Source organism: Lepus europaeus, chromosome 6, assembly GCF_033115175.1.
Source record: "Lepus europaeus isolate LE1 chromosome 6, mLepTim1.pri, whole genome shotgun sequence".
Taxonomy (NCBI): domain Eukaryota; kingdom Metazoa; phylum Chordata; class Mammalia; order Lagomorpha; family Leporidae; genus Lepus; species Lepus europaeus.
This window is the reverse complement of record NC_084832.1, coordinates 131,651,880-131,792,358: the sequence shown is the minus strand read 5'-3', so window position 1 is coordinate 131,792,358 and position 140,479 is coordinate 131,651,880. Positions and strand designations below refer to the sequence as shown.

Sequence of the window (140,479 nt, the reverse complement as noted above, 5' to 3'; positions counted from 1 at the left end):
GCACATTTCCTATTTAGCGCCTCCTCCAAGTGTGTCAGGCTTTATCTGTGACCTTACTAGGACATAGCCAAGCGTACAGGACAGGAATGGAGGGCCAGGCCCTGGAAGCTGCTGGGGTTTCCACAGGCATGCGTGCCTGACGCACACTTTCAGCACCTCTCACCTTAGCAGTGGCGTCTTTGCTGTGCACACAGGAGCTGCTGGGGAAAGCTGAGGGAACCCCGAGTTGTTCCCGCTGATGAGGCTGTTGCATCAGTTATGGTTCCCTGGGCTCCAGCCGTCTCCAGACACAGCGTTCCCTGTCACAACCCAGAGCTCAGCCTGAGTGACTCTTAATGGCTGGAGTTCAGACCCAAGGCTCTGTAGCTTGAGCTATAGGAAGCTGCCGTAGTCCAGTTTCTGACCAAAAATGGCAATTTTATGGCCCATAAAATACAGACAATGCATTGCCCCTGAAAGGAAATCTGGAGTCTCCTCTGGACGTCACAAGGTCTCCTTGCAGACTGGAACCCGTAGGACAAGCCCTGCGCTCCACTACTTCAGCAACCGTTATTGCTGCACTGTAAGTAAACACGCTATGGGAAACACAAAAACAGCAGGGCAGTGAAAACCCAGAAGCAGGCCTGCATGTCTCAGTACACCCTGGCTGACGTCTCCACGTGTAGTCCTGTCACGTCCTCCTGGCTGCACATGTCCACGTGTGGTCCTGTCACCATGTCCTCCTGGCTGCACATGTCCACGTGTGGTCCTGTCACCACGTCCTCCTGGCTGCACATGTCCATGTGTAGTCCTGTCACCACGTCCTCCTGGCTGCACATGTCCACGTGTGGTCCTGTCACCACGTCCTCCTGTCCGCACATGTCCATGTGTAGTCATGTCACCACGTCCTCCTGGCTGCACATGTCCATGTGTAGTCCTGTCACCACGTCCTCCTGGCTGCACATGTCCACATGTGGTCCTGTCACCACGTCCTCCTGTCCGCACATGTCCATGTGTAGTTATGTCACCACGTCCTCCTGTCCGCATATCTCCACGTGTGGTCCTGTCACCACGTCCTCCTGTCCGCACATGTCCATGTGTAGTCCTGTCACCACGTCCTCCTGTCCACACATGTCCACGTGTGGTCCTGTCACCACGTCCTCCTGTCTGCACTTGTCCACGTGTGGTCATGTCACCATGTCTTCCTGGCCGCACATGTCCATGTATAGTCCTGTCACCACGTCCTCCTGTCCGCACATCTCCATGTGTAGTCATGTCACCATGTCCTCCTGGCTGCACGTGTCCACGTGTGGTCCTGTCACCACGTCCTCCTGTCCGCACATGTCCACGTGTAGTCCTGTCACCACGTCCTCCTGTCCGCACATGTCCACGTGTGGTCCTGTCACCACGTCCTCCTGTCCGCACATCTCCATGTGTAGTCATGTCACCATGTCCTCCTGGCTGCACGTGTCCACGTGTGGTCCTGTCACCACGTCCTCCTGTCCGCACATGTCCACGTGTGGTCCTGTCACCACGTCCTCCTGGCTGCACATGTCCATGTGTAGTCCTGTCACCACATCCTCCTGTCCGCACATGTCCACGTGTGGTCCTGTCACCACGTCCTCCTGGCTGCACATGTCCATGTGTAGTCCTGTCACCACATCCTCCTGTCCGCACATGTCCACGTGTGGTCCTGTCACCACGTCCTCCTGGCTGCACATGTCCACGTGTGGTCCTGTCACCATGTCCTCCTGGCTGCACATGTCCACGTGTGGTCCTGTCACCACGTCCTCCTGGCTGCACATGTCCATGTGTAGTTATGTCACCACGTCCTCCTGTCCGCATATCTCCACGTGTGGTCCTGTCACCACGTCCTCCTGGCTGCACATGTCCACGTGTGGTCCTGTCACCACGTCCTCCTGTCCGCACATGTCCACGTGTGGTCCTGTCACCACGTCCTCCTGTCCGCACATGTCCATGTGTAGTCCTGTCACCACGTCCTCCTGGCTGCACATGTCCACGTGTGGTCCTGTCACCACGTCCTCCTGGCTGCACATGTCCACATGTAGTCCTGTCACCATGTCCTCCTATCTATACATCTCCACGTGTAGTCCTGTCACCACGTCCTCCTGGGCATTGCCATGATTCCCAGCATCAGAACCTAGAGCTTGTGGTAGCCTGTGTGTCTGTGGGGGGTGGCCTATGTGTTTGTGAGGAAAGTGGCCTGCATGTCTGCGTGTCTGTGGGGGGTGGCCTATGTGTCTGTGAGGAAAGTGGCCTGCATGTCTGCGTGTCTGTTGGGGGTGGCCTGCGTGTCTGCGTGTCTGTGGGGGGTGGCCTGTGTGTCTGTGGGGCAGGTGGCCCGCGTGTCTGCGTGTCTGTGGGGCAGGTGGTCTACGGGTCTGCGTGTCTGTGGGGGGTGGCCTGCGTGTCTGTGAGGCAGGTGGTCTGCGTGTCTGCGTGTCTGTGAGGGGTGGCCTGCGTGTCTGTGAGGCAGGTGGTCTGTGTGTCTGTGGGGGGTGGCCTGCATGTCTGCGTGTCTGTGGGGGGTGGCCTGCATGTCTGCCTGTCTGTGGGGGGTGGCCTGCGTGTCTGTGGGGGGTGGCCTGCGTGTCTGTGAGGCAGGTGGTCTGCATGTCTGTGTGTCTGTGGGGGGTGGCCTGCATGTCTGTGTGTCTGTGGGGGGTGGCCTGCGTGTCTGTGAGGCAGGTGGTCTGCATGTCTGCGTGTCTGTGGGGCAGGTGGTCTACGTGTCTGCGTGTCTGTGGGGGTGGCCTGCGTGTCTGTGTGTCTGTGGGGGGTGGCCTGCGTGTCTGCCTGTCTGTGGGGGGTGGCCTGTGTGTCTGTGAGGCAGGTGGCCTGCGTGTCTGTGGGGGGTGGCCTGCGTGTCTGCCTGTCTGTGGGGGGTGGCCTGTGTGTCTGTGAGGCAGGTGGCCTGCGTGTCTGTGGGGGGTGGTCTGCGTGTCTACCTGTCTGTGGGGGGTGGCCTGTGTGTCTGTGGGGCAGGTGGCCTGCGTGTCTGTGGGGGGTGGTCTGCGTGTCTGCCTGTCTGTGGGGGGTGGCCTGTGTGTATGTGGGGCAGGTGGCCTGCGTGTCTGTGGGGGGTGGCCTGTGTGTCTGTGGGGCAGGTGGCCTGCGTGTCTGTGGGGGGTGACCTGTGTGTCTGTGGGGCAGGTGACCTGCGTGTCTGTGGGGGGTGGCCTGTGTGTCTGTGAGGAAAGTGGCCTGCATGTCTGCGTGTCTGTGGGGGGTGGCCTATGTGTCTGTGAGGAAAGTGGCCTGCATGTCTGCGTGTCTGTGGGGGGTGGCCTATGTGTCTGTGAGGAAAGTGGCCTGCATGTCTGTGTGTCTGTGGGGGGTGGCCTATGTGTTTGTGAGGAAAGTGGCCTGCATGTCTGTGTGTCTGTGGGGGGTGGCCTATGTGTTTGTGAGGAAAGTGGCCTGCATGTCTGCGTGTCTGTGGGGGGTGGCCTATGTGTCTGTGAGGAAAGTGGCCTGCATGTCTGTGTGTCTGTGGGGGGTGGCCTATGTGTTTGTGAGGAAAGTGGCCTGCATGTCTGCGTGTCTGTGGGGGGTGGCCTGCGTGTCTACGTGTCTGTGGGGGGTGGCCTGTGTGTCTGTGGGGCAGGTGGCCCGCGTGTCTGCGTGTCTGTGGGGCAGGTGGTCTATGGGTCTGCGTGTCTGTGGGGGGTGGCCTGCGTGTCTGTGAGGCAGGTGGTCTGCGTGTCTGCGTGTCTGTGAGGGGTGGCCTGCGTGTCTGTGAGGCAGGTGGTCTGTGTGTCTGTGGGGGGTGGCCTGCATGTCTGCGTGTCTGTGGGGGGTGGCCTGCATGTCTGCCTGTCTGTGGGGGGTGGCCTGCGTGTCTGTGGGGGGTGGTCTGCGTGTCTACCTGTCTGTGGGGGGTGGCCTGTGTGTCTGTGGGGCAGGTGGCCTGCGTGTCTGTGGGGGGTGGTCTGCGTGTCTGCCTGTCTGTGGGGGGTGGCCTGTGTGTATGTGGGGCAGGTGGCCTGCGTGTCTGTGGGGGGTGGCCTGTGTGTCTGTGGGGCAGGTGGCCTGCGTGTGTGTGGGGGGTGGCCTGTGTGTCTGTGGGGCAGGTGACCTGCGTGTCTGTGGGGGGTGACCTGTGTGTCTGTGGGGCAGGTGACCTGCGTGTCTGTGGGAGGTGGCCTGTGTGTCTGTGGGGCAGGTGGCCTGTGTGTCTGTGGGGGATGGCCTGCGTGTCAGTGAGGCAGGTGGTCTGCGTGTCTGTGGGGGGTGGCCTGTGTGTCTGTGGGGGGTGGCCTGCATGTCTGCGTGTCTGTGGGGGGTGGCCTGCGTGTCAGTGAGGCAGGTGGTCTGCGTGTCTGTGGGGGGTGGCCTGTGTGTCTGTGGGGGGTGGCCTGTGTGTCTGTGGGGCAGGTGGCCTGCGTGTCTGTGGGGGGTGGCCTGTGTGTCTGTGGGGGGTGGCCTGCATGTCTGCGTGTCTGTGGGGGGTGGCCTGCGTGTCTGTGAGGCAGGTGGTCTGCATGTCTGCGTGTCTGTGGGGCAGGTGGTCTACGTGTCTGCGTGTCTGTGGGGGTGGCCTGCGTGTCTGTGTGTCTGTGGGGGGTGGCCTGCGTGTCTGCCTGTCTGTGGGGGGTGGCCTGTGTGTCTGTGAGGCAGGTGGCCTGCGTGTCTGTGGGGGGTGGTCTGCGTGTCTACCTGTCTGTGGGGGGTGGCCTGTGTGTCTGTGGGGGGTGGCCTGTGTGTCTGTGGGGCAGGTGGCCTGCGTGTCTGTGGGGGGTGGTCTGCGTGTCTGCCTGTCTGTGGGGGGTGGCCTGTGTGTATGTGGGGCAGGTGGCCTGCGTGTCTGTGGGGGGTGGCCTGCGTGTCTGTGGGGGGTGGCCTGTGTGTCTGTGGGGCAGGTGCATGCAAAGGTGACCTGGTGAGAGGTGACCCTGAGCTTTTGGTGCACACTGTCACCTGTGACAATGTCAGCTTCTGAGTTCTTCTCCTGGGAGTAACACGTGCCAAACCCACCTCTCGCTCCTGGCCCTAGTTACCGCCCTGATCTAGTTAGACCGGGAAGGATGAGGGGCTAACGGTGATTACGGCGCTGAGTCTTCACCAGTCGTCCTGACAGTGGGTTGTTAAATGCTTAACACTCCAGAGGGTTTTGTGGCTCAAGAGATACACGGTAAGGCAGGGGCCAGTCAGTGGGTTCTAGAACGAGATGCCAGGCACTGGAAGGGCCTTGCTACCCTGTGGGGGAACCTGAGGGGTGGAGCAAGCAGGTGAGTGACAGCCACTCGGCTCCCTGAGGAGGCACAGTGAGGAGCTCCCGTCCAGCCCTCCCTACACCATGGTTTGGCTCCATGTAATATTTTGTTCTTGCTTTCTACATTTCTTTTCCCTGGAAGCGTGTGGTAGCAATAATATAAGAGGTGTACAGCAGATTGATGTGCCGCAGTGAGTCCAGGACCTCAGTGGATTTACATTTAAGACGAGACAGTAAACTGAGTGAGTCTGGGTATTTGACAGAAGATGATGAAATAGCTTTCGCAGTGCTCTGTTACTTCAGCAGGGTGAGGAGCACGTGGGCCGGCGGCCCTCTCAGGCTGCTGTCGCCCCTCTTCTGTCCTCTTTCCAGACTGCATTTGCACCCTCCACACACCTCCCCAGCGGAAGGCATTGGACGAGATAGTGGAACATGGCTGGAGGCACGGGGTTCTGACCCAATATTGTGGAACCTGAACCAGCTCAGAGTCACTGTGACTTCGCTGTGCAACTTAAGAACCAGACCGAGTTAGTGTCGGAACCATCCTCTCAAGGGAAGAACCCCAGTGCGCGTTTAGAATGACAGTGAGCAGACAGGAGAGTGAAAGCGTGGAGCTTGGCTGGTGGGCGGCAGATTTCCACACCAGCAGTGACTCATTCTGCAAAACTGGATGTTTAGCAAACACTCACTGTTGTAGCAGGGAAGACAGAGCATCTCCTGGTGGGGAACCAGCTTTGACTTCTGTACCTGACGTGCAGCACTCTGAGGGCTACTCTTGCCCTTCAGAATACAGAAAAGGGAGGTGAAATGTTAGAGCCAGGCTGTCCTTTATGAGGGAAACGAGTTTTTCTAGAACAGTGTTTGTGAAGGGTCTTGAATCCAAGGTTTCTGGTCATGATCCCTTACTGGCTGTGGGTCAGATCCTTGTTCCCAGTGAGTTGGTAAACACCATACCACGTAGGCCTTAGGAGCTGCAGGTTTGCACACATGCATCTGCCATGATGCTGATGCGTAGTGTCTTCCCCAGAAGCCCCATCGTGGCCGGCAGAGGCGCCTAGCCTGGGAGCAGTAGGCAGCTGTGGGGAGTCCCCAGGAGGGATGGGGACACCCTGCATTGAGACGACCTGATGGCCCTGATGCTTGCTCCTGGGATCGCCGCTTTCTGAGCATGGCTGGCCACCTCTGGACCTCTTGCCCTTGGCCGAGTAATGGTTAACCTTTATTGCCTGTCTTCCCGTGCTGTCACAACGTGTTGTGCGTAGAGGGAAGAGGGGTTCTGAGAAGGTGCAGCTTGAACGTTCGTCTCCAAGGTTCTCATGGACGAAGGTGTGCAGTGCGTGGTGGTGGTGAGGCAGGATTGGGGTCATTCAGGCACTTACAGGACGTGTTTACAAAGCAGCACAGCAGAAGAGAACGCCAGGGCCTTCGAGGCAGAGCAGGCGACCCACTGCCAAGCCAAGGCGGGGTGCTATGCGGCTCCTCCTAGAAGATTGCGATGGATGTAAAAGCACAGCCCTGAGTGGGGTTGGCACGTTCCCCAAAGGCCAGGACACCAGGTCTGCCCGCGTGGGAGACCCTGCTCTCCCGGTAGGGGAGGACAGGGCACTGCAGGAGTGAGCGCTGGGAGGGGCTGTTAGCCAAGACGGCTGGTTGCTAGGAACCAAATCTCACCCGAATTAACTGAAATTAAAAGGAGGCATTGACTGCACAGATAAAGGTGGCAATTTTCCACAGCAGGATAGAGTCCAGCTGTGCTCCGGCAGCTCAGGACGAGAAGGGGCAGGTGGGCAACAGCAGCCGCCAGTCCTGCTCTCTGGCTCGACTCTTCCTTTACCCGGCCCACCCCGTGGCTCTCTGGCGAGTGTGCTGAGCTGCCCCGCTCGGTCTCATTGGCCGTTTTCTCTGCAGCAGCTCTGGTTGCGCCTCAGCCAGCCGCTGCCATCCTCAGCCTCTGCTTTCTAAAACTTGGCCCAGAACCATGCGGGCATTGGCTGCTGCTGTCCACCAGTCCACCCGCGGGCTGATCGTGCAGCAGGGGCCTGGGATGTGGTCAGGGCCAGTTCAGCTGGTCCTTTGCAGTGCAGGGACACTGAACAGCAGGACTTCCCGGGGTGGGAGCTGAGGAGACGGCATACCTGCTGCCCCTCCCTCTGTGGTACGGGGAAGCCTCCGTGGGAGAGCCAGAGTGGAGTAGAAGAGCATGTGCAGCAGGGACAGGGATGTGGTTCCCAGTTCTCGGCCTCTGTGAACGTCACAGGAAGTCAGTGGCGTGACGATGGTGGCACCAGCATCACCGGGATGGAGTGCTCCAGGAGGCCGAGCTGGGCCTGGGGTCCACCTACCCAGTCACAGGCACAGAAAGGCCCTGCCACGTCTGAGCCCTGCTCACTGGAGTCTGTGCTTGCCGGCTTCCCACTGAAGCACAACTCAGATCTCACACAGAGAAGCTCCGGGAATACTTGGAAGCTGGCGTTCCAAACTTTCTAACAGCAGAGTAGTGATCCACTTAGCTGGATAAATGCTGATGACTCCTGGCTCTGAAAGCAAAGTCCAGTCCAGTGCCTGGGAACAAGAACTAAGCAAAGAACCAGATCTGCAGCGTATCAGCCCCACCTACGTCCAGGCGTGCAGTGCAGAGAGGCCGCTGTGTGGCGCGGTGGGCGCTCCTCACTGCTGTAAGTGTGCTAAGTAGCTGCAGCAAAGACGAGCAGGGTGGGCCTGCCAGGAGGAAGTGAGCTGTATGTGCTGAGGATGGTGTGCCGTTTCTGCAGCACAGTTGGCGCTGAGTGGGGTCAGGTCTGGCTGCAGGAAAAGCCGTGCACCTGCACCTGTGCCCTCGGCCCTGGGATTCTCTGCCCCTGCCCTGCCTGTCACATCCAGTTACCGAGGGCATCGCTAGGGGTGACCACTAACGCTCCTTGAAAACAGACACAGGCCATTAGGCAGGCATTTGAGTTCCAGTAAGTTTAGTTCTTTATTGGAAGACCAGTGTCTTTGCCTGGCCTTGCTATCAGTTACCTTACACGCACCTACATATATATATCTGCTAATTGTTTAATCCAGTTCCATCTCAAATATGCATTTAGCCAGCAAAGTTAATGCACATGACAGCTGTTCCCCAAGTTTATTTCCAGTGTATTTATAACAGATGCTAATTAAAGTATTCATTAGAGAGCAAACGTATCTCCCAAGTAAATGATTATTAACCAAGCCAGAAACGAAAATGTCAGATTTTTTTAAACATTGATTTCTCTCCAATCAAAGGCTAGACTTTGCAGCTGAATCGGTCCCCAGCCCCACTGAGCGCAGCCCATGTCTGTTTGGAGGAGGACATGTGAGAACACGGCCTACGCCCCAACAGGGGGTCTGCCTGACTGCACCCGCAGCTGTGCACGCTCATGGCTGCTGTGAAAATGCGCACACACCCAGTGAGGAGACGAGCAGTTGATCCTGGGGTTCGAGAGATGGAGCAAGTTCAGCTGTGGAGATGCACAGGCCTTGGCCATGCGTTTGCTTACAAGCAGCCCAGATGGTCACAGCATCAAGTTGTGCTTACCTTACGCTCGGTGTTGGTGTAGCCCACTCTGGAAACAGGCTGTTCCCAAATCCAGGTCTGTCCGTGATGGGAGGTAGTGCTGGACAGAGCAGTTCTCGTGGAGAGTTGAGGCGAGGTGCATGCCCACTGAGGGGTGTGCCGAAGTACAGTCAGGTGAACACTTGAGGAAAAATTAACACGTGCCTTCTGCAATTGTGTCATTTTTCAGAATAGAAACAGAAGGAGACTTTCTCAGACTTTCAAAAGAATTAAAGCAGCAAAAACATATTGCAAAAATCCATCATTCTCATAAACATGAAAAAAAAATTTTAATAACGATTTATTTGAGAGGAAGATTTAGAGAGAGAGAGAGAGAGAGTTATCTTCCATCTGCTGGTTCACTCCCCAAATGGCCACAACGGCTGGAGCTGTCCAGAGCCAGGAGTTCTGGGTCTCCCATGTGGGCACTTGGCCCATCTTCCACTGATTTCCTAGGCCATAAACAGAGCTGGATTGGGAGAGGAGAGCCGGGACACAAACTGGCACCCATATGGGCTGGTGGTGCTGCAGGCAAAGGCTTGACAGAAGCCACAGCACCTGCCCCTGGAAAATTCTTGACAAAACATTAGAATCCGAACCCAGGGATACAGAAATTCACTGGCAGTTCCAATCATAGACTAACACATCTTTCACCACAGTAACCCAGACTGGACCTGGGCCGCGAAGTGACCTCCTTCACCATGGTTAACAGGGACAGGAACAGGGTCAGGTGGTGCCCTCAGGCAAAAAGTCATCCGATGCAGTCGGTCGATCGTGATGGAAACATGGCAGCAGCCAGGAATAATTCCTCAACCTGACAAGGATGCTTCCAAAATCTCCACAACAAGTGTCATTCTCTTACGTCATAACCTGAACAGCTCCCCAAGACTGGGAACATGGAGAGTGGCCGCTGTGACCACTTCTGTATGGCACTGAGACGGGAGGCCTCAACAGACAAGAAGACAGCGCGAGGAGTTGTGGAGATTGGGCAGCAAGAAGGAAGCTGCCTTGCAGACAATCAGGCTGTGCACATAGAACATTTCCAAAGAAGCTGTGGACAAACTGCCAGACCCAGTCAGAGAACAGAGGATGGATGCTGGCTACTGATGGAGCCAGGACAGAAAGCCTTGCTCCACGCTGACCTCTCGCCTGCCATCCACAGCAGGCCCCCGTCTCTCTGCCCTGCCTCGACTCGGACACACCACCGTCCGCAGAGTCCAGCTGTCAGCCGGAGTCCAGCCTCAGCCTCAGCCCAAACCCCTCCCAGCTCACACTGTGATCTCGCAGGACGTTTAGATCGAGCCCAAGCTCTCCCTCTGTCTCGGCAGCCCAGCTGGAGCTCAGACCCCAAGCTCGTTTCGTCACTTTGTGCTGTGTAAATCCCTGGTCTGGAAGGGAAGGGGCTCCCTCTCTGCTGTGCGTTCACTTAGGAGTGAGTCCCTCCCATGCTTTAATCTGAACAAACCTGCTCTGGCCGTGGCTTCCTGCTCTGTCTCCTCTCTCCTGACATAAAATGCAAGCACACAAGTAGTAGTGACGTTTGTAAAAAACTGGCAACAAGCAAATAGAACATAAAACATATTTGCAGTAGCGACCACAAGCTCAAGCACCTGGGAAGAAATCTAACAACGTGCACAACTGAAAACCAAGACCATTGAGGAAGACGGCCGAGTCCCATCAGTGGACACATCTACCTGGTGGTGGCTGGGAGGCTCAGGACGGAAAAGGCCATTGCTCTCTAAAGTCCTAGGCTTCCCACTGTCAGCCAGAAGCCAAGCTATGGATTTGTTTCTTTTTCTTTCTCAGCAAGTGGCCTTACCTGCCACTCCATGGTGCCAACCCCGCAGTGCTTTCTTACAATGAACGGGACTAGTGCTGTGGCATGGCAGGCTAAGCCCCTGCTTACTGCACTGGCATCCCCTATGGGTGCTGGTTCGTGTACCAGCTGTTCCTTTTCTGATCCAGCTTCCTGTTAATGCACCTGAGAAAGCAGTGGAAGATGGCCCAAGTGTCTGGGCCCCTGCACCTACATGGGAGACTCAGAAGAAGCTTCTGGCTCCTGGCTTCAGAGCAGCCCAGTTCCAGCCATCGTGGCCATCTGGGGAGTGAACTAATGAATGGAAGTCCTTTCTCCCTGTCTCTCCCTCTCTCTGTGCCTCTGCCTTTCAAATAAATAAATAAAATCTTAAAAACATTAACCATGAAAGAGCAAAGTGTGATAGACTAGACTGTGTTCACACTGAGAGCTTCCTTTCCCCCAGAGTGGGTGACGTGGCGGTGGCTGGTGGGAGGAAATAGTAATGTATATTAATGTGATATAGTCTATCACACAAACACATTAAAGTTCAAATCCAGAATATATACAGAAATCTTGAAAATCAGTAAGAGGTCTACAATAAAATGGGCAGAAGACTCATGAAAGAGAATGTCTAAACAAACATGGAAAATTGCTCAAGGTCATTAATTGTCAGGAAACGCAAATTGCAACCACCACGAAATCCCATTATCCATCCGCCAACACAGCTGTGATGGAGAAGATGGGAAATAATCATCGTTGGCAAGGAAGCAGAGAGGAAGACTCCCAGAATCCTCTGTGTGTGGCATGGGTGCCACCGCCTGGGACAGTGGCTGTGAGCACCGAAGCCATGCCCGTGGCTCACCTGTGACCCAGGTGTGCACTGGGAGATGGGGGTGGTGGGATGTTCCTGGCAACAGTGCTTGTAAGTGCCCAAAGCCCACCCACGACAGCATGGCTAAGAAAACTGTGATGTAGCCCCACAGTGGATGCCATACTGCTGTGAGAGATTTACAGTCGCCTGCTGAAATACACAGGTATCTCTCAAATACAGAGTTCAGTAACAGGAAAGAGAGTCTACATTCCACCGACATAAAAGATAAAAGCAGGCTGAACTAATCTAGGTGGTCAGAAGTAGGGGGGCGGTCACTGCTGGGAGGTCAGGGACTGGAGGGGCCCTGGGACCTCTGCATTGCCCTTCCTGTGTCCATCCCCACCTGGGCAGGAACACGATTCTGACTCGGGGCTACTGGGACTTTGTTGTCATCAGAATGGCTGGCCAGAACCAAATCTGCGTCTACTTCTTTGGTTTACTTTTGCTGTTCTTTTTGTACTTTTGTACTTTTGCATATTTTTGGAGGTTCTGCAAAGTGCGTGCTTCTTCTGACTCTGGGGACTGGTTTTGCTCTCCAGGCAGCTCCTGTGCTTGCTGACATGTGCTCTGGGCTCCCCGTCTGTCTCGTCCTTCTGTCTTGATAGCTACCCCATCCTAGCATTACTGGACTGGCCGAGAAAGAGGGTAAGGCTGGGGATTCTCTGATGGGGCAGAAGCACTTTGCCATTTTATTTCTCTTAGGATGCAGAAACTTCCTGATCAGCAGCCCAGGGACGATGGTGCCCCTGACCAGGGTGACCGCGGGGCCTCATGGGTGGTTGAATGTATATCTGTGAGCCTAACAGCTTGATGCTGTTGAACACCGAACTTAGCAAGGGAACTGCACTCAGCAACCCCATTTGTGTGCATGAATTCGGCCTCCCCAAGCTTTCTTGGAGGTAGAGAGAATGCCAGGGCCAACACCGGGGTCTGAGCCTTCGATTCTTGTTCAGACCAGTTTTTATTGAAAGTCATTCTCCTGTGTATCAGGTGAATCAGGTGAATTCTGGACACCAAATTATCCAGTTTTTGGCCCTGCCCAGAGGAGCTGTGCTGAGGTCACCTGGGTGGCCCCCACCGCCCACCCACCCTGTAAACACACAGCAGCAAGCACTGCTGCTCTCGGGCACACTGGGTGCTTCCAGGGCTGCAGCCAAGGCGCCAGGGCACTTGGTGCCTTCCCGACAAAGGGAATTCAGGGCAGCGTGAGAGTCTTAATAAATCTGAGCAGATGGGAAATTCTCGAGATGAATGTGGACAGCTGCCCAGCGGGCTTGTCTGCACTCTGCCGCCTCTGCCCGGCAGCTCTCCACAATGGCTGCCAGCATCCCCAGCGGCCTCTGCTGAGCACCTCTCGTGGGGCAGGAGGCAGCAGGCAGCCCGGGCTGCTCTCTGTGGAGGGATCACAGCTGCTGCTGGCCGAGTTTGCTCCCCTGTCACTCAGAACGCCTTGGGCAGCGACGCACTCATCACTCCTGAGCAGAGTGTGCACGCGGTTCCCTGCAGCCGCCACCTGTGCCTCCCTAGGGGAGGTGAGGGCCTGGCACGAAGACCGGTGGCTGAGAGGCCACCCCAGGCCCTGCTGTGCGCTGGAGCCCAGGGCTTGGCCAGCCACAGTACTAGTGCACGCACTGCGGCGGGATGCCTCTCCAGCTCTGTCTGCATTGCAACCTGCAGTAGACACGTGTCACACATCTGTGCCTTGTTAGGCCACATCCACAGAACAGGCAGCACTCCCAGTCTGCCACGTCAGGCCACGGCCACAGACAGGCAGTGCTCAGGATGCGTGCCACGTCAGACCACGGCCACAGACAGGCAGTGCTCAGGATGCGTGCCACGTCAGACCACGGCCACAGGCAGTGGCACGCCAGGCCCTGTGCACAGCAGCCAGTGCTCTCATAGCTTTCTGTTTCCACATGCTTCACCTCAGTGCACCCACTGCATTTCCTGCTTACAGGTGGGCACCCCAAGACTCTAGAAGGGGAGTCCCATATCTGAGGCAACCCAGTTGACAGATGGAAGCTTGGATTCTTTACTCAGTGAGCCCTTGTACCGCATGGCTGGTTTTTCACATGTTGCTAGGTAGCCTTTAGTCAGAGGGCATTTCAGAGCCTTGGTGTGTTCCAGGAGAGAGACGCTGGCTTCCTTGCTGTATTCACTCTTGCTCCCCTGGAGAGGGGAGGACTCAAGTTCACTTCCTCACCGCTTAGTTCTAGGAGGCAGCGTTCATCTCTGATCATTTAATGGTTTCCTCCCAATTGTACTTTTATCTGAATGCAGTTCACCTTGTTGAATCTGATATTGGGGCGCCGAAATGACTAAGATCTAAATTCTGCACATATTTGGAATTTGTGCATCCCTAAACTGTATATTTTTGGTTGCAAGTATTTTGACTCTTGGTATAATCCAGTTTGGAGTTGGATTCTGTGCCACCTCCTATCCTGTGTCTGTCTCATATACTCCTGTGGATTCCCCGCAGGGAGTGTCCCACGGAAGCCCTGCAGTGGGTGTGGCTGAGACTTAATATAAATCCCAGGTGACCTTGACCTCTGACACAGAAAGCTCGAGAGTTGATGAGGAAGCCCAAGGCCAGGGCAGGACGCACGTGGGTGAGAGATCTTGTTCCACCACTGATCATGGGCAAGTTGCTGAAACCCACTCACAGCCCCCGGGGCCCCTGTGGAGAGTAGGGCTGTTGTGGCCATCTCTCAGAGCCCTTGTGGGGATGAGGTGAAGAGTCAGGGCCCCTGAGTATTCTCTTCTGTTAACGGGATGACTCCACTAGCACCGCCGGAAAGACCACCAGCGCGTACCTGCCAGAGATGAGCTTGCATTTGCTGAAAATGACTGAGATAGCACTGGCCATGGTGTGGAGAGAGTCTGCTCTCTTCTCTGTTTTATTTTGTGCTAATGTTGTTTGGAGAATAATGGTTGCTTCAAATTAGATATTACTTTGAATAATTAGATTCACCTTTATAAAGCTATGATAAATTAATTACTGCTGCAGGAAATCAAATTTTTAAAGGACATAAAACAGGAGTCTGAATGCTTCATATAGTTCTCTAAACTGGGTTTGTTAAATATTATCTGTATTTTTTTTTCAGAGAGGTAAAATTTACCCCAGTTTGGAAGGATATAGTGGCATTTAATAATTCAATTAGATGATCTTGTAAGTCTCACACTGAGCAAAGTGAAAATTAGAGCAACTACCATTTATGAACAAAATCTCAAGAGGTGGCCATAATGCTAGATGCATGGTGTTCTTAAATTTTTAAGTTCTTCTCGTTCTATTTGTGAAGCAGAGAGAGAGAGAGAGAGAGAGAGAGAGAGAGAGAGAGGTATAGATAGGTAGGTCTTCCATCCCCTGCTTCATTCCCTAAATGCCCACAACAGCCAGGGGCTGGGAATCCAATCTGAGTTTCCCAAGTCCTTGAGTAGGCACCTGCTGCCTCCCCGGTGCATGTTGGGAGGAAGCTGGACGGGAAGCAGAGGAGATGGGACTAGGACCGGTGCTCCGACAAGGATGTGGGTGTCCCAGGCGTCAACATCTCCAGAGCAGGGCATGATTCTGAGATGTTCGGTTTTGCAAAGCACATTTTCATGTGCCTATTTCATTATTAAGGCTGAGAATTAAGAAGAATTTAGCTCGTTTCTGTGACGTAATCAGGACAAAGCAGACGTCTCCCCTTTGTAAACTCCTCGGCCCCCTTCCTGTGGTGGATTCTCATCATCATTTCTACTCTTCCTGCATCTTCCTGTTTTTCCACAGCAAGCAGATAGTATCTTCCCAGTTAGGGAAAGGCTTTTAGGTTGTTATATCTGTTACTCATTGCAAAAATCAACGGTGATGTGGGGCAGGGGTGGCATTGACCCCTAGGGCTGGCCCAAGGGCGCCCTGGGGAGGAGGAGCTGATCCCAGCCAGAGATGTTGAGCCCCAAGCCTGGCCACACGGACGATCAGCGAGCAGGATGTACACCCGTGCCTACCGTGTGCTCTTGAAGCCAGGCTGTGTGGCTGTGGCGTTGCATATTGCTGTGGTTCTCAGACTGAAAGAAGGTAGTTACAAATATTTCCAAGTAAGCAGCTGCAGTGCCAGGGGGACGGGGACCAGAGCCACTTCCTGCTGGAGCACCAGAGGGCTCAGCTCAGAAACTGCACGTGAGGATCAGATCCCTGAGCAGGTCCCGTGGTGCAGTCAGCGGACGCCGAGACTGAGGAAACCTAAGGGTCCACTGTCCTTTTCCTGTTGTAAGCTTTGCTAACGGAACATGCAGATGAGGAAGAAGTATCTTAAAGACCGCAGCTGTGACAGGCACATACCCTGCCCGATGGTCTGTACACACCACAGAACCCTCACCAGTACTGTGAGCATTGTGACGCTTCCTCCCAGTGCATGCTGCCTTGCCTCGTGTTTCCTAAGGAGCGCAGGGCGGCCCCAGGCGGACTGGTTCGCTATGTCCCTGACACTTCAAGAACAGTGCTGCAGTCAGTGCCACAAGCAGGACGAATCCCTGAAGGACTGACGCACACTCAGCAACTGCTCCCGGGAGGCAGGGGGGCTCGTGTCTGCCCTGGGCAGCACTGAGCGAACAGAGGAAGAAGCTGGCTCCCCCCCAGCACCCTGTGTGCCCGGAACCCTTGTCCTAAAGCAGGCTGTTTCTGAAGCTGCAAGGAGCCCTCCACCGCCAGGTGCCCAACCAGCAATTATGGAGAAGGTGAAGGAGCTTGGCTCAGGACTGCTGGCGGTGGTGGTTTCTGGGGTCACGCTGGGGTTCCGTCGTTACTTGTTTACTTGGAGACAGAGACAAAGGAAGATTTTCCCTCTGCTGGTTCAATCCCCAAACTCCTGACACAGCTGGGATTGGCCCAAGGCTCAAACACACACACACACACACACACATGGGTTTACTAGTCACAATCTAAATCTGGCTAAATGACACTTGGGTTTTCAGTGGGATGACTCCAGCAGGTGATGCAGCCCTTGGCTGAATGTCTTTGTCCAAATTTGAAAACGTTATGGTGAGGGAAAGAAGCCAGGCACAAGTGTGTGAGTCCCTTTCTGTGAAATGCCAGAGGAGGCAAACCCAGAGACAGACGTGGACTGGTGGCCAGAGGAGGCAGGATAGGGACAGACGGGGCCTGGTAGCCAGTGACAGCATGAGTGAGAGGCAGGATGGCTCCATAGCAAGTCCTGGGCAGTTTGGCAAAGCCAGCAGGAACGGCCAGGCTTGTGCAGGTGCCGTCACTTCCAGGGTTGAGGAGCACGACGGTTTCCTGGGGTGCGTGGTTCCAGTCACATTGAAAACCAGTGGGCCCACAGCACCCCTGCAGGAGTCACCCATGTGCAGAGCCAGGGGCCCCAGAAAACATTCTGCAAACATCACCCTGTGAGCCCTGGGCTCAAGAAACACAATGACTCTGCCCTCTGAGTGCAGGACACCAGTGCCCGCCCGAGGGCAGGCTGAAGGCATTCATGGACAGTACAGCCCCGTAGGAGACAAGTGCCTCTAAGGCGGCATTCCTTGGTAAACGGACCCCACTGCGTCCGAGTGCTGTGACCAGTCCTTGTCTCCTAGTCTAAGGTTCCTGGAAAGCACATGATGGAGGATGTCACCCTCTGCAGTGTACCTGGGGCAGGTGTCACGCCCGTGCACACCTGCCTCGGCACCCAGTTCATGTCCCACAGCCCGAGGAGTCATTCCTGACTGCCCAAAGTGCCAGCAGATGAAGCTGTGTGGAAAGGCTGGGCGAAATCTGTGCCGCTCAAATGCCTAGGGAGGCAGCTCACCCATCTGTCCTGGCAAGCGTTCCATGCGGGCACCATCCTGCCAGGGTGGCGGCCCTTCTGTGTAAATCTAAATCCTCCAGATGGAACCCAGAGTGACTGCATCCCATTCTATTTTCAGACCACTTGGAGCACAGTGCTTGCCCCAGCTGCTACAGGACCATGCAGTGTTGTAAGGGCTGGAGCCACACAGGAAGTAATGCATTCACCCGGGACTCGGGTGCCGGCACGGAACTGCCCAATACTCGTTTATCACGACTGTCAGTACCGCACCAGGGCCCCGACAGTCACAGGATGGAAGTCACCTGGGGTGGAGGGTAGAGTGTGGTCAGGAAGGATGTGAAGGTGTGCAGTGGCTTAGGTCCTCTGGGCCCAGGACTCCAGGTTCCAGGGCTCCTGCTTCCCCCCGTGCCTCTCTGGAGGTGTTTGAAGTGGTGGGGCCAGTGCCACCTGCTCATAGAGCTCCCCTCCGTTCCAGCCGAGGTTGAGCTGGACAGAAAACCTGCTGCCCTTGTGGGAATCACATCCCAGTGGGAAGAAGGCTCCTCTTCGGGCCGGTATTGTGACACAGCAGGTTCAGCCACCGCCTCAACGCTGGCATCCTAGATCAGAGCACTGGCCTGAGTCCTGGTTGCTCCACTTCCAATCCAGCTCCCTGCTGATGAGCAGCAGAAGATGGCCCAAGTGGCTCCCTGCACCCACGTGGGAAGCCTGGCTGGAGTTCCTGGCTCTTGGCTTTGGCAGGACCAGCAGTGCCCCTTGTTTGAGGACTGAACCAGTGGATGGAAGGTGGCTCTCACTCGCTGTCTCTGGTTCTTCCTGTCACTGAGCCTTTCAGATAAATTTTTTTAAGCCACCTCTTCCACAAATAAGTAAGGCTGAGGCAACACCTTTTCTCCAGACTGCAAACCCACCGCTTTCAGAGCCCCCCCCCCCCCGGGTCACCTGTGGAATCCGGAGTGAACCCTGCACCTCCCAGCCTCTGCTGTGGATCTCCCAAGAACGGTTCTGCCAGGGGCCCGCAGCCATGAAGCATCCTGGGTTTCCATTTCTCATTTGTTCTAGATGGTTTTTGTTATTATTAGTCACTTAAAGAGCATTCTGGTGAGTGATCTGGGCTCTATTTCTCAGGGTTAACCCTTGGACTCTGTGAACCCAAACCCTGGGGCCCACCCTGAACCCTTGGGTCCACGGGCGGGCCTGGATCAGCCCCAAGTCCAAGGCTGCTGGGATGTTTGTGGTTTGGGGTGCCTGTCCCGTCCTCGGTGGGGTGTGTGCAGGTTGGGGTGCCAGTCTCCTCCTTGATGGAGTATGTGTGGGTTGGGGTGCCTGTCCTGCCCTCCCTTGGTGTGTGTGGGGTATATGTAGGTTGGGGTACCTGCCTCATCCTCCCTAGGGTGTGGGGTTGTGCCGGTTGGGGTGCCCACCTCTCCTCCATGGCGTGTGTGCAGATTGGGGTGCTCTTCCCGTCCTCGTGGGGTGTGTGCGGGCCGGGGGTGTTCGTCTTGGTCCCCGGTTCTGTTTCAGGTCACCTCGCAGGTTATGCCTCCACTGGCCTGTCCTGGTTGCTCTGCTTTTCTGTTTGTGGTCCAGTTCCGGGCAGCTTTTGTCCAGCGGTAATTTCCTTTAATCCGGATACAGTGGCCAAATGGTCGTCAGGCTCAGCCAAATCCCGTCATTAGAATTCTTCTCGGGATTTATCAAAAATGGATTTGCAACCCCGAGCTTGCCAGCCCGCGGAGCCTGCCCTGACCCCTGTGCAGCCTGATCCGGCCAGGGCCTCACTCTCGCCCGAGGTCTGGCCAGGCTGCGCCCCAGGAGTCCAGGAACCGGCAAAGTTTCGGGGCGTGGGATCTTTGCCGCCCTCTCCTGCCGCCCCTCCGGAGTAGGACGCCCTCAACGCAGGGGGGGGGGGGGGCGGCGGCCCCTCCCTCCGAGGCCGGAAGTGCCCCTAACTTTCCCGATTCCCCCACCACCTGTTTGGGGCTGGAGATGGGGTGGGCGAGTCCTCCGAGGGGCAGGCGGGCTGGGCCCGCAGCAGCTGCTCCGGTCCCGGGAGGCGGGGGAGCGCTGTTCGATTGGCCGCGCCCCGCGCCCCGCCCGCTCGGCCCGCGGTCTCGGAGCTCGGCCCGCGGGAGGGAGGGAGGGAGGACGCGCAGGGGCGGGACCGGCCTCTAGACCCCACGCGCGGGTCCGGCCCTGCGGCTTCGGAGTGCGCGGAGCGGGACCCGTGCGCCCTGCACTCCTGGACCGGCTCCGGGGCGGACTCCCGAGCCCCTGCGCCAGGCGGTGGCTGGACCCGGCTCCCGGAGCGGATTCGCGCGCGCCTGGACCCGGCGTTACCTGGGCCTGGCTGTACCTGGGCGCAGCGGCAAGGACCAGAGCGTCGCAGAGAGGGACGTGGTGCCGGCGCCGCCGCTGGAAGCCGCGGCGCTGGGAGCCCGAGAGGGCCGCGCAGAGGAGCCGGGGCTCGTCGGGATCCCCCAGCCCCCGCCTTGCGCCTCCGTGAGTGGCTCCCGCGCGGCTGTGTACGGCCGCATTCGTGTTTCTGCGTTTGCTGGAGGCCGCCGCACGGAGCAAGAGCTGCCGGGAGGCGGCCTGGAGCGTCTGGGCGGGAGTGGCCTGGGGACGCACGGCCCGGGTGGCGTGAAGGCCCCTGGGGATCCGCGCGCCGGCACCCGGGGCGAAAGTTCCCAGTCGGATCGTGGGGCGTGGCGCTCGGGGGTCGCCGCAACAGTTGGCTGCCTCTCCCCGCGCAGTGTCGCTTGCTCACCAGGTCCGCCGTGGAGGCCGAGCCGCCCGAGCGCCCGGAGGAGCCGCGGGGCCACCATGTCCGCGCGCCCGCGCTGCCGGGGTCTGCTGTGCTTGCTGGCAGTGACGGCCGCCGTGCGCCCCGGCGCGTGCGGGCTGTGCCCCGCCGCCTGCACCTGCGCCACCGACGTCGTCAGCTGCACCGACAGGAACCTGTCCAGGGTGCCTGCCAACCTCTTCAGGCTCGTCCGGAGACTGGACCTGAGTTACAACCGGATCGGGCTCCTGGACTCCGACTGGATGCCGTCGCCCCTGCTGAAGCTCAGCACCCTGGTCGTGCGCCACAACCATGTCGCCAGCGTCTCCGCGGGCAGCTTCGCCGCGACTCCCAACGTCCGGAGCCTGGACCTGTCGTGCAACCGGCTGCAGTCGGTGCGCGACGCCGCGTTCCAGGAGCTGCGGGCGCTGGAGGTGCTGCTGCTCTACGACAACCGCATCTCGCGTCTGGACCCGGCGGCCTTCGGGGGCCTCTCGCGCCTGCAGAGGCTGTACCTGAGCGGCAACTCCCTCACGCAGTTCCCAGTGGGTCTCTACCTGGGCAGGTTCAGGCTGGCGGCGCTCACGTTCCTGGACGTGTCCTACAACCGGATCCCCGCCGTGCCGGTGCACCACATGCACCTGGTGCCGGGCCGGCAGCTGCGGGGCATCCACCTGCACGGAAACCCCTTCGTCTGCGACTGCGCGCTGCACTCGCTGCTGGCCTTCTGGTACCGCCGGCGCTTCAGCGCGGTGGTGGAGTTCAGGGACCACTACACCTGCCGCCCTGCGGCCGCCGCCGGAAGCGGCCAGCAGGTGCCCCTCCTGCGGGAGAGCTTCCTGAACTGCTCGGACAGCGTTGTCAACGGCTCCTTCCACGCGCTGGGCTTCGTCCGTGAGGCCCAGGTCGGGGAGAGACTGGTGGTGCACTGTGACAGCAAAGCTGGCACGGCAAACACCGACTTCCTGTGGTTGGGCCCAGACAACAGGCTGCTGGAGCCGGATAAGGACGGGGAAAACTTCCACGTGTTCCCCAACGGCAGCCTGGTGATAGAGAGCCCTCGGCCAGAGGACGCCGGTGTGTACTCCTGCATCGCCATGAACAGGCAGCACCGGCTGAACGAGACCCTGGACGTCACCATCACCGTGAGCAACTTCTCTGCGGTGAGCAGGGCCCACGCGCACGAGGCCTTCAACACGGCATTCACCACCCTGGCGGCCTGCGTGGCCAGCATCGTGTTGGTGCTCCTGTACCTGTATCTGACGCCGTGTCCCTGCAGGTGCAAGGCCAGGAGACAGAGGAGCATGCCAAGCCAGAGCAGCGGTGGCGGCCCCCTCTCTGTGCCGAGTCCAGGCCCCGCCGCTGAGGGTGCGGTGGACGAGCCGAGGGCGGGTGCTGGGAAAAGAGTGGTGTTCCTGGAGCCTCTGAGGGACGCCGCGGCCCGGCAGAATGGCAGGGTCCGGCTCTTCCCTGGCGAGGCCGCCCTGGCCGAGGGCATCCTGAAGTCCTCTCGGGGGAAGTCCGACTCGGGCTCCGTGAACTCGGTGTTCTCAGACACACCCTTTGTGGCCTCCACCTGAGGCTGGGTCCAGGGGTGAGGCATTGGGCGGGGGCGCGGTGAATGGAAGCTCCCCGTGCTGTGGGTCTGTTTCCTGGAGCTCGAGCAGGCGGCCCCCAGCAGCGGTCGGGAGCAAAGGAGGCTCAGCCCCTTGGCTCTTCGGGGTGCCAGGAAGACCGGCTGTTTCCCCAAGCCCACGTTCTCAGCGACGCCGGCCGTGTGAGAGCTGGCTCAGAGCTGACGTGACTAACCGACCTGTCCCTTTACATCTTAGCCGCTGCCAACCTGCCAGGCCCCGAGGGGGTTGTCTGGGAGAGGAGAGCTGGGTGCTGCTGTGTCCTCAGAGAAGCGGAAGCTGACCTGGGCCGGCAGCGAGGGGCTGGGGCCTGGACCGGTTTTGTTTGGCTTCTCTGCGAATCGCTGGAACTCGCGTCACCCCACGTGTGCCGAGTGTGCAGGCGTCAGTGCCCCTGTCCGCGCAGATGTGTGTGTGGTTCTGTGAAGTGTAGCTGGGCCCTCCCGTGCTGTGCGTGTCCTGTGCCCGTGTCCTGTTTTGCCTGGCTGCTGGAACACCAATCTAAGCTGTTTCCTGGGATGAGCTTGTGACATTTCTTGTAGCCATTCACACCAGACACCTCTGCTCAGCTCTGTGTGGAGCAGGGAGAGCGGACTTTGAGGGAGAAACTCGTCAGTTCTGCCGTGGGAACACCATGTGCTTCGGCCGGGTTTGCAGGACGCTTCCACAGCAAGTGAGAGCGCGAGCGAGCTGTGGAGGCCATGCTGTCTCCATCTCTGCCGTGCGGTCTCCAGGGTCCCCTCTGGACCAGGTCTCCCCAGACCAGACTTCGAGTGAGGCCCTGCCCACGTTGAGACTGTGCTGTTAGCTCCGCCCGGGCTCCCAGTGGTTCCCTGCCCTGGTGGAACCCAGTGTGGGATTCTGACAGCCCAGCCTGAAGGAGCTCTGACCCTCACGTGCTGCTCCATCCCACTTCCCGGGGACGGTTGTGGGCTGTCCAGGGCCCAGCACTGGGTTCTCAAGCAGAGATTGCACTCAGCACAGCCCTCGGTGCCGGCCAGAGGTCCACAGGAACGGTGACTGACGGGGGTGGGCGTGGACAAGGAACCCAGGGCCGGAGCCAGGATGACACACTTGGCAATGGAGAATCGAGGGTGTGCAGTCCCCAGGCCTGGAAGATGGCGTCTCAGACAGCGTGACCGATAGCACAGAGCAGCAGCTGACGGCCACAGTGCAGCCACTGGCTTTGGCTATGGGGGCTTTCTGGGCAGTGTCAATGACAGTAGTGGACATGTGGTGGCGGCCCCGAGTGCCACGCCCTGGTCAGCAGGGGGAGGAAGCACACTTGTGGGGACTCAGGCCTGTAGGGCGGACCTCACCCCTTCAGAGCCCAAGCTGCAAGCAGGGAGCACTTTGCCCCTCACTGCCATTGTGTGGCTCTGGAACAGTCGCCGCTTCTCCCTTAGGTTCAGAGCAGCCCAGGGGCCTCACCGCCCTGCCTGGGGTGTGGGGGAGCCAGGGCCGCCCTCACAGAAGCTACAGGCAGGATCTCCGTGCTGAGCCTCTTCTGGGCAGGTCTCTGAGGTCCTCCAACCTCAAAGCCTGGTTGGGGTGGGAGTGGGTGTTAGCAGGGCCACGCACTCTCTGGCTAATCGTGAGCTGAGGCAGAGACTAAGATACAACCAAACGAAAGGCAACAGAAAACTTGCCAAAAACCGAATGGCAAAGCTGTATTTTGCACAGAAATAGGATAAGAAAGTGTAGAACTGGATGCTGGGATGTGAATTTTGGGTTCTTAAGTCTGTCTTTTTTGGGGGTTAGGAGTCTGATCACATGTATTTTAAATATAGGAACAGAATTAATTTGTCTTTTATAGATTCATCCCACTCAAAATTGTGGGTTACGCTCTGGGTTACGCTCTGGGCCACTTGGTTCTGTTGGAATGTGGGTGTGAGGCTACAAAGATGGCAGAAGTGAAACTTCCCAGGCTGCTTTTCTCACTGGCGAAGCCACCAGGCCCAGTGCTGCTTCTAGGGTTATGGTCATGTGTTCCACAGTTCGCTGTAGGATCTATCGTCTGAAAGAATGGCCTTAAAGGTTGCCTTATTTATACTCAGCTTCTATATTACTCCTCACTGTTTGGCCTAGAGACACTTCAATATGTTTATTTTTTAGCTGTAGTTGTTGGAGTTATTTGCACAGAGAAAGGGTCTTTGTTTTTCTAAATAAGTAGCCCTCTGAAATGTTCCCCAGAGGCAGGCAGCTGAGGCTAAGTGTAGTCCCACTGTGCAGCAGGCTCCGCCCAGCCCCTCCAACACCACAGCCTCACTGTGTGACTGTGTGTGTCACCCCTCACCCAGCGGCCTTGTCGCCGAGGCTCAGCACCCCCAGGAGCCTGGAGTGGCGAGACCCCCCACGGCAGCAGGTGCACGTGCGGCCGAGCCCTTCCTTCACTGGGCCTCGGGGCCTCTTGCATCTGTAGTGATGTCAGAGCACTTATTACAGAGGAGAATCCTGCTCCTCTGGGGACGCTGCGACTCTGACAAGCAGAGTGTGGCTTGCTGACACAGGCTGAAGGCTGGCCTCAACGGCGGGCTGTAATTGATGGCTCTTGTTTTTTGAAATTATGAGATGTGGAAGATTTCCTCTGACTAAACCTCGATTCTTCCCTTTTTAAGCTATTTTTAGTTTGAAGGCAGCCACACCAGATCTTGTTTGCCACAGTGAGCTTTGAAGCTTTCGGGTCTGATTAGATCACAGAGGCTGGGAATGTGCTCCGGGCGGTGGCGCGCACATCCTGGCTCCCAGCACTGCTCTCTTGTTGCTGCGCAGATTAGGACAGCCCCTCCCTCCCAGGGAGCCCCGCCCCGCCGAGAGCCGTCCCCAGCCCTGCTGCCTCTCACAGGAATGGCAACGGCCAGGTCCCCCTGCAAGTGTCCTGGACCATGACCCAGGAGAGGCAGAGCTGGAAGGCCTGTCTTGCCTCCCTGGGAGGGCGCTCACCTTTGTGCTTCGTCATCACAGCGGCCCTGAGACCCTTGCCCTGGGCCCCTGGGGAGGAGCTCACAAAGGGCTTCCCCAGGGGGCCCCCTCAGTGGTGACAAATGCCTCCCCCTCCCCCCCCCCCCCCCCCCGCAGTGCTAGGACCGGTGTCTCACCAACAGAGCGACTTGGCCAGCTGGGCTTGGGCACCAGGCTGCCCGTGGAGGCTGGCACTGTTCCCTTCACCAGGAGCCTCCCCTCAGGGGACTGGTTTAGGCATGAGTGCTGGCGTGTCATGGGTTTTGGTCCAGCCTGTGGGGGCATGGACCCCGCCCTGCCCTGCCCTCCCTCCCCAGGCCTGTGACGCCAGGACCTACCCAAGCGCTGCACCATTCCTGCCGAGAGCCCCTGGCTTTCTGTCCATGCCCCACCGGAGGGGCTGAGACTTACACGTGGCCAAAGAGCAAGGAGTCGGCAGACTGGACCTGAGTCCAGCACCATCTGGGTTCAGAGCCCAGGCTCCTGATGTCCCCTCGGTGATAAGTCAGCGGGGCTACTTTCTTGCCGCTGCCCTGCGGCCCCCCCTTGCCTGCGCTCAGGACTCCGCCCCCAGAGCTGGCTGCTCAGCCCCCAGCACTGCCCCCCCTGCCTCTCTCTGTCCCTATGGGTCCTCCATCTCCAGAGGCCTGTGTGAGGCAGGTGTTTCAATTATACTGAGTTCTTGGCAGATGCCAGTCCCTGTGCCCCACCTAGAACTGGCAGTGGGCTAGCTGCTGCCAGGCTTGGCAGAGGCCCTCACGAGGCAGGTGCTCTGGTGCAAAAGTGCCTGGCTTGGGGTCTGGGAGGCTCCAGGGAGGAGTCTGTCAGAGGACTGTTTGTTTCCCACGCTGGATGCCCAGACGTGGACGGACCGTGGGACTGTGCTGTGCTCCGGGGCCCTGGGGATCCACCCGAGGGGCTGTGGGAAGCAGAGCTGTGTGGATGATCTGTCTCCTAATAAGGCCCTTGGGCAGGTTGACCGGACCCTGGAGGCGGGATTCAGGGTGCAGTTCCTGTTTTCCTGCTTCTCCCTCTGCATTGGAAATGTCCCTCGGCCGGTTCTGTTCCACAGCTCAGCAAGGAGGAAGCCTGCACCTGGCTCACGGGAGCGCTGCCAGCACGTTTTGCTGTGGAACAAGAGTCCGAAGCCCAGCCCGTCTGGGGGGCGCTGTGGGCTGTGTGCAGTACGACGCAATGATCCTACTTAATTCGGTTATCACTCTGTGGACCGAGCAGTGTCTTAGAGCCAATGTTTACCCAAGCCTGGCAGTAATTACGTTTACACCGCTCGCCCACACATCGGTTTCGCTGGGTGGGAAGAGACAGAAAGATGGGATTTTCACGGGAAAGAGTCCGGCAGGCCCTCTGCTGCCTCGGCGTGTGTGTGGGCTTCACCCAGCCCTGCCAGATCCACCCTCCCCAGCACTGGGCTTTGAGCACATCCTTCTCAGGGTCTAGGCCTGCCAAGCTATGGCACACATGCAAAAAAAATTTTTTTGAGCTCCATTCTTCCAAAGAACATATCTTGCCTGATGTGGAAATGCAGTGAAATATCAAGGAAGTTCATTTTGTATTTGTGCTCAGTTTTTAAAAATATTCACACTTACAGTGGAAGGGCAGCGGCCGGCACGGTGGGGAGGCAGTGTGCACCTCCCCGGGGACTGCTTCCCAGGCTGGAGTCTTCCCGGCTGGCCCCGGGGGAGCTGTCAGGGCCGTCTGTAAGGACTCTGTGGGAAAAGCCCATCGTCCGTCCATTGCATACCTTCTGTGTGTTAATTAGTTATAATGCATCACGCGTCATTCTTGTAGGGGCCCCGGCTAGCTGCCCTCTGGTTATCTGATAGACAGTGGAGTCGCTACTTTGCCTGGTTTAGTTGGTGGACACTTCAGATCTTGGACTGAAGGCTTCCAGGGACGACGTGTGGGCAGTACTGCTTCCAGGATGCAGCGGCTCGTCCGTCCGGGAATCTGGGGGCGCGTTCGGCCTCTGCCAGATACCGAGGCCTCTTCCTTGGGGTCTGAGATTCCAGCAGAGAGGCTGCGCCGGGGTAGGTTTCAGACCAACCCGCGACCCCCTTCCTGCTTCGTGCCTGCCGTCCTGGTCATCACCGCGGGGCGCTCTGTGTCCGCCTCTCACAGGGGTCCTTGAGGTCAGCTGTCTGGGGTGCCCAGCACCGCCACTGGCTCCCGAGCCAGCAGAGAGCGGACGCACACCCAGTGGACCAACGCTGCATGCCCAGTGGGTGGGGTGGGCGGGATGAGACCGGGGCGGGCAGGTACCGGCGCCCAGGGGTGAGTTCCCTCAGCGCAGTCACGTGCCCGCCCCGCGTGTCCAAGGTGCCCACACGGCGTGTGTGAGAAGACGTGCAGGAAGCCGGGGCTCTGCCCACAGGGGAATGCCACTGCACGGTGGATGGGGGAGGACTCAGCTGCCCGAGGCCCCCTTTGCAGCAGGTGTGCGGTCTGGAGGGCCCCGCCCCTTGGCAGGCAGGGGTAGTTAACTGCTCTCTCAGAGCCAGGGGCTGCCGGCTGCGGTAAGTCCCTGCTTTTCTGAGCCAGCTCCGGGATGGGGGTGGAGACCACCCCAAACAAGAGAGCGGAGCGAGGGCGAGCTCGGCGCAGGGGCTGGCCCGGGACACCTGCCGCTCCTCAGGGCTTTGGGGAGGGTGGGCAGGCTCCTGGTCAGCGTCCGGTGTCCCCTGGCCAGGACGCCTGTCCTGGTGATCCACATGTGAGCAGCCATCCCGGAAGCTGGGGCCCGCCCGAGTGTGTGCCCTGGACAGTGAGAAGCTGAGCCCGTGTGGCTTGGCCAGTGGACAGCTCTGAGCCTCTGAGTTAGGCTCGCGTGTCGCACACGGGAGAAACGGCAGCACCGGTGGAGGGGGCCTGGGCAGACGCAGGGCCAGCACTGTTCCCCGCAGGACAGGGAGGCTCCACCCAGGCCTTGTGCTGAGACTGCAAGGTCAGAGGTCAGGACCGGAACCCTTGGCCCCGCTTCTGGGGTAACGCTTCTCTTGAAAATACTTTTTAAAGTTTCATTTTATTTGAAAGGTGGAGAGAGACAGAACCCCGATCTGCTGGTGCATTCCCCAAATACCCACAATAGCCATGGCTGGGCTGGGCTGAGGCCAGGGCCCTGGAACTCCACCCGGGTCTCCTGTGGGTGGCGGGGGCCCGAGAACCTGGCCCACCAGCTGCTGCCTCGCAGGGAGCCGCCGGCAGAGGGCGAGCTGGGACTGACTCTGGTACTCCTGCGTGGAATGCCACATCCCAGGCAGCTCACTGCCTGCTGCCCAACAGCTTCTACCCCAGGCCTACTCCTTGATTTGTTGTTAAATTTTAAACCTGATGACGATCGTAACTTTTTATGGAGTAGGCACCCAGATACCATTGGGTGTTAAGTACAGATTCTATAATTTTCAGCTTCATTTAAAAAAAAACAAAACCAGAAAACCAGGCAATGCGTCAGAGGCCCCGGGGCCGTGTGCTTGGCTGCTGTTCGCTTCCCTATTACAGAGACGAGGCCACCCCCAGAGCCAGCACTCGTGCACCTGTTTTCGGGAGGAGAATGGCTGAGGTTGCACCGCTGGGGGCCGGGGTCTGATCCCCGGATCCTTGGCCCCAAGCCACTGCCCTCTCTCCACCTGTGGTCAGGGCCACGGCCACGTGCTGAAGGGGCCTGGCATCTTAGCCACACCTGTTTCGTTTGTAACAGGAGCATTAGGACCACTTGTTAGTGCAGGGGGGAACTCTGACCCGCTGTCAGCAACCTGGGCCCCAGGTCCCCCGACCCCTCTGAGGAGGGTACTGCTGTCAGTCGTGATGAGCCTGGCCACCACACACCGAGGACGCGCATGATGAGCCTGACCACCAGGAGCCTGGCACTGCGGGGAAACACTCCCCGGGCACAGGCTGCCCCGAGGTGGGCCCTAAAGCTCCAGATAGGAGAAGCATTACTCACTGGTTAATGCTCACGCGCGTTCCTCCTGGTAGCTTCCAGGAAGTGTTTACGACAGAGGATAAAATTAGCTGAAGGTCTCCCATAGAAATGTGTTTGAAACCAGGAGCAGCGCTGCCCTGTGACGGCAGCCGCAGAATTTATGCCCCTGCACGTCCTTCACGGTTATGGTCTTAGGGTTGTGTTTATCCCGTGGAGAAACGGCCGCTGCACGTGGATCTGAGGGTGACGGCTTCCCCCACGTTGTCCCTGTCCTTTCTTTCTCCTTTCAACCTCTCCTTGCTGCTTTACTGAATCAGTGCGGAGCCCACGGTCATATCAGTGCTGGAGACGTCTGGAATGTTTCTAGTCTCGAACAGCGTGAGTGCCGCTCTCCAGACAGTTATGTCGTCTGGGGTCTGCTCACAGGTGCCATCTATCATCTGCAAACACGGCTGTGTGTTAGCCGTGGCTGCTGTCGCCTGGCCTAAGAGAGCTGCGTGGAGCCAGCCAGCCAGCTCCCCTTCCGCGCCGTGCCGGAGTCGATGTTGGTCTGCGGAGGGGCCCCCATGTGCTGTTGGTGTTGCTGTGTCACACAGCACCTCGTAATGTCACCACAGCTCATGTCACAGTGATGACAGCTAGCATTTAACATACTCCTGGGAAACAATCGCAGTTTGCAAAATGCCTGTCTCACCGGAGCTTGGATTTCTGTCTCAGCAGCAAGACACACTGGTAGGTGTTTGTCGACTGACTGGTGTTCCTGTTCCCCGTCGTTTAGAGAGCCGCGTGGAACTCAGCCTTTCCTGCCCTGGCATGTATTAACCATTAAAAGTCGGACATGATTCACACATGCAGAGCTAGTTATTATTTTTTTAAGGTTTATTTATTTATTTGAAAGGCAGAGCTTAGAAGGAGAGAGAGAGAGAGAGAGATCTTCCATCCAATGGCTCACTCCCCAGATAGCCGCAATGGCCAGGGCTGGGCCAGGCTGAAGTCGGGAGCCAGGAGCTTCTTCCGGGTCTCCCATGTGGGTGCAGTGGCCCAAGCACTTGGGCCATCCTCCTGCTTCCCCAGGCACCTTGCAGGGAGCCGGGACTTGCACTGGTGCCCATGTGGGACGCTGTGTCACAGGTGTGGCTTAGCCTGCTGCACAGTAAAGCCTTTCTCTGGTGGATGTGTCATGAGGTCCTCTTTTGCTCAACGCCACAAAGATGTCTCCCAAAAACTTAGCTTTGAGGCAGAGAATGAACAGCCGTGCCCGAGGCCTGGTGTTTGGGATCCGCTGTGTGCACAGGGCAGCCCAGAAGAGACAGGACACAGAAGCAGCACAGCGGCCTGGGCCCTGAGTTAGAGGCTCTGGCCATGGCGGGCTGGGCACAAAATGTGCAGCGCGATGGGGCCGGCACGGTGGCGCAGCGAGTTAAAGCCCCAGCCTGCACCGCCGGCATTCCATATGGGCACAGGTTCAAGTCCTGGCTGCTCCTCTTCTGATCGAGCTCTCTGCTATGACCTGGAAAAGCAGTGGAAGATGGCCCAAGTCCTTGGGCCCCTGCACCTGCGTGGGAGACCCAGAGGAAGCTCTTGGCTCCTGGCTTTGGATCAGCTCAGCTCTGGCCATTGCAGTCATTTGGGGAGTGAACCAGTGGAATGGAAGGAAGACCTTTCTCTCTGGTTCTACTTCTCTCTGTAACTCTTTCAAATAAATAAAATAATTCTTTTAAAAAAACCCCAAACAACCAAAACAAACAAAATGTGCAGCGAGGAGGAGGAAGGTCTACCAGGTTGTAAGAGCAGGAACCAGAAAGGAGGGGGCACAGCGGTGGAAGCCAAGTGAGGCAAAGCCTGGAGATGCGGCTGGGTGTGGGGATAGGTGCCCATGGCACACAGGAGGACCACATGGGGAGCAGGGAAGGCAGTGGAGGGGAGGTGGGAACCAGAGGCGGAGCCTGCATCAGGTTTCTGGCACATCCCCCTGGGGTGGAAGGTGGGGAGGACAGGGTGGGGATGCGGCTGAGCCCCCCGCACAGGAGCTCCCCGGGGTGGAGAAGAGCAGGGTGGACTCCTTGCTGAGGCCGCAGCGTCTCTGTGAAGTGGACAGGAAGTCCCAGATGAGGAAGGGAGTCATGGAAATTTCCCTGTGGGGACACGAGCCAGGTGACGGGAAGGCAGGCTGCGAGCTGGGGACAGCCCACACGCCAGGGGACGGACGCTCTGTCTGGCCAGTGCGCCGGGCAGGTGCAGGAGCACGCGGCCTGGAGCCCGCAGGCCACTGGTGGGGGTGGATGATAAAGAAGGGGGGGAGGGGGGAGGTGACGGGAGGCGGCAGCACGTGGGCCCTGCAGGGAGGACCAGCTGCGGGACCATGGCCGCAGGTCAGGGGCTGAAGTGACAAACGGTGATGAGCTGTGAGTCACCAGGGGACAGGCGGAATCGGGACCAGCGAGAGGGCGGTCCCGCGTCGGCCGCGAGTGTGGCCGCGCCGTCCCAAGAGGGACCAGGCCGGCCGGCACGCCGTGACCGGGAACCCTGCAGGGCCGGAAGGGTCACCTCGCCCGGGAGGGAGAGGCCGGGCGGCCAGGGCTCGGCCGTCAGCAGCTTCTCCCAACACCGTCCACCACGAGGTCGGAAACACGGGCGCTCCCCTGCGCAGAGCACCTGCCAGGCCGCGTCCTCCAGTGCCTGGGCTGGCGGCGTGGGAGGGGCGTGGCCGGAGAACTAGGGGGCGTGGCTGGAGGGCTAGGGGGTGTGGCCGTCATTGTGGGAGGGCGTGGCTGGAGGAGAGGTTTGGCTGGCAATGTGGGAGGGCGTGGCCGGAGGGGTAAGGGGCGTGGCCGGGCCTTGTCCACTGCCGAGACGCCGAATGGATGACTCTCTGTCCCTCCAGGAGCAGGAGTGTGGGGTCCCCAGCCCTCCCTTCCACAGGTGAGCCACGCGGCTGAGTTCCCTGGGGCGGGCGGGGGCTGTGCGTCCCCTTCTCTCTCGGGTTCTTGCAAAGCAAACGCCGCCAACATTCCAGAAAGAATCCGTGCTGTTTGCCAGTCTGCCGACTGCGTGGTGTGTTCCCCTCCGAAGCCTGCTGCGGGCCGCCAGCCAGGACAGGGTCGGCCTTTCTGTTCAGTGGGAAGTGGCTTTGTTTTGAACCCATCCGTGTCTCTCTTGAGCATTATCGTCTTCTTCTTCCTCTTTTCCTTATGGCTTTTTGTTTGTATTGAATTTTTTTTGACAGGCAGAGTTAGTGAGAGAGAGAGAGAGAAAGGTCTTCCTTCCGTTGGTTCACCCCCCCAGATGGCCACTACGGCTGGTGCACTGCGCTGATCCGATGGCAGGAGCCAGGTGCTTCTCCTGGTCTCCCATGGGGTGCAGGGGCCAAGCACTTGGGCCTTCCTCCACTGCACTGCCGGGCCACAGCAGAGAGCTGGACAGGAAGAGGGGCAACCGGGACAGAACCCCGGGTGCCGGCGCTAGATTAGCCCAGTGAGCCACGGCGCAAGCCATTGGTATTGAATTTTAAAAGTGGCAAAAACACTGGCTTTTCCCCTCTTGCTTGGTAATTAAGGCACTTGAGGATGAATCATGCGCTCATTAATGCCGGTGAGTTAACTCCACACCTGCAGACCCCGGACTTGCAGCTGGGTGCTCCAGGCCAGGAAACCAAACCACCTGCGTTCCTTCCCTGTGGAGGCACAGTGGGTGGTCCTCAAGGCCTCCCAGCACTGGCAAACAGCAAGTGCAGTACTGCTTTAAAGATGAGCAGCTGGGGTGGGCGTTGGCCAAATCGTCCCACATCAAAGTGCCAGGGTTCAGTGCCCAGCTCTGACTCCCGACTCCACCTTCCCGCTAATAGGCACCCCGGGAGGCAGTGGGTGTGGCTCAAGCAGCTGGGCCCCTGGAGACCTGGTTGGCGCTCCGGCAGCCAGCGTGAGCCCCAGCCCTGGCCGTTCCTCCGTGTCCTCCTCCCATCTCTGTAACACCCAGCTGAGTGACGACACACCCAGAACATTCACAGCTGCTCATGGCTGTGTGGTTTAAAGACTGATGGATTTGAGAGGCGGAGTTACAGAGAGAGACGTCTTCCATCTTCAGGATCACTCCCCAAATATGGTTGCAAGGGCTGAAGCTAGGCTGATTCGAAGCCAGGAGCCCGGACCTCCCTCCGGGTCTCCCACGTGGGTGCAGGGGCCCAAGCACTTGGGTCATCTTCCACTGCTTTCCCAGGCCACAGCAGAGAGCTGGATTGGAAGTGGAGCAGCCAGGACACAAACCAGTGCCCATATGAGATGCCGGCGCTGCAGGTGGGGGCTTAGCCCACTACCCACAGCACTGGCCCCATGATTAAAAAAAAAAAAAATCTTATTTTCATTGTATTTGAAAGGCAGAGGAAGTGAGACACAGAGAGCTCTCCCATCCACTGGTCCACTCCCCAAATGGCAACAACAGCCAGGGTGGCACCAGGTTGAAGCTGGGAGCTGGGAACTCCACAGGTCTCCCGTGTGGGTGGCGGGGGCCCAGCCACCTGGGCCGGCACCGCTGCCTCCCAGGTGTGGATGGGAGGAAAGCTGGAGGGAAAGCAGAGGGGCCAGGACTCAACACCAGGTGCTCTGATCCGGGATGTAGGTGTTCTGGGTGGCAGCTCTGCCCGGCGGGACAGGTGAGTCCGAAAACACGGCCATGCGTCTGTCTGACAGATGTGATGAGTACCCACAGAGGGACCTCGATGAGTTGGGCCAGATGGGCCACGGTACTTCCAGGGCCCTGCCCTACCCCTCCTCCACTCCCCAGCCTGGGCCGGGGCTGCTGCCCTCCACTGACCCTGAGCCAGAGCGTGTGCTTACTGTGCTAGGTCATGATTAACTAGATGTAGCGGAAGCAGCACTGGGGTAATAGACCTGTCTGTCACAACAGACAGAACTTGAGGTTGAAAAAAACAGGTAATTATAATTATTTGAAAGAGTTACAGAGAGAGGTAGAGATGGTGGAGGGGGGAGGTCTTCCATCCGCTGGTTCACTCCCCAGTTGGCCACAATCGGCAGAGCTGTGCCGATCTGAAGCCAGGAGCCAGGAGCTTCTTCTGGGTCTCCCAGGTGGGTGCAGGGGCCCAAGGACTTGGGCCATCTTCCACTTTTTTCCCAGGCACATTAACAGGGAAGTGGATTGGAAGTGGAGCAGCTGGGACTCCAACTGGCGCCCATATAGGATACCGGCGCTGCAGGCTGGGGCTTTATCCCACTGCACCACAGTACCGGCCCCAAAATGAAATGCTGCTTACAATTATTTTGAAAACGTGGATGAAATAGTTATTTTAAAGCAAAATGTAAGTTACTGGTTGACATTGTGGAGTAGTGGGTTAAGCTGCCACCTACAGTGCTGGCATCCCATAGAGGCTCCGGTGCAAGACCCAGGTGCCCCACTTCCGATCCAGCTCCCTATGACCTGGGAAAGCAGCAGAAGATGGCCCACGTGCTTGGGCCCTGCACCCACATGGGAGACCTGGAAGAAGCTCCTGGCTGCTGGTTTGCAGCCATTTCGGGAGTGAACTAGCAGATGGAAGACCCCCTCCCCCTCTCCCCCTCCCCTCCCCCTCTCCCCCTCCCCTCCCTCTCAGTAACTCTGCCTTTCAAATAAATAAATGATAAAAAAATGTGACTTAACAACACTGACAGCAGAAAGACGTTTCCAGCTTCCATTACTGATGTGCTTGGTCGTCCACACTCTCCCTCCTCACAAGGCGTCAGAACAAGAGGTTCTATCAGTGAATTCTGTCAAGCTTTTTAGGAACAGATCATTTTACATAAATTGTTATAGAAAAAGGAAAATTATTTGCACACTGAGTACAATCTTGATAACAATAAAAGAAATGTAAGATAAAAATAGTAGGCCAAGTAATTCTTCTGAACGTCATTTCATAAACATATTTGCAAATCAAAACCAGCTAAATACAAGACAAAAAAGGTAATTGGCGTAAAGTTAGGAATCTATTGATGTGATGTATAGCATTAACAACATAAACCAAAAAATTTTGTTAATCTTAGCAGATGTAAGGAGTTTCACCCTCATTTGGAGTTTCAATAAAAATACGTTGCACCAATTGTTAAGGGACAGAGTCTAGCAAATGTGTAATAAGTAGCTCCAACTCTACACAAACTCGTGTAGGTCAGAGAAGGGGGCCCTCGCAGCTCGTGTTCTGAGGAGACGTCATCTTGATGGCGAACTAGACAGGAGGCCCGCAGCCAGTCTCGCTGGTGAGCGCGGTGAGGAAGCAGAAGCTCGGAGCCACCTGATGGGAGCTCGCCGAGTTCACTGGGGGACGTCACCCACCTCGTGCGCAGTGAGGCAGCCCAGCCTGTGTCCTGGCCTCGGGGGTCATCTCTAGGCCCTTGGGGTGTCACACCTGCGGTCTGGTCACTGGACTGTTGAACCCTAGGGTTCAGGGTCATGCCTCGGCCACAGACAGTGCATCTCAGTCGAGTACCCAGGCCACAGCAGTGCTAGGGAGGGGACAGCCAGGGAGGAGGAGGGCAAGGAAGAGAGAGAGACCTGGCTGTATGCACATTTGATTGTGGTCCTTAGTGTCTAAGGCGCACGGGGACATAAAGTGTGGTCAAGTCACAGTTTGCTTTTCTCACCAAAGGCTAGGACCAGCTGCCAAATTTGTGGTGCTCACTTCAAAATGAAACTTCAGGCTCTGTTCAAATGTTATGAGGACTTCCAAGATAGCCAGAGCAGAACATCAGCCAAGTATGGGGCCCTGTAAGCTTAGGATCCTGGGAGAAGGATGCACAAGTCACACGTCCTGGAGTCAGCCTTTCTGGGATCTCCTGGGGGCTCCTACCTGGCCAGCCTCCCTGCCACGGGCTCTCCCACAGCTCTCACCTGGCCAGCTTCCCCCCCAAGAGGTCTCACCTGTAGGTCTCAGCTGGGGGGCTTCCCTGCCATGAGGTCTCACCCGTAGGTTTCAGCTGGGGGCTACCCTGCCGTGAGCTCTCACCTGTAGGTCTCAACTGGCCGGCCTCCCCGCCATGAGGTCTCACCTGTAGGTCTCACCTGGCTGGCCTCCCCGCCATGATGTCTCACCCGTAGGTCTCAGCTGGGGGGCTTCCCTGCCGTGAGCTCTCACCTGTAGGTGTCAGCTGGGGGTCGCCCTGCGGTGGGGCTCGGGAGCAGCTGCAGTGAGAGATGTAATGCTGCCCCCAGCCTTGGAGCTGGACAAAGTGCGGTGCCGTGGGTGTTTCCCGCAGGAACGAGAGGGAGACTTCTGTTTACCGTCCCAGGTTTTGAGCTCCAGGGCTTTCTGACTGAACGCCCAGTTAAAGCTGCTCACAGCGCTGTTTTGAGAGCCTGGGGACTTTCCGTTTCCTTCTGTTACCCAGTAAATTTTCTATTGTTTGGCATTCTCCCATGGCATTCATTTTCAAAACTGAAAGATTCATAGAACATTTCTCCGAGGCAGGGCTGGCATTATTTTGGGTTTCATTTTTAACTGTCAACTACAATGAATAAATCAGTGTTCAGAGTTGTAGTTATTATGATATAGTAATGTGAATATTTGGTGATGCAGAAAAATCATTTTGCAGAATGGGGTGCAGTTGAATCATACTCAGACTTGGTTCTTGAATAAATGTTTGAAGTCTTGTCTGTTTTATGGAAGATAATTTGAAATACGTAAATGAACGGAAGCTTCTAGAACTTTTTTTTGGGGGGGTGGTTGTTTGTTTTTTTTTTTTTTTTTTGGCCAGGCAGAGTTAGACAGTGAGAAAGAGAGAGAGAGAGAGAGAGAGAGAGAGAGAGAGAGAGAGAGGTCTTCCTTCTGTTGGTTCACTCCCCTAATGGCCACCATGGCTGGTGCTGCACCGATCCGAAGCCAGGAGCCAGGTGCTTCCTCCTGGTCTCCCATGTGGGTGCAGGGACCTAAGCACTTGGGCCATCCTCCACTGCCCTCCTGGGCCACAGCAGAGAGCTGGACTGGAAGAGGAGCAACCGGGACTAGAACCCCGGGTGCCAGCACCGCAGGTGGAGGATTAGCCTAGTGAGCCACAGCGCCGGCCTAGAACTTTGTTTTGTGCCTTCCACAGGATGACCAGTTGTGTTCTTATTTCGTATTGTTTTATGCACACAGTGTCCCCTCCGTCAACAGGCCAGAGCTGGAGCTACATGGGTTGCAGGCATGCAGCACCAGGTCACACTCAAGTAGCACTTACGGCACCATTTGGGGTGACGGCCATTGTATGGCGCCATCTGGGGTGATGGCCATTGCACGGGGAAATTTTCAGATGAGTTTTTTCACTGCGGAGGAAGAACTCTGCTCCAGAGAAGTGACGGGCGAGCGACTGGTTGCCGTCTTACCGTGGCTCTGAAGAGGCTGCTGCAGAATCTGCCAGCACTCCTCACTGGTGGACTGGCCCCTGAGCCGGGGGTCAGCGTCCCGGGACTCCGCGCCTGGCCTGCTCCCTGACCAGCTGTGAGTGATTTCACATCACGGCAGCGTGACCCGTGGCGTGACGACTTGCGCCTAGAGCCGTCCACTTTGCTACTTCCACTGCCCACATGGCCTTTGCACCAGCCAGCAGATCTCTGGCTGTGCAGCCCAAGATGCCCGCCGTGGGACGAGAAAGCCTCCTGCTCATTGCAGTTGGGCACTTCTTGGCACCAGCCAGCCAGCTGGGAGGAGCTGGTGGGACACTGAGGGTGGGCTTGGTGAAGGGAAGGGAAAGGGCGCGGTTTACCCAAAGCCCAAGATCCAGCGTCCTGCAGCGGCAGCTGGGAACCTGACCCGAGTTCCCACAGCCCAGGGCTGCCAGCCCCAGCGAGGCTGTCCTGGGCCCCTTCCTCCCCTCTCTGCCTCTCAACCGCGAGGCCTCGCTCTTCCGTGCCCTGCTCGCCTTTGGCTTTTCTTCTGTTTTTGAGGAATTTGAACGTCACAGAATTCCCGGGCCTCTGCGTGGGCCCCTGTGACTCAGTGTTGGCCACGCCTCCACGGTGGTCACTGAGCTCGCTCCGATGAACACGCAGCAGTCACTGACAGGGTGAGGGTCGCACGCCTTCCTCCACTGGGGAAGAAGTGCCGGTTTCTGTCAGGTGTGATCTGTGCCCGCGTGGCTCCCAACAGCAGCACCTCTGAAGGAAGTCCTCCGCCTCTGATCTTGAAATTGCTGCCGCCGTGATCTTGGGGCTATGCCCCAAAGCAGCTTGGAGCTAACACCCGCTGCTGGGGTCAGGAAGGGGCTGGACACTGGTGGCCCCAGTCTTATTGGGTGGAGTAAGCCCCCTGCTCTTCAGCACCATCTCCTCCCGGATCAGGTGCCGTGCCGGCTGAGTCTGTCTGTCTCCCTCCTTGTGCCCTTGCACCATTCTTATCGCCGTGCCAACAAGCGGATGAGCAGAAATCCAGCATGCTGTGGCCCTGATGTCTCCCTCCTCCGCCGGACTGGGCACTGGCGGCAGGGCCCCGGGCTTCCTGCTTCTGTGTCTGCAGCACTCGGGACGCTTCATGAGGGCCCCCCTGGCTTGCCCTATGGGATCGGTGAGCTTGCGAGTTGGGAGCTGGCACTGTGAGGGGAGACCCTGGTGTGGGTCCAGGTTGGGGAAGGGGAGGCTCCCACAGGGAACCCCGGGGGCACGTGGACAGAAAGGAGGGCTTGGGAGCATCAGGTTTCTTTTCTTTCCGATGTATCGTGACAAAAACAGTAGCTCATAACAGAAAGCCCAGACATTTCCCACATGTAAAAGTGTCCACTGGTCTCCGATGTGGAAGATACCTGGATGGGCACGGAGTGGGCGGTGGGAGCGAGAAATGGAGACTGGGCATGGCTACTCCCCCTTGTGACCCACACTGTGCGTGGAATGGACCCCCCTTTTTAAGATCTATTTATTTATTTGAAAGTGGAAGTTACAGAGAGAGGGGGAAGAGAGATCTTCAGTCTGCAGCTCCTCTCTCCAGATGGATGCAACAGCCAGGGCTGGGGCAGACCAAAGCCAGGAACCAGGAGCTTCATCTGGGTCCCCCACGTGTGTGGCAGGGGCCCAAGCACTTGAGCCACCCACTGCTGCCTTCCCAGGCACATTAGCAGGGAGCTGGATCAGAAGTGGAGCAGCCGGGACACGAACTGGTGCCCATATGGGATGCTGGTGTTGCCGGTGGTGACTCAACCCACCATGCCACAACACTGTCACCATGGGCCACATTTTATTAGATCTTGGCTTGTGTGGTTTACAAACCTGGAGTGGGGGCAGGGGTTGTGGCGCAGCGGGTCAGGAGCTGCTCGGGATGCCAGAATCTCCTGTCTGTGCCCATTGAGTCCTGGCTGCTCTGCTCCCTGCTCATCATCTTGGGAGGTGGCAGAGATGGCTCAGGATGTTTGGGGACTGAACCAGCATGGAAGATCTCTCTCTGTCTCTCCATCTCTCACAGTCACTCTGCCTTTCAAAGGGTTTATGTGTGTGTGTATATTTGTTTTTAAAGAAAAGCATCTTGAGCAGTGACTTGGTAGACCTGCTGGCCGTGGACCCTGCCGGCTTCCTCGGGGAGCCTGTGCAGGGGGCTTCTTGGGGCCGTCCCCAGCTGCCTTGGCTTCCACCCTCAGCCATCTGACTTCCCATCAGCTCGTGGCCCCAGGCCGCTTCCCGCAGAGCCTGGCTGTCACTTGCATCTCAGCTGCCACTTCCAGCTGCTTCTGTGACGCCTCCGCATCTGCTGGGGTCTGTGACCCCGCAGCACGTGGTCAGACCGGCTGGTCCACTTCACGTCCTCTCTGAGAGTCCACCTTTGGAACGCCTCTAGCGTCTGCTTCCTGCAGTGAGATCTTACTTCTTTTGCATCAACGCTGTTGGGGAGCCTTGGCCACTATTTAATTTGCATTTGTTTCAAGTGAGGGGTTATAGCGCTAGCTCAGGTGGCACCTGTGAGTGACAGGCAAAGCTCCTTCAGTGGGCAGGCGCTGAGCACCCAGCACACCTGGCACTGTCACACCAGGGACGCTGTGGTGACCAAGTAGATGAGGTGATGGGGGGGGGGGGGGTGCTCTGAACAAGAGGCCACGGTCAGGGTGGCCTGGGGCTGTGAGGCCATAGAATTCAGTCTCCTTGTTCTTGTCAGTTGGATTTCCTTGTCTCGAAACGCCTGCCCATACAACCCTGGGAAACAAACCACTTGAACATTTCTGCCTGCAAAAGTCACACATCGAAGAGCAAGTTGGTTACAACACGGATCTGTATGTTCCTAGAAAGGACAATACTACCACAGACTTGGTTCTCTTAGGCAGTGACACAGGACAGACTCCGCGCCTTTCTGTGAAAGTCCTTTTTCTAGTTTTGCTCCCCAGCAAACAGCTACATCCTTGCTTTCTGCTTCCCACCAGTACACAGGCAACAGTGCTGATAAAGGTGGCCTTTAGCGCCGCCTAGTGGCTTCCTGAATATCAAACACTAAGAATTACCGTTAAGCTAAATAGCAAGGGGGAAACAACCAAATAGAGCATTTAAATATGCAACATGTTAGCTCTCTTTTTAAAAAGATTTATGTTTTTTAAGGCATAGTTACAGAGAGGGGAGAGATGGATATATATCTTCTGGATGGTTCACTCCCCAAATAGTTGCAATTGCCAGGGCTGGGGCAATCCGAAGCCAGGAGACAGGAACTTCTGGGTCTCCCATGTGGGTGCAGGGGCCCAAGCACCTGGGCCATCCTCCACCACTTTCCCAGGCATGTTAGCAGGGAGCTGGATTGGAAGTGGAGTGGCTGGGACTTGAACTGGCGCCCATATGGGATGCTGGCAATGCAGGCAGCAGCTTTACCCACCATGCAACAGCTCCATCCCGCAACATATTAGATTCTACAAGCTTTATTTTATTTATTTGAAAGACAGATACTCCACCCCCTGGTTCACTCCCCAAATGTTTGCAACAGCCAGAGCTGGGCCAGGCTGAAGCCAGAGCCTGGACTCAATCCAGGTTGCTTTCGGGGTACCTGTTAGCAGGAAGCTGGAGTGCAGAGCAGATCTGGAACTTGAACCCTGTGTTCTGATACAGGATGCAGGCATCCCATGCAGCATCTTAACCAACAGGCCAAGCACCTGCCCTGAGCAGGTTTCTGGCTAAAACTGCCCCTACAGGCCAAGGAAGAAGAACCCCCAGAGATAGGCTGCATCCCATATGGGCACCAGTTCAAGTGCCGGCTGCTCCACTTGTAACCCAGCTCCCCACAATGCACCTGGGAAGCCAGCCGAAGATGGGTCAAGTCCTTAGACCCCTGCACTCATGTGGGAGACCAAAGGAAGCTCCTGGCTCCTGGCTTCAGTCTGGCCCAGCCCTGGCCACTGTGACCATTTGGGGGAGTGAACCAGCAGATAGAAGATTTTTCTCTCCCTGTCTATCCCTCTCTCAGTAACTCTACTTTTCAAATAAATAAAAAGTTAATATTTAAGGGAAAAAAAAAAACTTTTTGAGCATCCTGCTGGTCATGTGGAGGAAACCATAGGAGTAAACACTACTGCATCTGTTAACATCTCCACAGGGCATCACCCTGACACGGAAGGACATTGCCCTGGGGGCTGAGTAACAGGAGCAAATGCGATTCTTGGGTGCACTTTCCCTTGTTCTTGGTATAGTGTCGATGCCTACGTTGCTTACGTGTCCTGGGATAAGAAATGAACATTTCATGGTGCTGATAGCTTTATTTCTTCGCTATACTGGCTCAGCGACAGCTTACACGCAACCTGCTCTACATTTCCACGACTCACTGTTTTGTCATTGCCCGTCTTCCACATCTGTCATAACCAATGTGTATCAGAGCAGAAAGTGCCACATCGTGAGCCACTGGGGGGCGCCAACAGCAGCGACACGGGAGCAGCAGCTGATGGCGGGGTTGTGTTCTGTCCCTGAGCCGGTGCAGCGTCCGACTCAGCCTGGCGAGGGATTTCCTCCCAGTAAGCTTCCTTCCACGCCGATGTCTGCCATCACATCAAAGCCGTGCTTGGTGGGAGAGGCAGTAAATGGTCGCACCGGAGAGCAGCCAGCCTTTCTTGGCGCTACAGTCACAGCGTGTCAGCAGGGGTGTCGTGCTGTCAGGACCTGAATGCCAGTTAAGCTTATTTCTTGGGGCCAGCCTGTGGCCCAGGGGGTTAAGCGACCTGCAGTGCCGGCGTCCCTGGGAGTGCTGTTTCCAGTCCCAGAAGCTCCACTTCCTGTCCAGCTCCCCACTGGGGAGAGCAGTAGATAATGGCCCAAGTGCTTGGGCCCCGCCACTCACGTGGAAGACCTGGATGGAGCTCCGGGCTCCTGGCTGCTGGCTGTTGCGGTTATTTGGGGAGTGAACCAGTGGATAAAGATCTTTCTGTCTCTGCCTCTCTATAACTTTACCTTTGAGATAAAATAAATAAATACATCTTTTTTTAAAAAGATTGATCTTGGGGCCAGTGCTGTGGTGCAGTGGATTAACACCCTGACCTGCAGTGCCGTCATCCCATATGGGCGCTGGTTTGAGACCCGGCTGCTCCACTTCCAATCCAGCTATTTGCTGTGTCCTGGGAAAGCAGTGGAAGATGGCCCAGGTCCTTGGGCCCCTGCACCTACACAGGAGACCCAGAAGAAGCTCCTGGCTCCTGGCTTCAGATGGGCACAGCTCCGGTCATTGTGGCCAATTGGGGAGTGAACCACCGGATGGAGGACCTCTCTCTCTCTCTCTCTCTCTCTCTCTCTCTCTGCCTGCCTCTCCTTCTCTCTGTGTAACTCTGACTTTCAAATAAATTCAATCTTAAAAGACTGATCTCATGTTGCTGCAACACGATCCACATGCAGAGAGGGCCGTGCTGTTTAACTGCCCAGACGCATGGGCTGAAGCGCTGCCCAGCCGTGGCACCCGGGGGCTGCTCTGAAGCAAGTACTGGCCTCCCTGGACACTCAGAGTGAGCTGGGCCATGGAAAGGAGGAGAAATGGCCAGCACTGGGAGGGACAGAGGTGGTGGCGGCCCTGCCCGCCCTCAGAGCAGTGGTTGTTGTCTAAATTCTGCATCTCTGTAGGAGGGAGAGCCGGAAGGAGCAGGCTCATCGTGTTATGAGGTAAGTGGCTTTTTGAAGCTACTGTTGCTTATCCACTGCCCTTAGTCGAGGTCTGTTCACAGCTGCCCCAAATCAAAACAACATCCATGGGCCTCCCCCTACCCAGCATCTACTGTGGTCCAACCACTCTCGCCTGTGTGTGGGGGCAGACGTGGCCTCCTTCCCTGGGGTGGTTGCTGTGGAAAGCCCGCCAGGGCCCATTAGGGCTCACGGTTCCCAGCCCCAAATGGGACCCTGGGGTAGCTTTTGGCGCCACGTCTTCTCTGCAGGAAAACAGGATGGTGTTGGCGGCCACGGTAGGACATGTGGACTGGAGGTGCCATCAGTCTGCCATGGCTGTGGTTTACACAGGAGATGAGAAGAACCAGCAGATCATATTGGAGGGTGAGAGCGATGCCAGAGTTACTGAAACCCTGCACTGTTGTGCCAGGACCACCGTGGCTGGGCCGCGCCTGTCCCACGGAGGCGTCTCGCACACAGGCTTGACAGAGACAACTCTCCAGGTCAGGAGCAGGGGTCCTCTGGGCTTCACTGGCAGAGAACATCCAAATCAAGCATCCTCTGAGCCCGTGTCCTGTCCCCTGCGCTGTCCCCACGGCGAGGCGATGGGTGGCTTGAGGCTACGCCCCACTCACCACCTGCTGGGGTGCCTGCAGCAGGGAGGTGTCTGAACTGCTGACCCATGGCTGCAGAGCCCCAGCACCACCCCCCCAACAGGGCCCATTAGAAACCTGCACACCAAGGGCCGGTGTACCAGACCTGGAGGAACTCTAAGTCGTGCAGCGGGCTCGTCACGCTATCCCTGGACGGTGGAGGAGCTGTATAGCATGCCGAGCTACCTACAGGGCATTGCTGGCTGCCCCTGACAGTGGGGTTCCTGCACTTGGAAGTTCACAGGATCAGGGCTCCTGGAAGAGATTCCCCAAGGTCAGTTACATCTGCCATCCTTTCTCCCACTTTGTCTTGTCAGGGACAACCAAGGAGATAGCTACACAAGATGCTGGGCGTGGCAGCCTCCACCTGTCGAGACCCAATGTGTGGCAGCTGTTCAGAGCACTGGCTGGTCCTCAGCCACGTCCCGCAGGTCAGGCGTCACGGTTCCCGTGACTGGGGACACTGAGCTGCTTTAGGCCAGCGCTGAGAGAGGCTGCAGGTTCTATGGGGGTGGGCTCCGGCTGCGTTGCCAACGCCACAGAATTCACACCCGTGCTCGGGTGCCTGGACATCCAGACAAGGTGCCCCGATGTGGTTTGTGGGCAGGGCTCCTGTCAATGTCCTCACAGGCCAAGGGCTGGAGACTCCGGCTCCTCTTACCAGGCCATCATCCCCCATGACCTCCTTGACCTTGACTGTGTCCTGGAGACTCCAGTGACAGTTATGTGGGGGGTCAGGGGTGTGCGTCGTCCCCAGTACATTCAGTCCACAGCAGGGGTTGAGGTGCAGCGCCGAACCAAGTGAAGCTTCAAGGGTTTTCCTTTACCAGGATTTCGGAGAGTACTTGACGGTTGACGTGTCATCGCTGCAGCAGGTGAGGTCGCATTTCCAACCACGTTCTCTGTTCTGTAGAACTTTCCCCGACTCCCAGACTGATGAAGACTACTCTCTCTGTATATTAAAAATATACAAATCACCACGTGACTAATGGGCTATTTGGGGTAAGTGTATGGTAGCTTATGAAGTAAACGAGGCTGCCGGGTCCACCCTTTGCTGATCATAGCTGTGCTGGGTTGACCGCTGAGCATGTGCTGGGCTCCAACGTCCACTACCTCCCAGCATGCACGTGATGGTGCCTCCTCTTCACACCCCAGCAAACAGGAGCTCGCAGGACTTAGGATGAGGTTCAGCCAGATTTCAAGCCCAAGCCGAGATCCCTGTCCTGTCAGTGTTGGTGTTATGTCGACTGGAGCGCACTGATACCACACCCACAGCGCTGTTTCCAAAAACCAGGATCCTCGATGAGTGCAGATGACAGCTATCAGACGCTCCCGGGAGGTTTCTCACCCACAGGGAGTTCTCATCTCACGCCATAAACACAGGTGTACACAGAGACCCAGCCCCAGAGCCAGGCTAAAGTCGGGGCCTGGGAACATCCCTGGGGGGCCTAGTGACGGGCTCCGCCTCTGCGGAGGAACACTGATGCCTGGTCTCGGAACCGCTGCCTGATGTGGGACAACGTGTTTGCAGACGTCACTGAACCAAGGCGTGCCAGCTGAGCTCTCCGGCTGCCCGGGGTGGGGTGGGGGGCCTGTGTCCACCGTCCTCGCAGGAGATCCGCAGAAGCACACGGGGGTGGGGGTAGGGGTGGGGTGGGGGGCCTGTGTCCACCGTCCTCGCAGGAGATCCGCAGAAGCGGGTGGGGTGGGGTGGGGGCCTGTGTCCACCGTCCTCGCAGGAGATCCGCAGAAGCAGACGGGGGGTAGGGGTGGGGTGGGGGGCTGTGTCCACCGTCCTCGCAGGAGATCCGCAGAAGCGGGTGGGGTGGGGTGGGGGGCCTGTGTCCACCGTCCTCGCAGGAGATCCGCAGAAGCGGGTGGGGTGGGGTGGGGGGCCTGTATCCACCGTCCTCGCAGGAGATCCGCAGAAGCAGACGGGGGGTAGGGGTGGGGTGGGGGCCTGTGTCCACCGTCCTCGCAGGAGATCCGCAGAAGCACTCGGGGGTGGGGGTAGGGGTGGGGTGGGGGGCCTGTGTCCACCGTCCTCGCAGGAGATCCGCAGAAGCGGGTGGGGTGGGGTGGGGTGGGAGGCCTGACGCCCCCAGGGCCAACCCTGGCCCAGATCAGCTCCGTCCCCAGGGTCCCGCCCAAGCCTGGGTCCCTGCCGTGGAAGCCCAGCTTGCTGTGACATCCGACAACAGCCTTCGGAGTTACGCGCTAGAACGCAGCACAAGCGATTCAGGCAGGATTGAACACAGGCGTGGGAGAGAAAAAGTCAGACAACCCAGGCCCAGTCTGCCCGTGCAGCTAGCGCACACCGGGCACAGCGGCCGCGCGGGGTGGGAGAGCGCGTGGGCGCGGAGCCGTGCGCGGATGGCGCCTCACGCGTGTCTGGGGCGCAGAGGCTCCTGCCCCGCGTGTCCTTGAGCTGACGGGGTCTTCGGGCAACAACCACAGGAAGCCTCCGTCACCGACGGGCCCAGGGCGGCAGGGGCCCTCGCACAGCGCCGGGTCCGGGGTGCCCGCTGCTCGTCGGGCACAGGGCCGCGCCCGGGCGCTGCGTGTCGGCACGCCACGCCACGCCACGCCACGTCACATCGCGCCCCGCCCCCGACGCTGCGTCACGTGACGGCCCGAGCTGCGTCGCGCCACGCCGAGCCACGCCACGCCCCCGACGCTACGTCGAGGCACACCACGCCACGCCGCGCCGCGCTGAGGCGCCGGCTGGTGGTGGGCGAGGCGCCGGGACCCCGTGCCCAGGGCGGAGGGGCGCGGGCGGCCGTGTGGCCGGGCCTTGTGCGGCACGTGCGGCCAGCGGCCCGCCGACGACGCCGCCAGCGCCCGGGCTGCCGCGATGGTTGCGGGGAGAAAGGTAAGCGGGCCGCGCCAGCGCTCGGGAAGCGCCAGAGCCCGCGCGTGCGGAGGCCTCCCCGGGAGAAGCGGGCCCTCCCCGGGAGAAGCGGGCGGGCCGGCAGCGAGGGGAGCCCTCCCGGGAGAAGCGGGCGTGCCGGCGGCGAGGGGAGGCCTCCCCGGGAGAAGCGGGCCTACGGCGAGGGAGGCCTCCCCGGGAGAAGCGGGCGGGCCGGCGGCGAGGGGAGGCCTCCCCGGGAGAAGCGGGCCTACGGCGAGGGAGGCCTCCCCGGGGGAAGCGGGCCTACGGCGAGGGAGGCCTCCCCGGGAGAAGCGGGCGGGCCGGCGGCGAGGGGAGGCCTCCCCGGGAGAAGCGGGCCCTCCCGGGAGAAGCGGGCTGACGCTGGCGAGGGGAGCCCTCCCGGGAGAAGCGGGCGTGCCGGCGGCGAGGGGAGGCCTCCCCGGGAGAAGCGGGCCTACGGCGAGGGAGGCCTCCCCGGGAGAAGCGGGCCTACGGCGAGGGAGGCCTCCCCGGGAGAAGCGGGCCCTCCCGGGAGAAGCGGGCTGACTGCGAGGGGAGCCCTCCCGAGAGAAGCGGGCGGGCTGACGGTGAGGGGGGCCCTCCCCGGGAGAAGCGGGCCCTCCCCGGGAGAAGCGGGCGGGCTGACGGTGAGGGGGGCCCTCCCCGGGAGAAGCGGGCCCTCCCCGGGAAAAGCGGGCGGGCTGACGGCGAGGGGAGCCCTCCCGGGAGAAGCGGGCCGACGGGGAGGGGGACCCTGTCTGGGTGCGCGGCCTGCAGCCCCGCGCCACCCTGAGTTGCACACGCAGGGAGGCCGCAGGTGACGGCGCAGGCGTTTGGCTGCCACCGCTGTGGGATAGACTTCACGCGGGGCTCCTGGCTTCAGCCTCACGCAGCCGTGGCTGTCGGGCGCGAACCCACAGGTGAAAGCTCTCTGTGTCTCCAGGCGAGCCCCAGGCCCCCAGCAGAGCCTCAGTTGTTCAGGACACGGTGGTGCCTTTCCTGGGATCAGGCCAGAGCAGGACCTGGGATCCTGGGGTGCAGGGACCGTGGCGTGTGCCCGGAGCCAGATGGCAGAGCAAGCCCAGGCTGAAGGGTGTGGCGCAGTCCCGGCAGCTCCTCTGCGGCGTGGGCAGACGCAGGTGTTGGTCCGCACGGTTGGCCTGGGCTCCGCTGTTGAACCCAGAGAAGCTCCTGGGGCAGGCACCTCTGTCTCCAGGCGCCCGTAGGGTCGCACCTTGCTTCGCTGCTGTCCGGTGTGCACAGGGGCGGCCGTGGCTGCCGGCTTTGTACCGTGTTCACCCCCTCTGTACTGTTGACACCTGTTTCTCCTGATGCCATTCCTGCTTCCGGAGGAGACCTCCTACGGCAGTTTTCACTTCCACTGGCAGACGGAAGGAGTCACGGGCGGCCGTCCTTGTCACTAAGCAGAACTTACAGCCTCTTAGAGCACAGCCCAGGACGAGACGGTGATGCTGGCTTGGCAGCGAGGCTGGCCATTGCCTTCTCTGAGTAACTGCAGACTCGGGGCAATGCCAGCTGGGTCGTGAGCCTTGCTCCTCTCGACGTTTCCTGAAGGCCCGGCTCCTCTCTGAGCCGTGCCGAACTTGGTTCTCACTGAGGGCACGCCAGGGCTCAGCTAAGGAAGCCCGACCAGGATGAACATCTGTCTTAGAGCAACCTCTCTGGGGCGGTTCTGGAGGGAGCGCCTTGGTCTGGGCACGAGGCTCCGTGGCACCTGCTGACCCTGATGGGATTCCTAGGTGTTGAGCTGGGGGCTGTGCTGCCAGGGTTCCCTTTGGGTCGGAGGCTGGGAAGCCGTAGCCCGTCCTCAGCGGCTTCCCAGTGCAGCACAGTTTGAAGGGGGGCGGAGGGGTCACAGAGGAATACTGGGAGCTGAGTGCTTCTCGGTGTGCCCTGGGCAGTTGGCTGCGTATGGCCCACACCAAGGCCTTCCCTGTGGAGCCGCTTCCTAACAATCAGCGCTGTCCGTCTGTCTGATAGCACTGACCCAGGTGTGGTGACAGGGGCTGGCAGGACGCGTCCTGTGGCAGGAGCTGCTGAAGTATCTGTGGACTCGGAGCCCAGTGTCTCACCAGCACCAGGGAGTCACCCTGGCCGGTCCCGGCCCCTGAGAGCATGCTGTGCCATCCTTGGTCCTGCGTGACCATGCCGGGAGGAGTCGCCTCGCCACTGCCCCTGCCCTCACCCCCTGGCAGTGCCTCCTTTGTAGGGCAGGTGGGAAGAGAGGAAGGTGATGAGGCCACGCCCTGCTTGCGGGTAGTGCTGTGTATGGAGTCACAGGAGTGAAGGGAGCGGTGCCACCCCTCAGCAGCTGCACGGGAGCCGGCAGTTAACAACTTGTGTCCCGCAGCTCACCCGCCAGCTGTGCAAGCTGTGCCCGGAGCGTGGTCCTTCCTAGTGGCGCTAGCCCGTAAGGCAAGCACGGAGGCCCCGGGGGTCTTTGTGCTGCCTGCTCAGGAGGAGGGAGCCAGGGAGCACCGCGAAGCGGGCGTGCCGACAAGAGTACACAGCCTAGGACAGCGTGTGGTGAGGACTTTGTCGGAGGCGCGTCAGTAAACACTGTGCAGGCACTCGGTCAGTCACTGAACGGCACCAACGCTTGTTCTGGGTTGTCTGGTTCTTTCTGAGCTCCTGGAGTCTGCGCTGGCTTTGCAGGGGCCCCTTTTCCCTCTGTCCTCCATCCCCGCCCCAGGAGTAGCCCGGGCATCGGCAGAGGAAGGCAGTAGAGCTGAGGGCAGTCCCGGCCCTCAGCCGCACTACTGCAGAGAAGCGGGGCTTTGGGTCTTGGTTGTTCCGAGTCAGGCGACTGCACGGGTGTGCGGCAGGAACCCCTTCTGAGAGATGGAGAGCCAGTCTGACAGAGGGGCTTGGACGTAGAGCTGCTCCCTGCCCTTTGACGGTTGAAGTGGGGGACATCTGAGGGTTGTTTTCGTTTTTGCATTTTGTTTCCTGAACACCAATATCTTGAAATTTTTTTTTAAAGATTTTATTTATTCATTTTAGAGGTAGAGTTACAGACAGTGAGAGCGAGAGAGAGAGAAAGGTCTTCGTCCACTGGTTCACTCCCCAAATGGCTGCAACGGCAGGAGCTGCGCCGATCCGAAGCCAGGAGCTTCTTCCTGGTCTTCCATGTGGGTGCAGGGGCCCAACCACTTGGGCCATCTTCTGCTGCTTTCCCAGGCCATAGCAGAGAGCTGGACTGGAAGAGGAGCAGCCGGGACTCAAACTAGCGCTCATATGGGATGCCGGTGCCGCAGGTGGAGGATTAACCTACTACGCCACAGCGCCTGGCCCTAAAATTTTTTTTAAAGTAAATGTTAGACACAATGAAAAAAACCTTCCTTCTGCTGGTTCACTCCTTCAACTGCTGGTAATGGTGGGGGGTGGCGGGGGACGGGTGCTGAAGCTGGGAGCTGAGAGGTCAATCCAGTCTCTCCCGAGTGTGGAAGGAAGCTGCCGCCTCCCAGGTGCACATCGGCAGGAAGCTCGAGTCCGGGCCTGGGGATCAAACCCAGGCCTGCAGAATGGCGTGTGGGTGTCTTAACCGCTGCGCCCACAACCCTGTTTGAAGCATAAATGAATCTGTACAAGTGTGTAAAATGGCTGTGAAGAGCCGAGCATTGCCTTCAAGGTTTTTGTGGTGCAGTGGACTTTGTTTCGGGTTTGTTTACTTCCAGATGGTTAGGAGCCAAGGAACCTTTGCACAGAGGAGGGAGGGCCCAGAAGTCGATGCACTGTTAGTGGGAGTCCGCAGGGGCACCCTTGGGTATGGGGAGCCGCTGAGTGTTCAGACAGGAAGTGAGCTGCACCTCCGTGCCGCCCTGCTGCCTGCCCTCTTCCCACTGCCCCCTTCTTCCTTGGCCACTGAGCCAGGAAACACAGAACAAGCACGTGCTGTGTGCTGGTGTGTTTGGGTACTGCAGGCAAGGCCACAGGGCTCTTTAGAGAGAGCCCCCGTCTGTGCCCAGTTGGGGACCGAGTGTGGCCCTACACGTGCAGGAGTGTGTGCCCCTCCAGGTGGAAACCTACTTCAGTTTGCCTTCCTCTCTGAATAAGGCAGAGTGTTTGCCAGTCATTTACGGGATGATTCCATCACAAGCCCCTGACACACACACATAGCAAAGCGTGGGCCTCATTCCCTGTGTCCCTCCTGGCCCACGTGGGCCCCTTCTCTCTCCGATCTAAGCGGGATTCCAGAGGCTCGAGCCACCTCCTTCCTCCGTGATCTCTGGTCTTTGCTAATTTCTTCTGCTTGTATTTTAATGCCCGTCTGGCTCCAAAAACAGCCTTGAGGATGTTTTCAAAAATACGTGTACCTTACTTTGTTTAATTCCTTATTCTAGCACGAGTTTAATTTTCCCATCTAAATCTGTGAGTCTGAAGGGTACTTTGTCTCTCTTTTCCCCTGTGTGAATGCTGATGGACCGTTGTAAGAACTGCTGGGGGTCCTGGGGTGGGCTCCTCCCCTGACCGCCGGGCTTGCGCACTGTGTGTCTGCTGACAGGCGAGGGGTGTGCCAGCCTACTCAGCGCTTCTCCCAGTGGGGTGAGGGTGTTCCCGTCCTCCCAGTCAGAGCTCAGAGGGGTGAAAGTCCTGTTGTCACTGTGCTCTCCCAGGAAGCCTCCACAATGCCCAGCCTAATGAATTTGGCGTGGGAGAAGTGGGGTTTAATTTTAATCCAGGTCCTTGCCTTTTACCTTAAGCACAGGCGCATATGTGGTACGCAGTTTATTTAGCAGATTAAGAAAGCAGGCACATGGGTGCACACACACACGGACACAGAGTGGGCCAGACAGAAGGGGTTAGGGAAGGGAAATAGAGGGGTCACCCTCAGCACCTTCTCTGGTCCTAGCCAGCAGAAGAGTGAGCGAGCGCCTCCCAGCGCCTCCTTTTTTGAGGTAATCTGATTACTTGGGAGGTTTATATGACAGCTCCATAAAATTTCCCATGGAGCTTGCTATACATGTTTACATGGCAACTCTTTGCCTGGTCCTGGGTGAAAATAAGGCCTCCTGGGAAAGAGGGTGGTCGGACAGCTAGAACGGAGTCACGTGGGGCAAGGCCTTGTGGTCTGTGATCTCCAGCTCAGCCACTTTACTCTGCATCAAACTCGCTTTTAGTTTTGCTGTGGAGTCTGTCCTCTGAGTTGCGTGCACCTGCTGATGTTCTCCGGTTCTACAGAATCGTTGTCTGGTTGGTGGACTTACCCCAGAGCAGTGGACGCTAGCCTTGATAAGTTTTTGCACACCCACGTGTCTTTGTTTGCCTTCCAGTTTGGTGACTCCCTGGGTGTAGGGGGCTCGGAATTTACCAACCACTCCCTGCTGTGTGTGGACGCCTGGGTTTACCTGATCCACAGGATGTTTCCTTCCAGCAGGAGCGTAAGATTGTTTCTGTTCTGGAGTTGTGTGAGTCCAGGCTTGTGACTGTGGTCCGTTGTTCCTGGCCCTTGGCAGGATCTTTAGGTGAATGGGTTTTCTACTCGTGTTCTTTGTCACTGCCTTCTGCTCCTACTGCCGCCTCCCTTCAGCCTCTGCTGGGTGGCCGTGGCCTTCCTGACCGTATCTGCTACTCCGAATGGGCGAAGCCGAACACCAGTGAGGAACAAGGCCTGGGATTGGAATTTCAGCTTTGCACATAGAAATTACTCTCTGTGTAGTGGTCATTCTTAGCTCAGAGCCTTGTCAGTTCTTAGGACCAAGCCTTCAGAACAGCCTGGAGCACACGGAGACTGCTCTCACGTCCTGCGTATTGGTTTCTCTCGTTGGTCTCCCTCAGATGTTCTCCTTGACGTGTTGTGAGCATTGCTGGTGTGCACCCTGCAGTGGGGTCCTGGGGAGCCGAGTTCAGCTCAGTCTGGCTTTCAGTGGTCCGGGCCAAGCAGGAAAACAGGCCGCTTAGGGACTCTGCAGGATTGTAGGAGATTCAGAGGAGTAGAGAGAGTGTCTGCTGCACAGGTCAGTGCTGCAGGAAACCATCACCTCTGTGCTCTTCAGACAGGAATCAGGCAGAGGCAACATACGTCTGAGACGCTGCTCGTTCCTCCTCACAGGCCCTGCTGCCTGAGAGGGAAGGGGCTGCATCCGAGTGGTGGTGGCTGGAGTCTGCAGACCACAGCACCTGCAGGGGCCTGTGTAGGTGCCACACAGCTCCGGATGGACAGCACACGGCTCCGGGTGGACAGCACACGGCTCCGAGTGGACAGCACACAGCTCAGGGTAGACACCGAGGACAACATGACTCAGGGTGGACACCACACAGCTCAGGGTGGACAGCACACGACTCCGAGTGGACACCACACAGCTCAGGGTGGACACCGAGGACAACATGGCTCAGGGTGGACACCACACAGCTCCGGATGGACACCACACGGCTCCGGGTGGACACCACACGGCTCCAGGTGGACGCCACACAGCTCAGGGTAGACACCGAGGACAACATGGCTCAGGATGAGCACCATGTAGCTCAGGGTGGACACCACACAGCTCCGGATGGACACCACACGGCTCCAGGTGGACACCACACAGCTCAGGGTGGACACTGAGGACAACATGGCTCAGGATGAGCACCATGTAGCTCAGGGTGGACACCACACAGCTCCGGGTGGACACCACATGACTCCGGGTGGACAGCACACAGCTCAGGGTAGACACCGAGGACAACATGGCTCAGGGTGGACACCACATAGCTCAGGGTGGACACCACATGGCTCAGGGTGGACACCACACAGCTCAGGTTAGACACCGAGGACAACATGGCTCAGGATGAGCACCATGTAGCTCAGGGTGGACACCACATAGCTCAGGGTGGACACCACACAGCTCAGGGTGGACACCACACGACTCCGGGTGGACACCACACAGCTCAGGGTAGACACCGAGGACAACATGGCTCAGGGTGGACACCACATAGCTCAGGGTGGACACCACACGGCTCAGGGTGGACACCACATGGCTCAGGGTGGACACCACACAGCTCAGGTTAGACACCGAGGACAACATGGCTCAGGATGAGCACCATGTAGCTCAGGGTGGACACCACACGGCTCCGGGTGGACACCACACAGCTCAGGGTAGACACCGAGGACAACATGGCTCAGAGTGAGCACCATGTAGCTCAGGGTGGACACCACACAGCTCAGGATGGACACCACACGGCTCTGGGTGGACACCATGCAGCTCAGGGTGGACACTGAGGACCACAAGGCTCAGGATAGACACCGAGGACCACACGGCTTAGGATGAGCACCACGTAGCTCAGGGTGGACACCACACAGCTCAGGGTGGACACCAAGGACCACATGGCTCAGGGTGAGCACCATGTAGCTCAGGGTGGACACCACACAGCTCAGGGTGGACACCAAGGACCACATGGCTCAGGGTGAGCACCACGTAGCTCAGGGTGGACACCACACAGCTCAGGGTGGACACCAAGGACCACACGGCTCAGGGTGAGCACCAAGTAGCTCAGGGTGGACACCACATAGCTCAGGGTAGACACCGAGGACCACATGGCTCAGGGTGGACACCGAGGACCACAAGTCTCAGGATGAGCACCACGTAGCTCAGGGTGGACACCACATGGCTCAGGGTGGACACTGAGGACCACACAGCTCGGGGTGAGCACCAAGTAGCTCAGGGTGAACACCACACAGCTCAGGGTGGACACCATGCAGCTCAGGGTGGACACTGAGGACCACAAGGCTTAGGGTGGACACTGAGGACCACACGGCTCAGGGTGAGCACCACATAGCTCAGGGTGGACACCACATAGCTCATTGGTAGACACCACGCAGCTCAGGGTGGACACCGAGGACCACAAGTCTCAGGGTGAGCACCACGTAGCTCAGGGTGGATACCACATGGTTCAGGGTGAGCACCATGTAGCTCAGGGTGGACACCACACAGCTCAGGGTGGACACTGAGGACCACACGGTTCAGGGTGGACACCGAGGACCACAAGTCTCAGGGTGAGCACCACGTAGCTCAGGGTGGACACCACACAGCTCAGGGTGGACACTGAGGACCACACAGGTGTTTGCTCTCAGTTTTTCCGAGTGTAGAACTCGTGGCAGAATGGAGCCTCGGAGCCCATGTTGCTGCACTTTGCAGAGAGCAGCTACAGCAGCTCGCCTGCCGCCTCGCCTGTGTGTGGCAGTCATCCTGTGAGAGGCTTTGGGTCACAGGGATGTAAACATCCAACTATCCTTTTTTTTTTTTTTAAGATTTATTTATTTATTTATTTGAAAGGCAGCGTTAGAGAGGAGAGGCAGAGAGAGAGAGAGAGAGACAGAGAGTGGTCTTCCATTCACTGGTTCACTCCCCAATTGGCTGCAACTTCCAGAGCTGCGCCAGTCCAAAGCCAGGAGCCAGGAGCTTCTTCCAGGTCTCCCATGTGGGTGCAGGGGCCCAAGTACTTGGGCCATCTTCTACTGCTTTCCTAGGCCATTGCAGAGAGCTGGATCGGAAGTAGAGCAGCCGAGACTAGAACCAGTGCCCATATGGGATGCCGGCACTGCAGGCCAGGGCGTTAACCCACTGCGTCACAGCACCGGCCTCTCAACTTTTTACTGAGGGTATAGGAAGATAATTCTGTCTGTCGCCATGTTTTCAGCGTCTGTTTTGTGTGGCTAGTGTCAGAGTACCATTGTGGTCGGGACACTGTCCAGACTGAAGTACTGCTTTCCCACTGTAAGAGGAGCCCCTGGGTCTTTGCCAGTGGGCCAGAACTGAGTGGACCTCGCAGGACTGGGCTCGTGCTGAGCAAGCCAAGGGAGCAGAGGGAGCTGCACACGAGCACTGTTCTTAAGTCTGGGGGCTAGACCAAGACCAAAGTTGTCTTCCAGGTGAGGAGGAGGGAGCCAGACACTTCCAGGCCCTATGCATGTGTGCAGCTTTGTTTTCTCAAATTAACCCCACAAGCAGGCGTTTCAGCCCACATCACAGATGGAGACACTGAGGCCTGGCGAGCAGACAGCTGTTGGCACAGAGCCATGTCACCTTTAGCCTGGACCCCATGCCTGCGAGCTAGCTCCATACATAGTCAGAGAAATCCCGAAGACCAGGGAAGACATCGGAAAGGGGAGTTGCAAGGGCCATCTGCTTCCCCTAATAAGGGCTGAAAAAAGTGTGGCAGTTTTCCTGGTTAACTTTGAACAGACTGATACATGAGTCGTGTTACCCAGCTTCACAGCCACGCAGACGGTGGTGACTCTGAACGTCACTGACAACCCTCGCCTGGTCCACAAATAGAGCTGATGACTCACACGCCTGGGTCGCTGTCGCACTGCCATAGGCACCCGAGCCGGCTCCCGATGTCCACAGCCACATCTGAAGCGTAGCTTGGAACAGAGGAGGCTGGAAACCCAACACTGCTCTCCACTCCCAGCCCCATCCCGGCAACCTGACCGGAGGCAGACCAGAAAGGCCGAGGGGAGACTGGGTCCAGGTTTGGCACAGCGGCCACCCTGGAGTGTCCTTGACGAGTGTTTGCAAATATGTCCTCCCCTTCACATGGCCTTTCAGGGAGTAAAAGTGGTTCCCTCACATGATACCCAATTCGTTAAATGTTTTCCTCCATAGAAAAATAGTTCATAGTGAACCCTTTTCTGTGTTGTGTGAACTATCTGTAAAACAGTAACCTTTAAATACCTTTCTAGAGTGACTTTTTATGTTTTTAAAAAATATTTATTTTTATCCACTTGAGAGGCAGAGCCTCAGGAAATGAGAAAGAGCTAGAGCTAGAGCGAGAGAGATCTTTGATCCATTGGTTATTCCTCAGATACCTACAATTGCCAGGGTTGATCCAGGCCGAAGCCAGGAAACCAGAATTCCATCTGGGTATCCCATATGGGTGGCAAGGTCCCAAGCACTTGAGCCATAACCTCTGTCTCCTGGGCACATTAGCAGGAAGCTGGATCAGAAATGGGGCAGCCAGCACTCATCTGGCATTCCGATATGGGTTGCAGGCATGTGGAAGTGGTGGCTCAACCCCCCGTGCCACAATGCCCACCCCTTGGTGAACTTTGAGAATACAAATCCAGTGATGCTGCTTTCCTGTTTAAAACTTTTGAGTGGTTTTCCTCTGCCTTTGGCATGAAGCCCAGAGCCCCCAGCACGGATTAAACCTCCACCCTGGGCTCCAGCCCACACTGCTCTGTGCTTCCACCCAGTGGGGAGGCTTGTGGCTTCTCTAGGAGCCAGGCTTGCTCTCTCCTCCCTGCTCCCGGGACCACCGCCCCTCCCCGACGCCTTCTCTCTTCCCCACTTTCAGGCACTGCACGTGGCCTTGGCTGCCTGCCATTCTCTGAGCTCCTTACAGGCAGGAGCACTGTTGGCTCACCCTGTCTGTCCATTGCTTTCCAGTACCAGACCTGAGGTCTGCATCCTCCTCCCAGCACCACCTGCGAGACAAGGCAGGTCCAACCCAGGTGTTAGCTCCCGAGTTAACATCACCCACAACATCTGGGATCACCTTCCAAAGCTTTATTATTTAGCCCTTGTGTGGCGTGGTGTTTTGGCAAAGTTTTATATCTACCTTGGTGGTTTCTCAAAACCCCTTAATGCTGAAGATTCAGGCTGTCTTAGAGATGGGGGAGCTGAGCCCAGGTATATCAGAAACCACATCTAGAGTCATATGGGCAGTCATTAGCGGGCACCACTGTGTCTGTCTTTCCCAGGCTCAGTGCCCAGTGCTGGGGAAGCCACAGAGCCGGGAGCCCAGAGAGGATCATCCTGATCACCTTACTTTTGTCTGTGTCCTATAACGTGTGGGTCGTTTGTGGTAAAAATCAGTACAGTTGTAAGTAGAGAAAAGTCTTCATGAGTGACGAGTGTGATCTGACATTGAAGGTCAAGATCAGAGTATTGGAGACACTCGTGGTCACCCACTCATGCCTTCAGATCAGCTAGAGCCCCTGTCCACCAGGCTGTCGAGAGGAAGGAGCCAGCTCCTTGAATGGGGCAGTGACCAATAAAGACAACCCAGGGAGGTGAAGCAGTCCCCGTGGCTGCCTCTTTGAGTTCTAAGCAGTACATCCTCAGGGTCCACAGCCTCCCTGACGTGGCTGATAGGAACACATGTAGGATTGGGAATCTTCCTGGACCCAGAGTCGGCTACTGCTGGGCCCCCAGTTTGCCCTCCTGTCTACACAGAGACAGGTGGGAAACAGGTTGGTCTCACGGCACCATTTGAAAGCAGAGCGATGGACCCAGCAGCTGCCCTACCCCTTCCATCCACTCACCCGCTTGTCCATCCATGCATCCATTGAGACATCCATCTGTCCATCCATCCAGTCACCAGTGTGCCTGCCCCAGGGCACTCGACTCAGGAATATAAATTTGTTTCCTATAGAATTATTTTCTCCTAAACCCACCTGGAAAGCTAAGCTCAGGGGTTTTCATCTTGCTTGGAAAGATAACATTAAACTAATACTGAAAGTTAAAATATTTTTGTGGTCTGTTTACTGTTGTTTGTGTATTTAATCATCCACCTTACACCTCCTGTAGTCACAGCCTGGCAGGGACGAGCCTGGTGTGCATCAACTCCTTCGTGGTCTCCTGTGTGTGACCTTGGTCTGTTAGTATTTAGTATTTGCACTTGAAATGTTTTTCTAGAGCATGTCTAAACATACCCTGAGTGCTGTGTGTAAGACCCTCTGCTGAGTGTACTGTGCGAGTGTTGAGCTCAGTGACAGCTGGGCACGCCAGTGTCACAGGTGTCTCGGGACAGTAGCACCATAGATAGCTGAGAATAAGTGTGGTGATGCTGATTTGTGACAAATAAAGAACTATAAGGTGAGTGCTAGGAGCTGGGTGTAGTTGTGGGAACCCCCTTTCAAAGGCATGGTCAGGAGGCTGGTGGATCTGTAGGGTCTCCTCTTATGTATTGGAGGCCTCAGTGAGGTCTGTCCACTGTTGGTATCAGGCAGCTGGAGGACTTGGGGGCTCTACTGCTGACAGTGTCAGTCACCTGGAGGTCCTGGGTGTTGAGTAGTGCTGGTGCCAGTCTCCTAGAGGTCTCAGGGTACCTACTGCTGGCCGTGTCAGTTCAATGGAGGTCTCCAGGGTTGACTCCGACTGTGTTGGTGAAGCAGTGGTCTCAAGGTTTGGTGACACTGTCAGCTGGAGATCTGTGGAGGTTGGTTGGTGACACTGTCAGTCAGCTTGAGGTGTCTAGGTTGATAGGGATGTATCACCCCACTGGAAGTCTCTGCAGGTTCAGAGTGACATGTTGGCCAGCAGGAGCTGTCTGGTGACACTGTCAGTCAGCCGGCAGACTTGGGGGTGGGCCAGGACTGTGAGGCCATGCCTTTCCTGGCTGCCCCTACCATGACTGGGTGTGGTGAGGTTAGGTAGGCAGCCCCATTCTGGTTCAGTTTAGCCCCAGGCTTTGGTTCAGGGACGATTGCTGGCTTTGGCATTTAGGACACAAAGCATCCTTGGACTGATGGTGCCCACACTCCACTCTGAGTCACATTCGCAGCTCCCTCTTTTCTTGGAAACCTGTTCAGGCTTTCTTCCCTAGTCTCTCTACTGAAGTCTTCTATCTTTAAAGAACAGGACAGTTGGCCAGCGCTGCCACTCAATAGGCTAATCCTCCGCCTGTGGTGCCGGCACCCCGGGTTCTAGTCCCGGTCGGGACGCCGGTTTCTGTCCCGGTCGCTCTTCTTCCTGTCCAGCTCTCTGCTATGACCCGGGAAGGCAGTGGAGGATGGCCCAAGTGCTTGGGCCCTGCACCCCATGGGAGACCAGGAGAAGCACCTGGCTCCTGGTTCGGATCAGTGGGATGCGCTGGCCGCAGCGGCCATTGGAGGGTGAACCAGTGGAAAAAGGAAGACCTTTCTCTGTCTCTCTCACCGTCCACTCTGCCTGTCAGAGAAATTTAAAAAAAATAAATCAATAAAGTACAGGACAGTTACTGAAAACTTCTGTGTAGTCAAGGGTTAGAATCAGATGAGCACTTCACGAAGAGCACCCAGGTACCCTCAGGGTCATGGAACTGAGGCAGTGGGGTCCCGTCCATGGCCATTTGTACCCAAGTACCTGCCCAGCAAGGCCAGGTCTCCACAGGAGCACCAAGGAGAGTCTCCCTGCTCACAAGAAACTTGACTACACAGTGATATTTTGGGGAGGGCGCTTGGCACAGCCATTACGATGCCTCTTGGGATGCTGCGTCCGTGTTGAGTTCTTGCTCCATTTCCAAATCCAGCTTCCTGCTGGTGATGGCTCACAAGCTTTGGCTCCTGCCAGCCACATGGGAGAATTGAGTTCCAGGTTCCTGGCTTTGGCCTGATCCAGTCCTAGCTGTTGTAGGCATTTGGGGAATGAACCAGTGCCCTGAAGAGCTATCTCCCTGTCTCTGCCTTTCAAATAATATGAAAATACATTTTTTTAAATGGCAAACTGTTTTATTTGAAAGACAGAGTTAGAGAGAGAGAGAGAGAGAGGGGTAGAGAGAGAGAGAGAGACAAAGTCTTCTATCCGCTGGTTCACTCCCCAGATGGCCGCAATGGCTGAGCTGTGCTGATCCGAAGCCAGGAGTGTCTTCGGGGTCTCCCATGTGGGTGCGGGGGCCCAAGGACTTGGGCCATCTTCTGCTTTCCCAGGCCATAGCAGAGAGCTGGATTGGAAGAAGAGCATCCGGTACTGGAACCGGTGCCCATATGGGGTGCCGGCACTTCAGGCCAGGTGCTACGCCACAGTGCTGGCCCCTGGAAAACTATTTTAAAGGAAAATATTTTCATGATCTTCTAAGATTTATTGGAGCTATTTTAATTATAACGTTACTTAGATCTAGTCATGAAAATGTATAATTATAATTATTATGCCATTATAAAAGGAAAAACATAGCCAACATTTAGAACATGAGCACAGCATCATAGAAAATGTTTCATAGAAGCCAGTTTGTCCAGTTGTGCTAGCAGTCAGAGGTGCAGTCTGCTTTCTGGTTTCTTTTCTTTTTTTTTTTGACAGGCAGAGTAGATAGTTGAGAGAGAGAGACAGTGGCTGCTGCGGCCGGCGCACCGCGCTGATCCAAAGCCAGGAGCCAGGTGCCTCTCCTGGTCTCCCATGGGTGCAGGGCCCAAGGACCTGGGCCATCCTCCACTGCCTTCCCGGGCCATAGCAGAGAGCTGGTCTGGAAGAGGGGCAACCGGGACAGAATCCTGCGCCCCGACCGGGACTAGAACCCAGTGTGCCAGTGCCGCAAGGCGGAGGATTAGCCTGTTAAGCCACGGCGCCGGCCTGCTTTCTGGTTTCTTACAGTTACAAGGCAGACATAAGTACCGCTCCTGAGGTATTACACAAAACAGGGTTACGTCAACGTTTTACTTGCTAGTGGAAGATCATCAGGTGTCAGATTAGTAAAAGAATTGCCAATGGGAAGTTGTGAAAAGGCATTTAAAATTTTTTAGTGCATTTTTTGAGAGGGAAAGGGACGTGAGTGAGCTGACATGGTGACTTCAACCAGACGCCTACCCTGAACTTTGTTAAAGTTTCTGATGAGGCACAGCCTCAGCAACGTGCACGTCTTGGCACGTTGTGCTGTCATGGCACCGGATACTTCTGTCAGACGTGTCTCACTACATGCTTACTCCCAGGAACTGTATGTGGCTCATTGCCTACTGAAGATGTAGACATGTTGCACCTGAGCGAGTGCGAACGGAGGAGCACCACACATTGATAGAAGTTGACAGTCCTTTATTGCCGGTAGTGGAGAGCAGGCTCATGCCCAATGATCTCTCAACTCTGAAGCTCAAAGCAATAGGGTTTATAAAGGCAAAAACCACAAGGAGGGGAGGGGGGAATACATGGCTGCTAGGGTCAAGCTGACCTAAGGCCTGTGCGAAACGAATATAAACTAGTCTTTTTAAAAAATATTTATTTACTTGAAAGTCAGAGTTACACAGAGAGAGAAGAAGAGGCAGAGAGAGAGAGAGAGAGAGGGAGGGAGGGAGGGAGGGAGGGAGGGGTCTTCCATCTGCTGGTTCACTCCCCAATTGGCCGCAATGGCTGGAACCGTGCCGATCCAAAGCCAGGATCCAGGAGCGTCTTCCAGGTCTCCCACATGGGTGCAGGGGCCCAAGGACTTGGGCCATCTTCTCCTGCTTTCCCAGGCCATATCAGAGAGCCGGACAGGAAGAGGAGCAGCTGTGTCTCCAACCAGCACCCATATGGGGATGCTGGCGCTTTAGGCCAGGGCATTAACCCGCTGTGCCACAGCACCGGCCCCTCAATTACAGTCTTGACAACACAGATTACAGTGTTGAAGTTAGTCAGGTACCAACCTAAATTGCATGTGGGATGTAGACAAATTGCAATTTTTTAAAAAGATTTATTTACTTATTTTAAAGAGTTACATAGAGGAGAGGCAGAGAAAAAGACAGAGAGACAGAGAGAGAGAGGTCTTCCATCCGATGGTTCATCCAGATGGCCACAATGGCTGGAGCTGTGCCGATCTGAAGCCAGGAGCCAGGAGCTTCTTCCAGGTCTCCCACGTGCTCCTACTGCTTTCCCAGGCCATAGTGGAGAGCTGGATTGGAAGTGGAGCAGCCGGGTCTCGAACCGGTGCCCAAATGGGATGCTGGCACTCCAGGCCAGGGCGTTAAGCCGCTGTGCCACAGCACTGGCCCCAACAAATTACAATGTTAACATTAATCTAGGTGCGGCATGTCTGATCATGGTAGAGAGTTTCTGTTTGCCAAGCAGGGTGAGGTGTACTATTATTGTCTTAGTTTAGCCCGTAATTAGTTTTAGCCCATGATCTCATGGGGGGGGGGGGTCCTTCCTCAAGGTGGACGCTTGTTAGGGTGTCACTTCAGACTGATCTCTTGAATTAGTGAATGGACTTTGTTCTTTGGTCTATCTTGTTTGCTCTAAAACAAGCGTTTATTTTTGAAGAAAGTATCGTCATGGAGAGGACCAACAAGGTGCCAAGTTCTTTCAAGGGCACAGTGCTCCCCTCCTGGCCACCTCCACTGGCTCCTGCCTTGGTCATTCCCAAAGCCTCGGGGGGGCCTGTCCTGTGCCCCAGACTACACCCTCTCCATGACCTACTTTCAAGCAGGTCCCCTCTGCGTGGGCAGCAGGGTTGCGACATCACAGGGTGAGGGCAGTGGCACAGCCAAGCAGAGCAGGGCTGGTGCCAGGGCAGCTAAGGCAGTCACTGGATCCCAGGAGACAGGAGGCAGGCAAAGGTCAGAGCGTGTGGCAGGAGGCCTCGGGGTGTGTGCAGGGCAGGCCCAGCCATGGGTGTCGGGTGCCTGGTGGCAGCTGGGACCCAGGGAAGCCGGTTCATGCTGGGAGATTCTGGTTGCGGGAACCCTGGTGGGTGAACAAAGCTATTGGCTCTGGTACCTCTTCCCAGCAGTGACCATTGAGCTACCTCCTCAAGCTGACTCTTCACCTGACAGAAACCAGATCAGACTACAAGCCCTCTCCATCCGTCTTCCCTCCCGCAGCCTCCCCAGCCTCTCCCCTGCAGGCCCCTGTCTTCTGCCTCCCATCCCCACCCACCCTGCCCCTGGCCGGCCCCTCATCAGTGTGCCTCTGCCATGTGCCAGGTGGAGTCCGCACGGGAGGGCCGGTGCCAGCTTCTCCCTCTGTGGGGACTGCTGCTCTCACTCCAGCTTACCCTTGGGGGGCCTCCCTGTGCTCGTCCCCCACTGCCTGCGTGTCCAGCTGAAGTGGCTGTGCTGGCCACGCACCTGACCTGAGATTCCACTTGAGAGGCTGCCCAGGAGCCTGTCTTCGCTCCTGGATTCTCAAGGCTCAGGTCTGCTATGAGGGGGCCGCCTCTTGGTCTTCTTACCCAGGATTACCGTGGCCATGACCTGCTGAGCTCCTGCAGCTTAAGACGTAGAAACTTAGGCCTGAGGACGAAATACCAGAAGCAGTCATGGGAGAATGGAGGCCAGAGACCCTGCCCCAGCTGGAAGGGGTTGAGGTGCCCTAAGAAGGTGACTCTGAAAGGTGCAGCCGACTGCTTCATAGGACAGCAGTTTCTGATATTTGGGGGAGCACAGGAACTCAAACCTTGTTCCACCCAGGCTCCAGGGAGTCGGCCAGCAGTGTTTGCCCTGCTGCACAGAAGGATGGTTGGTCTACGTGAGCCGTCTCCTGGGGGTATTGCCTAGAACATGGACGCAGGCCCTTGGAGGAGGAGGCCATCAGACCCTCAGCTCCCTCTCCAACCCGACGTCAGCCCGTCCTCCCCACCACCCCCACAGGATGGTCTTGGAAAGGCACTTCCTCCAAGAGCGCACTCAGGTCATTAGGGCAGGTAGTGTCGGCTCAGCTCAGAGGCTTTTCTCAATGGTGTCTGGAAGAATAGCGAGTGAAATGCTGTTTTAGTTTGCTGTTTAATAGTAGCTTTATTGAGATGGAGTTTACATACTGAGTAACTCAATAAGTTCATGAACAGGATGTCCACCGAGCTGTGCAACAGTCGGCACAGTCTGAAGACATTCTGTCACTGGAAAAAGAAATGCTGTAGGCATTCTCCGTGCCCTGCCCCCACCACAGCCCCAGCCGACCTCCGTCCACAGCCTTTCTGTCTGTTGGCATCCTTGTTCTGGACACTTCACATAAATGGGATCCTACAGTATGTTTTGTAAAGTTTTATCTATTTTTAAAATTATTTATTCATTTGAAAGGCATGTCAACAGAGAGAGGGAGACAGAGCAAAACAGCTTCCATCCATTGACTTTCCCCAAATGTCTGAAACAGCCAGGCCAGGCCAAAGCCATGTGCCAGGAACTCCATGCTGGTCTCCATGTGGATGGCAGGGGCCTAAGCCGTTGAGCCATCTGCTGCCTTCCCAGGTATATTAGCAGAGAGCTGGATTGGAAGTAGAGGCAGGTCTCCATCCCAGGGCCTCTTTTAGGGGATACAGGTGTCCCAAATCTGGCTTAACCTGCTGTACCACAGTGCCACTCCCTTTTACATTTTTAAATGATTATTTTTTAAAAAGTTATTTATTTGAAAGTCAGAGTTACAGAGAGAGAAGGAGAGGCAGAGAGAGAGAAGGAGAGGGAGGGGGAGGGGGAGACGGAGACGGGTCTTCCATCCACTGGTTTACTCCCCAGTTGCCTGCAATGGCTGGAGCTGCAGCAATCCGGAGCCAGGAGATTCTTCTTGGTCTCCCACGAGGATGCAGGGGCCCAAGGACTTGGGTCATTTTCTGCTGCTTTCCCAAGCAATCACAGAAAGCTGGATTGGAAATGGAGCAGCCAGGACTTGAACTGGCACCCACATGGGATGCTTGTACTGCAGGCAGTGGCTTTATCCGCTACACCACAGCGTTGGCCCCTAAATGATTATTGATTTATTTGAAAGGCAGGAGAGACAGAGCACTCCCATCTAGTGTCTCCTTCCCCAAATGCCACAGCCAGGCCCAGGAAACTCAATCCAGGTCTATGCATGGGTGGCAGGAACCCAATCATTCGGTCCATCACTACGGCCTTCCAGGGTCTGCATAGGCAGAAGCGGTGGAGTCAGGAGCCAAAGCCAGTTATCCAACCCAGATTCTCTTATGGGAGTTGGTGTCTTAACTGCTGGGTGGTGTTTTTAACGCTGGTTTCTTCCACTCAGCATAACCTTTCAGTGCTCACCCATGCTATGACATGATCTCACTGCCAAGCCACTTTCTCTAACATGGACAAGGCACATGTGATGTTCACTCATTCATCAGGGGTGGCCATGGAGGTATTCCCACTTTGGGGTTGCTTTGAACGAAGATTACAAGGTTTACGTGGTGTATGTTTTCATAGGAAGGGAATGGTCAGGCTGCAGGAAATTGTCTTTAACTTTTTAAAGAACTGCCAGACAGCTGTCCAGGGCAGCTGCACCATTCATATTTGCTCCAGGAAGGCCCCTACACAGAGCTGGGGAGATGGGAGCCAGAGGCCAGGGGAAGAGGCAGGGCAGTGACTGTGCCTGCTGGACTGGTCTGCATGCAGGGGCGTTGGGTAACGGGTGGGAGGTGACATGTATGTAGACACACATATGTATCAGAACAGATTACACCTGTGTGACTTGATCTACATCAGATTACACCTGTGTAACTTGTATGTATTATATATATATATATATATCACCTCAGGTTGTACTTGATATATTTCATGTATTGTATATCTGTTACATATTCTAATGTATAAATCACATCAGATTACAGCTGTGAAACTTGATATGTATATATTCTAATAAAAATTACATATGATGTCTGTTTATACCTATGTGACTTGATATATATTCTAATAAAAATATATGTATTGTATCAGATTACGCCTGTTAGATGTGATATATATAGCATCAAATTATACCTATGAAATTTGATATTTGTAGATATGTATCATATTGTAATATTTATCATGTCAGATTATATCTGTGATATATTTTATATATGTATATACTAATAGATATATATATCACAGCAGTTTACACCTGTGAAATGTGAATATTATAAACATATCACATCAGACTACACCTGTGTAACTTGATAGAAACATATACCAATATAATGTATATATTATATGTCACATCAGACTGTACAAACTGGATGGGGGACTACAGTTACATACATCACATCATTAGGTACACCTGCCTGTACCTGTGTATATGCCTAAACATGTACACCTGAAGCATCAGAGTAGAGTACAGGCAGTGACTCTGCACTGTACCATGTATTGTGTCACATTCTCTCATGTTTATGGTGAGCTATTAAATTTTATAAAAGGGCATAACTTTGTATCTTTATGAATGAAAAGAACATGTTTCAGCACAGTGAATTCCTGTGTGGAGTATCCTGGTACAGAAAGGGACCCTGGATGAGTGTTTTCACAATTTAAAACTGATTTATTCCAATTCTCACGTTGCTTAACGTGCCTTTAGCTTGGATAGTTAGGAAGGATTGTGAACTCAGCTGCATCCTATTCTTTACATTTCCAAACTTCCTTTTCTTATTAAAATAAGCAAGTTTTGCAAATTAATTTATTGGTGACATTAGAGAGCTTTCCATAAGCGAAAATAGAAATGACTTTTCTAAACACAGCTACTCAGGGTTCTGTTTTCCTTATGATCATCTCCATGCAGGTCTGAGGTCATCTGGGGAATTCTTCCACAGAAGGAGCACACCTGAGCCCAGGTACCCCGCTTCCTGTCCCAGTGGTCTGGATGCTGTAGCACTTCCTATCTTCCACGGCCAGTAGACACTGCCATCCGGTCCAGCCCTGCCATTGTCTGCCTCCGTGCTGTTATCCATCTGAAGAAGCAGGTGCAACTCGATCCCTTGTGTCCAGGGGTCCTCTTCGAGTCATGCCAGCAGGTCTGGACTCAGCTCCTATATGGACTCTTCCTGGGAGCCTGCCTCAGTCCCCAGCTCACGGGAGGAGAGGATATCTGTGCCCCAGTTCCTGCACCATGGTCAGAGGACCCTGCCACCCAGTGCTCCTTGGATTTCCCAGTTGGACCGCAGGTAAGGTCTCGAGTCCACTCCCTTGTTGTTTGGTCTCCGACTCTCCACACGGTGGCCCATTGTCACCACACCTGACTGTGGGCCCTGCTGTGCTCCTGTCCATCTCGTCAGCGGGACAGCCTGGTCTGTACAGCCCCAGTCTTAATGGGAGCCATTTGGGGCCCTGTTAGAAGCGTGGATACTTGGACTCCTCCCAGAGGGTGTGATTTCAGAGCCTGGGTAGGACCAGGGGGTTGTTTGGGTTTAGAAAATCAGAGAAGATGCGTCCTGGGCAGTGTCGTGTGGATTACATCACCGGTGATATTTATGTGCAGGGGTGTTGCACTGCTGCTGTGATGTGTGTGTGGGGTACATGCATGTGCCCTGATGTGCTGTATGTGGGGTACATGTATGTGCACTGCTGCTGTGATGTGTGTGGTACATGCGTGTGCACCAATGCTGTGATATGGGGCTACATGTGTGTGCCCTCATGGGCTGTATGTGGGGTACATGTATGTGCACTGCTGCTGTGATGTGTGTGTGGGGTACATGCGTGTGCACTGATGCTGTGATATGGGGCTATATGCGTGTGCCCTGATGTGCTGTATGTGGGGTATATGTGTGTGCACTGATGATGTGTGTGGGGTACATGTGTGTGCACTGATGCTGTGATATGGGGCTATATGTGTGTGCCCTGATATGCTGTATGTGTGGTTTATGTGTGTGCACTGATGCTGTGATGTGTGTGGTGTGCATGTGTGTGCACTGATGTGATGTGTGTGGGGTACATGCGTGTGCACTGATGCTGTGATGTGTGCGGGGTATATGTGTGTGCACTGATGCTGTGATGTGTGTGGTATGCATGTGTGTGCACTGATGCTGTGATGTGTGTGGTGTGCATGTGTGTGCACTGATGCTGTGATGTGTGTGGGGTACATGCGTGTGCACTGATGGTCTGCTTTGGTGTACATGTGTGTGCATTTTTTTAGACTTATTTATTTTTTAAAATCAGAGTTAAACACCCAGAGAGAGAAAGAGAGGTCTTCCATCCGCTGGTTCACTCCCCAATTGGCTGCAGTGGCCAGAGCTGTGCTGATCTGAAGCCAGAGGCCAGGAGCTTCTTCTGGGTCTCCCAGGTGGGTGCAGGGGCCCAGGGACTTGAGCCATTTCCTGCTGCTTTCCCAGGCCACAGCCAAGAGCTGGATCAGAAGTGGAGCAGCTGGGTCTCGAACCGGTGCCCATATGGGATGCTGGTACTGCAGGAGGGGGTTTTACGCAGTGTGCCACAGTGCTGGCCCTGCATATGTGTGTGTTGATGAGCTGATATGTGTGTGCACTGATACTGTGATATATTTGTGGGTACATGTGTGTGCACTAATGCTGTGATATGTGTGGGGGTAAGGTGTGTACACTAATGCTGTGACATGTGTGCTCAGTGCATGTGTGACTACATCGTTTGTGATGTGTGTGTGTGTGCGTGGGTGTGTGATTGCCATCCCCTGGGATGTATGTGCGGTAGATTGTATGCATCAGTGCTGTGATGTGTGTCACGTACAGGTGTGTGTAACTACATTGCCTGTGACGTGTGTGTGTGTGCGTGGGTGTGTGTGATTGCCATCCCCTGGGATGTATGTGCGGTAGATTGTATGCATCAGTGCTGTCACGTGTGTCACGTACAGGTGCGTGTGACTACATCACCTGTGATATGTGTGTGTGCATTGATGAGCTGATGTGTTTGGTGTGCATGCGTGTGCAGTGATGCTGTGATGTGTGTATGATTATGTCGCCTGTGATGTGTGTGGAGGTGTGTGTGTCCACTAATGCTCTGGTGTGTGTGGCACACATGTGTGCATGACTGCATCACCGTGGTGTGTGGGTGCATTGCTGCTGTTGTGTGTGTACTGGCAGTGCCGTCTTTACTGTCCCTGATTACCATACGTTTTCCAGGTCATCTTGTTTTTCGAAGTGCCAGGGTGCTGCTGGCGTGCTTGTTCTGGGAGCTGTAACACAAGGGGCCCCTGGCTGTGCCCAGTGAGGAGGCAGGGAAGCCTTCTATTCTGAATAACGTTTCGTGGGGAGGGTGGGCTCTGAGTTGTGCTGCTGGCGAGTTTGCTAAACTGTGGAGAAGAGCAGTGGGATGCTAAGGAGCGGAACACAGGGAACATGTCTGCTGCACTGGCCTGTTTGCTCACCAGGACGCAGGCTCCCCAGGTGACAGGTGGTGCCTGCAGCCAGCAGAGCCGGAGTCTTTGCAGCCTGACTGAAGGCAGTGCCTGAACTGGAGTCCCAGTGAAGACTCGGGTTCACGCTAGCCGCTGCCCCATTTCGTCCTCATGTGGGCGGGAGTTTCTTTGCACCGAAGGCTCTGCTGGCCTCCCCCAAACCTGCGGGGAGGGAGCTCAGTAGGTGACCTGCGCAGAGTGCCTGGTTTGCTGAGAAACCGGGCTGTCCAAAGGCAAGCGCCCAGTGCAGCCCTGTCCCAGACAGGCCGCGGCCTGGCTGCCTGGGACAGTGTGGCTCGGTCCACCTGGGATGCTCCGTTCAGGGCTCAGGTTGCCGCCTGGCGATTGGCGGTCGAGCTGGAAGGGAGGGTCCGCAGGAAACGCGACGCGGGGATGCCGCCCCCTATCTCAGATGGAAATTTCCACTCTGCAAAGCGGGAAGAAAGCAGAGGGTGTCCTCCTCCTCCGCGTGCTCCGGCCGCTTGGATCCCGCCCAGGGTGCAGAGCACACGGTGAGCGGGATTGTGCCTGTGTCGCGGGTCCGCGCTAGCGCTTGGGACGGGTGGTTCTGGGAGTCCCTGGACGGTCCCCTGTGGGTTGGATCCTGCACACCCGACAGACCACAGCAGAGTGACCGGGCGCACGGAAGGAAACCACCCTGCATTAGCGAGCGCGCTTTCCAAAAACGCGGTTTGCCAAGGTCGCCGCGTCTGTGGCCCGCGCGAGGGTTCCAGGGTGGGTACTCGGAGACCCGCTCGTGCGGCTGCAAGGCTGGGGGGCGACCTTGCTGAGGGCTAGCCATAGGTGCTCAGGGATTCCCGCGACACGTCCCCACATGGCTGGACCCGGGCCCATCTTCGGGGCTGAAAATAGTCTCCTGGTCCCGGACAGCTGGGTCGAGCAAGGCGGGCGCGATCCTCGCCCAGCCCAGGATTTGGGGAGCTCCCCAGAGGTCTCTGAGAGTGAGGAAGGGGAGGGGGTGCCGGGGCAGGAACCTGTGGGGGCGATTCCAAGGGGGCTGGGGACTAGGGAGGCGGACCCTGCTCCAGATGAGGGGAAGGAGAGGGGTCTGGGACGGAGGATGAGGGCGGGAAGGAAATGGAGAAAAGAGAGAAGGAATGGGGTTGCCAGGGCCGGGCGCCGGACGCAGGCAGGGTGAGCAGGGTCGGGGGGAACCAGCGTCGGCGAGGCTGCAGGTGGCATAGGAGTGCAGGAGGGTGCTGTGCCAGGCCAGCCTAGGTGGACTTCGGAAGCAGACACAGCCTCAGCCCCTCAGTGGCACCGCAGCTGCACTGATGCTGGCCTGGCTCCTGGCCCCTTGTGGGGAGACTTGATCCTCTGGGGAAGTCCCGGGGGCACGGTTGGAGGTGTGGGGGTCACCCTGAGCGTGCAGAGCCATGAAGTGGTTTTAGGAGGCCACTTCTGTCTGCTTCCCCGAGCAAAAGGGCAGACTGGAGCTGCCTGTGCCCCGATCCCAGCTGCCCGCCCTGCCACCCTCTGCTCCCTGCTGCTGCTGGTCTGGAGCCAGCCTGGCACCGCCTCCTGCGGTGAAGGGGTGGGTGTGCAGGGAGGATGTTGAGCCCACTGGAAACAAGCCTGAGTGTCGTCTATGTGTGTCTGTGTCGTTTGTGTGTCTTTGTCTCTATGTGGGTCTGTGTTTTTGCGTGGGTGTGTCTCTGTGTATGTGGGTCTGTGGGTCTTGTGTGTCTGTGTGTACGTGTTACTCTGTGTCTCTGTATATGTGTCTGTGTGTCTTTGTGTGGATCTCTGTGTATTGTGTGTGTGTCTGTGTCTGTATGTCTCTATGTATGCCTCTGTTTTTGTGTGGGTCTGTGGGTATGTCTGTGTATGTGTGTTTCTCTGTGTATGTGTGTGTGTATCTGTGTGGGTCTGTATATGTGTTTGTGTCTTTGTGGGTCTGTTTACGTGCTTCCTGTGTCTCTCGGTGTGTGTGTGGGGTCTGTGTCTGTGACTGTCTGTATGTGGCTCTGTTTGTCTCCCTCAGGGACACAATCTCAGGGAATCCTCTGCTCCAGAAGCAGAGCTGTGTGAACCTTCCTGGTCAGTCTGGAGGGCCGTGCTGCTTCTTTTTATGTTGTGTATAGTTTGTCGTGCTCTTCTGATTCCCTGCTCCACTTACTTCAATGGTTACTTCAACAATGTGTGTTGAATTATTTTTAAAAAGCTCTTTGATCATTGGAGGTCTGTAGATTTATTTCCATATGAACTGGTTATTTTGTATAAAGTACATTCCTAAAGTCTCTGTGTGCATGTGTATGGGTCTGTGTGTGTGTGTAACACAGTCTCTCAGGTTCTAACAAGTGCATCTACAAGTACATCCTGCCTCTCTGTGGGAGTGTGTTGGGACAGAGATCTTCCCAGATTACCGAATACCTTTTGTGTTCGGAGACAGGGAGCATGTCCTGAGTGTATGTCATCACAAAACAACACAGAGCTGGGAGACAGGTGGCCGGGGCTGGACAGCCTTCTCTGGGGCAGGGGAGAGCTGGAGGCTAGCCTTGCTTTTCCGCTGAGACCACATCTTTGTGTTTGACCAAGTGCTTCCTGGTGTGAGTATGTGACCCTCACAGCAGGCGTCTGAGATGGAGCTGTTTGTACACCCATTGCACACATCAGCAGAGGGAAGCACACGTGCGCTAGCAGAATGCCTGGGAGGGCCTCCTGGGGCAGTAGTTGTTCTCAGCGTGCCTTATCAATAGGCAGCCCCGACGGCCGACTTGTAGGGACAGAAACTCACCTCTGGGTGTGAGCCAGAATCCTGCCCGGGAGCCAGGCAGTTCCAGGACTGGGACTTTAGAATACGTGCACGGCCTCCCTGTGGTCCACTTCAGTGCAGGTGCTGAGGACAGCAGGAGAGACGTGGCGGCTCGTGGCCTGTGTGCCAAATGTCTTCCCTCTTGGGCGGAATCGCCTTTGTTCATGTCTGAGTGTCCTTTGGGTGTCTTTATATCAGTTCTTTTTCAGGAGTTACCTTGGTTTTCAAAGCTTAAACTCTTTTTTCTTTTTGCATTTTGAAAGCAGTGATCGCTGTGAAAGCCCAGGGCTTGGTGGGCTTGAGGGCCGATTGTGTACTCTTGGTAACACAGTGTTCACAGGTGTGCTTCCGCGCGTCCCCTGCAAGCATCTCGCATGTCCCCGCTGTCCTGATGACGTCTCACAGGAAGGACAAGGAGCAGTGGGGGGAGGGGAGAGCGGGGACGGACGGGCCCTCTGAGACCAGCCTGCGTCCCGACTCTCAGGTGAGCCTCACGCTGCCCTGCATGCTGTGTGCTCCCGGTTGTGCTCTTTTAAAGGTAAGGACATTGGAGCTACAGGGACGGTGCTGGCCCTGGGACCACAGCTGTTCTGTCCCAAGGCTCCTGTGTGTTCCATGAACGCAGACATAAAGTAAAGACAGCTGGGAGGGAGCAGACGCACAGCTCAGGAGAAAAGAGCCTTAGCAACGCCTAATGTCGCCCAGCAGGAGGTGAGTGGGGCAGAGGGAGAGAGAATTCCACTCCCCCTCGTCCCGCCCCCCTTGTCCACAGTGACCTGGTTCTGCTGGCTCTCCGCAGTCACTCAGGGACACTGTCTTCCTGGGGCCACCTCAGGGAGTTCCTTTATCTCTGTCTCCCCAACACCTTGCACAGTACCGGGCAAGTACTAGGTCCTCAAGAAATGGTCACCGGAGAACAGTGCTGGGGCCTGGTGGGAAGGACAGACAGACCACAGTTCCATCAGAGCCGGCAGGACCAAGGCAGTTGGCTCCCACACTGCAGGCTCAGCACCTGGCTCAGGCTGGGGTGCAGGGCAAGTTCAGGACTTCGCGGTGCCTGAGCCAGGCTTGGAAGCAGAAACAGCAGTTACCCAGGAAAGACTGGAGCACTGACAGCGGCAGAGAAGGGAGAGGGTGGGAGCAGCCCTGGGCAGTGGGGAAGCAAAGGAGAGGCTGGGGAAGGACTTGTGCTGGGCTCAGGAGTTGGTAGTGTGCTCGCCACTCGCTCGTTCTCTAGGGCTCCTCGTGGTGTCCAGCCCTTCAGATTGCTGACCACGCTAGGGTGCTCAGAGGCAAGGACGGGGCTTCGCTGTGTCCTGGAAGGGAAACACGCTGCCTTTCTGCCTCCCGGGGATGTCTTTTACCTGAGAGCAGACAGTCTACACAACACAGGGATTTCCAAGCAGCACACATCTGTGTTTGAGCAAGATGGGCGCTTTCTCTGCTGATGTTAGGTTTTGCTGGCTCTGTTTTTCATTTCAGAGCCAGAAGAGTAGGATGCTAAATGTGTGTTTTTAAAGATTTATTTTATCTGTTTGAAAGGCAGAATTGCAGAAACAGAGAAGGAGAGACAGAAACAGAGAGAGCGAGAGAGCGTGCTTCCATTTGCTGGTTCATTTGCCAAATGGCCGCAATGGCCAGAGCTGGGCCAGACTGAAGCCAGGAGTCAGGAGCTTCTTCTGGGTCTCCTGTCTGTGTGCAAGCACTTGGGCCATCCTCTCCTGCTTTCCCAGGTGCATTAGCAGGGAGCTAGATTGGAAGTGGAGCAGATGGGAATCAAACCAGTGCCCACAGGGGATGCCAGCATCGCAGGTGGCAGCTTAACCCATTACACCGCAGTGCCAGCCCCACTTAATACACTTTGAAGAAATAAGGCAAGGTAGGGAGTTGCATGGCTGTAACTAGTGCTGACCTGCTCTCACCCCAGGAGATGTGTGCGCCGTGAAGAGAGGCCTGCATGCCTCTGAGTCTGCACCCCTGGTTATGTTAGCAAGGGACTCCCAGCAGCTGGACCCTGCAAAGAATCCACCAGGTTCAATCCTCCTCGTTTTAGCTTTGAATCTCTGGGCAGGTTTCTGAGTTATCCTGAGCTTGGGCTGCTAAGTCTGTGAAGCCAGGGTGGCGACAGCATCTGCCTCACTGATGGCTGGGGTTGCGGTGAGTTACGGTGTGCCAAAGTGCAGAGTAAGCTAAGGATGTGGTCGCCATTATCATCCGTGTTGCCCAAGTGTTACTGGAATGTTATTTACTCATGTGTTTTCTCCAGTGTCCCAACTAGAGTGACAGATGCAAGCGAGGGAATGAGAAAGAACTGGGTAGTGCTCAGGCAGGCCGGTCCACACAGCAGGTCAGCGCCTGCAGATCAGGACTGAAGAGCTTCCCGGCTTCCTGTTGGCTGCTTCCCGTGGCCCCTGCTAGACCCAGTGTGTGTGCGTCCATCCTTAAAGTAAACAGCAGCGCTGCTGTCACCCGGTGTCCACAGTGCCTGGTGCAAACAGACGCCGGCCTGTGTGTGTGCAGGAAAGTCTGCCTCTGCTCCTCTTTCGACGGCATTTATTCTTCAGATACTTTCCCATTTAACTGTTCTAGGCCTTTGCAAAGGGAATTCATGCGTTAGTCGATGTAAACATTTAAATCAAGTGATTTATTTAATGTGTGTAGTACACAGCTAAGGGTGCAGGCTTGGGAGCCAAGGCATTGGATGTGAGCTCGGTGCTCTCGCAACTGGGCTTCCTGGGTTCTGACGCTGGCTCTGCCATCTGGGCTTCTTGGATTCCACCACTGAGATTTCCTGGGTCTTTTGCCTCCTCTGGGCTGGCTGGGTTCAGGCTTTGGCTCCCCTACTTTTCACCCCAAAGCCCTTGAGCCATTTGGTTACCCCGACTGCCTCACTCTTCAGCTCTAAAATGGGGGCCGTAGCAGTTTCTGCCTTGTGGGGACTTACAGGGATAATGAGTCCATGGTTATGCCACGTTTAGAACCGCAGCTGGCACTTTGTAAGCACTGGAGCTGTTTGTCACATTAAGCAGGTGGAGAAACTCAGGTGCCTGCTGTGTCTCATTGCGGTTAGCACTCCGTGATGTGTGACTGGCCTGTGGGATCACTGCTCAGCTTTCCTTCTGTCGCCTGCGGGGAGGAGGCACCCTGACTTAGCCTGTGCTTGGACCACAGTGTCACTGGCTGCCGCCGCCTCCCAGCTCTCTCGCCCCACCTGTGTTTGCCTTCCCCTCGCCCTCGCTCCTTGTGCCAACACTCTCCTCAGGGCAAGAACTTTGTTCTTTGTTTTGGCTGGTTTTACAGCATGCGTACACTCCTGCTCCTATAAAAATGCTAAAGGAGGAAGGGAACAAGGTGGACTGCACCATGAGGTGACTAGGGAACAGGTGGTCAGTCGCAGCTCTGAGCACGTGGGTGCCCAGTGAGGCTGCAGCTTGGCAGGGTGCTGGCGCAGGGTGGTGACTGCTGTGCAGTGTGTCCTGGGCATGCGCGTGATGACACCCACACTGCCAGGTTTGCCAGCCACTTTTGCAGCAGGCTGGGGACTTGACAAATGGTAGTGAGGCGGAGGTGGGAGGGGACGTGGAGGGCAAAGGTGAGAGTACCTGCACGGACTGTCCGTGGTGTGTGCAGTCGCATTTGGGAATGCCTTACAAGGAACACAAAAGGTTTGTAAAAACTGCGCCCACAGTAGCCTCCGTCTCGAGTGAGGATGCTTCCAGCCTCACTCGGTGAATGCCCAAACCCCCTGTGAGCCCTGCATGGACTGAGCTGTTGTATGAGGATCCCAAGGCCACACCGCTTCACTCCCGCAACAGCACTGTCAGACCAGAGATCCCGGCCTGCGCGAGCGGCCTGCTGCATCCACTCCCTCCGTGGGCCATGTGCAGGCGCGTGGTGGCTTCTGAGAACTTACAGGCCCCAGAGAGTGTTCCATTGAGGTCCTCAGCACACAATGAACGCCAGAACGCTGGCGCTGGTGGGGTGTGGATAGGGTTAGGGCTTGCTCCTTGTGTCACCTGGGTAGGTGTGTGCAGCTGCCGCTCTGTCACAGCACTCAGTTCCAGCATCGCAAAGATCTCCCTGCTGTCACCGCGCCTGCCCTCCCTGCCCTGGCCACCACAGGCCGTGCTCTCCGGATCTGTGTTCTGAGGGCAGCACATAAATCAAGCCACGCTGCACACCTTTTGAGGCTGATGTTTCGCTGCTCAGCTGAGGAAGGCAGCAGCCCCTCCTCCTCAGGGCCGGGCCGTGTGCAGTGCGCCCTTGCTGTCATTTTAGGGTGCCAACCTCGGGGGGCCCCAGTGAGACTGAAGGGGTGCTGAGGGCTTTGGTGGTGAAAGGGTGAGGATAAAAGTAGTTGGTGCAGCGTCTGAGCGTGGCGTGGCCTCCTCACGGGAACAGGGGCCACTAGGGACTGTAGCAAGGGGTGTAACCTGGTACCTGTGGGGATCTGGCCTGTGACTGGACACTCAGTGAAAACAGTTCAGGTTGGTGGAACCCTACTGAAAGCTGTGCCTGTGCAGGTTAGTGCTCTCAGGCCGAGCTCGGCCACTTCCCCGGCAGCCCAGCGCCGCCCTCCAGAGACCTGTGTTAGCAGGAGCGTGGCTGCTGTCTGCGCTTCGCCGTGGAGGCCCTCCCAGCAGCAGGGAAGCTGGGAGATGGAGGAGGCGCCTTTGCGCCCCCTCAGTGCCCAGCGGCGTCTCCTGGAAGCTGTGGGCACACGCCCCAGGTGGTGGCAGTGGCTGGTCGGGGCAGGGTGTCGCTGTGTTAACTGTGACTCCAAGTGTGTGTGTGTGTGTTTAAGGTTTTGCTTTAAGGAGAAGAGGTCGTTTTCTGGAGCTCTGTAGACAGAAGTCACACACTAGGTATAGATTACTCTCATGCTGTTTTGTAATGCTGTGGCCATGTCCACGATTTGAGGAATGAAGCCACATAGAATGGTTTACGTTGTGTTTTCTACCAAAATTCCTTCAAGTTCAGACTCCCCCAAGGCCAGCTTCAGCCAAACTCCACACAGACGTCCCATTTTAACTAAAACTGGTTTGCTGAGGTCAACCTGTGACCCCAGGTCCCCACCCAGATCTCTCCTTTCCTGGAGCTGCAAGGTGCAGCCGACCAGGCCCCTGCGCTGACTGCCCCACTGTCAGGCTGAGCCCCCAGTTCTGTTCAGCATGTTGTAGAGACAGGGTCCTGTTGGTAGGAGTCGTGTCCAGCCAGACGGTGATGGCGTGTCCGCAGGAGCTGGCCGCTGCCGCCAGGTGTGGGCTGAGTCTCCATGCACCACCTGCTCTCAGCGTCGGTCTCTGGGTGAGCTTTTCTGTCTTCCTGAGCATCCGTTGTGGGTGCTCAGTGCAAGTGCTAGGCCCAGGCATGGCCTTGGTGAGAATCCTCATCAATTAATATCACGCGACGAGCGAGCACTGGAGAGCCAGCTTCCAGACGTTGCAGAATGAGTAGGACTGTGGTCTGAAGGAAGCAGGCCACACCGCTTGACAGTTGAGCTTTTCTGTGTCGGCCACTCCACCTTGACTGCACCCTGAGAAGGGACAGGCCCTTCCTCACAGTCAACCAGGAAGTGCCCCTCCCACACCCCCTTCTTGGGTCCGACAGAAATAAGCAGGTGTACCTTGGCATAGCCTTCATGTTGGTGAGCAATGATTGAGGGTGGTCAGTTTCTGGGAAGGGGGTGTGTGTGCAAATTGTTGGCTCGCCGATGCTGGGCGATCTGTCCTTGAAAGCTGCAGCCTTGGTATTGCGATAGCGCCAGGTGTTCACCGGCGGGCTGATCTGCAGAGGCCAGCTGCAGGGCTTCCTGACGCCCTGCCCACGGCTGCCGTCGGGTTGAGGGTGTGAGCAGCAGTGCTCTGCTCACAGGGAGTTTCACGATGGAAATCTGGAGCTCCTGGAGGAAAGGGCGGTAGGAACGCTCCCTGCCTTCTCCAGGCGAGGTCCCCTCCCGGACGTGACCCCAGAAGCACCAGGAACAAAATAGCAGACAGACAGAGGGACCTCAGGCTGCTGGAGACGGCTGGATCAGAAGTCCTCGTGCTCACCCAGGGAGCATGCGAGTGAAGTCAGGGAGAACACACGGGGCAGGCCAGGCAGAGTCGCAGTGAAGAACGAGGGCCCACTCTGCGTTCACACAGGAGTTGGATCGATGTGAGCCCACCGTCTTCCCTCCCGCTTCCTCTTATTCTGAGTGTTGCTGAGCAGAGGCTTCCAGTGTAGAATTCCTGCAAGTCCTCCCAGCACCTCAGTGGCACGGTGTTTCTGGACCTAAGCAATCCCCACTTCCCCAGGATGGGGCAGGCTTCCCTAAGCTGCCTCTGGGGGAGGTCTGGGACCAAGCTAAGGAGGCCTGCAGCTTGGGCAAGGCTTCGATTTCCAAATGCTGGCTGCTTCCAAGGCATGCTTCTAGTTGCTGCTTCTCATTCTACCACATACAATTCCCGTTTCTATTTTTCAGCCCCTGTCATACACATAGGGTGATGTGTAATTCTTACCTAACCAAACTGCAGGTGTTCTGTCCAGCACAGGACACCATCTGCAGAGTGAAAGGCAGCCTGCAGAACAGAGCAGGTATTTCCACAGCGTAAGCGGTTAGCATGTGATGCACTCCTACGCAGCAACTCACTTAAAAATGGACAAAAGGCATTTCTCTAAAGAAGATGTGATTGGCCAACAGCAGCCTGAGGGTTAGGCATCGGGGACACAGCCCCTCACTCGAGTCAGGTGACCAGCGTTGTTGAAGACGTGGAAAGGGAGGCTCCGTTTTCCGTCGGTAGGGGTGCAAATTAGAACAGTGTGGAGGTTCCTCAAGAAATTAAAAATAGAGCTTGAACATGATCAGCAGTCCAGTGCTGGGCATTTACCCAAGGACTTGGAATCTGGGTCAGGAGGCGACGTGGTGCCCCATGTTCACCGCGGCACTGTCCACGGAAGCCGAGGTGCGGCAACAGCACTGATGTCCGTGGCAGCGAGTGGACCCAGAAAACATGGTATGCACACGAGATGGGATGCAGAAGGAAATGCTGCCGTTTGTGACGATGGATGAACCTGGAGGACGTCGTGTGAAGTGAAATAAGCCAGGCACACAAGCACGAGTCCTGATGATTGCAGGTGTGCGAGGGCCCTGGCGGAGTGCAGCTGTGACTGGTCGGCTGGGGAGGGCTCCTGCAAGCTGCGGACAGGCACAGGTTTCGGCTGTGTGTGCTGGACTCGCTGTGGAGATCTGGATCACACACTGAGCGGTGTGAGGGAGGTAGGACTGAGGTGAAGTGCTCCAACCACAAACTCAACACAGGTGCCCAGGCAGGTGATGGACAAGTCTGACATCCACGATGATGGTTTCATGCTTACGTATGTCCAGACTCCTCAGACTGTGCACATGAACTGCATGCAGCCCTCGTGTGTGAAATATACTTCAGCCCGCCGGCGCCGCGGCTCACTAGGCTAATCCTCTGCCTTGTGGCGCTGGTACACCAGGTTCTAGTCCCGGTCGGGGTGCCGGATTCTGTCCCGGTTGCCCCTCTCCCAGGCCAGCTCTCTGCTGTGGCCAGGGAGTGCAGTGGAGGATGGCCCAAGTGCTTGGGCCCTGCACCCCATGGGAGACCAGGAGGAGGCACCTGGCTCCTGGCTTCGGATCAGCGCGGTGTGCCAGCCGCAGCGGCCATTGGAGGGTGAACCAAGGGCAAAGGAAGACCTTTCTCTCTGTCTCTCTCTCTCACTGTCCACTCTGCCTGTCAAAAAGAAAAAAAAAAAAAAAGAAATACACTTCAATAAAGTATTAAAATCAAACAGTAAGACACACGTTAAAATTGACATTTTATTGAGCGTGATTTCCCCTTCTGTGCCTCATAGTACCCCACAGTCGTGGTTATAAACCTCGTCTGGAACGGCAGAACTGCAGAGCGCTAGTGAACAGAAATCCCTGGATGGTCAGAGGAGTTTCTGCTGTCTTCCTTTTGCTTTCGGCATTGCCGCACATCAGGAAAAGGCACGCAATAGTCCCAGCCTAGAAACTTGACTCTCTGGCATGAAAAACTCGCGGCACGTTGGAGAGTGCAGAGAACCTCCATCTTCCCCCAGCTTCCGTGGCGATCATCCTCGTCGGCATATTTCATCCGTGCACTCGCGGCACGTTGGAGAGTGCAGAGAACCTCCATCTTCCCCCAGCTTCCGTGGCGATCATCCTCGTCGGCATATTTCGTCCGTGCACTCGCGGCACGTTGGAGAGTGCAGAGAACCTCCATCTTCCCCCAGCTTCCGTGGCGATCATCCTCGTCGGCATATTTCGTCCGTGCACTCGCGGCACGTTGGAGAGTGCAGAGAACCTCCATCTTCCCCCAGCTTCCGTGGCGATCATCCTCGTCGGCATATTTCGTCCGTGCCCACTCCTTTCCTGCTGTGCTTCCCTCCTCAGCCGTTGCTAGATTATTCCCGAGCAAATCTAAGTCGTTGTGTACTTTGTTCCATGCATGATTCATTAAGCACCTCAAAAAGAAAAGGACTCTAAGAAAAACTAAAAATACCATCACACTTACACGCTCAGCAGTGTCAAATATTCAGGCAAAGTCCAGATGTCCGGAGTTCGTATTCTCTGTCTCCGTCTTCCCTTCCCTGCCTCCTGCTCTCCTTCATTTGTCTGAGACAGAATCCAAACAGGGATCACACTCATTGGTTGGTGTGTCTTCTAATAAAATCTCCTTTATCCATAGATTGTTCCCTCTCTTACAACGTGTTCAACACTGGAACCTACCCTGGTTGGCTGTGCGACTGCTGATATCCTCCGGTCCCACTGTTTGCCTTCCTCAGTCCCACTTCACTTTATTTTTGTTTGCTTGTTTTTGTTTCTGACAGGCAGAGTGGACAGAGAGAGAGACAGAGAGAAGGGTCTTCCTTTGCCGTTGGTTCACCCTCCAATGGCCGCTGCGGCCAGCGCACCATGCTGATCCGAAGCCAGGAGCCAGGTGCTTATCCTGGTCTCCCATGGGGTACAGGGCCCAAGGACTTGGGCCATCCTCCACTGCACTCCCGGGCCATAGCAGAGAGCTGGCCTGGGAGAGGGGCAACCGGGACAGAATCCGGCACCCCAACTGGGGTGCCGGTGCCACTAGGCAGAGGATTAGCCTATTGAGCCACGGCGCTGGCCGCCCACTTCACTTTAGAAGAGAAGTGACACCACCCTTCGTTGGCCTGTTCCGTATGGTCCTCCAGCCTGTGTTTTGCTGAATGTCCTCGCGCTTCAACCTCATGCTTCTTCCTGAGTGACCTTGGCTGTTGGGCTTCAGGGCCATGCTGGCCTCACGCAGGGGTGCCTCTCAGCTTCTTTGTGGACTGCAGGGCAGAGCTGATAGGTCGTGGGTGTTGTTTGGATTTTAAAAATTACTCCACATGACTTTCTTATTTTTATTATTATTTGTAACTCAGAGGTTCAGAGACAGGGAGAGACAGATCTTTTATCTGCTGGTTCATCCCCCAATGAATGCAACAGCCAGGGCCAGGCTAGGCCGAAGCCAGGAGTCAGGAACATCATGCAGGTCTCCTACCTGGGTAGCAAGAGCCCAAGCACTTGGGCCATCCACTGCCTTTCCCAGGCCGTTAGCAGGGAGCTGGGTTGGAAGTGGAGCAGCTGGGACAGGAACCAGCACACCTGTGGGATGCTGAGTCACAGGCTGTGACTTTACCTGCTACACCACAATGCTGGCCCCAACTTTATTTTTGAAAGTAGTTTTCGATTACTGATATACTCAGCAATATTTACTACAAAAATATGTATATGTGACTTATTCAATATATGTAGTGGGAGAAGGCAGGTGTCTGACTCAGAAGTTGGGATGCTGGGTTGTGACGCCTGCATTCAGTTCTGGAACGCTGGAGTTTGACTCCCTGTTCCCGCTTCATGGAATCCAGACCCTGGGAGGCAACAGGTGATGGGTCCTTGCCACCCATGTGGGAGACCAAAATGGAGTTCTTGGCTCCTGGCTTCAGCCTGCCCCAGCCCTGGCCACTGTGGGCATTTGGGGAGTGAAGCTGTGGTTGGAAGGCCTCTGTCTCTCTCACAAATACATACGCATGTACATGGATCCATACACACATACATACACAGTTTTGAAGCAGTGTGTGTGGGAACAGTGGTTTGCCTGTCCTCAGATTGCTGTGCCGACATGACAGCCAGATGGTGTCCACAGGAGGGGTCGTTATGTCACTGTGGTTACTGTTCTGTATGTTTGAAAACCTCCATAATAAGTGAAAGTGAATTGGGATTAAAAGATAAGCTTATTGTGTTGCTAAAATATTTTGAAACCCATCATCTTTTTTTTTTTTTTGTGGCATACATTTTCCATGGGCTTTTGGAAGGCTGTGCATGTGTGTGCGTGCATGTGTGTGTGTGAGCGTGTGTATGTATGCAAGTGCATGTTTACGTGGGTACGTGGGTGTGTGCCTATGTGCAAGTGTGTTTCTGAGTTTCTAGCTTTGAAGATGTTCTGGTTCATTTGTCCATGTGAACACTAGAGCCAGCTTTCTGCCCTCCACCCACATAAGCTGAGAAGAGTGAGGAAGGCAGGGCATGTCTTTGGCACAGGGATTAACCATGACCCAAAGCAAAAAGCCTGTGGCTCCCCCTGAACCTCGGACGTTTTCACGTTGAGCAGTGACTTGGGCCAGGCCTGGGGTGAAGTGCTCCCTGCACCGTGGTGCCTCACAGGCTGGTTAATATTAAACACACAGATTGCGAAAGGTGTCTTTTACAGGTTGTTTTCTCAGGTCCTAGGGGTCAGGGCCAAATCTCCTTTCCAGCTTTCTGACCGAGCTGGTCAATAGTGCAACAGTAACAATGCAGCAGGGAGCCCAAGGTGTGAAACTAACTTAATCCCAGGATCAGTTTCACTCAGTGAGATGACTTATAAATGAAGGCTAGTAAGGAGACCTGGGCCAGTTAGGAAGCTTAAATGTCTACTGTCAGCCCTCCCAGTCATCTCGCCTACGTTTCTGTCAGACGTAACGGAGCCCCAGTTATTACACAGGATTTTATCTACTTACTGGTTGGAGACTTACTAACTAGGCCCCACATTGGGCACTGGAGTCAGATGATTCTGCAGACACAGTGGCTGCTCTGGACTGGCAGTGTGGCTCGGAGCTGGTGGCAGTGGGGGGACGTGGGCACTGTGTCCTGTCTCCTGGACAGATGGAGCTGAGACACAGAGATGCGAGCAGCTGGCCCAGAGCCAGACAGCTAAGAAGCAGTTAACCCAGGACATGAGGCTGCCTGCACAGGGAGTCAGAGCCCAGCCATCTGGAAGGGCGAGGTGTGGACAGGTGTCGCAGCCCCGCCTGCCTGGGGGCAGGGGCTCTGAGGATGGTTGGACCCACCCCACCTGTTCTGACCTTGCTTGGCCCGGCCGTGGTAAAGCCAGGTTAGGATCTGAGTCCTTGTGCCGGACCCCAGAGTGAGTGCCCTGTCCACTCAGACAGCCCTCTGTCTGATGAAGTTTGGAGTTCAAGTGAGACAGCCACAGTGCACTTAAGGATAGTGTGTGGCCTGAAGGGTGGACACTGAGCTTTGATTGGGAAAGAAGACCATCGCGTGTGCCCCTGGTAGACAGAAATGCAGACCACAGGGTGCAGGCCTGGGTCTCTGTCCACACACGTGCCTCTGGCACAGAACATGAGGTTCACGTGTGTGTGTGGGCAGAGCTCCTGCAGCAGCAGCCCACTGCAAAGACCCCCGATGACCGGCAAGCTGCGGTCTGTCGGGTAAAGCAGAGGGAAGCCTGATCAGGCACAGGCAGTCCTGTGTGCACAGTAGGTGTCCGTGATGGCTCGCTGAGCAGGAAGGGGGAGAACAGGCCTGACAGTGAACGCATTACCCTGAACACTCGCTCAGGATTTGCAGGCTGTTTCTCTGCTCGTTAGAGGGACACAGATGCAGGGAGCGCACTCACCCTCTGCTGGCTCACAGCCAGGCCAAAGCTGAGAGCTGGGAGCTCAATCTGGGTCTCCCACCGGGGCAGAACTGCAGTACTTGAGCCGTCACTGTCACTGCTGCCTCCCGGGGTCGGCCTGAGCAGGAAGCTGAAGTCAGGACTTGGACGTGGAACGCGGGTGACTTAGCCATGAAGCCAAGTGCCTGTCCCTGAATGGAAGTACTGAGAACCGGGACGTTAGCTGTGCACGTCAGAGCCTCATGATCAGTGCGTTTCTGTTGGGAAACCATGCTTATTTTTCCTTGGCGACTGACGCTTGTAGGAGTTCTTGTCCAGACAGCAGAATTTTGGCCAATTTGAGCTAGTCATGTTGACAGTGTATCTTGGGCTCATCAGATTTCCACGTTTTATGTACTAAGATAGCACCTGGTACGTGGGGGGTCTGCAACGGTCGGGTCACACTCAAGGGATTGTGTTTCGGTTTTTGCACGAGGAGGCACGCTGGTCATTGGTGGTGTCAGAATGTGAGCCCAGGTCTTCTGTTTGGGAGCGTGGAGCAGGCAGTGCAGCAGGCAGGGGGCTGCTCAGCCACTGCCACTCCAAGGGGGAGAGTCTTCTGCGAGTGGAGGGGTCTGGAGACCCTGAAGCTCCGCCTCAGCCCTCGGCCTCGGCTCAGGAGGTGCCATGAGCCGTCAGCAAATGGGCAGTGCTGGTCCCCGCAGCTGCCCCATCGCCTCCTCCCTCACCTCTGGACCCTGCGAGGAAGAACGAGAGTGTGGATGCTGTCACCAGCACCGGGCAAGGTGCTCACATCATTTACTTCATCCATCTTGATGCAGGTGGGTTTTGAACAATTAAGAAAAATTCACATATATTGAAGATAGAGTTTTACTTAAAAATAATCCCCAAGTGTCTCAGAAGGGATACAGTTGGTATTGCCATAGTTAAACACTTAATTGCTGTCGGATTTGTAGTGGCTCCTGGTCTTGTCACGTGGTAATTGCTTGCAGGTGGTGGGAGAGCACTGTGCAGGCTGTGGGAGCCACACTTAGGTGCTGACCTTGCCTGGGGCTGGCACCTACAGCGCACCTCCCTCAGAAGCATGTGTTTCTGCTTGGGAATTCGTCACTTACTATGGACCCGGGGCGATGGGGCCCGTCCAGGAGCACCCCCAGGGAGGAGCTCCCGTGAGCCTGGGCTCTCCTGTTCTCTGCCAGATGTGTTCGCTCATGGGGTGCAAAGGAGCAGGCTCGCTGGCCAGGATGCCTGTGCAGAGGGAGGGGCTCCACATGTGTTCTTCCCCATCTGGAATCTGACGAGCGGGCCTCTGTGATGAACTCAACAGCGAGCGAGAAGTCCCAGGGCTGCTGACCCTGCGGGCGAGGGTCTCGCCCTCCCTGGGCGCTCTCACTCCTGGCCTCTGCCACTCTGGGCTCCCCATCTGGCTCCTCCTGCCGGCTCCTCCTCCTCCAACTTCAGTCCAGGAGGTCTTCCCTCTCCTGGTCGCCTGCTGAGTGCCACACTTGCAGCCCCAGATCCTGAGGGCACCTCATGCATCAGGCCAGGCTGCTTGTCACCTGAGGCGTGGTTGGGCCTTTGATGGCGCCTTCCTTGGCTCCCGCGTACAGTCGGCACCGTGCACTGAACTGCCCTGTGACAGTGCCTGACAGTGCCTCCTTGTTAGGCCACAGTGGAAATTGCTGCTCTCAGCAGTGCCATGAGGTCTGTGGGAACTCTGGCCACGTTTGCAGAAGGAGTGGGAGGTGTGGACTGTGGCTCGAGGCACTCCTCAGGGCTCCCTCAGTGTGGGAGATGCTTAGGGGAGTGGACTATGCGCTGGCTGAGCACCAGAACAGCTCAGTGAAAGTAGGGACGGAGATTGTGGGGGCTGGTCAGGCTCCGAGTTGCCGTTGTCTCTGAGTTTGCTGAGTTTGCGACTGTGGCGGTAGTCCGTGTGTGGGGGTCAGCCAGCAGTCGTCAGTCACAGATGAGAGAAATAGGGCTTGTCTGCATTTCCACTCTGGAGGGAAGCTGTTACTATTCTGATACGTTATTCCAGCATTTTTCTTCTGCCTTGATGTGTATAAATTGTAGACGCTTTTTCACAAATGCGCCTAGCACATGTTTCGCAGTGTCTGCTGGAAGCCAGGAAGGTGGCTCTCAGGAGCCTGTGAGGGTGTTGATGTCCCTGCCCACAGCTGGGTCCCTGCTCACGCGTGGCAGGGTCCACCCGCCAGTGCGGCTGTGAGCATCTTCCTATTGCAACCTCACACGAGGGTTCTAAAGCCGGGTTTGTGGTGTACAGATGGAAGTGGCACCTATTACATAGACATGCGTTGAGCATTTATGCTGTGGCTGCTGTGTACCGGGCACAGTCCCGTGTTAATCAGGGCAAGCAAACCAAAGAGATTGTTTATAACTACCTTAAAGTGGCCGTCCAGACACCCTGGACCCATCCCCACACTTCCTACAGCAGCTGCCCTGCTGTGCTCCAGGGCTGGAGGCACCTCACCAGAGCAGCCTCCAAGTGTGCAGTGCCGTGTCTCCGGGGAAGGATGCGCCACCAGGCCCAGGGCCCCATCCTGAGCTGTGGGAACGCAGTCCTGAGCAGGCTCCTGCTGGTCCGCTGCTGGGAGACCCTCGCAGGGAGAGAGGGAATTAGGAAGTTCCACAGACACCCTGTGTCTCCCCACTCTGGGAACACTGGGGGGCAGGCCTCTTCAAGGGGGGAGGACACACTGCATGGCAGCCAGCAGCTTGTGTTGTCACACCGGGAGGGCCCTCCCCGCCGAGGAGACCCTGCTGGGGGCTGCAGTCTGTGCGGTCCCAGCTTGGGAGACAGGAAAGGCAGCGACAAGACACTGTCCACATCATGGACTGTCTTCTGGCTGGTTGGTAAACTGAGGCTAAAAGTGGGCTTTGTTCACTTCAGGTCTGACCTGCAAGGAACTTGTTTGCTTGTGTTGCAACAGAGCAGTTGGCTGTCCAAACAAGTCGCGAGTGCCTCGCTGCAGAAGTGGGCTGGGCTGGGCTGGGGTGGAGTGAGTGGTGCCCCCACAAGCCCTTGCCTTGCCCGTGGCGGGAGGTTTGTCGAATGCAAGATCTGGGGTCTCCAGGGCTGGGCTGTGTCTGGGAGGGTCCGGGTCAGACTCTCTGAAGGTCGTCGGTAGATGAGGCGTTCATTGCCTCATCTGCCTCGTATGTGTGTGCCGTGTTAGTGTGTTTACATTTTTTTAAAATAAGGATTTATTTATTTATGTGAAAGGCAGAGTCACAGAGCGGGAGAGAGAGGGAGGGCTCTTCCATCTGCTGGTTCACTCCCCAGATGGCCACAACAGCCAGGGCTGTCCCAGGCCTGGGTTTTAGCGTATGGAAGCTCTCTCTCTGTGCACTAAATCAGTTCAGTAAAGAAGGGAGCAGTAGGAGGAAGACTTGGGGAAATCAAAGCTATGACATCAGGAAAGGTCGAAATTCCTTTCAGCCCTCGGAACCTGGAAATCAAAAGGCAGGTTGAGCCCCAGCGAGTGAGTGCGAAACACGGCTCTGCCGGCCTTCCTGCTGGCGTCTCGCACTTCCAGAAGGCACTGGCAGGCCCCACGCATCCGCCCGCCGTGCCGGCAGAGGAAGCGCAGGTGCGAGGCCTGGGCCCGATCTGCTTTTGGAAGTCTTGAGTTCACCGGCCCGAGGGGCCTTTCTCAGAGAAGAGGCCGTCACCGTGCAGAGCGTCAGGGCCAGAGGAGAGGGCGCAGGCAGACAGGGAGGCAGCCCCGGGCTCGGCAGGCTGGCCTCTGAGCCGATGCTGTTCCTACAGCTCTGGCCGGCCTGGCCAGACCGGGCTCCGTTTCCAAGGATTGTGTAGTCCCATGACTGGCCTCATTGAGAACAAGAGGTTATCTCCCGGGATCATTGCAAAATGGTGGGTTCCTTCTTTCAACTGTTGACTGATTTAAACTTGATCCCACTGGAACTTTGCATTTGGGAACATCACTGAAGGTAGGAATTCCAGACAGGGACGATCGGTTAATGTCAGCGTGGGTATACACGTTCTCGTTCGCTGCACCTGTGTGATTGGACTCACATTTACTTGCGCTCTGGGCAGGCGGCATGCTGCGGGCGCGTGCACACGGGGCCTTCCCTGTGCTGCGGGACAGCGGCAGCCAGACTGATGGAGGCGTGTGTGCTCTGTCTCTGTGGCTGAAAGGGGGGGATTTTATTGCAGGTGTCTTGCTTCTCATAAAATGACATAAAATTCATAGCACTGTTGTGAGCCAGTGAAAGGGATAAAATACAAGGAAAATTCGAAATACCATTGACCCTAAATCCTGTCCATCTGCCTTCTTGTGGCTGCCAAGCCCGAGCAGCCCGTCCCTCTCCTGGCTCCTCTCCTCTCCACCGCGCCTACCCTGCTGCCGCCTCCTGTGCCCCTCCCTGCTGATGGACGGTTTTCTTCAGAAGTCTCTAACAGGTCCTGACCACTGCAACTCAGGCTCCCTGGGGTCCACGCCCCGCTGCCTGGACTGTGCCGTTCCCCTTGGTCATCTCAGTAGGCAGAACTGTGCCGGTGCTAGGACAGGGGTTCACGTAGCCAGCTGTCCCCTTTTCTTTTGACCAGTCAGGGTCTCACATGGCTGTTAGTGCCCTGCTGAAGGCCGGTGGCTCCAGCGACAGAGACGCTTGGCCTCCTGGGGTCCTGTATACACTGATATGAACTACGATCCAGTCTGGGGGGGGTCACATCCCCTGGTGTGGCTGCTCCACACCCCACTCCACTGCCACTCAGCCGTCTCTGCCCCTCCCAAACCCTCTCTGAAGTTCTCACACGGAGGGCCAGCCAGGGGGTTGCTCCTCTCGCTGCCCAGACTTGCTTGGCTACTCACTACCATGGTATTCTTTTTCAAGTCTGTGATACTCTGGTCCCTCACATGTTTGTGCAGTGACACTGACGCCAGGCTGGAGCCCGGGTAGGTTGCGTTCACCATTTTCACATGTGAAAATCAGCAGTGCGAGCCTGTCACCACACGCGCATGAAATTTCACTGCAACAGGATCATAGACAAGGGGTCGTCATGCGTGTGCTGTCCAGAAGGCTGCAGCGGGATTGTAGGCAAGGGGTCATCATGTGTGTGCTGTCCTTCTGAAGGCTGCAGTGGGATCATAGGCAAGGGGTCATCATGTGTGTGCTGTCCTTCCGAAGGCTGCAGTGGGATCATAGGCAAGGGGTCGTCATGCGTGTGCTGTCCTTCCGAAGGAAAGGCAGTGTGGGTCCTGTTAGAATGTGGCCGTGCGCTCCTACATGGATTTTGGTGAAGTTACCAGAAGACAAACGATTTGCAGGGGAAAAACAAAAACAAAAAAAAACAGCCAAACAGCGAGCCAGTTCCTCCTTTATTTGGACTCATCTAACTGTTGCCAAGTTAGTTTTCGTGTCTGTGTGTGTGTGTGTGTGTGTTTGGTTCTTAAGTCAGTGGTAAAAAAGTTTAGTTTTAAGAGTTTTCTATGTGTGGTAGGTTTACCAGAAATGTGACTACACAGAAGTTTTTTATGTGTGCCTTTAATTTTAATCCAGTGTGACAGTTTGATTTTATTTTGTATACTTGAAGATCAGAAATTACAGGTACACTGCAGCTTAAATATTTCAAGGGAGGTAAAACTAAGAGTTTGTACATTGATCTCTACTCTGTTTATAGGGAGATATTGGGGCATAAAATTCATCATCTGGGGTGTATTTCTCCTTGCCAGTTGACCTGCTGATAAATGGCATTTTCCCTGAGTAGAAATCCTTCATTTTGTAATAATTATTGTAGGTTTTTGCTTGCTTCCTCTTACACTCACCTGGTAACTTTGCAGATCAAAAGAAATCTTATGATGGAAGGAAGGATCACAACTGAAGGGTGGAAACAGAAGTTGGAAGGAATATTCTTTAGATTTCCTTGGAATGAAAGTTAGCACATGTATTATTACCATTTTTCTCCTAGGCTGCATTAACTCTATCTGATGAAAGCAGAAACTGTTGGCTCATTCTAAAAAAGAAAGTAGAAAACAAGCTAAAAGACAAGCAGAAGCAAATATACCACACCAGTCGATAGACCAAGTGGGCATATTTGGAAAGGAAGAGAGAAATGGGTAACTAGCCATTTTGTTTAATGTTTAATGTATTGCATCAACTTCAGACTTTCTACTCAAGGAACAGTGTCCGGTTATTTTTGTCCAAACAGGAATTGACACAACTGTTGAAATCTCACATTGCTTCTCATTGGTTATCAGATTGTGCAGTCATGTCATAGATATTTAAAAGGCAAAGAATTCTTCACTCTGGCTTGATTTCTGATCTGTTTTTTTTTAATCTTACATGTAGAGTCATGTCTGGTTGATACATCTTCTGACAGAATGGATGATTGGGGAATGCATCTTTGCCCTCTTGCTGCTGTGTGGAAGATCGGCAGGGACGTCCGCCTGGAAGTGGACGCGGCACTCTGCCTGAGGCGTGTGTGCGGCAGGGAGCTCCAGCTTCCTGGAGTCCTCACCCGGCACATGCCGCCTGGAGGGGTGTGTCGTGGGGCGACACAGCGCTCCATGGAACAGTCTGACCCCAGTACAGTGCCGCTGTGTTGTGTGGCTTGGACTTTGATTCACAACCTTGGACAAATGAGCATTCCTGAAATGCTAGTCCACCAGCCCACAGAACCCCGATCGGGGATGACACTGGCCAGGTGAAATAGTCCGTGAGTGAGCATTTTGTTGCATAAAAATCAAAACTCTGAACGCAAACAGAAATTGTTGTAACCAATGTTTAATCCAAATGGACAAGAGTAAACGGATTTAGCCTCTCTCTCTCTCTCTCTCTTTTTTTGAAAGAGCTGACGCAAGTTGGAGAGAGGGAGGTGTTGGGGCAAGGTGGGGTGGCTATTGGCTGTCCTTGCCCCCGCCCCTGGTCTTTAAACGACTGCTGGCCCTCCTGGGGTTCACCTAAGTCAGCTCTGAGGGACCAGCCACCCCCAGCCACTCGGGGAAGACGGCGCAGGACTGCACAGATGCGCAAGGTACAGCCGCTTTCCAGAAAGGGTTGTTGCCGTGCTGGGCTCCGGCCTTCTCTCCGTGTGCTGTGTGTTTGTTACAGGGTGAAAGATTTGGAGGCACCAGCTGGATGACTGCTTTTCTGATTCGGACAAGATGGATCCACACAGTGTGGAACACTGAATTTACAGGGCCGGTTGCAGATTGCTTCTGCGTACAAGTTTAGATTTGGGGGTAGAACTAGCACAGTGGACAATGGAGGACAGACTTCAGAATGGCAGAGGATGTGTGTATTTGTCTCTCTCTTCTGGTTAGCCACTGACTATTGTGAATAAATACTGTAATTTATTTTAGGAAATGTAAAAAGTTTTAGAAGGTACATTCTCAACAGTATACCATTAAGGATTTTTCTTTGTGTTGAAAACAACACATAAGACCCATGGAGGTGGCGAAGATGAGAGAAGACATGTCTCAGAGCATGGCCGATGGGAGGGCCTGAGGCTGAGGCCGTGGCTGCGCCAGGGGCTCCGGGAGGGGTGGGGCCGCAGGCCTTGCCTCGTCTTCCCAGTGGGACTGTTTTCAAGAAGGAATGTCTGAGAGCAAAGTTACTGAGGAAAAGGGAGTTGGATAGAGTGGAAGCATAGCTTTAGATTTTTGTTAAAGATTTATTTATTTCTTTATTTGAAAGGCAGAAGGACAGGGATCTTCCATCTGCTGATTCACTCCCAAGTTAGCCACAATGGTCAGTGCTGGGCCATGCTGAAGCTAGGAACCGGGACTCCATGGGAGAGAGAGATTCATCGATCTTCCATCTGCTGATTCACTCCCAAGTTAGCCACAATGGTCAGTGCTGGGCCATGCTGAAGCTAGGAACCGGGACTCCATGGGAGAGAGAGATTCATCGATCTTCCATTCATCGATCTTCCATCTACTGGTTTATTCCACATGTGGCTGCAGCAGCTAGAGCTGGGCCAGGCTGAAACAAGAAGCTTGGTACTGTATGCAGGTCCCCACATGGTGCAGGGGCCCAAGCACTTGGGCCATCCTCTGCTGCTTTCCCAGGAGCATTAGCAGGGAGCTGGGTGGGAAGAGGAGCAGCTGGGACTCACACTGGCACCCATGTGGGATGCCGGCACCGCAGGTGGTGACTTCACCAACTGTGGCACGTTTCACCAGCTCACTGGCCACTCCCTACCCAGCAAGTTGACACCTAAAATTAACGCTTGTGTTAAAAAAGGTCTCAAAAAGTTCATGGAAATGCAGATTAGGAAGAACTGTGAGGGCCAGAGTTTGGCACAGTGGCTGAGACACCTCTTGGGACTCCTGCGTCCCTCACTGGGGAGCTGAGATCGGAGTCCAGGCTTCCTGGTGATGCCCACTCTGCACGGCAGCTGTGAGACTCGGTGGCTGAGCCATTGCCACCCATGTGGCAGACCTACATTGAGTCCCTGGCCCCTGGCTCTGGCCTGGCCTGTCCATAGCTAGTGTGGGCATTTAGGGAGCAAACCAGTGGATTGGAGAGATCCCTCTCTCTCTCAACTCTTCCTCAATCTTCCTCTGCCCTTCTGATAAAATAAATAATATTTTTAAATAAAAAATTGTGCATGGATTTCAAAATTGTTTTTGTGACAGTAAATCTATGCTTTAAGAAGTTTACTGGGGGCCGGTACTGCGGCAGAGTAGGCTAAGCCTCTGCCCACGGTGCATGCATCCTGATGAGTGACGGTGCGAGTCTTGGCTGCTCTTCCAATCCTGCTCTCTGCTAATGGCCTAGGAAGGCAGTGGGAGATAGCCCAGATGCTTGGACCCCTGTACCACTGCAGGAGACCCAAAAGAAACTCGTGGTTCCTGGCTTTGGATCAGCCCAGCTCCAGCCATTGTGGCCGTTTAGGGGGTGAACCAGTGGGTGGAAGACCTCTCTCTTTCTCTGTCTCTCTGTAATTCTGCTTTTTTAAAAAAAAGAAAGGAAAAACTTTATTATCATTTATTTCAAAGACAGAAATCTTCCATCTGTTAGTTCAAACCCCCACGTACCCATGACGGCCAGGGATGGGCCAGGCCAAAGCTAGGGACTCAAATCCAGGCCTCCCACTTGGGTGGTGGTGACCCAAATACTTGTGCCTTGACCTGCTGCCTCCCAGGATCCTCATTAACCAGAAGCTACAGTGGGAGTACAGTTGGGAATCAAACCTAGGCACTGCCACGTGAGATGCAGCATCCCATGAGGCATCTGAACCGCCGTGCTAAACACCTGCCCCCAAACTTAAAACTGTTTAATTCCAGTTTCCCACGAGCTTTGTGATGTTTTGAGAACAGGTTGGAAGGGGGCTTAGGACTCCGCAGTCAGACCTCAGTTGAAGCGATACTGAAGGAAACCAGCAGCACTGTCAGCAGACCAAAGTGCTTGAGAACTCCTAGAAGCCAGAAAGTGGGTGGGCAGCTGAGAAGGAGGGTGCTCGCTCCTGGGGAGCCAGCGCTGACAGGGCACGAGCACTGCAGTGAGGGGTCGGCCGGGGCTGGCCCTGGGGCACCAGCCTCTGTGTGGGCTGCGCTTTTGCCCAAGGAGAAAGCCGAGACCCAGTCTGCAAAGAGCCAGGGAGGGACTGTGGGTCAGCAGGGCCTGGCAGTAGACAGGGTGGAGCAAGTGGGCATGGAGCTCTGCCCAGAGGGGAGTCGGGGAAGAGTCTCCTCTCCTGCATGGCGGCTGAGGTCCCCCAGGGAGCACCTCACAGGTGCGTTGCACGGGAGCCACTCACGGGTCCTCACTGATGGCGGCTGAGGTCCCCCAGGGTGCACCTCACAGGTGCGCTGCATGGGAGCCACTCACGGGTCCTCACTGTCCTCAGCGGGGAAGACCCCGAGAAGAACCCGCCTACAGAGGGACAACTTCTGAAGACCTGCAGCCTTGTCCTTGCTTATGTGAGATGAACACGCAGGTGTGCCATGAGAAAGAGGATGAGGATAAGGACACACTGTTAGGAGTTAAAGACGTGACTGGGGAAGGCGTGCGAGAGCAGGATGGAAATGACTGCAGGTGAAGTTGTGTCCTGGAGGGGAAGCATCCCCAGACACTGCACAGGGACGCAAAGGAGGGAACCGCAGGCAGTGGGGTCCCACGTGGAGCACAGGCGAGGCGGGCAGCTGGCGTCAGCCTTCCCCTGAAGCCGTGGGGCTGGTTGGCCGGGGAAGTGGTCTGTGCACTGCTTCCACATGAGCACCAAGTTGGGCAGTCACCGTCTGTAGGAGAAGCCTGGCAGTGTGGGTGAGGAAGCTCGGTGCTGGCCAGTCAAGCTGGGGGAGAAACCGATGCCGGGGGCAGCCGCTCCCTCTGCACCTGCAGCCCACGCACATTTCAGAGAGGCTGACACAAGTCTGACGCCCTGCAGGAGTCTTCAGCAGGAACCGGGAGTCCAGAGGGAAATGACTGTGTCTGGGAGTCTGACTCAGCGGAATTTGGAGGCAAAGTAGCTGCCAACATGAACCAGCTCAGAAAGTCTTTACAAGCAGGTGCACTGTGCGAGAAAATTACTCTGGGGGTATTTTAGCAGAATGGAAAAGGGAAGACTGGAGCTGAGCGGGGCCTGGGGTCAGAGGAAATCTGTCGGGAAGCGACAGGGAAATCCAGCTCCATCAGTGGGAATGCCGGGTTCCGTGTCACTTAGGATGGCATCGAGTACGCGTTCTGTTCTAGGAGCTCTGCTTACGTGCCCACAGCGCCATGAGTGCTGATCGTCAGTTTTGTGTGTTCAGGAAGAACCTACAAACGTGACAGACTTAATGGTTACAGAACAGGAGGAAAACCCGGTTCTTGGGGCTGTAAAGTGTTTCATTAACTGAAATGACCCACGTGTGAGAAGGAAGCGCAGGGAGCAGCCTGCGCCTTCCTGCCTGGCACAGCTGCCAGTGTGCAGCTGGGCTCGCTGAGGGCTGGCCTGGCTGAAGAGCGGCTGTGGTGGGGAAGGAGACAGCAAGCGCTGCGTCTGCTCGGAGCCTGCAGGCCTTTGGGCTTGGACTGCCTCGTGTTGGTGATCAGATGTCCTTTGTTCTGCTGGAAGCACTAGGCCTTTTCCGAGTCCTGAGAACTGCTGTTCGTCAGTTCGGGGCGGTTCTCCGTCTCCCCGTTCTCCCATTGGAACCACTACTCGGGCAGGTCACGCTTCTGTCTTGATTTCTCCTTCATTTTCTTCTTTCTACCTCTCTGTGCTCGCACTTGAGTGACTCCATGGATGTGTCTTCCAGTTTCATAATTTCTCCTTCAGCCGATTTTTCTTTATTTGAATGATTGCATTTTTTATTTTTACGAGTTCTGGTTTTGGATCTTTTCCAAGTTAGCTTTTGCTTTTACAGTGTGCTTATTCTTTGGATGTTTTCTTGTTTTGTATTTTTTGTCATGTTAATTGAAGGGTCCCCACTACCTGTAGTGCGTGGATGTTAGTTTCATCTGTGCTTGTACCCTGCTGACACTGGTCCCAGGGAGTGCCTGTGTGTTCTGTGATTTGGCACTGCAGGGCTTGCCCGTGTCTCGAGCCTGCGCCAGTGGACAGGTGTGCTGGACCACACAGGTGTTCGCGTGTCATGGTTTTGTGTTTGTCAGAGGATTTGTGCATTTTCTAAGTTTTGGAGCCATTTTTGTTACTTTGCTCAGGGATTCCTATCCAGTGAGTGGTACACACTTCAGAATCATGTTTTTGAAGAATAATGGTGTCACTCCCAATGCGGTGGCCCAACAATAATTGAATGAACTCAATTAAAAATTTCAGAAGAAATCCTATCAATGAAATGGGTTCTTAGCATTTTGAAAAAACACAAACACAATGCTGACACACACACACACACACCCCATTTTTCTTTACAGCTGGGGAAAAGTGTCAAAAAGGTTAAGTGACTTGGGCTGAGACACAGTGGATTCCAGGCAGAGCAGTGTCCATGCTGGGGTCCTTGCTGGTAAATGCGTTGTAGCTCCGTGCAGATGCCGACTGCGAGGCAGACCTGTGCTTGGTTTCTCACCCCTGTTGATGGAGCACCGTTCTCTGTGCCGTGCAGTCAGAGCAGTGCTTTTCTCTCCAGTTCTCTCCGTAGAGACCCTGGAGGATTCTGCCTTGGCAGAATCTGGCTCGGCGGCTCAGTTCTGTCTCCCTTAGGTATCACAGCCTCGCTTACAGGTCTGTCTGCCGCCTGACTGTGCCCCTCCCCACAGTCCCTTGCAGAGCACCTGCTGTGTTCACTGCACACAGGCACTCGATCAGGATCCTCTGGCTTGGGAAGTATTAGCAATTGCTCTTGCTTTTTTTTTTTTTTTTTGTACTGGATAATAGAACTTTCCAAGACTCGTGGGAAGTCTTCAGGAGTTTATGCCCTTTGCATGTCTTCCAGGAAACACACACAAAGTGGTGATTCATAGTCACTTACATAATTTAAAGAAAATTATGATGTGTATTTTGTGTTCTGTTTGCAGAACAGCGTGTTCTGAACCTCGGTGCAGAGCAGGAGAGCCCTGGGCTGAAGGCACGGTATACTGTTTACACTGAAGGAGCCCGTGTGCGGACAGGGAAGCACTGACTGCTCACATGGATCCCATGGAACTGAGAAGTGTCAGCGGCGCCCCTGATGCTGCGCACACCAGAGGAGAAAGTGGGCAGGATGGCTACAGCTGGACGGGAAAAGCAGCAAAGGCGGCAGTGAGCAGGTGAGCGGAAAAGAACAGGTTCCAGGGCCGGTGCCACGGCTCACTTGGCTAATCCTCCGCCTGCGGCGCCAGCATCCCATATGGGCGCCGGATTCTGTCCCGGTCGCTCCTCTTCCAGTCCAGCTCTCTGCTGTGGCCTGGGAAGGCAGTGGAGGATGGCCTAAGTGCTTGGGCCCTGCACCCGCATGGGAGACCAGGAAGAAACACCTGGCTCCTGGATTCGGATTGGCGCAGCGCTGGCCGTAGCAGCTGTTTGGGGGGTAAACCAACAGAAGGAAGACCTTTCTCTCTGTCTCTCTCTCTCACTGTCTATAACTCTACCTGTCAAAAAAAAAAAAAGGTTCCATGGGAATATGAGACAGGTTTGTGAGCATGAGCACAAGGGTTTTCTTGGGAATAAGTGGGTTTATTGCAGGTAAATTAGAGATAACAAAGACTTTGATGTGACCATACCAAGTCCCTGACTCTGAAATAAAGCAATAATGACTGTGTTCCGTGCACCTAATTTACAGTGGAATTCACGATGTCCTTGTCCCTGTTCACAGTGTGGAGCAACTTTAATGACATTAGCCTGTCACTCCTTTTCCCTTTGCACTGTCTCAGATTTCTCTTCTTGTGCCTGCCCTTTTGAATGTTGCTGTGTCTCAGGGTATACTCCAAGAAAGCTCAAACCCTCCTGGCATCACCCTCTGCATATCCACCTTGTCCTCAGCCTGTTTAGCTTCCCAGCCACGTGTGAGATCACTGTCCTGCTGTCCACTCCGTGTGCAGCATCCTAATCACGTGTGACATCACTGTCCAGCTGTCTACATACAACATCCTAACCATGTGTGAGATCACTGCTGTCTCCTCCATGTGCAGCATCGTAACCACGTGTGACATCACTGTCTAGCTGTCCATTCCATGTACAGCCTTCTAACCACGTGTGACATCACTGTCCAGCTGTCCACTCCATGTGCAGCATCCTAACCATGTGTGACATCACTGTCCGGCTGTCCACTCCACGTACAGTATCCCAGCCAGGTGTGAGATCAATGTCCTGTCCACTCTGTGTGCAGCATCCTAACCACGTGTGACATCACTGTCCAGCTGTCCACTCCATGTGCAGCCTTCTAACCACGTGTGACATCACTGTCCGGCTGTCCACTCCACGTAAAGCATCCTGACTATGTGTGACATCACTGTCCGGCTGTCCACTCCACGTGCAGCATCCTAACCTCATGTGAGATCACCCATAGTTGATATGATGGTCCAGCTCTCTACTCCACGTGCAGCTTTTCGGTCATGTTTGAGATCGCTGTGTCCATCTGTCTGTTCCACGTCTCTGGTAGACAACTGTGTCTGCTCGGCCTCCTTTATGAAGCCAACTTGTCCTGCCGAGTCTTGAGCTCCTGACTTTCCCTTTTACCTGCTCCTCCTCTCGTAACCCCACCTTGGGGAAGCCCGTGACCATCATCACCTTCGTCACCTACGGTGACCCACCCCTCCCCCTAGTCCACGCAGCCACTGTCAGACACGTCCAGCTGTTCCTACCTCATCAGCTTTCAGATCCACCCCCTGCTCTGCGTCCGTTAGCGTGCTCTTTCCCTTACTGACTGCCCGTGGGAGGACCTGTTGGCGTTGTACCCTGGAGAAGGCCCTGTGTGACTCCACAGCAGGGCACACTAATGCTGCCTGGCGTGCGGGGCCCTCGTGCTCTGTCCCTGCCCTCCCTCCCTGTCTTGTCTGTGTCTCGTGCCTTCACTCACTCCCCTCCATGTGCCAGTGTCTCCCCCATTTCTCCTTCTCTTGACACCTGTCGTCCTTCAGCGTGAGAGCTGCCATGAAGCCCTGCTCACGCGTCCCTGCCTGCCCCTCCCTGTTCACTGTGCATTGCCAGAGCATGAGCCCCGCACCCCCGTTAATGGTGCCCACTGCTGGGCAGAGTAGCCACAAGACAGTTGTCCAGTAAGCCCGTCAGTCTCCCACAAGAGAGTGTACCCCAGATCGTGGGTGACTAGAGGTGCTCAAGGGTACATGATCAGTATAGGCCAGGCGTGAAGACCCTCCCCAGACCAGGCCTCCCCCTTCTATCTATAGAACCTAGGCCAGGTGTGAAGACCCTCCCCAGACCAGGCCTCCCCCTTCCACCCACAGAACCTAGGCCAGGCGTGAAGACCCTCCCCGAACCAGGCCTCCCCCTTCCATCCACAGAACCTAGGCCAGGCGTGAAGACCCTCCCCGAACCAGGCCTCCCCCTTCTATCTATAGAACCTAGGCCAGGCGTGAAGACCCTCCCCAGACCAGGCCTCCCCCTTCCATCCACAGAACCTAGGCCAGGCGTGAAGACCCTCCCCAGACCAGGCCTCCCCCTTCCATCCACAGAACCTAGGGCAGGCGTGAAGACCCTCCCCAGACCAGGCCTCCCCCTTCCATCCACAGAACCTAAGCCAGGCGTGAAGACCCTCCCCAGACCAGGCCTCCCCCTTCCATCCACAGAACCTAGGCCAGGCGTGAAGACCCTCCCCAGACCAGGCCTCCCCCTTCTATCTATAGAACCTAGGCCAGGCGTGAAGACCCTCCCCGAACCAGGCCTCCCCCTTCCATCCACAGAACCTAGGCCAGGCGTGAAGACCCTCCCCGAACCAGGCCTCCCCCTTCCATCCACAGAACCTAGGCCAGGCGTGAAGACCCTCCCCAGACCAGGCCTCCCCCTTCTATCTATAGAACCTAGGCCAGGCGTGAAGACCCTCCCCAGACCAGGCCTCCCCCTTCTATCTATAGAACCTAGGCCAGGCGTGAAGACCCTCCCTGAACCAGGCCTCCCCCTTCCATCCACAGAACCTAGGCCAGGCGTGAAGACCCTCCCCGAACCAGGCCTCCCCCTTCCATCCACAGAACCTAGGCCAGGCGTGAAGACCCTCCCCAGACCAGGCCTCCCCCTTCTATCTATAGAACCTAGGCCAGGCGTGAAGACCCTCCCCGAACCAGGCCTCCCCCTTCCATCCACAGAACCTAGGCCAGGCGTGAAGACCCTCCCTGAACCAGGCCTCCCCCTTCCATCCACAGAACCTAGGCCAGGCGTGAAGACCCTCCCCGAACCAGGCCTCCCCCTTCTATCTATAGAACCTAGGCCAGGCGTGAAGACCCTCCCCAGACCAGGCCTCCCCCTTCTATCTATAGAACCTAGGCCAGGCGTGAAGACCCTCCCCGAACCAGGCCTCCCCCTTCCATCCACAGAACCTAGGCCAGGCGTGAAGACCCTCCCCAGACCAGGCCTCCCCCTTCCATCCACAGAACCTAGGCCAGGCGTGAAGACCCTCCCCAGACCAGGCCTCCCCCTTCTATCTATAGAACTTAGGCCAGGCGTGAAGACCCTCCCCGAACCAGGCCTTCCCCTTCCATCCACAGAACCTAGGCCAGGCTGTCGGGGAAGCTCTGTTCCCTGGGCAGCTCAGGGACATGACCGCAGGGCTGTGGACAAGAGAGGCCAGAAGTGGACGGGGCTCGTTCTGGGCCCTGTGACACTGGAGGTGCAGCGCCTGTTCCCTGCAGGAGGAGACGTGTTCCCTGAGTGCAGAGTGGCAAACAGCACCTGCCTCCCCGAGGAGTCCATGAGGCCAGACGGGGGAAGCTCATGGTCTTCTCTCCCGGCGTCAGCACCCTGGGGAGGTTGGCCCGGACTGAGGCCTTCACTTCGACAAGGACGCGCACGAGGAGGGGCTCTGCCCAGCTGGAGGGGCCCTGCCCCACCCAGGCACCGTCCTGGAGGCGCTGGGCAGAGAAGCAGCCTCCTTTAGCTTCCTTGCCGTGCTCTGGGCCTCAGCAGGGACGTGCTTGGAATGCCTGCTCACACACAGGCCTTCCCTTCCCCGGTCCAGAGCCATATAGAGCATGGGCGTCTGCTCACACCTGGTCACAGTGGGCACTTGCAGTGCGTTTTCTGAGAAATTCAACATCCTGCACTTCTGTGTCAGCGCGTGCTTGGTTTGGCATGAATACTTAACATTGGGGACCTTTCCCGTGGATTCTGTGTGGTCTTGCCATGTTGTAGGCCAACATATGGACAGGAAAATTTGTTTACTCTCAAATTCTGAGGTTTAAAATCTACTTGAGGACTAGAGGGAGAGTGAAGCATGGGCCACGCTGCAGTTTACATTCCGCTTGTAAGTGACATTTTTGTAGTCTGTCACTGGGCCCATTTCAGGCATGCTTGCCTCCCAGTCCCTCAGCGTCCGGCTGTGAACACCGAGCGCTGGTCTTCACAGTGCGGACGCTCCCAGGAAACCACAGCAAGGGTGCGGGAGGACAGCCGAGGGCCTGATGTTCCCATCTGGGACAATGTGGAGACGCGGGGATGGCTGGAGCCAGCTTCTCCGTGCCTCCTGGGAAAGCTTGTGAGGCTCTCGATCTTTCCACACCGGAAACTTTGTGTGCACCTTACATGGCTTGTACACCTTACACTGCACTGCACACACCGTGTAACACCTTATATTGCTCTGCACGCCTCACACCACCCTCCACGCCCCTCACACCACCCTGCACGCCTCACACTGCCCTCCACGGCCCTCACACTGCCCTCCACGCCCCACAGCGCTCTACACACCCCACAGCGCTCTGTACACCTCATACCACCCTGCACGCCCCTCACACCACCCTACACGCCTCACACCGCCCTCCACGGCCCTCACACCGCCCTCCACGGCCCTCACACCACCCTCCATGCCTCACACCACCCTCCACGGCCCTCACACCGCCCTCCACGGCCCTCACACCGCCCTCCATGCCTCACACCGCTCTGAATGCCCCACAGCGCTCTCCACCCCTCACACTGCCCTCCACGCCCCTCACACCGCCCTCCACGTCTCTCACACTGCCCTCCATGCCTCACACTGCCCTCCACGCCCCTCACACCGCTCTGCACGCCTCTCACACTGCCTTCCACGCCTCACACTGCCCTCCACGCCCCTCACACCGCTCTGCACGCCTCTCACACTGCCCTCCACGCCTCACACTGCCCTCCACGCCCCTCACACCGCTCTGCACGCCTCTCACACTGCCCTCCATGCCTCACACCACTCTGCACGCTTCACACCACCCTCCACGCCTCACACCGCTCTGCATGAGCCTTACAGCACTCCCACACACCTTGCGTCATCTGTATTCCATGCATCTGGAACCTTACACTGTGTGTACACCCTACGTGACTCCACCTTACATTGCACTCTGTGTCTCTCACATCGTCTGTGAACCTTACCGTGTCTGTACACAGGACATGGGCTGTGCACCACACTGCTGAGCCTCGTACACTGTGAACCTTACACGAGTGTGCACCTTATGTCACTCCACCTCTGCTCTCTGAGCCTCGCCCATCGTCTGTGAACCTCACCATGTCTGTACACGGGACATGGTCTGTACACCTCACACTGCTGTGCCTCCTCACCAGATGATTTTCAGGGTTAATTCCTGTTATGCACGATAATTTGTGTAGATCTCCTATAATAATTCTTTTCCACTTTTCTTCCAAGAGTTATTTTAACGAAAGTCTTCCTTTATTTTCTCTTCTTCTCTCATGCAAGAAGCCCCCAGAATTGCAGTTTACCTGGTTAGAAACTTGTAAAAGTGTGCATACTTGAGAATTCTGTGACAAGCACCCCGGGAGCCGTGGGGTACGCTGCTGCAGGACGTGCGCTGCAGTGGCCGGCCCCAAACCTGAGGCCCTGGCAGCGTGGCTGGCACCTGCCTGCCGGAGCTGGGCGACGCTGTGACCAAGCGTGCGGCTCCAGCCAGCGCCTGAGTAGACCAGGAGCCCAGGTGAACCGTGTGTCATCACAACCTGGAGCCTTTTCAGAGTGGTTACACACATGTGTGCATGCAGATGCAGCCAGACACGCAGCTGAGAGCTGTCGCCAAGCCGCTTCCTAGAGCATTCCTGCATGAGTCGATGGAACCGCGAGAGAGGAGGCACCAGCAACAGGGCCCTGCCCGGGGACCGCAGGCCTGGGGACCGCAGGCCTGGGGCCTGGCCACTGGGCTTGCTGCCCACAGCTTCTCAGCCGTGGTCACCTCATCTTCGGAGGAAGACCCCGAAAGTCCCTCTCACAGGGACACTAGCACATGGGAAGACGACCCCGGTTCGCAGGCGTTAACTGGAAAATCACTGCATAGTGAGACCCCCGATGAGGGCTAGAGCAGGTTATGCTGCTGCTGTGAGTCCCAACTGATGGCTCCGCTTCCTGTGCAGCTCCCTGGCCACACCCCCGAGAGAGCAGCAGGTGATGGCCTCTGTGCCTGGGCCCCTGCACCGACGTGGGAGACTCAGATGGAGCTCCTGGCTTCTGCCTCACTGCGGCCATTGTGGCCTCTTGGGGAGTGAACCAGCAGGTGGAAGATAACTCTCTCTCTCTCTGTTGCTCTGCCATTCAAATAAGTAAATCTTCTATTTATCTGGCCTTTGGGCTCTAACCCAGAACAAACAACCGCGTTTCCTGTCATGGCGCTCCCTCCCCTCCCCGTGTCAGTTCGTAAATGGCACCTGGCCGTTGCTCTGGAGGGGACTCCTGGGGAGAGCCGGGAGCCCGTGTGATGCAGAGCGCTGACGGGAGGCCCTGGCCTCTGTTCCTCTGTGTGTGTGTCCAGTCAGTTCGCCCGTGACGATGCCGAGGGCCAGAAGTTCCTGACGAATGGGTTTCTGGGGGAGAAGCAGCTGGCGGACTACGGTGATGAACACGTGAGTGGGTCTTGCTTCCACGGGAGGCAGGCCGGGGGGGGGGGGGGCAGGCAGGTCTCCAAGGGCAGACCACGTGGCCGGCATTTTCCAGTGTGGTCAGCACATTGTCTGTTTGTCAGGCCCTTACTGGCATGAGGGCGTACTTTGCTGCTCGCCATATGGCCGCATCAATCATTGATGAAACGTATTTGTGTTCTGGAGAGAGGGCCCTCACCCAGTGTAACTCGCAGCCGTGCCTGCCTGCTGGGCCCGCCTGGGCGGCTCTGCCTGCACACGGCCTGTTGTCACACCTCTGCCACGGCCAGCGCTGCCTTCTACTGATGCCGCCACTGGGCTCGTGGTTGTGTGTCTGCCCATGGTCTCCCAGTGGGGTCCTGTGGCAGGAAGCGCACTCGGGCCTGTGTGCTCACAGGCACTCTTTCCCCCCAGCACCCGGGGACCACCCCCTTCGGAATGTCCTCCTTCAACCTGAGCAATGCCATCATGGGCAGCGGGATCCTGGGCCTGTCCTACGCCATGGCCAACACGGGGATCGTGCTGTTCATGTAAGTGAGCTCGCATGTGCACAACACTGTCACTGATGGGAACACGTGTGGTCTGGGGGAGGCTCAGTGAGGACCAGGCAGTAGCCAGCAGGACAACTAGTGTGCCAGTGTTGGTGCTCGCCCAGCCACCCTCACCACCCACTGGATGTGTGGGCCCACTCTGGGCCCAGGGTGGGGTGCTGTGTGAGAGGCGCTCAGTCATTGGCGTTAGTAGCAAAAGCAGTTTTCCCAGAAGCAAACTGGGTGTTAGCACAGCTTCGGGAAAGACATCTCAGACCTGGCATACGAGCCATGGGTGCCCTGTCCCATCTATCACTGGGCGTGCTGGCTTTATGCCTGCCTGACCAACAAGCCTCTCTGTGTGGTCTTAGAACTCTGTCCCCTTCCTGGTCATCCAGTCACCCCGCCCAACACACTGCAGCCTCACCTTTGTGCTGCCTTCCTGCCCACTTTGTCTGGTGTAGCACCATGTTGTGGCATTTCTGTGTGCTCGTCTGAGTGGTCTGGTGAACACCTGCCACCCTGCAGGTGGAGAGCTCGCGCCGAGCCTTGTCCGCTGCGAGTCACCGTGTCGCCAGGCCCGGCACTGTGCCCGTTTGCCTGGTGCCCCCAGCTTATTCCTATGTGTCTGCACTCTGACCACCTGTTCCTACTGGTGGCAGCGTCAGGTCGCCGTTGGGCAGCCACAAAGGTGCGAGTGCCTGTGCACAGCCTGGAGCGCCCGAGCCCCAGCTGGCACAGTGGAGTTCTTCACAGGAGTCAAGTCCGATGTTAGGCAGCCGAGCATGTGCAGGCCCCAGCCCTGGGTGCGGAGCTGGAGAGCGAAGTATCCCTCCGGGAACGCAGCGTTCTGCTGCAGGTGCGTGTGCGTAGATCCTGGGCGCCAGCTTCCATGCGCTCAGCTGTTTGTAGACCCAAGGTCAGGACCATAGAGGATGTTGCACTGGGGTTGGACTGGTTTCATGCTGTATTCTTGAGCTGAATGGGCTTTGTAGCAGCTCTGCTTTCGAAAGCTCCGTCGGAACGCGTAGGTTTGTGTGACTTGACACTGGCTGGGTAGGTGTTCACTGACTGAATGCATCTGTGTTGTGGCCCTCGCAGACAGGACGCTGTCTTTGTCGTCGTACGCACCCGGCACTGCACTGAGGGGGTCATCGCTCGCTGACCCACACAGGCAGGAAACGGCCTAGAGCCACGAGCCATGTTCTCGGGAACCTCACTGCAGGCGGGTGACTGTGACAGGGCAGCTGAAGTGCTGTACGCAAGGCAGCTCCAGCTGTCCGCTTTGTGGACAGCGGGCGGCACCGCGTTTCACGTCTGTGCCACAGCTAGGACGTGGTAATTCGCAAGAAGTGCCCATGTTTTACAGGGAACAGAATCCTGCACAGTTCTTTACAGACAGGTAAATTCATGAGCAATGTGGAAAAATACACGATATTTTCTGGAAAATAAGAGCACAGCATCACTAGAGTGGTTATGAAATTCAAAACTCATGGTCCAAGTGTACATTTGCACCCCTGAATTCGCTGGGAACTGTCAAAAATGAGACCAGTTTACTGGCCGTGATCAGTGTGTTCTTGTTACGTAGAGAAAAGGTTTTTAAATTTCAGGTGGAGACGCCTGCTGTTCCCTTCTTGGTTGTGCACATGTGCGTCCCTGCGCTTGCGCATTGGTGCCCTGAGTCTCAGTTCTGGGAAAACACCCATCAGTGCGGACACGGGCAGTGCTCACTGCGCCCGGTCTTTCTGCCCATGGCGAAGGAATTCCCCTGCTCCTAGCTTTGTCCGTGCGACTGCCCGGCTCCGGGTCAGTGGTCACAGAGCTCACACTGCACAGACCAGGGTGGGGTGGGGTGGCTGTTGACAAGAGTCCTGCAGAGGGACGTGTATGCGTGCTGGGTGAGTCGACGTAGAATCTGCTCATTTCGCTTTGCATTTAGCATCTAAGTGATAGAAGGGAACTCCAGTAGCCGGCCCGGGTGTGTGTGTAGTTCTGAAAGAACAACTCAGCTCCCCTCAGATTCACTGATCTGGAAAGTCAGTGCTGAGAAGACTGGTGTGGTCATTGCTGTGGTCACAGCTCAGGCTGTGGTGTTGTATTTATCATGGATTCCTTGTTTTCGGCTCTCTGTTCTTCACAGAATCTTGCTGCTCACTGTGGCCATATTATCCCTCTACTCGGTTCACCTGTTGTTGAAGACAGCCAAGGAGGGAGGTACGCTGCCCAAGTCCCAGTTCCCCTTGGGGTGATGCCCGTCAGGCCCACCTGCCGCCCTGCTCCCAGCACAGCCACGGCGTCTCTGGATTAACTTACATGGAAGAGCGAAGGGCACGAGTGAGTCGCTGACTCAGGCTCCGGCCAGAGAGAGAGACTTGGGGTATACGATAGAAAGACAGCTTCGACCTGCTGCACGTGGCTGAGACAGATGGTGCCACTGTGTGGAGAGCTCTTTCTGTACATGACGTGGTTGGATTTGAGGTTGCGTCTTTGGGGGTAATTTTTTCTTTGATTTTTATTTACACACTTAGACTTCAGTGTAGAATGAGGCTGTGAGGAATATTGCAGTCATTCAAACAATCATCTATTTATTTTTAAAGCTTTATTTATGTATTTGAAAGGCAGAGGCAGAGGCAGAGAGAGAGGTCTTCCATCCACTGATTCACTCCACACATGGCCGCAATGGCCAGAGCTGGGCCGATCCAAAGCCAACAGCCAGGGGCTTCTTCCAGGTCTCCTGGTGCAGGGGCCCAAGGACTTGGGCCATCTTCTACTGCTTTCCCAGGCCATAGCAGAGAGTTAGATTGGAAGTGGAGCTGCTGGGACTCGAACCGGTGCCCATACAGGATGCCAGCACTGCAAGTGGAGGCTAGCCGACTATGCCACAGCGCTGGCCCCCAAACGACCCTTTTAACCAGGCTCTTTTGTCTTTGGTTGTAGGGTCTTTAATTTATGAGAAGTTAGGAGAAAAAGCCTTTGGATGGCCCGGGAAGATCGGAGCTTTTGTTTCCATCACGATGCAGAACATCGGAGGTAAGAGGGGCCGGCCTCCGTTGGCCCGCACCCTGCACATTGGAGGCCTCTCATGCCTCCTAAGCAGACTTGGTGTTGCCCTGCCACTAAACACAGCAGCGCTCAAGGAGGAGGGAGTGCAGAAAACCTACAAGGACAGCAAAATAGAGTGGCCCTGCTGGATGTGTGACGCCAAGGTAGCTTTAGTTGTTGTTTTGAAAATAAGCCCTCCTGCTGATTCCACCATCCAGAACTAGAAAGTCCCATGTGCCAAATGTCCACTAACTGTGCAGGGTACCCAAGAGATGTCCACCAACCATCTAGAGCACCCAGAGCTGCCCACCAACCACCCTGGACACCCAGAGACATCCACTCCAACCCTGGGCACCCAGAGAGCTCCACTCGGTGTCTAGGGCACCAGCCTATGTGGGAGCCTATGTGGGGTGGTGTCGCCTTGGGGCAGGATAGAGAGGCCCCTTGCCGAGCCTGCACCATGAGCAGCAGGCAGGGGCCAGCCCTTGACAGCACAGACCACTGCGGCCGCACGCCAGTTGAGCTCCAGCTCGCGGGGCTCTCCCTGCTCACTTCAGTTGTCGAGAGGCCTGAACTGGACCAAGCGTGAGGCGACTCCATGAAATTGCAGAGAAGTTTCATGTCTCAGGTGCCCAGGGTTGGAATGGACATCTCTGACGGAATGGACGTCTCTGGATGCCCAGGGTGGCTGGTGGGCAGCTCTTGGGTGCCCTGGATGGTTCGTGGACATTTGGCTCATGGGAAAGTGCCTGTACTTCTATTCTGCGCAGGTCCACTCTGGAGCATTCCCCGTGCTCAGTCCTTACAAATGTGCAGTTAGCACAGGTGTTACAGAGTAACGCAGACGCTGCCCGCACAGGTCCGAGGCTCTGCAGGCCGTGCACACAGTGAGGCAGCGGTGAGTAGGACGGCACCTCGCACCAGCAGGTGCATACAGGAGACAAAGCAGTGAGAACAGTCAGAGCCCAGTTTTTGTTTTGTTTTTAAAGATTTATTTTATTTATTTGAAAGGCAGAGTTAGGGAGAGAGAGCAATCTTCCATCTGCCTAGTTCACTCTCCAGGTGGCCATGCCAGGAGCATGGAGCTCCATCCAGGTCTCCTGTGTGGGTGCAGGGGCCCACAGAATTGGGCCCTCTTGCCCTGCTTTCCCAGTCGCATTAGCAGGGAGCTGGTTTGGAAGTGGAGCAGCCAGGACTGGAAGGGGTGCCCTCGTGGGATGTGGGCCCTCAGTGGTGTAACCCACTGTGCCACAGCCAGCCCAAGAGCAGCCTCAGCCGAGGTCCTTATGACACAGCAGGAAGTCCCTGCAGGAACCACAGCAGCTGTGGGGCTCCTGCCCAGAAGTCGGGGGACCCTGTGTGTGTCACTCAGCCTCTCAGTAAGAGACCACCACAGACGACCCCTGGGAGTGATGTGCAGACGATGCCCCATCGTTACTGTCCGGGGGAGGTGGGGGGTGGCCCCGACCACGAACAGCTGAGTTTACCTCAGAGCCACTGTCAGTGCCTGCTAGCCCAAGCCACAGAAGGACGCGGTACCCATAGGCTCTACGTGAAAGGCATCTGTTTTCGCTGATTGTGTGTCCTGACGGTGTGTTGGTAGCGAGTCAGCATCCGGCTCGGCGGGTGCTGCGTGAGTCCTTGTGCTTGTGGCCCAGTAGCAGTGGTGCAGTGTGGGACATGTCTTCCCAGGGGAGGGGTCACGGAGGTCTCAGCACTAATGCTGAGGCTGCAGAGGCTCCTGGAACTTTGCCACTTGGTGTAGCTTCTCTGCTGGCCAAAGAGAGACCAAGATGGAGAGGGGAAAAGCCTCCGTGACAGGGAGGGGAGTGGTCCCCATCTTCCATTCTTTCTGCAAGGTTCCGAGTCTGTGTGCCCCTCGGGCTCGAGATGGGTGTCCCTCCCGCAGGCCGGGTACCTCTGGTCCCCGGGGCCCTGCCCTGGTGCCCTCGTTTCGGCACATGCCCCTGGGTGCCAGGCACACTCAGGAAAGGTCCTGTGACTGGAAACGCAGCTGTCCCGAGAGCCGTCAGGAGCTGGACTTCACTGGGGTCGGCCGTGGTGGCACGGGCCGCGGTACACGCCGGGAGCTGGGGCCGAGCCCACGGCCACTTTTCTTCTGTCCAGGGATCCGATGCCCCTCTTACTGCCGCGAGTCCCCCCCATGACCGTGGGGGACATGCCACTAAGCTGTGTGTTTCCCCTTTCAGCCATGTCAAGCTACCTCTTCATCATCAAGTACGAGCTACCGGAAGTCATTCGCACCTTCATGGGCCTGGAAGAAAACAGCGGGTACGTGTGCGTCCGCAGGGGCACTGCGCCCCGCTCCCCTCGGGGCCAGCTGGCCCTCACCCCCATCTCTTGCTCGCCCAGGGAGTGGTACCTGAACGGCAACTACCTCGTCATCCTCGTGTCTGTGGCCATCATCCTCCCGCTGTCCCTCCTGAAAAACTTAGGTAAAGTCGTCTCCGTGCCGTCTCCTCTCCGCCAGGTGAGTGGTCCTGGCGGCACGCTCACTGCACAACCTTGTCTGCCCACTCGCAGGCTACCTGGGCTACACGAGCGGGTTCTCCCTGACCTGCATGGTGTTTTTCGTCAGTGTGGTGAGTGCGTGTGGCCGTGGCCCCTGGGCTCTGTGGGCTGGAGCGGCTCTCAGTGCCCGCGTTCGTCTTCTCACTGTGCTTCACGCTCACAGCACACCCTGGCGTGGCACGAGCAGAGAGCAGAGTGTAAAACAGCCGAGGGAGAATGTCAGGGTTGATGCTGGCGGATTGTTCTAGAAACACTGGCTGTATATTTGAACGGAGGGAACACTTTGGGCAGGAATAATCCAGTCTTCAGATAGGAAGGGGAAGAGAGCAGGGCAGGCCCCACCAGCCCCCGCCAGCCGTGTTCCCCCATGCATCCTGCCCGCGCAGAGGGACCAGAGACATGGGGCCCCGCATGGTGTCTGGGGCTCCAGACTTCAGAGGGCGTCCCCAGACGTGAGACACAAACTGTGGCTGGGTGACGCTAATCCTCATGGTGGAGGGCGCACCCAGGCCTGGGGTGGGGTCAGCCGGGCACCGCCCAGCGTTCCCTGTCGGCCAGCCTCCAGGAGTTCTGAGCCGAGTCCCTCACTCCCACCCCATAAGCCTCACATAGAGCTTTTTGTTGCGCTGTTTTCCACAAAAGGCTGACTTTTTAAAATGACTGGATCCAGGTGATTTACAAGAAATTCCAGATTCCCTGTCCCCTGCCGGACCTGGGGCACAGCGTGGGGAACCTGACCGTCAACGACACAGCGCCCGTGCACGTGGTCGTCCTGCCCAATGGCTCCGAGAGGACGGGCGTGAACTTCATGATGGACTTCACGCAGCGTGAGCCCACGGGGCTTGGCGAGAGCCAGGCCAGGGCCAGCGGCGTGGAATACAAGGCCCAGAGCGAGCCCAGGTGCCAGCCCGAGTACTTCGTGTTCAACTCCCGGGTAAGGGACAGCCTGGCTGTGTGGCCTCTGCACCTTTGGTTCCAGCCGCGGAGACGCTGGGGGTTGCTGGCGGTGCTGGAAAGCTGACCGCGTGGCTGCCCTTGTCTTTCAGACGGCCTACGCGATTCCCATCCTCGCGTTTGCCTTCGTGTGCCACCCCGAGGTCCTGCCCATCTACAGTGAACTCAAAGAGTAAGCCTGCCGGGAGCTCCTTGGGGACACGGGTCTGAGCCAGGAGAGCAGCCCTCTCGGCGCCTTACCCAGTCACGTGGCTGCTAAGGAGGGAGCTTCCCCACAAAGTCAGAGCTGCCTCCGGCCCAATTCCAGCACTTTCAGTCCCCTTAACGTCTGAGTGCTTTGAGAAGTGCACGTAGCGGTTACCCTAGAAACCTGCCACTGGCCGCAGGCCCTGGGGCTGTAGGGTGGGCTCCAGAGGGTGCGGGAGGCACTGTCAGGCCTCCGGCAGCCAGGCGGTGAACTCGGAGCTGCTCATTGACCTGCACTGGCAGCGCCGCCCGGGGAGGGTCCGCTGAGCATCCTGACGGGCCGCGTCCTGCCTGGCCCGCTGTGTGTCAGCCCCGTACTGATGGGCCGCGTCCTGCCTGGCCCGCTGGAGTGCTGACACGCTGTGTGGCAGCCCCGTACTGACGGGCCGCGTCCTGCCTGGCCCGCTGTGTGGCAGCCCCGTACTGACGGGCCGTGTCCTGCCTGGCCTGCTGGAGCGCTGAAGTGCTGTGTTGCAGCCCCGTGTGCTCTCTCCTTCCAGCCGGTCACGGAGGAGGATGCAAACGGTGTCCAACGTCTCCATCACGGGCATGCTCCTCATGTACCTGCTCGCCGCTCTCTTTGGCTACTTGACCTTCTACGGTAGGTGGTGCCCCTCCAGGACCCATGGCCGGACAATGTGCCCTGCCAGCCTGGCCGGCGGGCCTAGCCACATGTGGAACGTCTAGAACCCTCGCCGACCGTGCCGCAGGGCCAGGGGTGGGGCCAGGTGCCCGCCCTTTCAGCACTCCACCTGCTGACTTGGTGCACATCGGGGCCTGGGCCGTGGCCTGCTGTCAGACTAAGGCCTGTGTGTCCACCAGGCCCCCACTTTGCACTGGGGTGAGCTCTGCTGGTTCAGAGCTGATGAAGCGAGGCCATGGGAAATGTCCCTCCATGTGACCTCACACACATCTCCCCGCCATTGGCGTATGGAATCAGGATGGGTGCGTTTCCAAGGAGAAGTCGTGTCAGCCTAGCCGCGGGGTCCCCTCCCTGCCTGTCACTCAGCCTCACGGCCGAGCCTCCCGAGACAGCAGATACTCGAAGACTCCCGTGCGCGGAGTGGGAGCACATGTCCTGTTCCTACCAGGGCCGGGGCAGACGAGGCCGGTGGGCTGGCAGGGACTGGGCCTTCCATCCCCTTGGACCAGGCCCCTCTGCCTGTGAGCAAAGGTTGCACAGGGACAGCAGTGTCTGAGTCCCGGCCGGGGCCTTCCTGCTGTCCTGCGTCCTGGCCCAGCCGCATGTGCCCATGGCCCCTTCCTCTGGCAGGGGACGTTGAGGACGAACTGCTGCACGCCTACAGCAGAGTGTACACCTTCGACGTCCTGCTTCTCATGGTGCGCCTGGCCGTGCTCGTGGCCGTGACCCTGACTGTGCCCATCGTCCTGTTCCCGGTGAGTCCTCCCCAACGTGCGTGGTCGCGATGCCCAGGAGCGTTTCAAAGGCACTTAGATCTGCCCTGTGCTACACGCGGCTAGTGCTTCGAGGTGGTGTTGCCAAAGGGTGAGAAAAAGACCAAGCTCCTGCTGTGTGTTCCGCCACAGCGCCTCTGCCAGGGTTGCCCTGCGTGGCACTGCATTGGGTGTCACTTTGTCCTGGGTGGCTTGAGTTAAAACCAGCACCGATGGGCACTTGAGGGGCTGTCGAGCCACAGCAACTGGAGCCTTGTGCTCAGATACGTGTTGGTGCCTCCCTTTTCTGGGACATGTTACCAGGGGGCCTGTACCTTGTTGCCTCCAACATGCCCACAGCCTAAAACCAGCGCCAGCTTCTGAGAGGCCAGCCGCAGCAGGAGGAACGTGTGCAGGGACAAATCCTCAAGTTCCCAGCTTCCCGGGTGGTGCATGGCAGCCCTCTTGCGCTGGCCCCGGGAATAGCTAGTTTTATTCCAAGTTCTTTTCCCCACAAAGGCTTAAGCACAGGGCACGGTGAGAGCAGGATTTATTTAGAGGGTGGATACATATTTGCTCTTCAGCATGAGGGCCCACACTCTGGCACAAACAAGGTACTCCCATGTGCCTCACTGGCCCTACACGCCGAGTGGAGCCTGGCTGGGAGGTCCATGGTACCTCTACAGAGCTTAACTTCCACGAGGCCATCATGGAGTCTTCGCCTTTCTGGACACAGGTGCATCACAGGAAGGTGGGGGTGCTGGACTGCTAGGTAACGGATGGCGTTAGAGTACGGAGCTGGCGGCACGGTGGGACATCTCCCAGCGGCCCTGGTCAGAGAAGACTGAGAGGCCTTGCCGTGTGACCGCCACGGTCACGGGAAGGGGCAGTCCCAGTGAGGGGGCCACTACCCCTGGCCACATGCTGTGACAGTGACAGTGGGAGAACGGACACATCCACTTACTTGTGCCTTCTCCAGCGCTGGGCCACCCTGGGTCAGGCCCGGTGGGTTCTTGGGACTCACGCGTCCTTCCAGGCTTGGGGAGTCGGGTCAGGAGCCAGGGTCCTGTGAGGGAGGAGCCCAGCTGCTCCCTCCCGCCACAGTGGACTGCAGGATGCTGCGCTCGGGGCCCAGTGAGTACCATGGGCAGTGCTGGGCCCCTCCCTGTCTGCAGAGTCCCTTCCCTTCACTCCCATCACATTTCCCTGGAATCTCTGCCAATCTCTCTGCTCACTCTCCGCAGCTCTGACCCTCCTTACTCCATGTCACTTGGGGAGTTGTCGGGGAGGAGGTGCCCTTCTGTCACACGCCTCTAACTCCCATCACCCAGGGCACCTCCTCTCTTCCCCCACCGACTCCATCTTCACTCTCAGCATGCTCCCCTGTCACACACCCCACTTCCTGCGCCCCCTCACAACGCTGTCACTATCCCATCACTCAGGGCACCCCCCCTTCCCTCCCCTACAACTCCCCTCACACACAGCACCTCTTCCCCCTCCTCCCGTCACCCTGGGCCCCTGTTCCATTAGGCCTGAGACGGAGCAGCAGCGGGTTGTGCAGGCCCATCTGGACAGTCTGCTTCCTCACCTGAGCCGCTGGCAGGCACCTGGGGCAGAGGGCCCCCCCCCCTTGGTCCCTGTACATGGCAGAGTGGGGTGCACGTTCCTTCTGTTGAACGCACTCCCATGGGAGAGCGAGACGTCGGCCCCCGCATCCCCGGCATCGTGGAGGGAGGCGCGTGCTGTGTCAGAACTGGGTGCTGGGAGACCGCAGGCTGGACTCAGAGCCCCTTCCCCTGCGGAAGTAGGACGATGGCGGTGGGGGCCCTCAGGGAGGGGAGACGGCTAGCTTCAACTTGATTCAATACTTACCGAGTGCCTGCTGTGTGCCAGCCCCTGAAGAGAAACTCCGGGGACTGCGCCCCTGCCGTGGGCAAGTGGAGCAGCAGGGTCGCTCCTGAAGTCAGGCGGCCGGAGTGTGCAGGAACAGCCCGATCCAGCCCGATGCGAGCTCGCAGGCGCTCCTCCCACAGCGCTGCTTTCCCTCCACGTTTCACCCACTGTGATGGGAAAGTCCCTCCCCCAGTTACTTCACTGGGGCCAGGGCGTGTGACAGCTCTGCACGTGCGGCTGTGCAGACACCTCACAGATTCTGTTGGGTGTAGTGTACGTAAAAACCATGAAGGAAAGGCCCAAAAGTCTTTGCCGCGGGGATGATGGGAAAACCGCCCCTCTCACCCTGACCTGCAGATCCGGACGTCGGTGAGCACGCTGCTGTTTCCCAGAAGGCCTTTCAGCTGGGTGCGGCACGTCCTGATCGCGGCCGTGATCATCGCCCTCAACAACGTGCTGGTCATCCTTGTGCCCACCATAAAGTACATCTTCGGGTTCATAGGTGAGTCCCGGTGCAGCCTTTAGCCCAGTGGCCTCTCCCAAGCAGCCAGGTGCTACACACTGGGGGGACCCAGGAAGACAGATTCCTACTAATCTCAGAGGCATGAGTGGACCGCAGCTCGTGTCCAGTACATGGTTCCTCACTTAACAACACAGGCCTCCAGACTGCAGCCCAGCCCAGCAACACTCACTCACCTGCCCACTTCTCTCCCCAGGGGCTTCTTCGGCCACAATGCTGATTTTCATCCTTCCAGCAGCTTTCTATCTGAGAATTGTCAAGAAAGAGCCCCTGAGGTCACCGCAGAAGGTTGGGGTGAGTACAGCCAGCCACACGCTGTTCCACTGCCCCTCTCGACTTGAGCTGGAAGTCGGAGGAGCGGGGACTCCAGGGTTTCTTCCCAGGGGCTGAGGCCCAGCCGCCCTTGCAGTGTTCTGGAAGGATCCAGACATTTCGGTCAAAGGAGAGGTGGTACTTGCAGTTTGTGCCCCGCGGCAGCCTCGACGTCACACAGCCTCCCTCCGGTGGGAGTGCATGCCATGCTGCTCACTGGATTACTCCCCGGTTCTGCCTGGAAATCACTCAACTGTCAGGCCGGCACAGGGACAGGGGACAGGCGGGCATCCTCCCCCCCACCCCGTCCTGCTGGTGGCCCACGGTCAGCGGACCATCAGTAAGACGACCTTGTGGGTCGTTCCAGTGCGAACCCTTCCACTGCTGCTCTCCCCTGCATGGGGCAGTGCATCTCCCGTGAGGCCACACTCACAAGGTGCTCACGCTGCTGACTTTGGCTCCTCACCTGCCAGGCTTCAGGGCGGTATTTCTGTCCGCACAGGGTTCTGACTGCTGTAAGGGGCAGGGTGGGCAGGCGCTCCCTAACCGTTGCTCTCTGAACTGCAGGCTGTCATCTTCCTGGCGACCGGGGTCATCTTCATGATTGGCAGCATGGCCCTCATCGTCATCGACTGGGTGTACAACCCTCCCACCTCCAGGCATCACTAGCCGAGGGCAGAGGCCGCACAAACACCTGTGGGAGAGAAGAGGGAGATGCCTCTGTCCGGCTGCGTGGCAGGGTCCAGTGACGGTCACCCCACTGGCAAAACTCTCTCTACTTTCTACCTTCCCGGAACTCGCACCACTGCCCTGGGCCGAAAGAAGGTGTGGTCTCGTGCCCTGTGACCTCCTGCGGCAGACGCCGGGCTCCAGCACGTGGGCCAACAGAGGTGTGTCCGCCTGTCCCCACAGGGCTCATTCACCACAGGGTTTCCTGGCACACGTGGGGACATTACTCACTCAGTACCCACAGCGCCGCGGCCTGAACCAGAAGTGCCTGCCCCTGCGGCTCCTTTCCTTGAACAGCGCCCAGCCCGTCCACACGTCTGTCCGTGGTGGCTGTCTGGCTCAGTGCTGCGCTTTGCTGTGTACGGGAACACAAGTGCCTTCTCTGCGGGAATCCTCAGTGCCCAGAACAGAACTCGCTGCATTGAGCCTGGGGAGCCGTTTGTGCCGTGTGGTGCCGCGTCGAGTGGCTCCCCGGGAAAACACAGACGCCAGTGCTTCAGAGACAGGGGCAGCTGTCGCCCTCACTCACCGCTGTGGTGCGCACTAGCTGGTTTGGACATTCTGCCTGCTCACTGGAACTTGGGATGAGTATCTCACGTTGTCGTAAAGACACGGTGAAGTGCAGGTGGCACGCGCCCGGGGAAACCGCTGTTCCACGTGTTCTTTTCTGGAAGCCGGAGCCCTGCTGGACCGCTGACTTCCAAGTCGCTGCGCCTGGGAAGAACTTGCCACACGGCATCTTTACGTCGTGTTTCCATGCTGGTTCCTCTCAAGAGCGCATCAAAACCAGTGGAAACGCTGTCTTCTAGATGCTGAATGTATTTAATGTAAATATTGCAGGTGAATCCAAACAGTCGAGGGCTGCACACCTGTAAGTATTCCACATGCGCTGCGTCACTGCGGCCCTCAGCCTTGTCCTTGTCTCTGTTCAGGAGCAGCAGCACACGCTCAGGGCCGGAGTTCACGGACCCTGCAGGGCAGACGCATGGTTAATTTAATCCCACTTGTAAACAGGTGAAATGTATTTTCTTACTTCATTTATAGGATGGTTCAGTGTATTGGGAGACTTTTTTTATTATGGAAAGTGTATATTGGTATATAATAAATGAACTTTTCAAGTGACCATGCTGTGATCTTCTGTTGTTACAGCTTTCATCATCTGTACGTGAGACAGACTAACACCTGGGTGTTACCTCCCTTGTACAGGTCTAAGTTCCATCTCCATCGTCACCCTGATGTGCAGCCGAGATCCGTAACCAGCACTGAGACAGCAGGGGCCATCTGATTTCGGCTCAGCCAGCATCCGACCCGGGATGATCTTATTAGCCAGGTCATCAGGAATGCCTGGGGGGGAAGTTGTCAGTCTCTTTCAGGCTCATGAGGGCGCCTGGGAGAGCGCGAGCCACGGCAGGCCTAGCATCAGAGGATACCTCCAAGCAGCTCTCCTGCGTGGCCCTCCCATTCCACGTCCCCACAGTGACGTCAGTGAGACCCCAGGCTCCCTGTCCCAGCGTCTTGTACGACAGCTTCTCCAGGGTGCATGAAACAGGGTCTGACAGTGTGGATGGCTTTCCTGTGTTCAGTGGCCACACAGTGGATTCAAATCTGCCCGTTTCCACAGTGGTCCTCTGCCTTTCTCACGCGGATGGGCAGGTGTGCTCCCATCACACCCGGCGTTCCCCCAGCCAACTGCAGGCCTGTGTATTGTCCGCGGGGTGCTCCCCGAGCCAGGCTAGCTGCAGCGGTGGTCACCATCGTGCACTTGTGTTTGCAAGTCTGTAAGCTGGGAAGAAGTCTCCCAGGCGCCAAACGCTCGGTGGAGTCCGCTCTGCCTCGTAGCTGGCCTTATTTAAGGTGTGCAGCTAGCGGGTGGGAAACGCCACTGTCTAAGTCCCCTGCCTTGTGGTCAGGAGACCAGCAGACAGGTGGCCCCAGCACAGCAGAGCCCTTCCTGCTGCCTGTCACCCAGCCGGGGCAGCCTGGGAGGCCTGTGCGGTGGGAGGGGTATGGGGCCTCAGCTTCTGCAGGGTGCACCCCTGTGGCTATCTTCCCCGCTCAGCGTGCTCACCAGCACGGCCGAGGTCATCGAGTGGGAAGAAGCCAGCCCCGAGGCTGCCTTCGCACCACACAGCAAGACGAAGAAACGAGGCCACGGGTCCTCGCCCACAGGCACCTCGGTCTGCCGAGGACGGGACGGGACTGAAGGCAGCCTGATCTGAGCCAAAAGAAATCTGAAACATATGTATATTTTTTCACAGTACAGATTTCCCATGAACTTTTTGAAGATCCCTAGTATGGAAGAATTTCGAATTTTCTTCCACTAAAGTAGTCTTTTCAATTCCATTTTCCACACACTTTTTAAAGCACTCCAGAATAAGTGGTTGAAACAGCTATGACGGAGATCAACGAGTGAGTGAAGAGATCACTCCCCAACGCCACAAACAAGTTAGGATGCAGTCAGCTTGGATCCTGTGTAGGGAAGCCACCGGAGCTCCTGGCAGCACAAGCCAACCAGAGCCGGCCACGAATACCGCAGGGGAGGCGGTCTCCAATCACCAGTGACAACCGGGACCCGGCTACATGCTGCTCCAAGACATGTGCTTCACGTCTGATGAAAAGGATGGAAAATACGTACACAAAAACTAACAGGAAAAGGAGGAGCGGTAGCAACATCTGATGGAGCAACTCCGGAGGACACGCTCCTGCCCCGTGGATGGGGGGCTTAAATGCCCAATGGGGCTGGAGCAGTGGTGCCAAGTCCACAACCCCACAGCAGAGGCGCAAATCCAGAGCCCAGGGAGCCACCCCAGGAACTGTCAGCACAGATGAGGAGGCCACAGCCCCGGAACCCACCCTTGGCGAGAAACTTCAGATACTGGGGTCCACCACAGAGAAAGCACGGACATTAAAACACACTTCTCCCGCGGCAAAGTAGCAAAAATACAGCACTCGGTGTAAAATTGGAAATAAAACCAGTCAGGGAGGTCCACGCTGAGAAGCTAGGAAAAGGGAGAATAAACCCAAAGCAGGTAGGAGCAAGACGACGCATCGAGCGAGCTAGCAGTGAGGACCCTGGTGAACCGGGAAAAGCGGCATGGGACGGGCGCGGGCCAGGAAGACCCCACCCCAGCGGGAGCCAACGGCAGGCAGGGCCGGCGTCAGCCCCTGCCAGCCCCGCAGCGCCCACTGGGCCAGAGTCCGCGAGCGAGCCCCGGAGTCCCGCAGGAGCGCGGGACAGGGAAGGCGCCGCCTGGTTCTGGCCAGGACTGGGGGCTTCGGCCGCTCGGCACATGGCCCCTCGGCGCGGCCCAGGCTGCAGAACACACGGACGCGTCCCCCGCAGCCACACAGGTGCGCGCTGGCCCCTCCCCGGCCCCCACCGAGGTTGGAATCTGGGGTTTTCAGGGGCTCCCCTCTCGTGCATCTGGACTCCACAGCCCACGGAGGGGCGTCTGTAAGGCGGGTCCCCCACGGTGACGGGCGCCCCCTCCCCTCCGCGCGGGCATCAGCTCGTCCCGGCGGCCGTGGACTCTGCTGCCCCCTGCCGGCCGCTCCGCGCAGCGCGGGAAGGCCTCGTCTCCCTCTGATTCTGCGGGCTAACCTCGGGGCGGACACGGTCTTCACCTTCACCTTCACCTTCTGTGGAATCCTGACACGGCCCCACAGCCCCTGCGTGGCGCACAGCACCGCCACGGAAGCAGCCTGAGCCAGCAGCCCTGCGGGAGGCAGGAGCCTGCAATGTGCAGCGGGGGCCCAGGGCGAGGGGCTCCCCATCCCTGGGCGGGGGGAGCACAGCAGGCCTGAGCGCGTTCTCACACGCACGGGCTCGGGACCCACACAGCAGCGTCCCCAAGCTCAGCAAAAACGGCACAACACGCACCTTAAAACCTTGGGCGTCGAAGGCAGACGCAGAGCAAACCCACCGGACACAGTGGACCCGTGCTGATGAAGGTGCTGGAAGCCAGGCAGCTCGGGAAGCTGGAGCGGTGCTGGGCCCGACTGGTCTGCGGCCAGACCAGGCAGACACGGACGGACTCACCCCGGACTCACTGCCAGGACGGCTTCGGATCTTACGTGTGCACACGGACGGCCACGCGCAGACTCACCATGGACACGGGCGGGAGGACACGTGGGGGCGTGGACGTGCAGGAGGAACTCTGAGGGAGTGCTGCACAGCCTTGGGGGTTACCACTCTGCAGAGCTGGGACACAAGACAAAGACAAGAAAGCGAGGGTGAATACTAACCCGTAGGGCGGCTTTTCCCAGAGTGGCAGCGTGTGAAACAGTCCTAGGAGCAGTGACTCGGGCTGATAGCGGCCCAGAGGGGAGTAGACAACACCACCTTACCAAAGCAAGAGAGGCTGGGGCGGGCGCCAGGTTAATCCTCCGCCTGCAGTGCCCGCATCCCACATGCGCGCCGGTTTGAGATCCGGCTGCTCCACTTCTGATCCAGCTCTCTGCTATGGCCTGGGAAAGTAGTGAAAGATGACCCAAGTCCTTGGGCCCCTGCACCCACATTGGAGACCGGGAAGAAGCTCCTGGCTCCTGGCTCCTGGCTTCAGATCGGCTCAGCAGTTGCAGCCATTTAGAGAGTGAACCAGTGGATGGAAGACCTCTCTCCTTCTCACTAACTCTACCTCTCAAATAAAATCTTTATTTAAAAAAAAAAAAAAGAGGAAGACTGACAGTGGAGAAGCAGAATGTGCAGGTCCAATCGAACATAATCTGAAGCTGTCCAGGGTGAACCTAAGCGTACTGCTATTAGAGTGAATAGGAACAGAACCAATTCTCTGGGTCACAACAAGAACCCAGGACTCGGCTTTCAACACCCACAGAAACATGCGCTGACGAGAAGCACGCCTTCAGCACAAGACAAAGGGAGGGTGAGAACTAGGGACTGAGCACCACGTACCAACTCCGCAGAACACACTGGGATCAGAGCCGAGGACTGTGCTGGAATGAGAAGGTGAGACGGTCACGCCAAGATGGCCGCTGACAACAGAAACTGCCTGACAACAGGCTGTGATTGGATGGCTTTGGAAACTGTCCGGCAACAGGCTGTGATTGGTTAGGGCATACACCGCCCCTTGACCGGATTGGCTGCTTGGCTATATAAGCAGCTGCAGCAACTGAAATAAACGAGTCTGCAGGCTGCTCGCCTCTGGCCTGCTTTCACCCGACTCCCGGGGTCTGTGTGGTGACTCCGCACCTCTTGCCTCCACCACGCTTCTTCTAGAAACGAATCCACCACAACAGAGTACCAAGGACAAGAGGCACTGCTAATGGTAAAGGGGTCAGCAAGACACTCCTCTGTGGTCACTAACTGGCTTAGGCTCGAGATACATACGTTGTGCACCCTAGGCTAGGTCCCCACTTGCGACGCCAGCTCCCTGCTAAGGCACCTGGAAAGGCAGTGGGTGACAGCCCAGTGCTTGGGTCCTCGCACCCACATGGGAGACCTGGAAATTCCAGGCTCTCGCCTGGCCCAGCCCCAGATTTTGCAGGCACCTGGGGAGTGAACCAGAGGATGGAAGATGTGTTCGTGTCTCCCTCTGTCACACCACCTTTTAGATAAGTAAACATATGACTATCTCTGTGCACACAGAAATACACAGGCATGCTCAGGCAGCCAAGATCTGGAGCACTGAGAGAGAAACACGAGTGCAGGGCGTGATGGAGGCTCCAGCAACATCCTTGGGTGCTGACTCTCATCAGATGGAAATGGGCAGCTCAGCTCCGTGACACTTCCCAAAGAACAGAGACAGGAGAGAGTACTTACTGCTTGCTTAGTGAAGCTTCCTAACCTAGATATCACACCTGGCCACGGCTGTGTCAGGACAGGATAACTGAGGTGGACATCACACCTGGCCACGGCTGTGTGAAGACAGGATAACTGAGGTGGACATCACACCTGGCCATGGGGTATAAAGACAGGATAACTGCGGTGGACATCACACCTGGCCACGGCTGTGTCAGGACAGGATAACTGAGGTGGACATCACACCTGGCCACGGGGTATAAAGACAGGATAACTGAGGTGGACATCACACCTGGCCACGGCTGTGTCAGGACAGGATAACTGAGGACCAGTCCTTCCCAAGACCACAGAAGCTAGGCACACAGCTCCGTTTTCCAAATGGATCAAAGATGCAGCTGGCAACTCACCAAAGAATATCCAAGTCACCAATGAACGTGAAAGAGTATGCTCATTAGGCACCAAGGAAATGCGAACTACGTCCGCAGATGTTCCCAGTACTCACAGGCCAGAAGGAAGGGCTGACAGGACGGGCAAGGCATACGTCACTAGGGTGTCGCCAGCAGCTGAACTTGGAGCTGCAGGGGGTAGGTGAACCGAGCCTCCTTCTTCGGCCACCTGTCAGCAGCATCTCCTTCCAGTGAGTGGCTGTGCACCCCAAGAGGGAGCCCACGTGTAGCCATGGGCCCAGCAGCGAGATGCCCCCAACTTATCAAAAGACCAGTCCAAAATCACATCCACTGAGAGCCGAATTTTTAAAAGCCACAATGGAAACACAGCGAATGTGCATCAACTGCAGATGATAGAATGAGTAGAGTATCTTTTCACGGAAGAGGAACTTAAGCAGGAACTTTTCACAGAAGAGGAACTTAACACAGGTGCATCCTGCAAACACAGAGCTCCCCTGTGACACCTGATGCCGGGTCAAGGGCGTGGCTGCCTGAGGAGGTGACTGGCATAGGGGGCTATGGCCTCCCAGTGCTATTTTTTTTTAAAGATTGATTTTATTTATTTGAAAGAGTCAGAGAAGTAGAGACAGACAGCGAGGTCTTCCATCCACTGGTTCATTCCCCAAATTGCTGCCATGGCTGGAGCTGGGCTGATCAGAAGCCAGGAACCAGGAGCTTCTTCAGGTTGCCTATGTGGGTGCAGGGGCCCAAGCACTTGGGCCATCTTCCACTGCTTTCCCAGGCCACAGCAGGGAGCTGGCTCAGACATGGAGCAGTCAGCGCCCATATGGGACACCAGCGCCACAGGCATATGCTTAACCTGCTACGCCACAGAGCCGGCCACTTACTGGCACTTTTCAAATGGCCCTGCTCTGTTGGCTTTGTTCATAAAAAATCTCTCTACAGGTATTCAAACACTGTCAAGCTCAGACAAAATGGGGGTAAATCAAGACTGTTCTTCTTCCAGGATTTATGTGTGCATGTATTCATTCATTCAAGAGGTAGAAGACCCAGAAGCACCTGCTGGTTCACTATCCAGATGCCTGCAGCAGCCAGGGCCAAGGCTGGAAGCAGGGAACTCCACCCAGGTCTCCCCTGTGAGTGGCAGGGACCCGAAGACTGGGCATCACCTCACAGGTGCACATTTTGCAGGATGCCGAGCCTGGAGCAGAGCCAGGACTTAGACCCAGGCCCTGTAGTGGGGGACGTGGGTGCCCTAACCTCCAGGCCAGAGCTAGCCCCAGGCATGTTTTTAATTCAGTAACGTTACCCTGGAGCTCAGAGAGTTCCCCAGATCCTGTCTTTCAGCCTACATTCAGGATATATGAGTATCTTATACACATGTTTATGAGAACCTTACAATTCTTTTGAACGTTTTGGCAAACGTATGGTTAACCTACTCCAGACAGACACTTGCCCTCAGGGTCCAGGGCAGGAGATGCAGCGTTGAGGCTCCACCTGCTGGTGACTTCCAGGCACAGGCCCCGCCGGGCTGGCCAGCTCAGGGACAGGTGCGACCATCCTCTCCTCCGGACCCCAGCGCGCTGGGCCGCCCCAAACCCTCCACCCTGCTTGGTGCACAGACAGGGCGCTGGCCCCTGCGTCTCAGCTTCCAGAGAACTGTTCCTTTATACCCCACCCCAACCTGGTGCCAGCCACAAGGCAGGAAAGCAGTGTCCAGTGCTCCTAGAGTCCCCAGCACCTCGCTCTAGCTCCCCTCCACACCCCAGCTCTGTGTGAGACTCCTTGGAAGGCACAGAGCCGCTACTGGACGGCTCCACAGCCCCGACCTCACCCCCGGAGGTCACGCGCGAGTCCCCAGGTTCTGCCAGCCAAGCATCGTGCAGCCCAGAGAGGGAAGGTTCAGAGCAAACGTGTGGTGAAAACCACAAGCCCTTGGTCCACAGCAGCCCGCCATCATGGCGCCGCCATCCTTGGAGCTGCTCCTGGGAATGCACAGCGTCACGCTCGCCTGGGTTTGGCAGGTGCTCTGCGAAGCCTGCGCCCCCTCTCCCAGAGAGGAAGGGCCCTGTTCAAAGCACAGGTCGAGGATGGGGGCCTAGGAGGGCCACAGGATGGGGAGGGGGCTCCACAAACTCTTCCCACGCCCCAGCTCCCTACAGAAGTCTGCACGTGCACACTTGCTTTCTGATGATTTTTAGAAACGACATCTGCCACGCAGCTTGGCTCCTGCTCCTGTGGTCAGAGCAGCCAGAGTCCCCATAGGTGACCATGTTTAAGGTGAGGCCGGATGCCAGACCTCCAACGTGGAACAGGACCCCATGCTGGGCCTCACTCAGGCTGAGTGACAGTTCTCAACTACAGTGTCAGTTCTGGCGAGTTCAACGACCACGCAGATTTCCCCAGGGGACAGCTCCCGGCGCCGAGCCCGGTCACAGAGCTTCTGGGACCACAGGCTGCTGTCGTAAGCACGTGGACACTCGACACAGGAGCTGGACATTCTGCTATGTGAGGTCACGGTCACCGTTGGAAATCGCTGTCTCAAGAATGAAGAAAACCGAGTCACCCTTGGCACAGACGCGGCAGGTGGAAGCCGCGAATTGCGCCCTCTGGCGGCCTCAGCTCAGCACCCGGTCACACACGCTCAGTTCCCTGATGCTGGTTTTAACAGCTTTGTTTATCGTTAGCATGTAAGTCAACGTCTCCCTTAAAGTGTCTAGACACTACAGGAACCCCCCCCCTTTCTAACATATGTAAGAATCTTAAATAAAACCTGAGTTCTCACCACTCCACCGCGACACACACAGTCCATGCCTGTGCACTCCTCCAGCCATGAGGAAGACCCCACCTCTCATACAAACTCTCACAAAGAGACGAGCAGCAATGAACATTCCCCGCTCTGACACCCAAGACTGCCAAGAACACCCCCATTCTGTCAGCCGCAAACCCATCTCTCTCATGGACAGACGCGAATCACATCCACAGACACTTCGTGGCTGGAGGCTGTGGACGGCCGGCATGCAGCGGGCCTGCGCACCCTGCGTCTACAGACTGCCCACCAGGGCGCACGCGGTGTTTCCTAGGGCAACAGCGGATGGTGTGGTCCTAGAAGGTGCAGAAGTCAAACAGGGAAGGGCTCTGGGTGGCAAGGGGAATGTGCTAGAGCAGGGAGAGGACCCAGGGACGTGAAGGGCTGAGGCTGACACGGCAGGAAGTGGCAGGTGCTTTCAGCCCTCCTTGCTGTCTGTCGTCCTCCCGGCTTTGGGACGAGACAAGGGCGGGGCAAGGCAAGAATGAACAAGAGCCTGGGCTGTCGGCAGGGACGCACACAGACCTCAGGGCCCTGGACACAGGACCCCCGCACCCCAGCTGCTGCCAGAGCCTGTACTGCAGCTGGTATCAGTGCTGTCCACCCAGTCCCCCTCGTCTGCAGACAGGACAGCCCCCCCATACTGCCCGGGTGTCAGCACTGTCCACCCAGCCCCCCATACTGCCCGGGTGTCAGCGCCGTCCACCCAGCCCCCCATACTGCCTGGGTATCAGCGCTGTCCACCCAGCCCCCCATACTGCCCGGGTGTCAGCGCGGTCCACCCAGTCCCCCTCATCTGCAGACAGGACAGCCCCCCCATACTGCCCGGGCGTCAGCACTGTCCACCCAGCCCCCCATACTGCCCGGCTGTCAGCACTGTCCACCCAGCCCCCTATACTGCCCGGGTGTCAGCACTGTCCACCCAGCCCCCCATACTGCCCGGGTGTCAGCACTGTCCACCCAGCCCCCCTCGTCTGCAGACAGGACAGCCCCCCCATACTGCCCGGGTCCAAGAGTCTCAGCTCTCCTCCAGCACGGCCGTGTCTGTGCCACTCAGGGAACTGCTGCAGCAGCCCCTCTGCTGGCCATCGCCCACCGCGTGGTCCTTCTGAGGGGTTCACACCCCTGCCCGGGGCCCTCCCCGGCTCCTTCCCTTCCTCCCAGTGTCGCCCTGGAGACGGCATCACCCAATGCACATCCCTGAGAGCACAGGCAGTGCAGAGGGAAGACATCTTCTCCACCCCCTCCCCTTCGATACTTGGGGTCCAGCCAGGGGGACAGTACCTGAACCCCCACCCTGTGGCCCCACAGACACCCAGCAGGCACAGGCTCATGGGCAGACACGTCTGGCGACAACATGGCACAGGATAAACGTGGAGCCGGGCAATACTCCAGCTGAGCTGTGTCAATGGTGTTCTCCAGGGTCTGCCACAGATGGCTCGGAGGTGTCTGTGTTCCCTGGCAGGTTCCCGCATGCCCGGGCGTCACGAGGTGTGCAGGCCACATGGTGCTGACGCCACGTACGTGGGGCCCTTGTCACGTCTGAGCGCGGGAGCCGCATCTCCTGCTGGCTGAGGTATGCACCTGCTTGCTTAGTGCACTTCCTCCTCCCACAAGGCCTAGCAGTGGAGGGAACTGGCAGAGGCGCTGGAGCTGCAGGAGAGGGCCTGTCTCCTCCTCGGAGGCTGCCTCCCTGGCCCTTGCTCAGCCTCACCCAATCACACAAACGCAATTATTAACTGAGGTGCAGAGGCCGAGGCTGGGCACGGCAGGGACACGACTCCTGCGATCAGAGGGCCTGCTGCAGGCTCCCACCAAGAGCACGCAGCACAAGTGTGGCCAGTGCTGGGAGGGCACAAGTGCTCTGGGGGAGGTACCCTCATGCCCGTCGCTGGCCAGGCGGGCCTGAGGGCACAAGTGCTCTGGGGGAGGTACCCTCGTGCCCGTCACTGGCCAGGCGGGCCTGGTCTCAAGTGTGGGCCAGTGTCAGGAGGGCACAAGTGTTCTGGGGGAGGTACCCTCGTGCCGTCACTGGCCAGGCGGGCCTGGTCTCAAGTGTGGCCAGTGCCGGGAGGGCCCAAGTGCTCTGGGGGAGGTACCCTCATGCCTGTCACTGGCCAGGCGGGCCTGGTCTCAAGTGTGGCCAGTGCCGGGAGGGCACAAGTGCTCTGGGGAGGTACCCTCGTGCCTGTCACTGGCCAGGCGGGCCTGAGGGCACAAGTGCTCTGGGGGAGGTACCCTCGTGCCCGTCGCTGGCCAGGCGGGCCTGGTCTCAAGTGTGGCCAGTGCCGGGAGGGCACAAGTGCTCTGGGGGAGGTACCCTCGTGCCCGTCACTGGCCAGGCGGGCCTGAGGGCACAAGTGCTCTGGGGGAGGTACCCTCGTGCCCGTCACTGGCCAGGCGGGCCTGGTCTCAAGTGTGGGCCAGTGTCAGGAAGGCACAAGTGTTCTGGGGGAGGTACCCTCGTGCCTGTCACTGGCCAGGCGGGCCTGGTCTCAAGTGTGGCCAGTGCCGGGAGGGCACAAGTGCTCTGGGGAGGTACCCTCGTGCCTGTCACTGGCCAGGCGGGCCTGGTCTCAAGTGTGGCCAGTGCTGGGAGGGCACAAGTGCTCTGGGGAGGTACCCTTGTGCCCGTCACTGGCCAGGCAGGCCTGGTCTCAAGTGTGGCCAGTGCCAGGAGGGCACAAGTGCTCTGGGGAGGTACCCTCGTGCCCGTCACTGGCCAGGCGGGCCTGGTCTCAAGTGTGGCCAGTGCCGGGAGGGCACAAGTGCTCTGGGGGAGGTACCCTCATGCCCGTCACTGGCCAGGTGGGCCTGGTCTTCTCTGGCAACGGGGACCACCGTGTTAGACTGGGGTGTGAATGTCCACTGCATGGTGCCCACAGTGGTGGGAATGCAGCGAATGTTAGCTTCTCTGGCCTCAATGGCACCTTTGAGTTGAGAGAATCAAAAGGCAAGGAGAGGAGACTGGGTTGGCATTTATAGCATCAGTAAAAAGTCAGAAACGTTCTGGGCACCAACATGACGCTACAGGTGGAAAATCCCATACCGGCCGGTGCCATGGCTCACTAGGCTAATCCTCCACCTGTGGTGCTGGCACCCCAGGTTCTAGTCCTGGTTAGGGTGCCATATTCTATCCCGGTTGCTCCTCTTCCAGTCCAGCTCTCTGCTGTGGCCCAGAAGGCAGTGCAGGATGGCCCAAGAGCTTGGGCCCTGCACCCACATGGGAGACCAGGAGGAAGCACCTGGCTCCTGGCTTTGGATCAGTGCAGTGCTAGCTGTAGAGGTCACTTGGGGGGTGAACCAACAGAAGGAAGACCTTTCTCTCCTTCCCCTGTCTCTCTCACTGTCTAACTCTGCCTGTCAAAAAAATAAAAATAAAAAAAAAAATCCCATGCCATGAAGCTTTGTTTCATGCACAAAACTATTTAAAATACTGCATATAATGATGTGCAAGGTGGATATGGATCATATGCAAATACCCCCAGACCCAAAATATCCAAATCCAGATACTTCTCCATGCAAGCAGGAGACACAGCCCGTTCCACGAAAAAGGGGCCTTCGGAGCTCTGAGCAAGAGACAGGCAGCTGCAATTAACACCGCTGACTTCCGAAAACCTGGGACGAGAAACACTGGGTCCCTGTGGTCTGGAGGAAAAAGTACAGGCGTCTAATGCTAAAACCCAGGCCTCATCTGTCAGCAAAGAGAAGACTAGGAGGTGACCATGTGTGAGCATGCAAGTGTGTGAGTCTGTGAGCATGTGTCCGTATGTGCTTCTGCATGTACACACGTGTTCCTGTGTGTCCACATTTACGTGTATACACGTGTGCTCCATATGTGCTTCTGCATGTACACGTGTTCCTGTGTGTCCATTTACGTGTATACATGTGTGCTCCATATGTGCTTCTGCATGTACACGTGTTCCTGTGTGTCCACATTTACGTGTATACACGTGTGCTCCATATGTGCTTCTGCATGTACACGTGTGTTCCTGTGTGTCCACATTTACGTGTATACATGTGTGCTCCATATGTGCTTCTGCATGTACACGTGTGTTCCTGTGCGTCCACATTTACGTGTATACACGTGTGCTCCATATGTGCTTCTGCATGTACACGTGTGTTCCTGTGTGTCCACATTTACGTGTATACACGTGTGCTCCATATGTGCTTCTGCATGTACACGTGTGTTCCTGTGTGTCCACATTTACGTGTATACACGTGTGCTCCATATGTGCTTCTGCATGTACACGTGTGTTCCTGTGTGTCCACATTTACGTGTATACACGTGTGCACACACGCTGTGGCTCTGTGGCAGGCTGGACTCCACAACTTCACAACCAGCGTTAGTACAAGACTTACTGGGGCAATGTGTGATCCAGGGGCCAAGGGTGGGGCAGGGTTTTTGACCTGGCCCTCTCAGAGCCCTGGGCCCAGGCCCACAGCGAGGCTGCCTGTGTGCCCCGAGCACCTGCCACTGCACCCCCTTATGGCATCAGTGTGAGGGTGGACGCCTTAGAGGGCAGACACGCACTTCTGGACCTGCTCTGAGCACTCTAAATCAAGTGCTCGCCGACTCAGGTGTGCAGACAAAGCCACTGCCCAGGACCCGCCCGTGGGTGTTCACACCCCCAGTCCCCAGGGCCCCATCTCCTGGGCAGGGTGGCTCAGTGCAGCCCCTGACACCAGGAATGAAGAATGAAGGGTCTCCGTGCCAGCTGCGGTAACCACAAAGCCCTCCTGCTAGGGCCTGCACCCTGGCCAGCAGGTTCTGATCTCTCTGGGGAGCCCCGGGCGCTCACAGCAGCACTGCAGACTCACAGATGGACAGGATAGGAAGCAGAAACACTCCAGAGCACACCCTGAGAGCAGCACAGTTTGACACTGACACAGAAGGCAGTGTGGACTCTCCCTGTGCAGATCCGAGAGCACGGAGCAATGTTTACCTCACCAGAGTGCCCACAGCCGACGGCCTGGCCTCCCAGCACCCCTGTCCTGGCAGCCCAGGCATGGCCTGGGGTCCTGGGTCAGCTGGGTGCACCTCTGTGCTAGAAGAAACCAACAGCCTCAACACCGACCACCACTGCCCAGGGGTGGGTTCACCCCCTCAGCGGCCCAGACTGAGACGGCTTCACTTCTGCCTCACAGGGCGCTGAGTGGCTAAGGCCCTGGCTTCCTGCCGTGCGTTCTTCCAAGCACCTTGGGGTCTTACAGCTCAGCTTGTAGACGGAGAAACAGGGGCACGGCTGTGAGACCCCAGGACTCAGCCCAAACCCCACGGCTCCTAACAGCCTTGGCCCCGTCCCCTACCCTCAGCAGCTCAGACCAGATCATAGCCACCCTGTGCTGCACGAGAAGTGACCGTGGCACGTTGTCGGAGAAGACTTAGCCTTTGTGTGCTCACGATACTAGCCTCAGCAGGAGGTAAAGAGGGTCGCAGTAGCCCCCAAGCCAGCCAGCAGCGGCTAAGTTTGCTTTGCATCTCACCACAAGATGCTCTCCCGTCTCAGCTCCTGGAGTTGTGCAGGCCCTGCTGACACCACAATGTAGCCTCCCCCTGAATCTGCCCACAACACTGTCCCCGCTGCCCTGCACCCACCCTGGGTGCTGCGTCGCGTTTAAGCTGCACCTCCCAACTTCTCAACCAACAAGGAGCTGCAGGAAGGCACAGAGGTGGCAGGGGTCCCGGAGCTGGACTTCTGAGGGCAGTGCCTGCGTCCACTGGCTGGACACCACTCTTGAGCCAATGAACCAATAAACACCTTGCTTTCTGCTTCCCTCCTCCTCTCTGGGTCCAGCCTCTGGTGGGGAGGTGGTCTCCAGTGGGCTGATTTCCCACGCCTGTGAAGCCATCCTTGGAACTGTGTACCTGGATGGAAGACTCGGCCTGCTTGCCTCTGCCGTTGCAGCTTCCCCACACCAGGCTCTGTGTGCCCTCCTTTCTAACAAAGGTGCATCCAGAGCAGCTGCTCTGGGAATGGGCCAGCCAGCAACAAACCTGAGTGTGAAGACGAGCGCAGGACACCAGAATGACCACACTGGAGCTCTGGGCAGGACAGCAAGCACAGGAAAGGGCCCCAGGCGCAGCACAGACCCACAGCCATCACACCTCACAGAAGCAAACCAGGGCCTGTGCCCCGAGTCTCCTCCAGACCCACCACGTGGAAGTCCGTGCCATTCCCAGGGCAACAAGACAAACTCAAGCAGGCTGAGCACCCAGAACACGCGACAGAATCCTCGAGACTCACCCGAGCCGCCGAAGATTCCGGACGTTAACAGGAACAGCAAAGGGCAGTGTGACGAGGCACAGCCAACCTCAACTCCCGACACCGGCAGCTCCCAGAAGACTGCGGGCTCCAGGTTCCCGTCTCCATGCCAGTGAGTCAGGGCTCTACCCACAGGACTTGTGATGGATCTGGGGATCCACAGCTGTGGCGGCTGGAACCTCAGCATCTCCTGAATTGTGAGCATCTCCAAGAAGTGGAGAGAAAGCCAGGGTGGTGGCTGACTCGGCAGAGCGGGTGGGGTCAGGACTGAACATGCACCATGAGTGGGCCGGCATCACCGCTTCTGGGTGTGACGCGGCTGAGACCAGGTCAATGGTTGGCACTCAGAGGGTGCACATCTACAGTAAACGCATTCCTGACTGATTTGCACAAGTGAGGGGCTGATCGTGATTGGTTGGGCTTGCAAAAAAAGGCAAGCTGTAGCGACCTCGTGAGTGAGTGTAGAATGGATATGGTGTTTCCGTGGCTACAAGAAGCCCAGTCTGTTCTGAGCGTACAAGAGGCGAGCAGCCCCCAGTGCACCACCCTACACCCCCCCCCACAGAATACGGACTGGACCTGGTGACTCACTGCTGACACACGTATGTGGTAGATGTCACTTCCAAGCGCAGGCCTTAAAAGTCTCCCCGGCCCTGGGGGGGTTCTCCCATCTCCTCCTGCTCGGGTCTCACACTGAGGACAGCCAGCTGCCATCCTGGAAGTAGCCCTGGGGAGAGGCCCCCATACCCAGCAGTGACACCTCTGGCTGACAGCCCAGAGAACCTGAGGTCTAGCAGAGGCCACTTGAGTGAGCCTGGCAAGTGTCCTCTCTCGGTCAAGTTCTGAGATGACCACGGCTTTCAGCCGGCACCTTCACATCAGCCTTGTGATGTGAGCCTTGAGACAAAGCCTCCCACACTTCCTGTACCTGGGTCCCTACCTAGAGAAGGCAGGTGCCAATGTCTGGATGTTTTCATCTGTTAGTTCTGGGGGTGACTATCCAGCCACAGAGAAGCACTCAGTGTGGGAACATTTTAATCCCCGTGATTTAGCTCACGGTTGGATGAATCAACCCGACAGCTGCCTTGGGCCTGGCCAAGGTTATCTGATCTTTCCTGGCTGGCTGTGTCTATGAAAAGTTGACGCACTTGAGGTTGAGTAGGTGATCGTGGACGACCTCACCCAAGTCTGGAGGCTGCCAGGCCACTGGCCAGGGCTCCCCGTTCTACCTTTCCATGGGCTAGCTTGGGATGTCCACCTGGGGCTGTCGTGGGGTTCTAAGGTATTCAGCAAGAAGCAAGCCCCAAAGCCTTAGTCTCTTAAGTGGCCAAGGTATCGCGACTGCCCCTTATTTGAAGGGTGGTACAGCTCACCCCCTGGAAGAGAGGCTTTGCAACATCACACTGTAAAGATGTAGTTGCACAGCATGGAAGAACAATCTGCCCACAGGCCCCGTGAGCCATGCTGGTGTCTCTTCTGTACAGACACACAGGTGCCCCGGAGCTCTGGCGGTCATTCTGACAATCTGCCCACAGGCCCCGTGAGCCATGCTGGTGTCTCTTCTGTACAGACACACAGGTGCCCCAGAGCTCTGGCGGTCATTCTGACAATCTGCCCACAGGCCCCGTGAGCCATGCTGGTGTCTCTTCTGTACAGACACACAGGTGCCCCGGAGCTCTGGTGGTCATTCTGACAATCTGCCCACAGGCCCCGTGAGCCATGCTGGTGTCTCTTCTGTACGGACGCACAGGTGCCCCAGAGCTCTGGCGGTCATTCTGACAATCTGCCCACAGGCCCCGTGAGCCATGCTGGTGTCTCTTCTGTACGGACGCACAGGTGCCCCAGAGCTCTGGCGGTCATTCTGACAATCTGCCCACAGGCCCCGTGAGCCATGCTGGTGTCTCTTCTGTACGGACGCACAGGTGCCCCAGAGCTCTGGCGGTCATTCTGACAATCTGCCCACAGGCCCCGTGAGCCATGCTGGTGTCTCTTCTGTACGGACGCACAGGTGCCCCGGAGCTCTGGCGGTCATTCTGACAATCTGCCCACAGGCCCCGTGAGCCATGCTGGTGTCTCTTCTGTACGGACGCACAGGTGCCCCAGAGCTCTGGCGGTCATTCTGACAATCTGCCCACAGGCCCCGTGAGCCATGCTGGTGTCTCTTCTGTACGGACGCACAGGTGCCCCAGAGCTCTGGCGGTCATTCTGACAATCTGCCCACAGGCCCCGTGAGCCATGCTGGTGTCTCTTCTGTACGGACGCACAGGTGCCCCAGAGCTCTGGCGGTCATTCTGACAATCTGCCCACAGGCCCCGTGAGCCATGCTGGTGTCTCTTCTGTACGGACGCACAGGTGCCCCAGAGCTCTGGCGGTCATTCTGACAATCTGCCCACAGGCCCCGTGAGCCATGCTGGTGTCTCTTCTGTACGGACGCACAGGTGCCCCAGAGCTCTGGCGGTCATTCTGACAATCTGCCCACAGGCCCCGTGAGCCATGCTGGTGTCTCTTCTGTACGGACGCACAGGTGCCCCAGAGCTCTGGCGGTCATTCTGACAATCTGCCCACAGGCCCCGTGAGCCATGCTGGTGTCTCTTCTGTACGGACGCACAGGTGCCCCAGAGCTCTGGCGGTCATTCTGACAATCTGCCCACAGGCCCCGTGAGCCATGCTGGTGTCTCTTCTGTACGGACGCACAGGTGCCCCAGAGCTCTGGCGGTCATTCTGACAATCTGCCCACAGGCCCCGTGAGCCATGCTGGTGTCTCTTCTGTACGGACGCACAGGTGCCCCAGAGCTCTGGCGGTCATTCTGACAATCTGCCCACAGGCCCCGTGAGCCATGCTGGTGTCTCTTCTGTACGGACGCACAGGTGCCCCAGAGCTCTGGCGGTCATTCTGACAATCTGCCCACAGGCCCCGTGAGCCATGCTGGTGTCTCTTCTGTACGGACGCACAGGTGCCCCAGAGCTCTGGCGGTCATTCTGACAATCTGCCCACAGGCCCCGTGAGCCATGCTGGTGTCTCTTCTGTACGGACGCACAGGTGCCCCAGAGCTCTGGCGGTCATTCTGACAATCTGCCCACAGGCCCCGTGAGCCATGCTGGTGTCTCTTCTGTACGGACGCACAGGTGCCCCAGAGCTCTGGCGGTCATTCTGACAATCTGCCCACAGGCCCCGTGAGCCATGCTGGTGTCTCTTCTGTACGGACGCACAGGTGCCCCAGAGCTCTGGCGGTCATTCTGACAATCTGCCCACAGGCCCCGTGAGCCATGCTGGTGTCTCTTCTGTACGGACGCACAGGTGCCCCAGAGCTCTGGCGGTCATTCTGACAATCTGCCCACAGGCCCCGTGAGCCATGCTGGTGTCTGTTCTATACAGACACACAGGTGCCCCGGAGCTCTGGCGGTCATTCTAACCATCTGCCCACAGACCCTGTGAGCCTTGGTCATGCCTGCTCTGTACAGACACACAGGCGCCCCGGAGTGGCGGCTGTACCACTGATGGCTTCTCAAGTTGCCTCTGGAGCATTCACATGTCTCAGGGTGTTATTTATCTGTATTGTCTTCTGAGCTCCCGTCCAAGCAGCCACTCAGACTGGTTATTAATAAACTTTCCATTTGACCTTTTCTGCACAATGGCTTTTCCACGTCTTAACTCAGCATCATTGCAGTGAAAATGATCCCAACCCCTTCCTTAGCAGAGGTCAGAAGTGATCTTGAGAACCCAGTGTGTGGTGTCATGGGTTAAGCCACAGCCCGCGGTGCCGCATCCCCAATCAGCACACCAGTTCCAGTCCCAACTGTTCCACTTCCCACCCAGCTCCCTGCTAATGCACCTGGGATAGCAGAAGATGGTTTAGTTACCTGGGCCCTGCCACCCTTCGGGGAGACCTAGATGGGGTTCCTTACTCCTGGCTTTAGCGTGGTCCAGCCCAGGCTGTTGGGAGGCTTCAGAGAGTGAACCAGTGGACAGAAGGTCTCTGTCTCTCTCTTCCTCTGCCTCTCCCTCTCTCTTTCTCTCTGTTGCTCTGCCTTTCAAATACAGACCTTTTAAAAGACATAACAAGTATCTTGAAAATTCAACATAAGAAAAAAGGTAAAATACACAAGACTGGTGCCACTTCCCCAACCTTGTGAGGATGGGTGTCTACTTCCACATCTACTACAGTAACACACTGACACTCGGAATCCCCGGTCAGTGCTGTGACCCAGGGTCACTGGGCGGAGTGCGGTGCAGCTCACCACAGCCACACCTCCCCCACCAGCCTTCCTGAGAACCACCCACCTGGTACTGTGCTCTACAGCCCCAGAGCTGTGACCCCTTCTGTAAAAACGCAGCTAACCAAGTCCCTCTTAAAAATAACCTGGGCTCAACTCTTTTCCTGTGAGGACAAATATTAGCCCAAACTGCTTCTGACAATATCGTGTCCAGAAATGACCACTGGTCCATGTGAGTTAGCAGCTGCCTTGTCTGTGGGATAGAGGCTGCAGCAGAAGGAAAAGGCGCTGGCTGCTGGAGACAGCAGGTGTTGCAATCTCCCCTTCACTCTGACAGTGGAGTGGCTTCTGAACAGTGCCCACAAGGCCGCACTACAGAAGCGAGAACACAAAAGCACAGCAAGTGCTGACACACAGGGACAGTCGCTCTTTCTACACAGTGTGGTCATTTTCCTAGGCTTCCTGATGCCAGAGAAGGGAAGCAAACCCGGCACAGGGCACGGATCAGCCCTCTCTGCCAGCCTCTTTCCCGTCAACCGAGAGAACACTGAGTGCCTTGCTAAGGGCTGCTGTTCCTGGAAAATGATACTCTCCCACCAGAAGCATCCTCTCCGCGTGAGGTCACACAGCTGGGCTGAGCTGTCAGAACCCCGATGCTCACAGGGCCACTGCCTGCCTCATCGCACCCACGTGGTGTCTTCACACCACGCGCACAGCCACCCTGTTCCCCACATGCGGGCACCGGCCTTCCTCTGCGAACAGCCAGTGGAAAACGCAAGTGCCCTGAAGGCTTGGCCCCAACAACCGAAGGGCCCAGCCAGCCTTCTGTGGGGGAGGGGAGAATTCCCGACATGGTAATCACACCAGCCTTGTACATGAACCACAGCAATCTTGTACATGAACACCAGCCATGTACATGAATTACATCAGCCTTCTAGGTGAACCACACCAGCCTTGTACATGAACCACATGTACGTGAACCACACGAGCCATGTACGTGAACCAAACCAGTCATGTATGTGAACCACACCAGCCTGTACATGAATCACATTAGCCTTGTACATGAACACCAGGCACATACATGACCACACCAGCCATGTATGTGAACCACACTAACCTTGTACGTGAACCACACCAGCCTTGTACGTGAACCACACCAGCCTTGTACATGAACACCAGCCACGTTCATGAACCACACCAGCCTTGTACGTGAACCACACCAGCCTTGTGTGAACCACACCAGCCTTGTACATGAACCACTTTGGGGCTATTATGAACAATGCTGCTGTGGACACTGTGTGGTCATGTGTTTTCCATTCTCCTGGCACTGTGAACGGACTGAAGTAGCAGGGATTATGGTGACTCTGTACTGGACACTCAAGGACGTCTGGCTATTTCACAAACACCTGCTTCATTCTGCTACCCCACCAGTGCTGTTATGGTTCCAATTTCTCCGTTTCTTCATCATTTTAAGAAAATTCCTTTCCATTCTTAGTTTCCTGGTATTCTTTTAGTATCATGAGTATCACCTTTCATAGAATTCTTTTTCTGCATCTACTGAGGTTTTTTTTTGTTTCGTATTTTAATAAGGCATATGACATGGATTATTCTCACGTGGTAAACCAACCCTGGGATCACTGCTGGGATCCATTCTGCCTGGTGAACATGAATAATTCCCACATATTGTTCAATTTGTTCTGCTAGTTTTTTTTTTTTTTGGACAGGCAGAGTAGACAGTGAGAGAGAGACAGAGAGAAAGGTCTTCCTTGGCCATTGGTTTACCCTCCAATGGCCGCTGCAGCCGGGGCACCGCACTGATCCCAAGGCAGGAGCCAGGTGCTTCTCCTGGTCTCCCATGGGGTGCAGGGCCCAAGCACTTGGGCCATCCTCCACTGCACTCCCGGGCCACAGCAGAGAGCTGGCCTGGAAGAGGGGCAACCGGGACAGAATCCGGCGCCCCGACCAGGACTAGAACCAGGTGTGCCGGCGCTGCAGGCGGAGGATTAGCCTATTGAGCCGCGGCACCAGCCACTAGTGTTTTCTTGAGGATTTCCACATCTATATGGTTTATAGTTCTCTTTCCTGGGTATCTTTGTCAGGTTTTGAAATGGCAACACTAGCCTCTTACCATAAACTGGGAAGTACTCTCTTCAGGTTCTGGGAAGACTTGTGGAAGTTTATTTAAATATTTGCCAGGGGGCAGCACTGTGATTTAGTGATCCAGCTCCCTGCTCACACACTTGGGAAAGCAGAAGTCATTCCGAGTTTGTGGGCCCCTGACACACACGGAGACCCAGAGACTGCTCCAGGCTCCCGGCTTCAGCCTGGTACCCAGCACTCAGTTTGGCTTTCATCACACGTGTTTACATCTACTCTCTCCCCTCCAGCTGCCCCAGGTCTGGCATCTGTTATCTAATAACAGAGTTAAGCGTTTTATCACACTGTCTCCTAGCCTTTAGTGCTTACTTCGTTTTCACCAGTTTTCCTGATAGTGCCCTTGATAGCATCTTTCTGGTCCCAGATGTACTGAGGTGACCTCGGCTTCGAGCTTTCACGTCTCCTTAGCCCCTGCAATCCTCAGCCTTTCTCTGTCTCATGGCATTCACATTTTTATAATAGGAAGATGAAAATATTTAGTTCCACCAATAAACTTTAACATTGCTTGATTCAACATACCTATATATGTGCTCTACACCTCTAAGACCTCACATCTATGATACAAAACAGTATCAAACAAAACAAATTCTTAAGAAGACTGCCTTTATCAATTTTTTAAAATCCAGCACAAGGTTTACAAAAGGCTCTGCCCAAGGCTGAATGGATTGGAGTTTGGTCCTGGAGACTGAGCTCTCTGATCTACTGTTTGCTGTTTTATAGTGAGGTAGAATAAAAAGCAATGAACTAACAGCATTCTCAGGTCACTTGTTGCTAAACACTGATGGGAAAGAAAATGCACAGAACTCAGAGTAGGGGAACACACCTTGCTTGTGGGAACAGCTCAGAGAAGCACAGCACAGTCACCGTGTTTAATGAAGCAGTGTAACGCTAGCGTCTCGGTTTAGCGGTAGGATCTTCCACAAGTATGCACTGCATGGATCACAGAACAATGAGAGCCACCTGGAGAACGAGAAAACTGCGCTGTCAGCGTCCCTCCCTGTCGCTCTCCTGAAAGGCCCCATGGTTTGGCGGAAATGTCCATGCACACTGGCGATCTCCTCTTCAGAGCCCTGCACACAGGTCAGGCCACGTGTGTGGGGCAGTGGCCAGCCCAGCAGCAGGCCTCCCAGAGAGGGCAGTGGCTCAGAGTGTCCCATTCACATGCACAGGAGGCTCGCACTTGCCCCGGCAAAGGGGACAGCCCAGTTTGTAAACACGTCATTGACAAGGCTTGGAGGAAAGCCCGGGGTGATCTGTGAACCGCACATAAACCCAAAACACTAAAAATAAGTCACCACAGAGATGCAAAGCGAGAAAACATACAAGACCTAAGAGACATGGAAGTTACAATGTGAAGAAAAAAGGCTCAAAAAAAGTCCCCCAAAAAGGAGGAGAAAGCAAGATGTCACACGGCTTATCTTTTTTTTACCCTTTCTAACTTCAGTCTGTTTCTTTTGCACCACTCCATGTGTGTGTGTGTATGTGTGTGTGTACACACCAGTCCATGCTGACTCCTGGTCTTTGAACTGTGCTATTTAAGAACATTACTCATCAACTCCAACTGGACATGTCATTAATAAAAAACAGATACGACCAGTATTCTTGTATTTCATGACTTCATGATTCTTCAAACAGGTATTTACAAGTCTATTTAAATCTGAAAAGTCAAACAGTAAGAAAAGAGATTATTTTCACAGTAAACAGACATTTGATAAAACACAGCTGAGGAAGGAATTGTGATTGTTTTATCACGTTGACAATCTTCGGGAAGATCAAGAAATTATCATAAGCTATTAATTTGAGTGTAAATTGATAAATCTACTTTGGAAAACCGTTGACATTATTTACTAGAGTTGCAAATACACAAGACAGGGGCCAGTGCTGTGGCGTAGCAGGTAATGCTGCTATCTGTAGTGCCCACAACCCATTTGGGTGCCAGTTTGAGTCCTAGCTGCTCCACTTTTGATCCAGCTCTCTGCTATGGCCTGGGAAAACAGTAGAAGATGGCCCAAGTCCTTGGGCTCCTGCACCCATGTGGAAGACCTAGAAGAAGCTCCTGGCTCCTGGCTTCAGACTGGCACAGCTACACCTGTTGTGACCATTTTAGGAGTGAACCAGCAAATGGAAGACCTCTCTCTCTCTCCCTCTCTCCCTTTCTGCATCTGCCTCTCTGTAACTCTGCCTTTCAAATAAACACAACTCAAAAAAAAAAAAAAAAAGGAAAAGACACAGATTTCCTCTCCTGAATTTGAATTTATACACATATGTGAATTCACAAAGACATGTGCACAAGACCGTTCATCACAGCATTATCTGTAGTGAAAAAAATGGAAACAACTCAATTGTTCATCACCTAGAGAATGGGCAAACACAATGGTGTACAGTTATATAACGAAATCTTACATAGCAGTGAGAATGCACACACCATGCCAACTACAAGGACACCTCTCACAACCTAAGGTTAGGCACAAAAAGTCAGAAACAAAGGAATGCGTACTAAAGCGATGCACTTACATGAGTGCCACAGTCAGGCCATCCGCTGGACATACTGGTTTCTAATGATATGCTAATGACACAGTGATCTACAGTTATATGCTACTCATATCCAGATCTATAATGCTTATAATGGTATGCTAGTGATACCCCGATCTATGTCACAGATTAGTGACATATCAATCTATACTGATACATGATTGACATATTGACCTCTAAGGAGACATTACTGAAGTGCTGAGATAGAATGATATGCAAATGACATAATGATGTATGATACACCAGTGACATTTAGATTCAATAGTAATGATATACTATTGACATATAAGTTGACAATAAATATACTACTGACATCACTCTCTAATGCTATACTGCTGACATATTTAGATATACTGTTGACATAATCTATAATATGCCATTGTCATATTGATCTATAATGATATACTACTGACATGTAATGATAAACATTACTGAAACACTGATCTGTTACTGAAATACCATTTATACGGATATGCAGCTCACAGACTGATCTGCAATCATAGCTTCCTGACATACTCACCTGTAATGATGCAGTACTGGCAGAGAAATCTAGAACATGCTAATGGCAGTGCCTGGGAGGAGTGCATGGCCTTTTGGGTGTTGGAGGGATTCTCTTGCTTGGCCATGTAGTGGCTTGATGGGTGTTCTTTGAGGTAATTAAGCAGTATATTTAGTTAACATGCACTGTTTCTTTAAGAAAGAAAAGTGATGAGACATTGTGGAAACTCTTGGTGCACAATGGCACCGTGTGGAAAGCACCATCAGCTCTGGCTCACAGGGTCCTGGAGGAACTGGACTCTGGACGGGCGGGATTTTTGCAAGTGTCCTGTGCAATGTGTCTTGCTTGTGCATCCCTGCTGACCTATGTCAGTACTTAAGGTTCTCTGTGTCACAAGGCTTAAACAACTTAGTGAGCATCAGTTGAAAATTTGAATGATGAAGAGTGTTACCACACAGCTAAATCGGCAGTTTTTAGTGGTAAATAAAATAATGGGTGTTTCAAAATAAATATCTTCTTGGATTAGTGATACCAAATTTACACCACAAAAGGATTCTGAATGGTGTGAAATGAGGGAGTTGGCAAGCACAGAGTGTCTACACAGAAGCAGTGTGCACACAGAAGGAAGTCCACACAGGAGCAGTATACACATAGGAGCAGTGTCTACACAGGAGGAGTGTCTACACAGGCACAGTGTGCAAACAGGAGCAGTGTCCACACAG

The 140,479-nt window shown here is 56.3% G+C and overlaps 2 protein-coding genes and 1 long non-coding RNA gene across 5 annotated transcripts; 2 read left to right on the top strand and 1 right to left on the bottom strand.

Moving 5' to 3' along the window:
• The first annotated feature begins 15,727 nt into the window (after window positions 1–15,727).
• Window positions 15,728–21,612, top strand: AMIGO2 (adhesion molecule with Ig like domain 2). The gene is made up of 2 exons (XM_062195239.1): window positions 15,728–15,790; window positions 19,531–21,612. The coding sequence occupies exons 1-2, from the start codon at window positions 15,728–15,730 to the stop codon at window positions 21,610–21,612; spliced, it is 2,145 nt and encodes a 714-aa protein (XP_062051223.1).
• Window positions 21,613–69,245: 47,633 nt separating this feature from the next.
• Window positions 69,246–115,054, top strand: SLC38A4 (solute carrier family 38 member 4). 3 transcript variants are annotated; one of them, XM_062195122.1, is made up of 16 exons: window positions 69,246–69,347; window positions 96,007–96,237; window positions 102,856–102,946; window positions 103,376–103,491; window positions 105,632–105,705; window positions 106,429–106,521; window positions 108,744–108,825; window positions 108,907–108,989; window positions 109,078–109,136; window positions 109,736–109,999; window positions 110,112–110,191; window positions 110,766–110,866; window positions 111,539–111,663; window positions 113,911–114,055; window positions 114,270–114,367; window positions 114,953–115,054. In XM_062195122.1, exons 2-16 carry the CDS (start codon window positions 96,119–96,121, stop codon window positions 115,052–115,054), a joined length of 1,632 nt encoding a protein of 543 aa, XP_062051106.1. In that variant the 5' UTR covers window positions 69,246–69,347; window positions 96,007–96,118. The 3 variants fall into 3 exon arrangements, with proteins under 3 accessions (XP_062051106.1, XP_062051107.1, XP_062051105.1); XM_062195123.1 differs by lacking the exon at window positions 69,246–69,347 and adding an exon at window positions 84,357–84,377; XM_062195121.1 differs by lacking the exon at window positions 69,246–69,347 and adding an exon at window positions 90,467–90,577.
• On the bottom strand, window positions 111,627–114,336 carry LOC133762023 (uncharacterized). Its single transcript, XR_009866263.1, has 3 exons — window positions 114,250–114,336; window positions 113,249–114,114; window positions 111,627–112,726 (listed from the first exon to the last, which is right to left on the bottom strand). It is a non-coding gene; the product is annotated as an uncharacterized LOC133762023 (long non-coding RNA).
• Window positions 115,055–140,479: the final 25,425 nt, after the last annotated feature.

Coding starts and splice junctions, on each gene's coding strand:
- AMIGO2 (XM_062195239.1), top strand. CDS start 15,728: ATGCAGATGAGGAAGAAGTATCTTAAAGACCGCAGCTGTGACAGGCAC. Junction 15,791..19,530: donor GGCACATACCCTGCCCGATG/GTCTGTACACAC, acceptor CCCCTGCGCCAG/GCGGTGGCTGGACCCGGCTC.
- SLC38A4 (XM_062195122.1), top strand. CDS start 96,119: ATGGATCCCATGGAACTGAGAAGTGTCAGCGGCGCCCCTGATGCTGCG. Junction 96,238..102,855: donor GCAAAGGCGGCAGTGAGCAG/GTGAGCGGAAAA, acceptor GTGTGTGTCCAG/TCAGTTCGCCCGTGACGATG. Junction 103,492..105,631: donor ACGGGGATCGTGCTGTTCAT/GTAAGTGAGCTC, acceptor TGTTCTTCACAG/AATCTTGCTGCTCACTGTGG.